The following is a 144,179-nucleotide window of genomic DNA, read 5'->3' as shown; positions in this document are numbered from 1 at the left end:
TTGAATATTTTTCCTAACCTACAAGATTTAGCATGGATACAGACCTACAATTATAGTGTTCAATATTCTAATTAAAATGACATTTTTTTCCCCATGGGAAAACCCCTATGTATCATATATAATATTACCAATGAGATCTTTAAATCCCTTTGAGTACTCAGAAAACTAAATATTACTTGGAACTGAAGATTGTCATTAATAGAGCAATCCTTAAAAAATTCAAAAATCCGTATTCATTCATTTACCAAATTAATTTATATATCAAAATCCAAATTGTGTTACTGATTTTGCATCCAAATAGTACTTTAGTTTTTTCCTAAATCAATCATATTTTCTTTAAATTTTACCTCAATCCACAGGGGAGAAAGACTTTCATCAATCGTTATGTGTCTCCAGTTTCTAATCAGTCCTATTAGAAAAGTCAACTATTAGTAGGCATATAGCGGTATCTCATTGTTAATTTGTATTTTCTTAGAAACTAAGGTTGTTAATCATCTTCATTTTACTTGGGTAACAATATTGTACTGGATCACTAAATCAAACGATAGATATATGTTCACATTGCATGGAAAGTTGTTATATTTTGTGCAAACGATTTGCATCTCATTAGCAGTGTATGAGAGTTGCAGTTGCTCTACATCCTATACAACACTTGCTATGATCAGCCTATTTAATTTTAGCCATTCTAGTAGATGCGAACATTTGTATCTCACTGTTGACTTAATTTGAATGCTTTTTACTACTAATATTGCTAATAGCATTTTATGTGTGTATTTGACATTCATATACCTTAATTAGTAACTCTTTGTATTATTTGTCCTGTGTTTAAATTAATGGTTTTCTTATTATTGAATCTTATGAGTTATTTATATATTCATGATACAAACCTTAATCAGACATGTACTTTGCTGTTTCTTAAATTGATGATTGAATTCTTGATGCTTTTAATAGTATATTTCAAATGTAATTTTTATTTTGATGAAATCCATTTTTCAACTTTTTAATCAGGATATTTTGAGGGTTTTTTGATTTTTATTTTTGGTTTGTTGTTTGTATTATATCTAAGAAATGTTTGCCTAATACAAGGTCACAATTATTTTCTTACATATTTTTCTCTAGAAGTTAAACAGCTCTAAATTTTTTCACTTAAGTCTATGATAAATGAGTTAATTATATGAGATATAAGTTATGAATTAAAGTTTAATTTTGATCAAATAAATATCTAATTGTGCTAGAACCATGTTTTGAAATGATTGTCCTTTCTTTAAGTAGATTGAATTTGCAATTTGGTGAGAATCAGTTGATCTTATATCTGCTAGTCTATCTGTGGACGTTTTATTTTTTCCATTTATATATTTGTCTACCATGATGTTAATACCATACTGTCTTGATGAATATAACTTAATAATTAACATGAAGTCAAACAATATACATGCCCCAACTTTGTTATTCTTTGAGCTGTTTCATTTATTCTATGTTCTTAGCACTTCCATATGATTTCAGAAATAGTTTCTCAATTTATAATAAATAAAAAATAGCCTGCTTGCTAGGATCATGATGAGGACAGCATTGAATTCACAGATTGCTTTGGAGAGAATTGACATTTCAAGTACGATGAGTCTTTTGATGTAGGAACACAATACAGCAATCTTCTATTTTAGATCTGCCTTAATTTTACTCAGCAATATTTTCTCTTTTTTGTTTGCCTTTTGAGTATACACTAATTATGCTTATTCTTAGTCAGACTTATCCTTAAGTGTGTGTGTGTATATGTATATATATACACTTAAATATATATACTCTCTATATATTTAAATATATATATGTACTCTTTCTATATATACTTACACACACACACACATATATATACACACACATATATATACACACATACATACAGAGAGAGAGAGAGAGAGAGAGAGTGAAAGAGAAACTCTTGTTCTATTGCCCAGGCTGACCTCAAATTTCTGGGCTCAAGCAATCCTCCTACGTCAGCCTCCAAACTAGCTGAGACTACAAACGTGCAGAGCACCACTCCAAGCTAAACAGAACATAATTTTACTAGTATTTATAATTATATATTTTATTTCCGTTTTTAAATGTTCTTTGCAATAAATTTTAGTTTTATCTTGATCTCATTCCCTATTAACATGATAACATTATATTTATTGGCATTTTTGTAGATTTGACAAAAGTTTCTATTTAGTTTATATAAATACTCTGTGAATAAAGTTGGTATTACTTCTTCATTTCCAATCTGTATGCATTTTTTTCCTTTTTTCTTGCTTTACCTTGAGAAGGGGTATAAATGGGGAAAAGGCAAGTTACTTCAATACCTAACTTTCTTTTTCTTTCTACTTAATGTCTCCAGTGGTTACTAGCGTGATATGCTTTCCATCTGTAGGAGTCAATCTATTTCATTTTTATTTAATGTTTAAATTTAGTCTCCTAAAAACTTTAATAAATACACCAATGTAAAAAAAGGTAATACTTTTTTTTCTTACTGTAGAGATTCAATATCCACATTATATGCTGAAAAATTGACCTGGGAACCCTCAGGAAAATGTTACTTTTCACCACTTTTGTGGGATACTTTATCTCTTCTTGCAGCACACCAAAGTTATGTTCCATCCTGGATCTTAGTGGCTTTTCCCATAATTTGAGAAAAAGACTAAGCTTTTGGTAAAGTAAGGGAGAAGAAAAACGCAAACGCTTTGAACATAGGAATAATAAGGCAGCCAAAGGGTCTGTGTCATAATACATCCTGGGATGAATCTGAGATCATACAGGCTGAGCAGACTTAGAACATGTCAGGTTTAGCAATCATTATAAAGAGTTGAAGTTACATTTTTATCGGGGAGATGGCTTTGAGGATTTTAAATGAAGACAAATATAGGTTCTAATTTATGTTAAAATTTCAATTCTAAGATTTGATGAAGAATGGCTATCAGGGCAGCAATAATGAGAGCAGGGAGATCAGAACTAAGCTATTGGAAGAGATGGTGAACTGGCTATTGCTATGGTAATAGAATTGAAGAGAAAAAGATTAATAATTCTTTTAACGATGAAATCAAATGCATTTACTGATGAATTAGATGTAGAATGTAGGCAAAAGTGGGAAATTATGGGTACATTTTGAACTTTGGATGAAGCATTGAATGGCTGATGATACTACTTACTGACGTGGAAGAGAGCTATGCATGAGTTAGCTCTAGAAGAAAGGACAAGATTATGATTTTAATGTGTTAGGTTTCAAATACTAAATTAGAAATGCAAGTGGAGGGATTATGAATGAAACTTGTTAAAAATTAAAGTGCACGATAGAGGATATAGTTATAAATCTGGGAATTGAAAAAATGGGATTTGATAATATTGCAAAAAAAACCTAAATAGAGAAGGGAGTTAGACCAGGCTTTCATCATCAATAACAGGCCTGTGTAACAAAATAAGAAGGAGAGGTCAGTATGTCAGAAAATTCAAGCAAAGAAAGTATCTTCTACATTAAATGTCGCTGATAGATAATATACAATGAAGTCAAAGGAGTATTTATTTTTTGGCAATACTGAGCTACTGGACGACTTTTCTAAGAATGAATTTAGTAGTATGTTGAGAAATAAGTCATTCTTGGGTAGGTGAAATATTGTCTGATGAAAAAATACTTTCTCGCTGGTTTCTAAATGCTTTTATTTATAGTTATTTATGTTAAATATGTCTTCATCAATTTGTCAATACTTTGAAAATTCCTTTATTTCTAAATATTGTTTGATCAATTCTTGGTATTTATTTTAGTAAATTGTCAGAATCTGAAGAATTGCAATTATTGGAGCCTACGGAATCAAATTTGATACATCAAAACAAGGGCTAACAAACCCTTGGTATACATCTTGCCAGGCTGGCCTCGAACTCCTGACCAGAGGTGATCCACCCACCTAGGCCTCCCAAAGTGCTAGGATCACAGGCGTGAGCCACCATGCCTGGCCCACCAATGACTATTTTTGAAAGGGGATATAATGCCCATATTGACTTGGGTATACCTGATTTTTTAAGTTATTCATTGCTGAGGTATAATTTAGAATATTAGATGAACACATCTAATAGGTTGAATGAAGATGTAACCAATCAATGGTTATGAGCAATTAACATTGTGTAAATGAACAGCAACAACAACAAAACAAACTAATTTAACGTTAGAAAAATTAGAATAGAATTACTAGGAAGCAGGGCAACATTAATTACATTATATTCTGTTGTGTTCTGCAATAAATCATGAGAACTGATGCTCCTAGCCAATGCACACTTAAAAATATTAAATATTTCAATTTTAATTATGAAAGTAATAACCTTTTGATATTATTATCAACATTTTTGACATGCTTTTTTGTATACTTAGGAATTGAGAATACTATTCACAACGGAGAGAATGCATTATCACAATGCTGTTTTTCATCCTGTACTCAGATGCCTCCAACTTCCTCCCACAAAAATACTTTGCTCTGCTATTTACAGCAGCTAATAAGGCAGTCAATAAGATCAGGATTAATTCTGGGAATTAAAGTTTGGGAGTAATATAAGGGATTTTGCAGCTGCCACTGTGTAGTCCTTTATATAATTATAACTTTAATTTTGCTCTGCATTTCAGAACAAGGACTTTTTGTTTTGTTTTGTTTTGTTTTTTGTTTTACTAAATTATAAGAACTAAAAACAGTCCAGTTTTGACAAGTCATGTTATTATATTCTTATAGACTCTTTCTGCAATCTATTCTTTAGCATCAGGGAGAATTGAGTGTATTGGTCCTTTGGGAGGCCTTTTTATGATTCTTTTGTGTCTAAAAGAAATTATGAATAGTGTTTTCCTCATTTCTTTCATTTTCAACTACATTTCATAAGGCTGGATAAGCATAATTTTTTTCCAGCTGTTGCTATGACTGCTTATTTTTTTAAGCACAGTGTATGCAGCACTGATTTCTAATTCATAGAAAATTCAGTGTGCATTGTTCTAACTCAGTATGCATATTACTAAAAGAGACTAAATTGGTTTTAGAAAGTTTAGGTACTTAAAACTCCGATGATGTGTGTGAGCCTGTGTTAATCATTAAGATAAAGGAAAATGAAATTTTGCAAATGTTTTCTTTTAATTTTCTGCATTAGTCCTTCTTTAAAAAACTTTTATGGATAAGGATACTTTGTTTTCTTAAAACAACAAAAATTAAGTAGTCTTTAGTTGTACAGAATACATTTGCACTGTGGTCACGATAAGAAGAGAGTTTTAAAAATACAATTTATTATGTGAAAGTTTGGCATTTTTGAAAAATTATTATTAAAGTCACAGAAATAATAATTAAGTATATTAATACTTGTAATGCTATTGGCACAAACTTCCAGTTCCATTAAGTCAGTTCAAAATCAGTTTGTTTGCCTTTAGAAAGTGAAAATCTTAGATTATTTCTTATTTTATTTTCCTTGAGAAAGTAGTATACACAATATACAAGAGGACTTTAATGACTAATAATAATCACTAATAATTTAGTTGAAGTTTCATCAGTTTTTACCCAGTATACTACTCCTACTACCCCCACACTGGTTTGACTTCTCATTATTTTTGGATGTTCTCATGTCCTCATGTGTTCTCCATGTTTCCTCCTCCATTTTTTAATTTAAATAACTTGAATTTTAGAATGTGGTAAGAATGATTTCTCATTAAGATGAAATGAGATAATCAATTCAAGACAATTGGTTTAATATTAGCATATCATAGGCATTATATAAAATGTTGCTAATATTATGTTGAATTTTCCTTCTTGCCTTCTATTTGAATAATAGTTCTCCGTGCTGGACTTCAATCTATATTTTAATAACATTATAAGATTCTCTAGCTAACTTCAATCAGAAAATTTTGTGGAATGAATTAGGTTCAACAATGTATTTCTAGATTATCAAATACATGGAGACATAGACTAAGAAGAGGCCCGTAATTAACCTTGGAAGGTCTATGTTCTTGAAATCTAAAGTACACCACAAAATCTCAATTAGTTTCTTTGTGGTTCCTTGCTTTTAATATTAAAAAATGTGCGAAAGAACCAGTAGAGTGGGAGAGTTTGAATATATTATATTTTAAGAGAAATTAAAACATAATTGTTAGTAATGAAATCTAAAACACTGGGGTAGGTATTTGAACAAAAATAGGGCTATCATTTTTACAAAGTGAATTAGAAATAACTGTATAATTTGTAAAAAATGAGTAAATTTCAATCAGATTATTACTATTTTGTAGGTGTGTAACAGTGAAAAAGGGAATTGGAAATATTCATGGGTATTCAGAGAAAATTAATAGATTATTTGGAGTGGCAATAATCTAGTTATAATGAATCCACTCATACGTCCACATTGGTAGTTGTTTGACTTTCTCTAGCAGCACCAGGTTACTCTGCTTTAAGAATGGACAAAACAGAAAGTTGAATTCATTCAGGAATTGGAACTTGTTCAAGTTGTGAAACAAAACGAAAGAGTGGTTAGAGTTTGGATTAATGGAAAGATATTTCTGAAATGATAGACCAAGAAATCTGAGATTAATGATGAGAGACATGAAGCAAATGAATGTATGTAGTGAAAGTGGAGTAGTCTGAACAAAGTTGTAGAACAGTTGAAGTGGAAAAATTGAGTGGAAGCAGATTGAAAGCTAAATGTTTATATGTAGAGTGGAATGTTTGCAAGAGCAAACATGTCTTGAAGATGGAAGCAAGACAACTGGTAAAATCCAAGTTATGACTTTTGGTATGTTTTCTTATTTGAATCTTGGAGAAAAATCTTTATGCATGAAAAATTTGAATATTGAAAAGACCTGAGTTTTACAGGTTATCCCGTGTATACTGAAATCACCAGGATAAAACATGCAAAAGAAAGCAATGCTTTAAATCAAGTGGCAAAGCTTTCTCTTTCTCTCTCCCTCTTTCTTTCTTTCATTTCTGTTCTTTAATTATCTATTACTGCTATTTAATAAATGAGAAGAAGTTCCCCCATATGTTGGTAGAGAATGATAGCATACTTGCCTTCATTGATAAACTGTAGAAATCTCAAGACAACAATTATTAGGAAAAAATAGATTCCAAAAGTCTATTTGAGTAAATGAGGATCACACAGTTTATCAAACCTCCCTCCTGCACTTAGAATCATAGGGATATAGGAAACAAACAGCCATCACAAGAAAGCCCTCAGTGAAAAGTGCCATCAAGTTTGCAGATTGGTTTATAGGTGAAAGAAGAGGAGCTAGAGAGTGTACCTAGATCAATTGAGATCACAAGGAAGATTGCTTACCTGATGTTCACATAGTAAAGTCAGAGAGTGGAAGAGATGTGAGGAGATCAATAGTGGGACTGTGCTAGCACATTAAGGTTTTGGCTGATGAAAGGAAGGTGATTATCAGAGAAACTTAGCCCTAAAGCTCACTTTGAGGAAAGATAGCTCTGACCCAATGCAAAGTTCCATTGGCGAGAGTCATGGCAGATCCATGTATAAGATACACAAGCAAAACAGAACAGAATCATGTGATCTGTAGCTACTTTTTTCCCATACTCCAGAAGAGAGCTTAAAGTAGTAGAAAGAATAAGGGATTTGACATCCTACTCACCGTGATTACAATCTCAGTTATTGCATATGTTATGAGTATGGGCTTACAGGTTACTGTGAGGATTAGAAATATTGTATAAATAGTATTTGTTTCTTGAAGATCTTCTTCTTCTTCTCTTTTTCCTGGATTCTGAGGAAATCTGTGTGTTCTGGAAACAAGACAGCCTGATGCTATACCAGCTCTGCAAACTGAACTCTCAGACATTGATGAGCCAGTGGAAACAATAGCCTGTAACTTCTCTAATTTTCAAAACTCTGTACCTATCTCCTGCTAATCACAGGAAATCTGTATTTTTCTTAAATTATTTCTCGTGTTTGCCCTGAACACATAGTACAAATTCTTTACATCTGCAGAATTGCAAAAGCTACTATGGTAACTATTAAAATAATTGCATTAAAATGATTTTTCTCTGACTTAATAAGCACATATAATAATTATTTCTGAATGAATCTTCTGAATCCAGAATCATTCGTTTATACGTTCCGTATATATGTGGTCCCTAAATTTTAATACTGACCAAACATCTGAGGTGCTTCCTTAAAATACAAATAGCTAGATCAAACTCCAGAGACTCAGATGCAGAAAATCTGGGTTTGGTGCCTGGAATCTGCAACTTTTACAACATCACAGATAATTCTAGTGTAATTTGTCTATGGAATATATTTTGAGAAACTGAGTCCTCAACTTACTGTAATTCTAAAGGCAAATTGAAAAGGCCATCTTTTCTCTAGCTTTGAGAGAAACAAATTTATTGATTCAACTAATTATCCTAAACTTTAAGACGGTATTAATTCTTTCCATCTATGTGCATGAAATGGCTTTCTATTTGTTTTTGTCCTCTTCAGCTTCTTTTATCTGTGTTTTATAGTTTCCCTTTACAGAGATCTTTCACCTCCTTAGTTAAATTTATTCCCAAGTATTTTATTTACATTTTATGTGGCTATTTTAAATAAGATTGCTTTCTTATTGAGCATGATTTCTTATTCAGCTACTTTGCAATTAATGTAAAGAAGTACTACTGATTATTTTATCAATTAATTTTGTGTCCTGCAACTTTACTGAATTTGTTTATCAGTTTTGAGAGATTTCTGGCACAGTCTAAGTTTTTTTATACATAAGAGCATGTCATCTGTAAAGAGGAAAGATTTGCCTACACCTTTTCCAATTTGGATGCCCTTTATTTCTTTCTCTTGCCTAATTTACCTGGCTAGGATTTCTAGTATTATATTGAATAAGAGTGGTGAAAGGCATGAATGCAAACCAGATCCAAATGGGATGTCATCTTACCCTGTTTAGAATGGCTATTGTCAAAAAGACAAAAGCTAATGAATGCTGGCAAGGATGAAGAACAATGGAAATTCTTATTCACTGTTGATAGAAATGTAAATTAGAATAACAATTATGGAAAACAATATGGAGATTTCTTTAAACAAACTAAAAATAGAACTATTATACAATCTAGCAATCCCACTGCTAGGTATTTATCCAAAGGAAAGGAAATCAGTGTATCAAACGATATGTGCACCCCCATGTTTATCACAGCACTATTAACAATAGGTAAGATATGGATTTAACCTAAATGTCTATCAATGAATAGATGAATTAAGAAAATGTGGTATTTGGTTTGCTGTCCTTGGGATAGTTTGCTCAGAATGATGCTTTCCAGCTTCTTAGGTGGGAATTGAACAATGAGAACACCTGGACACAGGGTGGGGAACATCACACACTGGGGTTTGTCGTGGAGTGGGGGGAGGGGGAAGGGATAAGCTTTAGAAGATATATCTAATGTAAATGACGAGTTAATGGGTGCAGCACACCAACATGGCACACGTATATATGTAACAAACCTGCACATTGTGCACATGTACCCTAGAACTTAAAGTATAATTTTAAAAAAAATGTGTTATATATGCTCAATGGAATACTATTCAGCCATAAAAATTAATGAAATACCATCATTCATGACAACATAGGTAAACCTGGAGGGTATTTTAGATAAAATAGGTTAGGCACAGAAATATAAATGCTGCATGTTCTCACTCATATGTATGAGCTACAAAAGCCTGAGGAAAGTTAGGGGAGGGGAATAATCAGGACAAGGGAGGATATGGAGAGGCTGATTAACAGATAAAAAATTATAGCTAGATAGGAGAAATGAGGTCTAGTGATCTGCAACACTTCGGGGTACACGTGGTTATGTATAATTTATTTTATATCTTCAAAAAGCTAGAAGAGAGTATATTGAATGTTTGTCACACAAAGAAATAATATATATTTGAGGTAATAGAAATGCTAATTATTATAATTTATTATTTCACATTGTATACATAAATCAAAATATTACTCTATATTTTATAAACATGTACCATAATTACATGTCAACTAAGAATTAAAAAGGAAAAATTAATTGTATTATTAAACCTAAATTCTAAAACAATTATTTACTTCCTAAGTTCTGAAAACTGCTCCTGGTTATTGGTACCTCATAAATGTATATAGCTAAGCAATCATGGAAAACAAAGTTCATAAATCCTCCTAAGAGTTTTGTGTTTTCTTATTATAAACTACATGTTCTCAAGAAAAATCACCAGGAGCTATAATATGATAAGCAATATTTTTTTTCCAAAGAAGTCCAAAAAAGACAGCTAAGAGAAAACCAATAGTATCTTAAATGTGTCAAGATAAGGGAAGATTTATAGCACAAATTCAATTATATAGAGACTGCCTATTTTAATCTAAAGTCTCTGAAATTAGTTTAAACATGTCCATCAGTAAATTAAAATTTACAAAACAATAGCCATTTTGTGTTCAAAGATAACAGAAAACTACTTTTTATATTAAATGATGCATAATTAGGACTATAGATAATAATGAGTTCTGGTATATATATAGAGAAATGAAAATATAAAAACATATGCTTGCCAGTGAGATTAAAAGATGACATATTATCACCATGTTGGTAGGACTTAAGGTTCACTTAAAGGAAATGCACCTATTTCTCTGTGAGAGTCACATATGGGAACTAAACTGCATGGGGTCAAAATCCAGCTCTACTTTTTTCTCGCTCTTTAACTTTGGTCAAGGTCCTTTAGTCAGCATCTTTTGCCCCATTCCACCTTCTGTGTTTGCCCATCTCCTGGAATTATTAATAAGACATAAAAATAGTGATCAAAGTGGCTTCATTCATTCAGGCTACTGTAATAGAATACTGTTGGTAGCTAAAGATAAATTTATTTCTCACAGTTCTGGAGACTGAGAAGTCCAAAACCAAAGCACTGGTAGATCTGGCATTTGGTGAGGGGCAGCTTCTACATTCATAGAGGAACATTTTTTTTTTTTTTTTTTTTTTTTTTTTGCACTGGGTTCCCACATATTAGAAGGGTTGAGAGAGGTTTCTGGGCCTCCTTTACAAGTTTACTTCCCAAAGGCCCCACTTCCTAATACCATCACGTTATGGGTTAGTATTTAACCACTTGAAGTTTTATGGAACACAAACATTCAGTCTGTTGCATAAAGTAAGTCTAATTATTCGGTTAGGGACTTGAGTAAAAGAAGTGACATTGTATTTTGGATCTTGAAAGAGTTATTTTCCTCTGAGATGGTGGTACTTATTTCAGGGAGTCAAGGATTAACATTCAAATAAGTTTGTGTCATGACCTCCTGTTAAAAGGTAAGAATTTAACTGGGCATGGTGGTGCTCATCTATAGTCCCAGCTACTCAGGAGACTGAGGTAGGAGAATCACTTGAGCCCAGGGTTTGAGGCTGCAGTAAGCTTGCATCATGCCACTGCACTTCAGCCTTGGTGACAGAGCAAGATCCTGTCTCAAAAAAAAAAAAAAAAAAAAAAAAAAGTCAAAACGTTTTTGTTCGTTTTGATTATTTTACATTTTTGGTTTTTTTATGCTTGTCATATGGGGACAAACAATTAAAGGCTGCATGCAAATAGTGCAATTCCCATTAGCTATCAAGTGATGCAGTAATGTCTTATATATTAAGGTTGTGCTATGTGGGGGAAAAAAAAGGAACTCAAAGGGAAGTACTCTTCATTCATTAACTTTTATCTTGAAAACTATGCAGCAGGAATAAGATTTCATTATAAAGTTTTATCTTGTGGCCAGTGACAAAGAGATCAGTAACCCAGGACATACCTAGCAATGGTTGAGGGGTATGGGAAATAGAGTAGTAACTACTAAATTACTGAACAATGACTGGGAACAAAAGCCTACCTTTATTAAGTGTATTAGGGCAGTTGCTTTCAAACAATACTAAAATATTAGACTCTTTTTTATGCTTTCTAAAATTGCAATTCTTGGACCGTGGATCAAGCAAAGGATCATCTTTGAGAGAAAGTCTCAGGAATCATATTTCAAAAACATTGGTCCCTCCCAGTCTCTGCTCCCAATGCGACTCATACAAAATCTTTCTTCTTTGTCTCCTGTCTGTTCCTTCAGTCTCCACCCCAAGCTCTGAGTCCTTTCAATCCTCCTTTTCTACGGACTTATATGACCTCTCCCCTTCTCCCCAGGCTGCTCCTCACCAGGCCAAGCCAGGTTCCAATTCTTCCTCAGCCTCTGCTCCCCTACCCTATAATCTTTCTATCACCTCCCTTCCTCACACCTGGTCTGGCTTACAATTTAGTTCCACAACCAGCCCTCCCCCTCTTGCCCAACAATTTCCTCTTAAAGTGGTGGCTGGAGCTAAAGGCATAGTCAAGGTTAACGCTCCTTTTTTCTTTATCCAACTTCCCCCAAATCAGTTAGCATTTAGGCTCTTTTTCATCAAATATAAAAACCCCATCCAGTTCATGGCCCATTTGGCAACAACGCTTAGACGCTTTACTGCCCCAGACCTGGAGAGGCCAGAAGGCTGTCTTATCCTCAATATGCACTTTGTTACCCAATCCACTCCCGACATTAGAAAAAACTCCAGAAATTAGATTCCGGCCCTCAAACACCACAACAGGACTTAATTAACCTCGCCTTCAAGGTGTATAATAACAGAGTAGAGGCAGCCAAGTAGCAGTGTACTTATGAGTTGCAATTCCTTGCCTCCATTGTGAGACAAACCACGGACACATCTCTAGCACATAAGAACTCCAAATGTCTGAACCACAGCAGCCAGGCATTCCTCCAGGACCACCTGCCCCAGGATCTTGTTCCAAGTGCCAGAAATCTGGCCACAAGGAATGCCTGCAGTCCAGGATTCCTCCCTAAGCCATGTCCCATCTGTGCAGGACCCCACTGGAAATCGGACTGTTCAACTCACCTGGCAGCCACTCCCAGAGCCCCTGGAACTCTGGCCCAAGGCTCTCTGGCTGACTCCTTCCCAGATCTTCTCGGCTCAGTGACTGAAGATGGACGCTGCCACATCGCCTCAGAAGCCCCCTAGACCATCACGGACGCCGAGCTTTGGGTAGCTCTCACAGTGGAGGGTAAGTCCATCCCCTTCTTAATCAATATGGAGGCTACCCACTCCACATTACCTTGTTTTCAAGGGCCGGTTCCCTTGCCTCCATAACTGTTGTGGGTATTGATGACCAGGGTTCTAAACCTCTTAAAACTCCCCAACTCTGGTGCCAACTTGGACAATATTCTTTTATACACTCCTTTTTAGTTATCCCCACTTGACCAGTTCCCTTATTAGGTCGAGACATTTTAACTAAATTATCTGCTTCCCTGACTGTTCCTGGGCTACAGCCACACCTCATTGCTGTCCTTTTCAAACCCAGGTCAAAGCCTCCTTTGCATCCTCCCCTTGTATCTCCCCACCTTAATCCACAGGTGTGGGACACCTCTACTCCCTCCCTGGCAACCAATCACATGCCCATTATTATCCCATTACAACCTAATCACCCTTACCCCACTCAATGCCAATATCCTACCCACAGCACGCTTTAAAAGGATTAAAGCCTGTTATCACTCGCCTGTTACAGTGTAGCCTTTTAAAGCCTATAAACTCTCCTTACAATTCCCCCATTTTACCTGTTCAAAAACCAGACAAGTCTTACAGGTTAGTTCAGGATCTGCGCCTTACCAACCAAATTGTCTTGCCTATCCACCCCCTGGGCCAAACCCATATACTCTCCTATCTTCAATACCTCCCTCCACAACCCATTATTCTGTTCTGGATCTCAAACAGGCTTTCTTTACTATTCCTTTGCACCCTTCATCCCGGCCTCTCTTTGCTTTCACTTGGACTGACCCTGACACCCATCAGGCTCAGCAAATTACCTGGGCTGTACTGCTTCAAGGCTTCACAGACAGCCCCCATTACTTCAGTCAAGCCCAAATTTCTTCCTCATCTGTTACCTATCTCGGTGTAATTCTCATGAAAACACACGTGCTCTCCCTGCTGATTGTGTCAGGCTAATCTCCCAAACCCCAATCCCTTCTACCAAACAACAACTCCTTTCCTTCCTAGGCATGGTTGGGTACTTCCATCTTTGGATACCTAGTTTTACCATCCTGACTAAACCATTATATAAAGTCACAAAAGCAAACCTAGCTAACCCCACAGATCCTAAATCCTTTTGCCACTCCTTTCTGTTCCTTAAAAACAGCCCTAGAAGCTGCCCCCACACTAGCTCTCCCTAACTCATCCCAACCCTTTTTCGTTACACACAGCCAAAGTGTAGGGCTGTGCGGTCAGAATTCTTACACAAGAGCCGGAACTGCACCCTGTAGCCTTTTTATCCAAACAATTTGACCTTACTGTTTTAGCCTAGCCTTCATTTCTGTGTGTGGCAGCTGTCCCTGCTTTAATATTTTTAGAGGCCCTCAAAATCACAAGCTATGTTCCACTTACTCTCTAGAGTTCTCATAACTTCCAAAATCTATTTCCCTCCTCACACTTGATGCGTATATTTTCTGCCCCCCAGCTCCTTCAGCTGTACTCACTCTTTGTTGAGTCTCCCACAGTTACCATTGTTCCTGGCCTGGACTTCCATCCAGCCTCCCACATAATTCCTGATACCACACCTGACCCCCTTGACGGTATCTTTCTGATACACTTGGCATTCACTCCATTTCTCCATATTTCCTTCTTTCCTGTTTCTTACCCTGATCACACCTGGTTTGTTGATGGCAGTTCTACCAGGCCTAACTGCCACACAACAGCAAAGGCAGGCTATGCTATAGTATCTTCCACATCTACCATTGAGGCTACTGCTCTGCCCTCCTCCACTACCTCTCAGCAAGCCGAACTCATTGTATTAACTCCAGCCCTCACTCTTGCAAAGGAATTATGCGTCAATATTTATACTGACTTTAAATAAGCCTTCCATATCCTGCACCACCATGTTGTTATAAGGGCTGAAAGAGGTTTCTTCACTATGCAAGGGTCCTCCATCATTAACACCTCTTTAATAAAAACTCTTCTCAAGACCACTTTACTTCCAAAGGAAGCTGGAATCATTCACTGCAAGGGCCATTAAAAGGCATCAGATCCCATTGCTCAGGGAAACACTTATGCTGATAAGGTAGCCAAAGAAGCAGCTTAGAGTTCCAACTTCTGTCCCTCTCGGCCAGTTTTTCTACTTCTCATCTGGCCACTCCCACCTACTCCCCCACTGAAACTTCCATCTATCAATCTCTTCTCACACAAGGCAAAAGGTTCTTGCACCAAGGAAAATATCTCCTTCCAGCCTCACAAGCCCATTCTATTATGTCATCATTTCATAACCTCTTCCATGTAGGTTATAAGCCGCTAGCCTGCCTCTTAGAACCTCTCATTTCCTTTCCATCATGGACATCTATCCTCAAGGAAATCACTTCTCAGTGTTCCATCTGCTATTCTACTGCCCCTCAGGGACTGTACAGGCCCCCTCCCTTACCTACACATCAAGTTTGGTGATTTGCCCCTGCCCAGGACTGGCAAATTGACTTTACTCACATGCCTCAAGTCAGGAAACTAAAATACCTCTTGGTCTGGATAGACACTTTCACTGGATGGGTAGAGGCCTTTCCCACAGGGTCTGAGAAGGCGACCTTGGTCATGTCTTCCCTTCTGTCAGACATAATTCTTCCATTTGGCCTTCCCACCTCTATACAGTCTGATAACAGACTGGCCTTTACTAGTCAAATCATCCAAGCCCCTTCTCAGTCTCTTGGTATTTAGTGAAACCTTCATACCCCTTACCGTCCTCCCATCTCTATACAGTCTGATAATGGATTGGCCTTCATTAGTCAAATCACCCCAGCCATTTCTCAGGCTCTTGGTATTTAGTGGCTCCTGGTTTTACCTCAAATTGCCAACCTTAAGTCTCTCTTGAAGTGGATAGATCTTCAGTGACAAGGTATCCTACAATACTTTCACCCTGGTGAAGTCCTATTCTTTACTTTTATACTCACTCTAATTCTGGTTCCCATTCTTATGCCACCTTCTACCTCTCCCCAGCTATCTCCACCACATTATCAAACTCACTGTCTCCTAGCCATTTCTAATCCTTCTTTAACAACAATTGATGGTTTTGAGTTTCTCTTTCCTCCAAAATCGCTGAGACCCTGACTTACTGCTAAAACAAAGGGGGGGACTCTGTATATTTTTAAATGAAGAGTATTGTTTCTACCTAAGCAAATCTGGCCCGGTATATGACAACAACAACAAAAAATACTCAAGGATAGAGCCCAAAAACTCTCCAACCAAGCAAATAAGTACGCTGAACCCCCTTGGACACTCTGTAATTGGATGTCCTGGGTACTCCCAATTCTTAGTCCTTTAATTCCTGTTTTTCTCCTTATGTGGACCTTGTGTCTTTCATTTAGTTTCCCAATTCATACAAAACTGCATCCAGGCCATCACCAATCATTCTATACAACAAATGCTCCTTCTAACAACCCCAAAATATCTCCCCTTACTCCAAAATCTTTCTTCAGTTGAATCTCTCCATAGATTTCCACACCACCCCAATCCCGCTCAAAGCAGCCCTGAGAAACATCTCCCATTATCTCTCCATACCACCTCCAAAATTTTTCACCGTTCCAACACTTCATCATTTTGTTTTGCTTTTCTTATTAATATAAGAAGACAGGAATGTCAGTCCTTTGAGCCCAAGCTAAGACATCATATCCCCTGTGACCTGCACGTATACATCCAGATGGCCTGAAGCAACTGAAGATCCATAAAATAAGTGAAAATAGCCTTAACTGATGATATTCCACCATTGTGATTTGTTTCAGCCCCACTCTAATTGATCAATGTACTTTATAAGATTCTTTGTAATCCTCCCCCACCCTTAAGAACGTTCTTTGTAATTCTCCCCAGCCTTGAGAATGTACTTCATGAGATCCACCCACTGCCCACAAAACATTGCTCCTAACTCCACCGTCTATCCCAAAACCTTTAACAACTAATGATAATCCCACCATGCCTGCTGACCGTCTTTTTGGACTCAGCCCACCTGCACCCGGGTGAAATAAACAGCCTTGTTGCTAACACAAAGCCTGTTTGGTGGTCTCTTAACATGGACGCATGAGACAACTTTTAGTATTTCAGTTTAACTTTCTAAACTAAAACCTACAAAACAAATAGTACCAGATAAATGCCTGCTATTTTCAAATACTATTTTTAAAATTTGGTTACAAAAAGGGTTGACATCATTTTAAGTTATGAAAATACAGAATGTGTCACTGATTGCCAGTTGTTGTTCAGATCCAGCCTTAGTCAGATTTATTTGAAGAAAAAGATTATGATTTTATCAAAGTTGGATGTTTTTCCAAGCACTTTTTTTTACTAATTATTTTTGGAATTTCAGGGAGTCAGGAGCATTTGAATTCACTTATAAAGGGATTAAGAATGAGATGGAAACATCTGCTCCTGTCAGCATTGTTATTTTTCCTGAGTCCCAATTTTAAATAGAGCAGTTTTTATTGTTATTTCAAAAGAATTAGTGCCCAAGCAAATTAAAGATATATTTATTAATAACTTACATATGTATTGTACATGTGGCAATAGATAATCACAGGACAATATAGAAATCTAGAATCGTGTTAAGAAAGTAACTCTGTTCCTAAAAGAATTGGCAAAAAAGTAGATATAATCATGCTAGATAATTGTGTTTCCCTTTTAAAATGAAAGCTGCATGCAACTACAAAATTCCCTTACTTTCCTTGAGACAAAGTTTACAGTGTTTCTGAAGCACTCGATTGATAATTAGCTTCCATTTTTATGTGTACTATTTTAGAAATAATCATTTGCCAAGTTCTGGTGATTAAAACGTACACTTTCAAATCCCCAATAGAATACTGTAGAAAATGTGATTTTTAGGAGGAAAGATCCTAAGCCAGGAGGCTAAGGTTCAAATCCCAACCTATTTCAAAAATATAACTTTGGGCAAGTTACTTAACCTCTCTATTCCTGATTTCACTCAATATGTTATAAAAATGAGATAATAATCCATATTGCATAGAGCTTTTTTGAGCATATAATTAATTAATACATGTAAAGCATAGAGAATGCAATATTTTTACTTATGAAGCATTCACATTGACATTTCCCTAAAGTCTTCAATTAAAATTTAGTCCTTTGAGATTTTATTCTCTCCCTTGCTCTCCTGTTCTCTCTGTGCATATATCTCTGTGTGTACACATACATATGCACACATATATATTATCTTTTCATATATTATATATGCATACATTATATACGTATCTTTTTATGTGTACACACACATTTTTTTCTTTTGTAGAGTTTCTTTTCATCCCTCTCATATACATAAATATTTTTAACTTCCTTTTTTTTCCCCCTAAATTAGAGTTCATAGTTATCAAAAAAAAATTAGAAAGTCTGGATTAGGGAGAAACTTTATTCAAAAAGACTATTTGTATTAGTTCTGTTTCATGCTGTGGATAAAGACATACCCAAGACTGGGAAATTTACAAAGAAAGAGGTTTAATTGTCTCACAGTTCCACGTGACTGAGGAAGCCTCACAATCATGGCAGAAGGCAAGGAGGAGCAAGTCATGTTTTACATAGTTGGTAGCAGGCAAAGAGCACGCTTGTGTAGGGAAATTCCATCTTATAAAGCGTATCAGATCTCGTGAAACTTATTCACTATCATGAGAACAGCATAGGAAAGACTTGCACCCATGGTTCAGTTACCTACCACTGGGTCCCTCCCATAACATGGGGAAATTCAAGATGAGATTTGGATGGGGAAAGAGTAGAACAATATTCCACCCCGGTCCCTCCCAAATCTCATGTACTCACATTTCAAAACCAACCATGCCTTCCCAACAGTCCCCCAAATTCTTAACTCATTTCAGCATTAACTCAAAAGTTCACAGTCCATACATACCCTCATTTGAGACAAGATAAGTCCCTTCTGCTAGAGGAGCCTGTAAAATCAAAAGTAAGTTAGTTATTTCTTAGATATAATGGAAGTACAGGCATTGGGTAAATACAACCCTTCCAAATGGGAGAAATTGGCCAGAACAAAGGAACTACAGGCCCCATGCCAGTCCAAAATCAGTGGAGCAGTCAAATCTTAAAACTCTAAAATGATCTGCTTTCACTCCAGGTCTCACATTCAGGTCATGCTAAGGCAAGAAGTGGGCTCCCACAGCCTTGGGAAGCTCCAACCTTGTAGCTTTGCAGGATATAGACCACTCCTGGCTGCTTTCAGGGGCTGTCATTGAGCATCTGTAGATTTTCAAGGTGCACAGTGCAAGCTATCAGTGCATCTACCAATCTGGGGTTTGGACGACAGTGGCCCTCTTCTCACAGCTCCACTAGGAACTGTGTGGGGGCTCTGACTCCACATTTCTCTCCTGCACTACCATAGCAGACGTTCTCCATGAGGGCTCTGCGTCTGCAACAAACTTCTTCCTGGACATCCAGGCATTTCTATATATCTTCTGAACTCTAGGCGGAGGTTCCCAAATCCCAATTATTAACTTCTGTGCACTGGCAGGCTCAAGACCATGTGGAAGCTGCCAAGGCTTGAGGCTTTCATCCTTAAAGCCACAGCCCAAGCTCTATGTTGGCCCCTTTTAGCCAAGACTTGAGTGGCTGGAATGCAGGGCACCATGTCCATAGTCTACATACAGCAGGGGGATCCTGGGCCTGGCCCACAAAACCACTTTTTCCTCCTAGGTATCTGGGCCTGCAATGGGAGGGGCTGCCATGAAGACCTCTGATATGCCTTTGAGATATTTTCTGCATAGTCTTGGGGATTAACATTCAGCCCCTCGTTACTTATGCTAATTTCTGCAGCCAGCTTGGATTTCTTCTCAGAAAATGAGATTTTCTTTTCTATTGCATTATCAGGCTGCAAATTTTTTGAACTTTTATGCTGTGTTTCCCTTATAAAATGGAATGCCTTTAACAGCATCTAAATCACCTCTTAAATGCTTTGCTGGGTAGAAATTTCTTCCACCAGATACCCTAAATCATCTCTCTCAAGCTCAAAGTTCCACATATCTCTAGGGCAGAGGCAAAATGCTGCCAATCTCTTTACTAAAACATTGTAAGAGTCACCATTGCTCCAGTTCTCAACAAACTTCTTATTTCCATGTGAGATCATCTCAGCCTGGACTTTATCATCCATATCGCTATCAGCATTTTGGGCAAAGCCATTCAACAAGTCTCTAGGAAGTACCAAACTTTCTGACATTTTCCTGTCTTCTTCTGAGCCCTCCAAACTTTTCCAACTCTTGCCTGTTACCCAGTTCTAAAGTCACTTCCAAATTTTCAGGTATCTACAGCAGCACCTCACTGTACTGGTACCAGTTTACTTTATTAGTCCATTTTCATGCTGCTGATCTTAATCATACCCAAGACTTGGCAATTTAATAAAGAAATAAGTTTAACGGACTTACAGTTTCACATGGTTGAGGAAGCCTCAAAATCATGGTGGAAGGCAAGTAGGAGCAAGTCGCATCTTCTATGGATGGTGGCACGCAAAAGAGAGCTTGTGTGGGGAAATTGCACCTTATAAAGCCATCAAATCTCGTGAAACTTATTCACTACCATGAGAACAGCAGGGGAAAGACCTGCCCCCACGATTCCATTACTTCCCACTGGGTCCCTCCCCCAACATGTAGGAATTCAAGACGAGATTTGGGTGGGGATACAGCCAAACCATTTCACTATGGCAATTCAGAGAATCCTCTGACCACAAGATCTACAAAGTTTCAAAATCATATCAAATAAATACTTTTCTTGTATAAGCAGGGCTTTCAGGAACTTTGTAGGACATTTTGTAGTTGGTACAGGTGAACAGATGGCATTATCAGGGATGCATAACAGAATCTTCCACCATTGTATTAAAATTGTTTCTCAGGATGAGCTGGAAAGGGTGGATGTTCTGCAACATAGTTTTTACTCAAGCTGAGGGGCAAACCAACATCTAGGTATATGTGGGAAGAAGAAATGCCTGACTAAATTTTACTCAAGGCAAGCCAATAGATAAGTAATGGGCAATTGTGAGTAGTTGGCTATGACCTACGATCTATCTCTCCTTTGCTGGTCAATAATCAGTAGATCCCTACTTCAAAATGAAAAGTATTGAGATACTCAACAATTATTATTCATTGCAGATTCAACAGAAATATGAATAGTTTATCACTAAAGAGACAAAGAATCTGAGATACAATTTTGAATAATAGTGTAAGAATGAAGGCTTTTTATTTGATTTTTAAATCCCTTAAGGGTAAAATTTCTTCAGAATTTGAAAAGAGGTATAGGAAGTAAAGGAATACCAGCATAATACCATTAATTTTATATAATTTTAAGTTGTACTTGGCACTGCAATTTACTAAAGAAATATTTTTTTTTCTGCAAATACTTCTATCTTAGAATAAGAAAGTGAACAATAATGCTTTCAGTTACATGACAGTTAAAATATTTTTTCCCAAAGGAATAATTTCAATTTATGAAGACTTCTCTTTTTGATCATTGCTAATAGAGCCAATATATTTAATGTTTGCTAGTACACTTAACTTTTACGATATCCAACATTTCTTTCAGATAAATCAAGGATTTGATCTATTATGTTTTAGCAGATATGGCTTATATATTGGTGATTTGAATTCAATTATAATTAATGTGTAAATATATATTCATTTACATATATGCATGCATAAATAGGCTTAGAATATTTAAGTACTTAATGTATATTATATAGAAGTGATACAGCTAATGGGAAGGCAAGAAACATTTGCTCAGTGACACTGTGAAAATTACTTAATGCTATGGCAATAAGAAAAATTTAGTGTGTATAAGCACACACCTACTCATGCAAATAAACTAGTATGATTCCAAAATGTCAAAATGTTAGCATTTTTATATCTGAGTTCTGAAATTAAGGCTAATTAGTATTTTTTGAAGTTTTCTTAAGTGTTTATTTTTATCAAGAGAATAAACAAGTATAATTCATTAATCTTGTGATGGAGCTATGAATCATAACTAATTATGTGGAATTCTGACTTTTTAACTTTATTCAGTGATATTAACATTGGTACATTTATGGTTAGAAAATTGTAATATACATAGATAGGTACATGGATGGATAATATATATAAAAATACATATATACACAGGTTTTTATGTTACACAAAACTAGTATTGGAAATATTTTGTATTGCATCTTCAATATTAACTTTTTTTCTCATTCAATTAGTATAATAATTCTATGAAGTAGGTATAATATTTTGTGTGTTACATATAAACAGATGTAGTGCCATGTTCATATTCAAATATCTATAAAGTAGAATGTTGCCCAGAATTTTCTGACTACTAAAATTCATAGATTTTATTTTGATTATGAACTGCTTTAAACAGTGATTATAAAAATTTCCTGTGGTAATTAAAATACACATTCCTGGACTAAATATTACAGTCTTTGAATCAAAGCTTCAAGAAAGTACCTAGAATATCATTTTAGCATGCACCTTGGGTAGTGTACAAGTCAGAGAAACAAAGTCAGCAAAAGGAGATATATATATATATGTATATATAGATGTGTATATATGTATATATTTGTGTGTGTGTATATGTGTGTGTGTGTGTGTATATATATATATATAGAGAGAGAGATTATGAAGAATTGACTCATGCAATTATAGAGGTAGAGAAGTCCCATGACCTGCTATCTGCAAACTGCCAGTGATGTAATTTAGACCGAGTCTGAAGGCCTGAGAACCAGAGGAGTTGATGGTGTAAATCCCAGTATGAGGGCAGAATACCAATGTCCTGGCTCAAGCAGTGAGACAGAAGGGGCAAATTCTCTCTTCCAATGCCTTTTGTTCTATTCAGGCCTTCAGCAGGATGATGCCAGTCCACCCTAGCGAAAGAAGTTGGCTTTTCTGAGTTCACCAATTAAATGAAAATGAAAATGTCATCCACAAACGCCATCACAAACACAGCCAGAAATAATGTTTAGCCAAATATCTGCCCCCAATCTCTCTGACTCACACAAGTTGACACTTAAAATTAACCAGCAGAGCTAATTTCTGAGTGAATGTGCAAAATGATATGTAAACCATTTTATATTTTTTCTTTAATAATTTTATAGAAAACTAACTAAAATGGAAATGTAACTCAACATTCTTTCACAATTATTTTTTAAAATTGTATATGTTTAGAATGGATTTTGCACAAGACATTGTGCTAAACCAAACACTACTTAATACCTATTTTCACACTCACAGTCATACATCAAGTGGTTATATCTCCTATTATGCTCTTTAATGGAGTAAATTACTTAAAGAAAGACATGTAGCCAGTAAGCAGAAAAGGCAGTATTTAATTGTAAAATCAAACAATCTGCAACATCCAGATTTGACTGTAATCTCTATTTTATAGTATACCACTTCTCTTGTTAGTTATGTAACTCTGTCATCATTATAAAGAGTTTTTTCTATTTTTTTCTAAATTCAATATTGATTATTTCTATACACCTTAGAATATAATTCAGTGTGATATACTTACATAGCACTACACCTTCACAACTTAAAAAAGTCAAGTTATCTTTCTTTGTATAAAACTGAACAGAGCTCGAGAGTCTCACCTTTGGTTATTTTCATTCTCATCTAGCACTACTATTCTAGGCTTCTCCAGAAAATTTTATTTATCTAAGATTATCTATATTAGCAAATCTGCTATTCAAGATCTGTGCCTGTTGAGAGCTTGAGTGTGTGCTATTTATTAAATAATTTTAAAATGACAAAAACTATCATAAAAACCATCATCTATAGATTCCATCTAACACAATCTCAGATAAGTCTGTCACGCCGATTAATTTTGATACTCTAATTCCTGGAATATTTGTACAGAGAGAAGGAAAACATTAAGTACCTATTTGTGTATCCATATATACATATATCCATTTAAATATAAGCAAATATGAAGCACATAAATAAATATACATGTGCACATGTATACATACATGGATGAATGAATGAATAGACAGATAAATATCTTATTATATTTTTTGTATTGTTTTCTCATGGACTTTTCTAGCCAATGAGAACTAATAGGAAAATTACATTTTTTTTCAATCAGTGATTGTAACACATTATGTTCAAAATGCTCTCAGCACTTCCATGAGTTTAGAATGACTAATAATACATTTTATTTATAATTTCTGACTTTTTGTTATTTGTTTTCATTTTATCTAACAGTTTTTACTCAGTGGCTGATACAAGGTGGCAATTAATAATAAGATTATCAAAATGAAATTATTACCACAGTGAAACACAGAAAATATGTTTTATTCAATGTTTCAAGCAAAGAAGTGTTCAGGAGAACAGAAGGTAAAAATCATCATACAGTGGGTAGAAGTCTTTTAATATTACAAACAGTTTGAGAAGCAACACCGAAACCTGGGAAAATTAACTAATAAACATAGGAGTACACAATAGAAGCAAAATGTTCTGAATGCATGAATTGACTTTGGGATGATTAAATAGATGGAAGATCTATACCACTTACAAAATGTTGATACTGCATCTCAATGAAAATTATATAATGTAACTTCTAGAATTCCTGTTCCACTTCCAAACTCAAAAGGGTTATGCATGTGTGTAGTTTTTAATACATAAGATTTTAAAGGTATCATTAGTCTTAAGATAAGCAAGATCAAAGTACACAAATGCACACAGACACATAAATTTGTATTCATATATTTGCATATATTTATTTTCACATTCCTTTGTGGTGGGCATTATTATGCCTGTTTCATACTTGAATAGGCTAGATTTTAAAAAGTGTGATTGATTTTGTCCATCTAAATAGCTTTTCTGGAGCATTTCCACCTGATGATCAGTGTTTAGAGGCCATGAGTTTCTAACGGTCAGCATTTCTCAAATCATGTTTCATGTAAAGTAATATTTGCACAGGGTTAATAATTATCAGAATAAAATCATCCCATAGTTAAATCAGTTTGAGAAATATTAAACAATGTTAGATGGATTTTGTTAATTAAATACTCCCCAGAGCTATTCATACAATAATGTCTATTGTCAGAGTCCTATTTGTACACAGAAAACTAAAATGAAAAATAATAAACATAAACTCAGTCTTAAAATACTCCCCGACAAAATAATAATAATGAATTTAACTTAAAATGAACACTGCAAAAATACTAACATAGTTTTAAAAATTCTTCAGAGGATATCTGTGTACATATGGATTAACAGCTTACTTCATGATGAACGTGATCCAAATTTATATTATTTTTTAAATCCTTGTGATTAAGCACATTTTTGTAACGAAGTTTACAACTTTAGAATAGTTTAGATATATGGGAAAATGGGAAAAGTAATACAATTCCTTCCTGAATAACTCTTACTCAGTTACTCAGTTTCCCCTATTATTAAAATCTCACATCACTATGTTTCATTTATCTCAATTAGTGAAGTAGTATTGATACATTGTTCTCAACTGAAATCCATCCCCTTTAACATACCTCCCTTAAGCTTATCTGTATGTTTCCTCTTTGTTTTGAGCATATCTTCATGTTCTGGAACTACCAGATGATACAGGGTCATCAGAGTCATGTTGTATATTTTCTGCCCTCGTTTTACACTGGATTTTGAAATGATATTCACTTGTTCTAAAAAAGTTTGCATGAAAAAAAAAAAAAAAAAACACAGAGAGAGAGAATTTATTTGTATTCAGTTTGAATTTGATCCTGAGAGTATTCCTTGTCTTCTCCCTCTTTGCTAAAGCAGAATGTGAACCTAAGAGTCATCTAAAAACATTTATATTAATGGGAAGAGGTGTTGTGGTTTTTACCTATTTCAGTCTACCGGTAAATGGAAAACGTCTGTCAGGAACTCAGGAGGGAGATTTGGATTTATTCTGAGAACACTAAGCAGGCTGGCAGCTTTACTTCTACAGTCTCTACAGAGGTTTGCAGCATATCTGAATTTGAAGGAAAAAAAAATCCCAGAATGTTAAGCTATATTTTCAAAATGATTCCTACAGATGTCAAAGTACTGTCTCTCTAATTTTACCTTCATTATGCAATGCCTTCAGGCTCAGGCTGTGTAACTTTTCTATGAAGCACTTAATCTCTACTCAGGCCCCTTAGGAAGATGTAATAGCAATCAGTAAATAACAGGGCAGAGGCTGTTGATTACTATTGAATAAACCAAAATGCTTTCCATACATTGCAAACTAAAAATGGATCACTCTCATCACTTATCTTTTCTTAATGACATTTTAAAGTCTAAGGGCCTTATTAATCAATGCTTTTATATAATGTTTTCCAAAGGTGTGCATGTACCTTGCTTAGAAAACAGAAGAGAGGCAGATAAAATGAGAGTCTTCTGAGGAAATTAAATTAGATCAGTATTCATAAACATTAGGCACTTGATAAAGAATTTTTTGGAAAAACAAGGATGCTAAAAAGAGAAGCAATAAAAAGACAAAAAGAAAACTAATTTAAAAAATTAAACAGTATTTGATAGCTATTTTGACTTCTATGAGTTTTTGAAATTAAAATTCTGAAAAAGTCATTCATTCAGGACATTGTCAAGGATGCTTAAGGCCAAGTGTTTAAACTGCACTTATATGACTCCAGAATGTATGTTTTCCTCACTGTACAAAAAAACCCTAACAATTGACAATTTGGTAACATTTTAGGCAAAAACAATAGCATTTAGCTGTTATTTGCAAAGTGGAATGGTTAGATTTTCACTTTTAGTGCAGAGTGCATATGACCTCATTAAAATAATCATTGTATTTACAGAAAAATTTGAAAGATAATTTAAATATATTGAGTGAAAATTGAGAAATGAGTATTTGCTCAAAAGGTTTCATTTACAATGTTGGTATTTTTCCACAGCTTTATGGAGGAATAATTGGAAACAATTAAATGACACATAATTAAATCGTACAATTTGAGATGTTTCAAAAGTTATACACACCCATGAAGCCATCAACACAATCAAGATGCTGAGAGTACCTCTCAGGCTTTTATTAGTTTGCTAGGGCTGTTGTAATAAACTTCCTAAGACTGGGTGGTTTAAATATCAGAAATGTATTTTCTCATGGTTCTGGAGGATAAAAGTTCAAGATCAAAGTCTCAGCAGGGTTGGTTTCTTCTGAGGCCTCTCTCCTTGGCTTGTAGATGGCAGCCTTCTCTCAGATTCTTCAATGTTTCTTTCTTTGTGTGTAAATCTGTGTCCTAATGTATTAGTCAGAGTTCTCTAGAGAAACAGAACTAATAGGATAGATATATTCCAAAGAGGAGTTGATTAAGGAGTATTAACCGACACGATCACAATATCCCACAATAGGCTGTCTACAAGCTGAAGAGCAAGACAGCCAGTCCGAGTCCCAAAGCTGAAGAACATGGAGTCTGATGTTCAAGGGCAGGAAGCATCCAGCATGGGAGAAGAATGTAGACTGTCAGGGTCAGTCAGTCTAGCCTTGCCATGTTTTTCTTCCTGCTTATATCCTGGTCATGCTGGCAACTGATTAGATGGTGCCCACCCACATTGAGGGTGGGTCTGCCTTTCCCAGCCCACTGACTCAAATGTTAATCTCCTTTGGCAACACCCTCACAGACACACCCAGGATCAATATTTTGCCTCCTTTATTTAATCAAGTTGACACTCAGCATTAGCCATCACACTTAATCTCACCTTTTTAAAAGAATACTGCCATATTTCATTAGGATCTGACCTTATAACCTAATTTTAACTACATCACCTTTTTTTTTTTTTTTTTTTTTTTTTTTTTTTTGAATTGGGGCCTTGCTCTGTTGCCCAGCTGAAGTGGCATGATCTCGGCTCACTGCAACCTCCGCCTCCTGGGTTCAAACGATTCTCCTGCCTCAGTCTCCCAAGTAGTTGGGATTACAGGTGTGCACCACCTATCCTAGCTAATTTTGTATTTTTAGTAGATATGGGATTTTGTCATGTTGGCCAGGCTGGTCTTGAGTTCCTCTGTAATCGCAGCACTTTGGGAGGCCGAGGCAGGCGGATCACCTCTTTAAAGATTATCTACACACAGACACATTTTTAGTCACTGGGGGTTAGAACTTCAACATATGGGGGCTGGGTGATGTGGCTCACACCTGTAATCCCAGCACTTTGGGATGTGAGACAGGTGGATCAGGAGTTCGAGATCAGCCTGGCCAACTTGCTGAAACTCCGTCTCTACTAAATAAAACTTAGCCAGGCGTGGTGGTGCGCTCCTGTAATCCCTACTACTCAGGAGGCTGAGGCAGGAGAATGGCTTGGACCAGGGAGGCGCAGGTTACAGTGAGCCAAGATTGTGCCATGGCACTCCAGCCTGGGCAACAAGAATGAGACTCCATCACAAAAAAAAAAAAGAAAAAACAAAGAGAGAGAGAGAGAGAACTTCAATTTAGGAATTTGGGGGGGTATAATTAAGCCCAAAGCAATGCTCAAGATCCCCCTTGAAATCTCTCTGGCTCTATCCCCTTCCCAACCCATTCACTGCTCTCCACAGATAATCACTTACCTATTTCCTGAAACTATAGATGAACTTTCATGTTTAAAAATTTGTGTTTATGAAATAATGCAATATATACTTTTTGTTGACTTCTTTTATGAAACCTGATTATTTTGTGATTCATCCAAGTTGTTATTAATTTGTATTGTTTTAAGTACTATTTAGTTTGTTTATGTATTCAACTGTTAGTGGACATTTTGGGTTATTTACAAATTTGGGTCATTAAAAAATAAAGCTTCTATAATCTTTCACATACAGTTTTTATAGGGACATATATTTTTCTTTTTCTTGAGTAAACACCTAAGAGTAAAATCGTTAAATCAAAAGGAAGGTATATGTTTAACTTTTTAAAGAAACATTAAAATAGTTTTTTAAAATGGTTTACTATTTTACGTTCCAGACAATAGTATGTGAGAGTTTCAATTTCTCCACATCTTCACCAACACTTGATATAGTTCTTTAAATTTTAGATATTCTGATAGATTTATACAGGTATCTTATTTCTCTAATGACCAATGATTTTGAGCATATGCTCATTTGCATTATCTTCTTTGGTAAACTATATTTTCAACTACTTTGCCCATTTCTTTATCAGGTTGTTTACCTACTCTTGAGTTTAATTAGATTTTAATATATGCTAATTACATGTCTCTTGTTATATATTCTACTTGGAAATATTTTCCTTATTTTGTGGCTTGTCTTTTTATTTACTTAAATATATTTTTTCCAGATAACAGAAGTTATAATTTTAGTAAAGTCCTTTTTTTTAATGTTCTTTATTGGACTGTGCTTCTCACACCATATCTAAAAAATATTTTCCAAGCCCAAGATTACAAACATTTAGTATATGTTTATTTTAGTAGTTTTATCGCTTTAGGTTTATATGTAGGTCTATTACCCATTTTGTTTGGCAATTAAAATTTCTGACATCTAAATATAGTAATATTTCAAATGAATGAGCTAGATTTGAACCATACAGACAATTCTCATTAGGTTTTTTCAAAGGAAAGCTGAGGACTTCTGTAATCGGTTTCTCACTTTGATGTCTCCCATGACACTAGATCTTATAGTCAACTGCCTGATGTAATTATAAAGTGTTTATCCTTCAGGCTCCTCAAAGCCATTATATTTGAAATATAATTTACCACGTTGTTCTTTCACTTCCTCTACAAACCTGTTTCTGTTGTAGTTTCAATATCTATTGATGTTGCAATCATCGGTATTGCTATTCAAATTAGATATGGGATTTGTCCAATTTTCTCTCTCATTTTCTTTTTTCATCACTAACCCTTATCAAATAGCCAATTTGATAAATGAAAAGTAGATTAACAATCATTTTATCTGATTGAAAAGTGTTATTTTTGTGCATTTTATTTAAAACAGATAATTTCAAGTAGTAAATACTTTTTGTTTCAAGAGATCTTTCTTTTTTGCTCATGTATGCTTTCCTAGTTTTAAAACTTATGCTTTCTTTACACTTTGCTGATTATCTTCAATTTCAAAATAATCTTACAAAGATATTTGACAGCATCCCAACAGTCTTCCAGTTGTCTCTGCTACTAATGAAAAATATGTGTGGGAGAAAGGCAATATGGCCAACTAGACACAGCCAGGTGAAATAGCTCCCGTGAAGGGACCAAGACAACTGGTATGCAGCTAACAGATCTTCAGAGGGAAGGCACCATGAATGGATGGAGGGAAGACACAGAAGTTGAGCTAAAGCGGGGAGAAAGCTGGGAGCTGTACATGGAGTTACCATAGACAAGGACTTTTTTCCTCCCCAGTGGCTCCAGGGAAATGGGTGAGTTGAATTGGCAAGGAGCAATTTTCTCCTGCCACAGGCCTCTGGAACCTCAGGAGGAGGGGACCCCTTGGCCACCAGAGAAACTCAAGTTGACCGGGAGAGCTGCTTAGAGAAGTGCTAGGGGCAACAAGCCACCCTACCCCACCAACCACCATTGTAGACAGAGCTTTGGTGGACACAGAGCCAGCCAGTCCTGTTTCTGCCCGTGCCCTGCCCTTCACTAACACTGCACAAAGAACTGTGAATCCTCCCCCTGCCCTGAATGACCACTCCTGCTTGCGAGGAACAGAAAAGGGACCCAGACCCATATCCACCAGTGCCCTGCTGTTAAGTCAACACCACCTCTAGCACAACTGTGCACACAGTCACCAGCAGAGGTTCCCTGCTCCCGCCAGCTGCATTGCCTCCACCACTGTGGTGACAGTCTACAGGGAGGCAGGCACCCTGGCACACACTAACACTCTACTACAGCTGCTGCTACAAGGTCAAATCCTGCTGTCATGGCATTATGAAATGCTTTGTCTGAGACCACCCATTGAAATAAAGTGATCTGTGGTTTGGGAGCACCCTGCCCCAACCCAGTGCAGTGAATTCCTAACTTTGAGGAGCCATAAAACAAATTCAGGTCCTAATATAAGTTCCCCAGAGTTAGAACATGAAGTCCAGGAGTTGAGATCTGAGTGTCAACCCCCTAAAATCTTCTAGAAATGAAGGCATTCAGCAGAATCCACCTTATACCATAATCAGGACTTCAAGGTAATCAAATGGGATAAAAGAAAAAAAGAAAGCATCCAAAGGTCAGCAGCTTCAAAGACTGAAGGTAGATAAGCCCATAAACATGAAAAGGAATCAGTGCAAAAACTCTGACAACTCAAAAAGCCGGAGTACCATCTTTCCTTCAGGTAACACCTCTCCAGCAAGGGCTCTGAAACAGGCTGAAATGGCTGAAATGACAGAAATATAATTAAGAATATGGCTAAGAATAAAGACTGAACTACAGGAGTACATTAAAACCCAATCCAAAAAAGCTAAATATCCTAATAAAACAATACAGGAGCTGACAGACAAATAACCCATATGGAAAATAATGTAACCAATCTGATGGAGCTGAAAGACAAACTACAAGAATTTCACAATGTAATCATAAGTTTTAATAGCAGAATAGACCAAATGAAGAAAGAAAGCAGAGAGCTTGAATACTGACTTTCTGAAATAATATAGTCAGACAAGAATAGAGAAAACATAATGAATTAACAAAAGCTCCGAGACACATAGGATTATATAAAGTGATCGAATCTATGACTCCCTGGTGTCCCTGAAAAATATGAGGAGAATGGAAACAAGTTGGAAAATATATTTCAGGATATCATCCATGAGAACTTCCCCAACCTAGCTAGAAAGGACAACATTTAAATTCAGGAAATGCAGAGAACCCCAGTAAGATACTTCATGAGAAGATTGTTCCCAAGACATATAATCATCAGATTCTCCAAGGTGGAAATGAATGAAAAAATGTTAAAGGCAGCTAGAGAGAAGGGTCTGGTCACCTACAAAGGGAAACGTTTGAGACTAACAGGAGATCTCAGTAGAAATTCTGTAAGGCAGAAGACATTGGGGACCAATATTCAACATTCCGAAAGAAAAGAAATTTTCAACCCAAAATTTCATATCCAGCCAAACTAAGCTTCATAAGCAAAAGACAAATAAGATCCTTTTCAAAGGAACAAATATTGAGGGAATTCACTGCCACTACACCTGGCTTACAAGATCGCTAAAAGAAGAACTAAATATGGAAAGGAAAGACTATTACCAGTCACCACAAAGCACACTGAAGCGCACAGATCATTGACACTGTGAAGCAACTGCATAAACAAGTCTGCCAAATAATTAACTAACATTGTGATGACAGGATAAAATCCACACATACCAATATTTATCTTGAATGTAAATTGGCTAAAGCCCCAATTAAAAGACACAGAGTGGCAAGCTAAAGCACCAAGATCCATTGGTATGCTGTCTTCAAGAGACCTATCTCACATGCATAGATGTGGCATAGATAGACTCAAAATAAAGGAATTAAGAAAAATCTACCCAGCAAATGGAAAATAGAAAAAAGCAGAAGTTGCAATTATAATTTTAGACAAAACAGACTTTAAACCGACAAAGATCAAAAAAGAAAAATAAGAGTATTCCACAATGATAAAGGATTCAAATTAATAAGAAGACCTGTGTACTATGTTTTTAATACTCTCAAATATATTGAAAAATACTAACTAGCTTCTTAGCCTAGATATTATTTCCTCTGGGTCGTCTGTTTTCTTTGTTCATTTCTGTCCTTGTTCACAACAATGTGTTACACAGTATTTGGAAAGTGTCACTTCACCAAAGCGATATTTGATTTGTTTGATTTTTGTTAGTAGTACACATTTGAAAATAAAATCTTGAACCAATATTTTAAAAAATATGGCTAACTCATTGTCACATCTTTTTAAGATTACTGAATGAATTTCCAGTGGCAACAGATACATACGTATATAACATTTGAAATAGTTAATAAATTATAATGATTCATAGTACATATATGATATTTTAATAAAGATATTTTAATTGAGGTGCATTAAAAATCAAATTACAATTTGCAATTCCAGTTTGTGTGTTAACTTTACAATTTTATATCATTTTGATATTTCATCACAAGTTGAAGAATTACCTATAACTGGTGTCCTCAGAGAGGAAGGAGATGCAAAGTTTGATTTCCTGAGGCAAGTATGTTTAATCTCACTCATGATTGAGTTTCTTAGTAATTTTTGTGACACATACTTAAAATTGGAAGGAGAGTTTATTCTTTTCTTATTAAAATTTCAATAATCAATGTTTCTCTAAGGCTTTTGTTTCTGGCATGTACTAAGCCAATCATTAAAACAACCACTGGAAAATAATCAATAAAAATCCTTGGAGAGAATTTTTCTGTATTGCAGATACCTTTGCTTCTTCTAACTTAATGATATTTTATAATATAACTGATATATCATTCAATTATATAATGCTAATATCTATATATGAGTAAATATGTGTGTGTACATGTTTGTGGACTTACTTTTATTTAATTGCAAAAATACATATATGACACTATTTGGATAATGTTGGGTTTAGGGCAAGACTTTCTAAACACTATATTAATGGAAGAAGAGAATATTTTAAAAATCCCATTTTGACCACCCAATTATTTTTAAAATTAAAAATAAAAGTAAGATACAAACTACAACTACATTTCTATAAAAAGATAGATTAATAAGAAGAAAACAAATCTATATTAGCTGACAATTAGCTATTTTTTTAAAAGTCTAATTGAATTAGACTTTTTACAATTATGCTGCATGCTTTATAATGAGTAAATAATTTTAGGAATTTTTATATAAGGAAAAAATACATCTAAGCCACTCCTTTAAAATGGAAATGTGTAGTAATATGCCAACAATTCTTAGTATCCAACAGAAATGCAAACTATCATTTTCAATGTCTACTCAAAAAGTTAATGCAAAACATATAAATAGGATATCTAAGATAAGTATTATATAATCTGCTGAGTTTGATGGCCAAAGGAAATATATTATTTATCTATTGCTGCATTATTCTAAAACTTATTGGCTTAAACAATGCACATTGATTTCATAGTTTCTGAATGTTGACAGCAGTGAGTTCCTCTTGGGTTGTGTGGCCTGGGGCCTCAGTTCACATTCTGTTGACTGGAGCCTGCACTTCATTCCTCACTACATGAACATTTTGCACATGGCAGCTCCCAAGAAGGCAATACAGACAGTTTAATAGGAAGGCAGAAGTCACAATGTTTTGTATCCTAATCACAGAAATTATGTTTCATCACCTTTGCTAGATTCTACTGGTTGGCAGCAATGGAAAGAATGGGTTAGAATTTATAAATTGAGGGACTTAGTCATTTCCATATTTTGTCACAAGATAACTTTTATTGGCTTTTATTTTATTTTCAGTACGTTTGCATAGGAAAATTAGATCCACTTAAGTGAAAATGATGTATTAAAAAACAAACTTAAGTAACTGAATCAGATATTTGAAGGGTGTAATTTTCTAGTCATATACTTTAGTAAACTGTTAACTTCTACTACTGAAAACATTAAAACGTGCGAAATTATTGCCCTCACAGGGCATAATCATTTCTATTTAGCTTCCAGTTCCAAAGTGACTTCTATCCTTATCCACCATTCCCCACAGTCATAAAATAGGAAAGTGATCTGAGCCTTGAAGTGAAATAAGCTCAATTCAAAGCGTGACATCTATATTATGCCATATAATAAAATGGCAACAAGGTCATATCTTTGCTATCAATTCTGTTAGTTTTAGCTTTCAAAGTGTATTGAAAAGCTTTACAATTTTCAGACTGATCTATTTAAAACATATTTTAAAAATCTGAGTATTTGTTAAAAAATGGAGAAGAGATTTCAGTAATAAGATGGATGTATTCTGTGAAGGGTAGAGAAATGAAAAACACAGCATTTGCTTAAGTTTATAAAAAATTAGTGATCTTTTAAAAGAAATAAACCAGATAAATATAGTAAGGTGTTAATGATTACAAAGAATTTTATTATAGAAAATTAAGAAATATATTGCTGTAACTTGATTAAATAAAAAAAGTTAGCAACAGTTGAGCATTCTAGGTTTTGTTTGGAACTTTTCTACAGAGATATCATTTTAATTCAATGTATCTTTTAAAAAGAATGATAGAAAAACCAATTTTATAAAGCATAAAAATTAATGATTAAGTACATTAAAATATTTGGTTTATTATCTAAGTTTAAAGACATTTCTTTATATTGTAACTTTATAAGACTATCTAGCTTAGCATATTATTAGAATTTACAGATTAGAATATATTTTTCCTTTTCAAAATATACCTCATTCATAACTCATTCTTTGAGGCCAATATCACCCTGATACCAAAGTAGACCTGACAGAAAAGAGAAACTACAAACCAGTATCTCTCAGGAACATAGATGCAAAAATCTTCAACAAGATATTAGCTAATTGAATACAAAAATGTTTACAAACAGTTATACACCATGACCAAATGTGATTTGTTTGAAAGTATATGAGTCCTTTGACTCTCCATATAAACTTTAGAATAAGATTTTCAATATGCACAACATAACCCCATGGCATCTTTATTAAGATTGCATTGAATCTATATTTCAAATTGAGAAAAACTGACATGACAATATTGAGTCTTTGTATTCATACACATGGAATATCTCTCTCTGTGTATGCATATATATGTGTATATATATATATCTTTTATATATGTTAGAGTTTTATAGTTTTCCTAATATAGATATTGCACATATTTTATTAGATTTATACAAAAGTGTTTCATTTTTGTGTCAATATAAGAGGTAGTGTGTTCTCAATTTCAATTCCAATTTTTATTGTTAGTGTATATGAAAATTAATTTTGTGTATTAACCTTATATCCTGTAGTCTTGCTAAAATCACGTATTAGTTGCAGATATTTTTAGTCTCTACATAAGCAATCATAATTTATAAACATAAACAATTTAATTTTTCTTCCCAATTTGCACTCAGTATGGAACCAACAGGATAGAGAGAGATGTATCGGAGGGAATTGATTAGGAAAATTGAATCACGAAATTATGGATTCTGAGAAGTGCCATGATAAGTTGCATGCAAGTGGGAGAGCCAAGGAAGGTGGTTATGTAGTTCAGTCCAAGTCTGAAAGCCTCAGAACAGGGGAAGCTGATGGCATAACTCTCAGTCTAAAGCCAAAGGCCTAAGAAACTTGGAGGCTGCTGGTGCACCACTGGAGTACAAAGGTTGCAGAACCCAAAGTTCTGATGTCCAAGGGCAAGAAAAGTAGGATGTCCTAGCTTGAGAAAAGAAAGAGGTAATTCACCTTTCCTTGACTTTTTATTCTATCTGGGCCCTCAGCTGATTGAATAGTGCCTGCCCACATTGGATGATGATGGCTCGTCCTTATTCAGTCCATTGATTCAAATGTTGATCTTTTCTGGTAATACCCTCACTGACACACCCAGAAATAATGCTTCACCAGCTATCTGGTCAAGTTAACATCTAAAATTAACCATCATGCACATTTTTACTTCTTTTCTTTGTCTTATTGCATCAGCTAGGATGTCTAGTATGATGTTAAATAGGCGTGGTGAGAGTCAACATCCTTGCCTTATTCTTGATTTTACTAAGAAAGTGTCAAATTTCTTATTGTGTATGCTATAGGTTTTGTACATGCTCTTTATCAAGTTGAGGTAGTTCCTCTCTATTCTTAGTTTGCTAAGAACTTTTGTCATAAATGGGCATTGGATTTTAACAAATGATTATTCTGAATCTACCTATATGATCATATGATTTTTCTCCATTAGCCTATTGATGTGAGGATTTTTGAATGCTGAACCAGTCTCATATACTTTCAAACAAATCACATTTGGGCATGGTCTATAACTGTTATTAGAATTTACAGATTAGAATATAGCCAACGCAATAGTGAAAAAAAAAAAAAAAAAAAAGAAAGAAAGAAAGCTAGAGGATGAACACTACCTGGTGTCAAGACTCACTCTACAGTTACAATAATCAAGACCATGTGGTATTGGCCAAAGGACAGGCAAACATATCAATGAAACAGAATAGAGAGTCCAGTAACAGATGCGTAAAAATTTAGTTAACTGATCTTGGCCAAAGGAGCAAATCCAATTTAATAGAGAAAAGGCAGTCTTTTCAACAATCAGTACTGAAACAATTGGACATTCACATGCAAAATATAAATATAAATAAAGTTCTTACACCTTTCCCCAAAATAATCTCAAAATAGATCATAGACCTAAATGTAAAATACAAAAATATAGAACATCTGAAAGAAACACAGAAGAAATCTAGGCAACCTTTGGTTTGGCAATCCAAGGTGACTCAAAATATCAAATGCTATATGTCCACACTTTGATAAAATTATATGGATGACACTGGGGCTTGAACTATGTTCAGAAATTATTTGTATATAATAATCAGTGTGATTACATAATTCTGAAATGAGGCATAGGAAAACAATATGAACTAAAGAGATAAAATCAAAGATTCATAGGCATTATCTTAGTCATTTGTGAAAAAGATGCAGACAAAACCAAATATAATGCTGTTACCAAAAATTTCATTAAGAAAATTTATTAATTTCTGAATTCCATTAAGGAAATTCATAATATTCATTTATTGATACTATGTCGCATTTATAAACAATTATAGGGTTTTAAGTTTTGAACTAAAATTCTTTGATTAAAACAATCCTTCATATAAAGTACCAATTTATCTGAAAATGTTATAGAAATTATTATATCATTATTATCATCAGACTCATTATCACCTTCCTTCTCATGATAGCTAATATTTGGAGAGAGAGAGAGAAGACTTAAAGTAATTATAATAAATATTCATTTGTTGATAAAAAATGCAGAACAAGTCACAAATCTCAACCTTTTCTTAAACTGCAGATATAAACCTTCCATACTTAGTTGTTATTATGACTATATTTTGTTTTCTTTTGCAGTAATTTAATTATAATGATGACATGCTGTCTCAAAACTAGTAAGTAATAAGGGGTACTAAGTTCCAATTTTCAATGTAAGAATCTGAGGGGAGCTAACAGTGACAAAGCTTTTACTTAGGAACAGGTTGGGAGTAGTCCATTCATATGGCTTATACAGGTAGCTGGATTAGATGGCTAATGGGATTTACATGATCCTTACCTGCTAAGTTTCCTTAAAACTTCTCATTCCACCATCTCTTTCGCAGTTCCAGGTTCACTCTGTGGGCTCATATCTGATTCCAATGAACTTAAAACAAAACTTTGATATATTTGAGAAATAAAGAGAATACAAAGTGATCAGCGTTTAGACTTGCCTTCTTGTACAGCCGTGGGGCCACAGTTTCCTGAGGCAAAGCTACAGGCAGAGTTTAATAGAAGAAAATAAATTTGAAAATGTGTAGCAGAGGGCTGGGTGCAGACTCACACCTGTAATCCAAGCACATTGGGAGGCCAAGGCAGGTGGATCACCTGAGGTCAGGAGTCCAAGACCAGCATGGCCAACATGGGGAAGCCCCGCCTCTACTAAAAATGCAAAAATTAGCCAGGTGTGGTGGCATAGGCCTGTAATCCCAGCTACTTGGGAGGCTGAGGCATGAGACTCACTTGAACCCAGGAGGCAAAGCGAGACTCTGTGTCAAAAAAAAAAAAAAAGTGTGTATCAGAGGCTTGACATACTGCCTGAAAAATATTCGGAATGGAAGAAGTACAAAGCCCTGGTGCTTGGGATAAAGACCGGAAGAAAAGATTGCTACAAAAGGGATCATGTGTATAAATTTTGATGGCTTAAATAATTACATTCATGACTTACTGAGTAAAAATGTAAGGTACTTTTATCATCCTCTAAATGTATCACCAATGAAAATAGCCAGTTTTTAAGAAACAGTAACCTACACTTTCAAAGTCTCCTCTTAGGTCAAATATTGCCAAGTATCATTTCCTGCATCATGTGGCCTCTTCAATAACATCTTTCTGAATGTTTTTGCCTGTTTTGCTGTGTGTAATGCTGCTGCACATATAATTGCACTAGTATTATAGTATAGGACAATTCAATTAAAGTGTTTGTTCAACCTAGACTTTTGATTTATGAGCCTCAATAGGTTGCCTTCTTTATTCACTGAGCAATATATGACATGAACCAAATCTCTCTTAATCCTTATAGAGAGACTGAAATAAATCATAAATGTCCCACAGAAGCTCTGTCAGTGAACCTAATGAAAAACTGAAGTAGAACATTTGAATTGATTCCATCTCTTCCCTAGACTTTTTCCTTTTTATTATTTTCTAAGAATTTTCTTTTATTGGGAAGGAACTTCTAGAGATGTGGACAAGATCAACTGCTGTACCTGACTTTTCACAGAAATGTCCTAAGGGTGACTTTGTAGCTTTGAGTAAGAAAGAGATAATTGATCGCTCTGAAACAAATTATTTATTACTTGTGATTTAAGTAATCAATTTAAATTGATAACTGTCCCTGGAAAATAAATCACTTGTTAATCATTATTTTAAAAGTAGTAAGTCAGGCCAGGTGCAGTGGCTTACACCTGTAATCCCAGCACTTTGGGAGGCCGACGCGGGTGGATCATGAGGTCAGGAGATCGAGACCACCGTGGCAAACATGGTGAAACCCGTCTCTGCTAAAATACAAAAAAAGTAGCCGGGCATGGCGGCGTGTGCCTGCAGTCCTAGCTACTTGGGAGGCTGAGGAGGGGGAATCACTTGAATCCCGAAGGTGGAGGTTGTAGTGAGCTGAGATGGCACCACTGCACTCCAGTCTTGCAACGGAGCAAGACTCAGTCTAAAAAAAAATAAAAATAAAAGTAAATAATAATTTAAAAAATGTAGTAAGTCTTCAGGCACTGTGGCTCGACGCCTGTAATCCCATTACTCTGGGAGGCCGAGGTGGGTAGATCACCTGAGGTCAGGAGTTCATGACCAGCTTGGCCAACATGGTGACACCCTGTCTCCACTAAAAAATACAAAAAATTAGTTGAGTGTGGTGGCGCACACCTGTAATCCCAGCTACTTGGGAGGCTGAGGCATGAGATTTGCTTGACCTTGAGAGTCAGAGGTTGCTATGAGCCCACACGATACCACTGCATTTCCTCCTGGGCAATAGAGTGAGACACTGTCTCAGAACAAACAATTTGTTGTTATTTTTTCTTATTTCAGGTAGTAAGCATTTGAAATAATATAAACAAGAAAATAAACTGACACATAACCTGATCCCCAGAGATACATGCTAATATTTCAGTGTATATCCTCCTAGTGTTTCTTTTTTGCATGTGTAAATAGATATTTCTTCCAAATGGAAAATATATACAATATATACTTTTCTACTCTGATTTTTAAATCTTTTTTTTTAACTTTTAGGTTCAGGTGTACATATGCGTGTTTGTTGTATAGGTAAATTATGTGTCACAGGGATTTAGTAAACAAATTATTTCTCACCCAGATAATAAGCATAGTACCGCACAGGTAAGTTTTTCAGTCTTCACACCCTCTACCCTCAAGTAGGCCCCAGTGTCTGTTGTTCCCTTCTTTGTGTTCTTATGTACTCAGTGTTTAGCCCCCATTTATAAGTGAGAACATGTGGTATTTGGTTTTCTGTTCCTATGTTAGTTTGCTTAGGATAATAGCCTCCAGCTTCATCCATGTTGCTGCCAAGGATATGATATCATTTTTTTTTATGGCTGTTACATATTTCAAGGTATATATGTACCATATTTTCTTTATCCAGTTTACCATTGATAGGTGTATAGGTTGATCCTATGTCTTTGTAAAGGAATTTCTTGTGACAAAAAATACAATACACCCTGATAGTGAACGTTGAAGTTCTCATTCCAAAGGAAGAGGAGTTAACTGGCAAATGTCATCGGATACCTCCCTACCCTTAATTTTTTCTTCAGGAAAAGAAGAAAATACTGCTGGAAGGAAGAGACAAATACAGCTCTAAAAAAATTTGCTAGTAACATGGTTTCTGGTTCTGAAGCAGGCCTCTTTTCTCTGCTTCATCTATCCATTGGAATTTTGACAAAAGTATTTTTGTGATGTTAGAAGTTTGGCACAGAAGCAGAACTCAAAAATCTAGTGGGCTATTTTGTGAAAATTACCAAAATGGATTATATTTGAGACTATAGGCTATGGGTTAACATCTGTGAGGCATGATCTTAGAACACAGGACCATCTTTAAACAGGTGTTTCAACTCAATGTGCCTACTCTCGTAGGTGGATATGATCTATGTCCCTTAATTTGTGAGAAGATACGTATGTTCTACAAAGACTTCTAAAAGATAAAAAATCTGAAAAGTAGAAACTTCAAAATTCTCATAGGCACATGTGGGCCATTGTGCTTTTGCTGTGTGTCCTCAAGTCTCTCTAGAAATGCAAACCAAAAGTGTCAATAATGCAGAAAGCCTACCAGTGCTGGCATATTAGCAATTTACCTTTAAAAATTTCTATTGCTATTTTATCCCTAAAGTCAGGTTTATACAGTAGCTTCTAACAACTTTAATATATGAAACATGATTATTTTTCAATAATTTTTGGGATGGTTTACTATTATTATTTTTTATAAATATTACAATGATTGTTATTGTTACAGAGAAGTGTTCAACATTAGGAAATTTAGACATTATCAAGTGAAATGCTTGTTTTGAAACTAGACTTGTGTGTGTATGTGTGTTTAATAAACATCTATTCTATTTCTTTCAACAATACTCAACAATACTATGCATCTACTTGATATAAAATATGTTAAAACATTGAAGATGCTCTAACTCTAATGAAAAATAAATATATTTATGTACAGATAGATACATAAATGTTGCTAAAACAAAAATATGCCCTAGAGTTCTCAATTACCTTCCCTAAATTCAGGGAATATGCTCAATCTTGGCATAGTTAAGGAGTAGCATAAAGAATTGCCAACACATAGAAATAGTAGGGCCAAACAGTTAATATGCATAGAATAAAAATAACATTTCTGAAAAATAATTTGTCCAAATATATGATTTAGTTTTGTAAATCTTGAATAAAGTGTGATTAATGAGCTACCTAAGTTTTGTTATCAGTAATGCTTTAGCTAAACTAGAACTTTAACTTTATCGCAAATTGCAAATGTTTACATATCAACAATCCATTATTCTTACATCTTTCCTGGTTTTGGTTTAACGTTCCATCAAGAGTAAGATGGTTAATTATCTACTTTTCTTTTTGTTCAAAGTTAGAGAGATATCAATTCACCAAATTAATAAATCACTTTCTGGCATTACTAATAATTATGTGGCTGATAATATTAAATGGAAACGTGTACTCCTGCATGTAACAATTAAAATTGTTAGTATCAGCTGAATTTATCAGAGAATTAGACATACCTGTCTTCAGGCAGAACTCTCTGTGAGTATTTGAGGAAATAAAAGTTTTTACTCCTTGGAATATTAACCATGCTTTTAATTTACATGTAAATATTTTCTCATTTCTTTCTTTCTTTTTTTTTTTTTTTTTTTTTTTTTTTTTTGGACGGAGTCTCGCTCTGTCGCCCAGGCTGGAGTGCAGTGGTCGGATCTCAGCTCACTGCAAGCTCCGCCTCCCGGGTTTACGCCGTTCTCCTGCCTCAGCCTCCTGAGTAGCTGGGACTACAGGCGCCCGCCACCTCGCCTGGCTAGTTTTTTGTATTTTTAGTAGAGACGGGGTTTCACCGTGTTAGCCAGGATGGTCTGGATCTCCTGACCTCGTGATCAGCCCGTCTCGGCCTCCCAAAGTGCTGGGATTACAGGCTTGAGCCACCGCGCCCAGCCATATTTTCTCATTTCTATACGTCTTTTAAAATTAGTTAACAAAAATTAGTTTGGCATACTTTGTACAATGACTGTATCATGTATTGCTTTCATTTTCATTGTCTACTTAAGTTCTTAGTAAAAAAGTCTGACAAAAAGTAGATTTTTAACACAGAGAGTAAGAAAAATGTGAGAAGAATTAAAGCCAAGAAACACTATCTTCAAATAATGCTTGTAATAATATATCAAAATTCATGATTTACATATTTCTTTTTTTTTTTTTTTTTTTTTTTTTTTTTGAGACAAAGTCTCACTCTGTCGCCCAGGCTGGAGTGCAGTGGCGCGATCACTTGCAAGCTCCGCCTCCCGGGTTCACGCCATTCTCCTGCCTCAGCCTCCGGAGTAGCTGGAACCACAGGAGCCCGCCACACCGGGCTGATTTTTGTGTGTTTTAGTAGAGATGGAGTTTCACCATGTTAGCCAGGATGGTCTCAATCTCCTGACCTCGTGATCTGTCCGCCTCGGCCACCCAAAGTGCTGGGATTATAGGCGTGAGCCACCGCACCCGATCATAGTTATTCTTTTAAAGTTTGACTTTTTAGAGTTTTGAGATATTATTCACCTATATAACAAGTGATCAAATTAAAGTGCTTTAATTTCAATAGTTCAGTGTATTAAGGCATGTACGACCATTACCACAGCCACTGTTAGAAAACATTCATCATCCCCAAAAGAATCCTCATGTCGTTTAGCTATCACTTATTTTTGCCCCCAGTCCTGCACACTGAAGTAACCCCTAATCTAGTTTAAGTTGCAATAGATTTGCCTTTTCAGCATGTTTCATATTAAATTAATCTTATGATATGTGGTCTCATGACTGTTTTACTTAGCATAATATTTCAAAGGTTCTTATGTATTCTACTATGCATCAGTACTTCATTCCTTTCAATGAACAAATTGTATTCTATTGAACTAATATACCATATTTATTTTTTCATTCATCATTAATGGACATTTGAGTTTTTTCTTTTAGTTTAAATAATGCTACTATGAGTATGTGTGTATTGCTGGATCATGCTATTCTTATATTTAATCCGTTTGAGGAATTCTCAGACTGTTTTACAAATTAACTATACCATTTTATATTTCTACCAGGATGTTTGAGGGATCTGATTTTGCCACATCCCTTCCTTTTTTTTTTTTTTTTTTTTTTTTTTTTTTGAGACGGAGTCTCACTCTGTCGCCCAGGCTGGAGTGCAGTGGCCGGATCTCAGTTCACTGCAAGCTCCGCCTTCCGGGTTCACGCCATTCTCCTGCCTCAGCGTCTGGCGTAGCTGGGACTACAGGTGCCCACCACCTTGCCCTGCTAGTTTTTTGTATTTTTTAGTCGAGACGGGGTTTCACCGTGTGAGCCAGGATGGTCTTGTGATCCGTCCGTCTTGGCCAAATCTGAGGTCACAAAAATTAAAGCGTAAGTTTTCTTTTAAACATTTTATAGTTTTTATTATATTTTGGTGTTTGATCCATTTTGAGTCATTTTTTTGTATATAGTGCTAGTTAAGAGTCCAACTTCACTCTTTAGCATGTGGGTATCCAGTCACCCAATAACTATTTGCTAAAATTTGTTAAAAAAAAATTCTTCCTGCACAGAATGGTTCTACACCCTTGTCTAAATCAACCAGACACAGACACATGTTGGTTTATTTCTGGACTCTCAATTCTATTGCATTGATCTTTATGTCTACGTTTACATGAGTACAATACCATCTTGATTACTGTTACCTTGTAGTAAGTTTGGAAATCAAAAAGAAAGAGTTTTTCCCATTTGTTTCTCTTTTTCAAAATTGTGTTGACTATTTAGGGTACCTTGCTATTTCATATGAATTTTAAAATTACTTGTGAATTTCTATGGCTGGCTGTGATTCTGATCAGGATTTTATTGAATCTACAAATTCATTTGCTATTTTAAGAATATTAAGTCTTTTGAATCATAAACTCAGGATTTTTTTTTAACCTATTTTGGGCTTTTAAAATTTATTTTGACAATGTTTTGTCATATTTGGAATATAATTTTTCACTTTTTATGAAATGTGTTTCTAATTATTATGCTTTTTTGATGCTATTTTAAATAAAATAATTTTCCTGATTTCATTTGAATTATTCATTCCAGGTGTGTAGAAATACAGTTGACTTTTGTATAGTGATGTTATATTTTGCAACATTGTTACAGATATTTGTTTGTTCTAATTATTTTTAACAGATTCCTTAGAATTTTCTATGTACAATGTAATGTCATCTTCATATAGATATAATTTTACTTCTTTTACAAAGCAGAAGTCTTGTATTTCTTTATTCCTTCCTAATTCCTATGTCTAAACCCACATGCACAGTATTGAATAGATGTGGTGGGAGTGAATATCCTTGTTTTTGCTGTCATCTTTGAGAGAATATATCCCATCTTTGACCATTAGTATGATTTTAGCTGTGAATTTTTGATAATTGACAGTGATCAGATTGAGGATGTTCTCTTTTACTCTTAGTTATTGAATGTTTTTATCATGAAAGAGAGTTGGATTTTCTGAAATACATTTTCTGAATTGACTGAGATGGTATGTGCCATGTGTGTATTTTATTGACATAGTATTGATGGCAATGGTGGCCCATCTGGAGTGGTCACTGAGAAGTCACCAGCTGCAGCAGGGGAGGCATGGCTGGGGCTACATGTTCAGCCAGGGCTGACAGGGGCTGGGAACGGGTGATCCCAGTGGGATCCTCACCCACCACTGAGTTGGTGGGGCAGGAGCCCACACTCCCAGGTGCAGCTGCAGCTGCCCGGCTGTGGCTCTGGACCTAGGCACCCCTGCACTCTAGAGGCCCAGGAAGCCTCATGCCACTGCAGGTTTTAAAGTGCCTGCTTCGGCTTCTTGACCTCTCCCCACTCCCAGTGCCCACTCTGTGATGGAGCAAAGTTGTGGACATGTCCAATAGCTGAGCCCAGGTCCTGTCACCACATCCCCAGTGTGTGCATTCTTGTCCTATGCCACCGCAGCCCCCTCCAGAAATTGCCACTGAGGCTAAAACTTTGGGGACCGATGAGCATGGTAGGGAGGTCATGGGGCTGAGGGCAGCTGAGCTCAGACCTGTGGGTGTCCCTCAGTATGGACTTGAAGCCTGGAGGCTGGGCTGCCAGTTCCAGGTGGAGTCCAGGGCCTGGAGTAAGAACTTCATTGATGTCTTTCAGCTAGTCATATGGTGCTTTTTCCCGCCCACCCATGGCCACCTGTGGACCAATGTGCATTCACTGCTTCCCTTCTGAGCCCATAAAAATGCCAAGACTCAAACAAACTCAGAGACTTTTGAAGAAAATCTGTCTGTGGCTAACAGCTACCCACTTTGGGTCTGCTGTCTTCTGAAAGCTATTCGGTTGCTCAATAGCACTTCTCTCCACCTTGCTCATCCGCCAGTTGTCCACCTAACCTCATTCTTCCTGGATACAGGACAAGAACTTGAGAACCACCGAACAGCCAGAGTGAAAGGAGCGGTAACGCTTTCCTGGCTGGCTCGCCAAGCTGTGGGTGGTGACATGTTCCTGGATTGTGAGAGTGAAGAGTGGCAACCCTTCTGGGGGCTCAGACTTTGGGATGCCCTGAATCAGAGCTGCTGTAACATTATAGCCCTCCTACCTTCCACTGGAACCAGGTAGCCACCCCACAGAACAGCGGCAGCGCTGGGAGAGCCCAGGTGCCATGGGCCAGAGTGAAGCAGGGCAGCAGTACTGAAAGAGCTGTAACATAAATGGGCTGAAACACACCTCCCTCCCCTACTCACCAAGCTGCAAGTGGCAAGGAGAGAGGAGCTAAAGCCTTTCTGGGGGCCGAGACCTTGGGGTTCTATGCAGGGCTGTGACACATTGTAACACCCTCATTGGGGCTCTGTGGTTTCTGTCATTTCCAAGTTTTTGGGAGCTACCACGTTCCCCACTGCTGCCTGATTCAATGGCAGCCTGGCATGGAGCTGGCTCCTGTGCCGGGGCGTGGAGCTTCCTACCCTGCTGCAACTAGCATGCCTGGTGGTGTATAGTGGATGTACACCCATGCTTGCTTGCTCGCTCACACACCCCTCACTGCTCTGCACCTGGCTCACCCTTGACCGGCATGGGATCCAGGCTGGTGGTGTGAGCCGAGCACAACCTGCCCTACCAACTGGGTGGAAGAAGCCCAGCGAGCACAAGCGAAACTCAAACAGCAGCACCGCCGGCCACAGAGGTTTCCACCTGGTGAAGAGACACCCTAAGGATCCTGTAACGTTTTGTGTTTTTTTCATGTTACACGAACTTACATTCCTGGGAAATATCTCACTTGATCATAGAGTGTAGTTATTTTTGTGTGTTGCTGAATTCAGTTTGCTAGTATTCTGCTGAAGATTTTAGATTGATGTTCATGAAAGATATCGGTCAGAAGTTTTTTTGGTATACTTGTTTTTCGTATGAGGTTATATTGGCCTCATCGAATGAGTAAGACAGTGTTCCTTACTCATAATTTTCGTAAGATTTTGTAAAGGATTGGTATTAATTCTTCCTTAATTGTCTGATAAAAATTTACCTGTGAAGTGATATAGACCTGGGCTTTTCTTTGTGAGTATTTATTATTACTAATTCAGTTTCTTAATTGGCTATAAGTATATTTAGATCTTTTTTTCTTGAGCCAGTTATTGTAGTTTGTGTTTTTCTAGGGCTTTGCTAATTTCATCTAAATTGTCTAATTTATTTGTATGCAATTGTGCCTAATATTCTAATTATTTGTTATGCTTATGGATTTTGAAAATTATTTTACAATCATGAATGTAAACTGATTTATATTGTGTATAAATAAGTATAGCCGGGCGCGGTGGCTCACGCCTGTAATCCCAGCACTTTGGGAGGCCGAGGTGGGCGGATCACAAGGTCAGGAGATCGAGACCACAGTGAAACCCCGTCTCTACTAAAAATACAAAAAAAAAAAATTAGCCGGGCGCGGTTGTGGGCGCCTGTAGTCCCAGCTACTCGGGAGGCTGAGGCAGGAGAATGGCGTGAACCCGGGAGGCGGAGCTTGCAGTGAGCCGAGATCGTGCCACTGCACTTAAAAAAAAAAAAAAAAAAAAAGTGTAAATATAAATAACCATCTTTTGGATCAGATAATCAAACAACATAAAAATAAACATTTTCTCCTTTTATCAGATAATGAGGTATAATACATTTATAGATTCAAGAATAATAAACCATCCTTTTAATTTTGAGATAAATAAAAATGTATGATGTTTTATGTTTACATATGTTGGGGATTTTTTATACTGATAATTTTATTTTTTAATTTTAGGGTTTTTTTCCTATATATTTGTGAATTAAATGGTCCTGTGATTTTTCTTTCTTCTAGTATCTTTATCTGGTTTTAGTTTCAATGTTACACATGTCCCAGAATGAATTGCAGATAATTGCCTTTATTTCTATTCTGCAAGAATTTGTATATAAATGAGATTATAAGGTCTGGACAGGTAGTAGAAAGCACTGTAAACATTCCTGTGCCAGTGCCTTAATTTGTGATAAAACTGTGCCTGGTAGTCCCAATAAAGTCCCTTCCCCTTTGATTAGTCTTAAAATGCAATTTTCATAAAACTGCTGAATACGTGCGCAATGTTTTAGGCTGTGAGATATATTGTTAGAAGTGATGTCAAATATCAGAGTTATTCCTTTGAGATTTTCTTTCTCTCCAATATTTTGCCCTTCAAGTTCTCTCTATTCACGCAACTTTCCAATGCGTTCATGGAGATATTTTATAATACATTTCCCAAAATTTCTTTTTATTATCGGCAGGAGGGTTCATCTAAATCAAGTGAATTTGACATTGATAGAGATAGAATCTCTGATAAGTGTTTGTATGTATTTTCACATATGAAAGCATTTTATCCATACTTTGTTATTCATTTCTACCTTATTTTAATTATGGTTGAACATTATAATGAATTAACTTTTGAGATTTGCATAATTTTTACTTTTTGAAATTATTTTATATGTACTTATAGAAGAATTATGTATATTAGGTGAAGCTTCTTAATCATTTATCAGTTAATAAATGGATATTCTGTAGCCCTTCCTTTTTGGTGGGGATGTCAAATTATTTTACTAGGAATTGGTTTCTGTTGTCTGTCTTGTGGTTTTGTTTTTTTATTGATTCTACTTTATTTTCATGTGAGTTCTGTGTAGTCTTTTTTTCTTTTACAACAATGCATATTGCCAGACAGAGGTGATGAACTGATTCAGAAGAAGAGAGAGAAAGGAGAGAGAGGATTGGTCTTTGCAAATAGCTCCCCAGTATTTCTGGAGATCACTATGTTCTACCTTATTCGTTCCAATGCCTCTTTTTGACTCTATCACTGTATGATGGGAAGTTGGATAATCTAATGGCCTCGGTTTGTTTTACTTTGCAAGAGAAGAACTGAGGAGGGAGTAGGGCTGAGAATGAGACACAGCAGGGTGTGGGGTGAGGAGTGTTTTTTCGAGATATGTTAGACACTGTATGTTTACACCTTTGCTCTTTGAAAAAATAAAACACCCAAATAGTGTGTGAATAAGTTATTTTCTCTAACATGTATGTTTAAATGAGAATAAACCCAGAACACCAGAAATATAAGAAACAAACAATCTCAAATGTGAAATATTTTTTACTCTTCCAATTAAAATGGTGCCGTGAACACTGTGCCTATTGCGTTGCTTCTTCATGAGGGAGTCGTTTTTATTCCATTCTTAAGTGCTATTTAAAGAGTTATTTCTTTTTGTTAACTGTGCAGGTGGGCAGTAACAAGAAAGCATTTTTTCCTTCAATCTGATTAAAAGAAAAGCTACACTCAATATGGCTTATCTTTGTTTCCAATTTGCTTATAAAATTTTATTTGATAACATTGATAGCTTTCATTTTTGTACCCTCAGAACCCTGATCAAACCGTTTCAATCTTTTCTTCCATGATTCATATCCATCTTTGTTATAGTGGCATTTTTGTGTTTTTCATCTCAACACTACTGCTTTTGCCCATTTTAAAACTTTTCAGGAGTTCTTTATTAAGTATATTAAAACTACATGTGGAAATTTAAACAGAAATAAAACCTTATTTCATGGCCTATTAATATAAAAGTAAATAGAATTTTTTTTTACTTAAAAACTTTATTATTAAACACTACTAAGTTAATTACATTTATTTACAGAGCACACTTGGGGATTTACAAGTGTAGATTCTCACATTTTGTCTGTGAGTAAACATTCCATTTTCTGATCGGTCTCCAGCATTGAAAGTTACATTCCTAACTCCATTTCCTCTTTGAATTACGACTCTATTTTTCTGTTAACATTTTCGGCAATTTTGCTATAAGCATTAGCCCATATAAACTATTTCCAAAGTCTTTCATTCTATTACCTGATCCCCACAAATGTCTCTAATGCCTCTGTATTACTACCTTCACTAGCTAGACCTAATATTCTTAGTTCATTTCTTGGTAGCATTTACCATTGTTCATTATTCCTTCATGGAGGCAGTTTTCTTTGGCTTCTCTATGTGATCACACGCTCCTTTATTTTTACCCTATTTTGTACTATTCCTGACTTCTTTGCTGGGATTTTACTTCTTTCCCTGACTTTGTAATTTAAAATGCCTCAGGATCAAACTTTGATCTTCTTTGTTCTCTTTTCTGGCTCCTTTAATGATCTCATCCGATGTAATGACTTTAAATACTATCTTTATGCCAAGGACTTTGAAATTCACATCTCTAGCCGAAAACTCTCTCACAAATTCCACACATGATTTCAACTGCATACTCATTACAGCTACTTGGATGTCTAGTAGACACCTCAAATTAAACATGAACAAAACTAGACTGCTGATTCTCTCCCCAAAACTTGCTTTACCCACACTTTTCCTTGTATCTATGCATGAAAACATGATCCTTTCAGTGTTCTGGTCTAAGAGCTTTTATTCATCTTGACTCCTCTTTTTCCCTCATGTTACATTTAACCACCAGGAAACACTGGTGGCTTCAAAATATATTCAGAGACATACATGGACCACTTCCCATACTTTCATATTAATAGCTTCCATCTTTGTTCAAGTCACAACTATATCTCTCCTGAATTACTAGAGTAGCTTCCTAATACATTCTTTACATCTATCCTTAGCCCCTATAGATTATTCTCAACCAAAGAAAACTATAGTGGTCCTTCCAGTTCAGGGTTGCAGGTAGTCAGAAGCTATCCCAGCAGCTCAGAGCACAAGACAGGAACCCATGCTGGACAGGACTCTGTCTCAGCACAGGACACACTCACTCTCACACCCACACTCACTCAGATTGGGACCATTTAGAAACACTAATTCACCTAATGTGCACGTCTCTGGAATGTGAGAGGAAACCAGAGTACCTGGAGAAAAGCCACTCAGACACAGGGAGGCTTTGCAAACACCACATTTTGCAGTGCCCTAGGCCAGGAATCGATATATATATATATTTTTTTCTCATCAACATTGTAACCAAACGTCGTTGAATGAAATCATGTTTATTAGAGGACCTGCTGTAATTGGAATCATATCATACTTAGTTCGTTTAGATTGGCTTCTTTCATATAGCAATGTACATTTAAGATTCTTCCATGTCTTTACATAGCTTGTTAGCTCATTATATTGTCTGGATGTACCTTGTTTATCCATTCACCTGTTGAAGGATATTTCAGTTGCTTCCAAGTTTTGACAATTAAAAATAAAGTTACTATGAAAAAGGCATAATTTTATCACTCAAAACTTATCAGTGGCTTCAATTTCATTCAGCATAAAAGCTAAATACCTTATATTGGTCAATAAGACTCTACCTAATTATGTCACTTCATTGCCATTCTGACTCTATTTCTTACTGTTTCTCCTTTCATTTTCTCTTCTCTAACGACATTGGTGTTCTTATTATTCCTTGAGCATGCTGGTTATGCTAGCTTCTTACTTCTTTTGCTCAGTCCTGCTGATGACTAGGATACTCTTCTCTGGTATTTCTATAGTTAATATAATCATTTTCTTCAAATATTTATTTAAACATTACTTTTTTATTTTAGTCACACAGAGCCCTCAACTTCCCTTTATTTTACTGCACTGCTTTTTTCCCATATATGACTTACTCTAGAATAAAATATCATCACTCTTTTATTATTTCAATTTTAAAATGATCTTTCCCATTTTTTTCATGCCCTTAAAGTAAACTCAATATGGACAGGTCTTATTCCTGTTTTCACTTTGCCTAATGCATTGTATATATTCAGTATACACTCCTCTCAAATGGTACGAAAGGGTATGCGATTGAATGATCACTAATTTTGCTATCCTTTTGTTATCGATATTGTCAAACAAAAATAAAAATAAATTTAATGTGTACTATGCATTATTCAATGTTACAATAAAGAATAATGCATATGATAGATTAAACAGTGATTTCACATCAGAGGATTTGGATCCCATTTCTGTTCTACCAATATATGTGAAATTTGGACAGATACATTAAAGTCACAGTTGTTGTATAAAGTATATTTACTGAAATGTATGAGTTTTAAAATTTCGAGATTCTAAAGATTGCATCCAAGATTGTTGATAAGATTTCAAAAGACACAGCTGTGGAACCAAAATAAATTCTACACACAAGTGAAAAAGTGCATGTTTGTGCATTGATTGTGAGTTTGTTTTGGGATACATAAATGATTACAACACAGTGGTTCAGTGACGGTTCTGGAATCAGAATACACGAGTTTTAAATTTATCCTCCAGAAATGAAGTGGCCTGTGGCTAGTTACATAAACTCTGAAATTCTCAATTCCTTTATCTATAAAATGGAGTTCTTGTGGTGCTCATCTATAGGTTTACAATGAGGATTAAATAAGATAAACAGTGCTATAGAATCCTGTTCCACACATGATAAGCATTCAATAAATGTTTTATATTATAGAACATTGTGTTATTCAGTGTTATCCAGAGAAATAGAACAAATAGGAGAAACAGAACCAATAAAACCTGATATATAGATATCTATGTGTGTGTACATATGTATATATAGATATCTATATTTTAGGTTTTGTTGTGTGTATGTGTGTGTGTGGGTGGGTGGGTGTGTGTATACATAGATAGATAGATAGATAGATACATACATACATACATACATACATACATAGAGAGATAGGTAGATTTCTTATAGGAATTGGCTCATGATATTATGGAGTCAGGAAATTCCACCGTCTACCATACGCAAGATAGATAACTAAGAAACCTGGTGGTATAATTCAGTGTGTGTCCAAAGGCTCTAGAACCAGGAGTGCTGATGTCAGAGAGAGAGAGGGGAAGAATTCAACCTTCCTTGCGTTTGTGTCCTATTGTGGCCCTCAACGGATTGGATGATGTCCACTCACACTGATTAGACAATTTCTTTCTCAGTCTACTGATTAAAATGCTATTCTCTTCAAGAATAACATCTCAAGTACACCCACAAATAGTTTACTAGCTACCTGGGCCTCCCTTAGAGAATCAAGTTGACACATACAATTAACCATCATAGACATACAGATAAATTTTAGAAAAGATTACTACACCCAGTATGTTGAAGTTCCACATGTGAGAATTCTTTCAGGGTGTACAAGGCATCAAGATTTATTACCCTGCAAGAGTTGGCATTCAATCAAAATATTTTAATGAATAGAAAAGATTAGTGAAGTACAGTGTGGTCGAATCAGATATATGTTTACTGTAAGCAAAATCAACTGTACCAATCCAACATTAACTGAGCAGTTATTAAGATATATGTATATTTTTACATTATTGCTCCTAAATGTGAGACAACTACTTGAACTGATTCCCATCCTAGTAAAAGGCTATATTTCAACTGATATGAGTAAAAACTCACGATGTCAAATTTAGTAACTGTATTTCATTTTGTTCTTTTGAGTTTTTTAAGGGGTTTTCCAAGATAATGTTGACTATAAATGGATTTACTCCATGTGCTCTCTTCCAAATATAACTCAATATTTTATACTTAGAAATGTATTTTGTGGTGAGCCAGATGGATCTGTAAACAGATGTTAAAATAAAATATTATAATTAAAATAGAAATAAAGGATAGAAAAGCTCTGTTTTCTAATTGTATTGAATGGAGGAGGTTTTCTATTAAAGTAGCCCAAAGGTGAGGTGATTAGGATTACATTAAGAAGACGGAAGTCAAAATATTCGATAAGGCACAATCAAGAAAAAAATCAATATAATACATTATGTAAATTGAGCATACTAGAGAAAAGCAAGGTGAAATAAAGTCTCAGATCAGATTATCAGTGACTATCTTACAAGGATTAAAATTAGAACCTCAAGAATATTTATTTTTAAAATGTTCAATATGTTGATCATCACATCATTTTTCCATGTTAAACCTAATTTTCCCTTTTATCCTAATGTGTCTTTTAATGGTAATGTGCAAACTTCATTCTATATAAAATCTGTCCCTGGGCTGCTTGAACAAAGAAGAGGTTCACAAGTTTTTAAAAAATACTAGAAGTCAAAACTTTTTTACTCAAAGATCATTTCTTATATAACTTCCTTTCAGAATAAGCTTTACATTTGAAGAGATGACAAAGTCTATTAATGACTATGAAACTAAACGTTCTACATACCAGTAAAATGCAGTATCTTTTATATTTTTCTTCTATATGAGGAATATAAAACATGAATGTTGTTTTAAAGGTGAGTTGCAAGTGGATGTTTTTTGATCTCTTGAATTTTAAAATTTATTTGCATTTATAACATAGTTATTTTTAAGAAGTTCTTGTCATTGTACTCCATACACATTTTTATTTTAAACAATGTCATAATAGACAGGCAGTCTATTAAATAGTTGTAATACTTCTTAGATAACCTGTATCACACAATTTTAACTTTTACATCTTAAAACCAATTCTGCCTATATGGTATTATACTTATATAATATTATAACCACTTTGAGCATGCTAACAAGGCTAATGAGAAAATATAAAAGTATTTGTAGCTAACCATAAACTAAGCAAAATAAATGGCAATGTACTTTGATTGTAATCTTTATCCTTCTTAGAAATAAAATAAACTTATAAAGCTAAAATATGTATATGCACTTTCTTGAATAAAGAAGGAACTCTACAGATGATACATTTGCTAATATTGCTGGGAAATTCCTTGAATGGCAAATTCATTATATGGAATGCTGTAATAGTGAATGCTATTAAATGGGAAACTGATTGTAAAATGTACCACTGTGAAATCACTCTGATTTGTAAATATTAAAATAAATGAAGAATATTTTGTATAACCTCAATAAGTACTCATGTATTTTTATACATATAATATGTCTAAATAGTGCCCCAAATGTATTTTTCGATAGAGAAATGTTAGAGTTAGAAGTTCTGATTTGCCTTTTGAACAATGATGCACTATAAGAGATGATTCTAACAAGAATCACAGTGAATATTCTTAATGCAATAATATGCTTAATATGTTCTCCCCTCTGCAAAAAACGCAATAAGATAAACTTGAAAGGAAATGTGGTCATTAATCATGCAGTAATACACAATTGGTCACTCAGCATAAAGCTATCTTTCAACATGAAATTGTTTTATATGTTTACCATAGTTTAAATAGCAGAGATCAAATTTTAACTAGCAGAGATATTTAAACAAATAGTTAGAAGATATATTTTATTTCTAGAAATATAATTATTATATGTATCTTTGTCTCTATACTATCTATCCATGTTTATATGTGTATGTGCATTTGTGTGCATACGTAAGCCTGTGTGTGTCCCCATATGGTATTTCAGGCTGGTGTGGGGCTCACAGAAGCAGGAAAATTCTGGTTTCAAATTAAAAACTCCAATGATATGAAAAGTAAAGTTCGGCATCGGAATTTTGAGTCAACGGCTGGATATTTTAGGTAATGGTAGTAGCTAATCCTTGGGACAAAATGATTTTCAGATATCAATTTATCCTGGATGCATCTAAGTAAGAGCAAAGTAACTAAGTTTCTTATCAGGCTGGAAATAGATAACATCACCAGAGTTGTTGGAATTTCAGTCTTTTAATTTCAGAAATTATACTCCCTCTATTAAACTCCGTTGTTCTTCTCTAACATTCTGTTTTTGTTTTTTGTTTTGTTTGTTTGTTTGTTTGTTTTGAGACAGTCTCACTCTGTCACTCAGGCTGGAGTGCAGTGGTGCAATCTCAGCTCATGGCAATCTCTGCCTCCCGAGTTCAAGCAATTCTCCTGCTTTAGCCTCCTGAGTATCTAGGATTACAGGCATGTGCCACAATGCCCAGCTAATTTTGTATTTTTAGGAGACGGGGGTTTCTCCACGTTGGTCAGACTGGTCTCGAACTCCTGACCTCAGGTGATCCACCCACCTTGGCCTCCCAAAGTGCTGGGGTTACAGGCGTGAGCCACCGTGCCCGGCCTGTTCTTCTCTAACATTCTTAGAACTCCTGAATTTAAGAAACTTAAAATCAAATATAAATACTGTCCATCTCATTTAGTACTATCCGATCTAACCCTTAGTTAATAGATAGGGCCAATAAACTTAATAATTGCAATTAGTAATCTATTCATGTCAATATATTCCATAAAGCAATTACCAATATATCAATATTTTATAGTGTTTTAATGTTATCCATTCATTCATCTCACAAAATCTACTAAGAAGCTGTTATAGGTCAAAGCACTTTACTAGACCCCAGGACTAAAAAGAAGAAAATGTCATTGGTACCTGACTGTCATCAGTTATGGTTCAGTTTTTTAAGTGACCATCATTCTACTGAACTCCACATTATTCAGGTGTTTTACTATTTTATCCTATGTACTGTTTTTAGTAGTGGCTCACACGTTCTTTGTTCACAGCCAAAATTCAGATCACATGAGGTTGAAACAATACATTGTTACAGTCAGATAGTCATTAATTTATGATTGTTTTGTCCTTAGATTACTATTTGAAACAATTTAGCAAATCAGTTGGACTCTATGGTAACACATACATACCAGTATATGGTAACACACACATACCAGTATTACAGCTAAGATGAAGGAAAGTAAGTTTGTCCTTTCGTTAAATGATTTGTTAAATAAGTGTTTAAGCGATTTGTACCTGTATACTTAAACAGATTTCTTGCTACTCAACTCAATTGTATGATTTTATCTCTGAACATGAGCTTCTTAATTTTAAATGAAGAAATGTTAACAATGTTCCTTCCCAGGATTATTATGATAAACAGTTAAGAGATTATATAAAAACGTTTTGGTTTATAAAGTTATGCAAATTACTACTTATGCAAAAGCAGTTGTTAATTCCAATTTGATATCTTAATTTACACACCCCAAAATATACCTTAAGGGATAAGGACAAATTGAAATTGACTTGGACAATTTACTAATTGCTTTAGAGAAGAAATTAAATTAAAAAAATGAATTATTCTTGTAAGCAAAGTATTCTCTGTTCCCTAGTCTTCAGAATACTGTCTGAATATGTGTCATATTAATACACTCTTAACAAAGCTGACATAGTATGAAGACACAACTATTAAATTTTGACAAAATATATATTCAAATACTTAATGTATTTCATTTCCATTTACTCTGCATTACTGTTTTTACACACATCTAATTAAAAAATTTCTATAGGACAACACGTAATTTCTTGAGTGCCCTCAGTTGCTCAAGTACATATTATTATAAAAATAAGTAATTCTGAATAAAAGTAATTTATTTTTATTTTATATAGATTAAGACATAAATTAGTATAATTGTGTTTTACCAACACATTAATGGAAAATGAGTAAATCAGAAAATATTTATTTTAACATTTCTGGCAAAGCCACAAATTTATTCACACTGCATTAAGCTGTTGAGAGAAAACTGTATTTTCTGACTCCATTTAAAGCTTTCTGGTTCTTCATTAGCTCTCACCAGATATAGACGAGGGGAGAAATAGACATTTAAAATTATCTTCTGTTATTACTTAAGAGTGCATATTGAATTTATGAAATAATGTTTGGCAATGATCAGGGTGAGCATGTTTGTGATGTTTGTTGAATTTATATTTTAACTTATGTATCTGATATTTTGGTATTATATTTTGAACATTCATTCGTGTTTTTACTCCTTAGGCAATGCCCATTGTCTACGAACTATCAACTTTAAACATATAATAATGATGATTGTCACTATTTATAACTTTGTAATCATAGTAATTACAATAGAGTTTGTTTTTCTCTTTTTCTTTAATCTTTACAATTAAGTTTCAGTATCAGAGATATTTTAGATATATTGACAAGTTTGAAAATTTAGGTGTTCTATGTTTTGAATCTTATTAACTAGTTTAGAAAATATATATATTTATGATGAAACGTAACCACCCGAAAAATTTAGACCATCATATGACTTGGGTGTCCGCCCCCAAACTCATCTTGAATTGTAGCTCCCATAATTCTTCCATGTTGTGTGTAGAGGAAGGAACTGATGGGAGATAATTAAATTAAATCATGGGGACAATTTCTGCCACACTGTTCTCATGGTAGTGAATAAATCTCAAGGGATCTGACAGTATGTATGTATGTATGTATGTATGTATTTATTTATTTTGAGACAGGGTCTCGCTCTGTTGCCCAGGCAGGAGTGCAGTGGCAGGATCTCGGCTCACTGCAAGCTCCGCCTCTCGGGTTCACGCCATTTTCCTGCCTCAGCCTCCTGAGTAGCTGGGACTACAGGTGCCCGCCGCCAACCCTGGCTATTTTTTTTTTTTTTAATTTTTTTATTTTTAGTAGAGACAGGGTTTCACCGTGTTAGCCAGGATGGTCTGGATCTCCTGACCTCATGATCTGCCCGCCTTGGCCTCCCAAAGCGCTGGGATTACAAGAGTGAGTCACCGTGCCTGCACGATCTGATAGTTTTATAAGGGGTTTCCCTTTTCACTTGGCTGTCATTCTCTTCTGCCTGCCCCCATGGAAGATGTGACTTTGTTTCTTCTTTGCCTTCCACCATGATTGTTAAGTCCTCCCCAGCCACGTGGAATTGTGAATTCATTAAACCTCTTTTTCTTTATAAATTACCCAGTCTCTGTTATGTCTTTATCAGCTTGAAAACAGACTAATACAGACCAGAACACAATTTTTCAGTTTTTTAAAATTTGTTCTCAAATATCATATTTTTATTGATTTATTTTTATTTGATAGTGTATACCTTTTAAAAAATTCTAGGGAAACTGTATTTTCTTCATCAGAAATTTTCAAGCATACTTAAAAGTCAGTGGTTATTTCTGGTGAAAAAGTGACCTTATAACTATCATAAAATCATATCTGTATTGTTTAAATATTTTCTTGAACAGTTTATTTCTTGGTGTTTGATAGATTTATTTAAAGCTACACTTTTCCCTCTAAATAGTACTTCACCTGCATCTTACCAATTTTATCATATGTGAACAAATTTTAATGTCTTTCAAATTATATAACATCTTATAATTTGAAAAAATTTCTTACTGTTTACTTCTTTCGATGTTGTTTAGTGATATTTCTGGCATACTTTCCTAAATTAATTAAATATTTTAAATAATATTCATTTGTGTAAATGTATTGAAGTTTTGTTAGCTACTAGGTGTCAATTTTATTAAAAACCCACATCTGCTTAAAATGAATTTATTCTCTGTACATTAACAGTTTTTTAAGTTATGTTATTCCAATCTTTTATAGTTTCTTATCTTTTTATGCATTAATATACCATGAGGTTATTATAAGATACTAAATTATAATTATTTCTGTATCTATAGCTCCCTGTAATTTTATCAATTGCATATATCTATTATGTTTTATTGAGATGTTAATTCCTTTACATGTATAAACATTCTCTTGATTCCCATCTGAAATTCTACTATATCTAATATGATTTACCACCTCATTCTGGTTTTTAGGTATATGTATTTTATTGCCCATTTATTTCCAACAATACTTTATTCTGTTGTTTGCAATGTGCCTTTTACAGACAATGTATTACTTGACTTTCTTTGTTATTTTCATCATCTTATCTGAAATAATTTATCTTCCAGTTATTAAGTATAACCGTTACACTTTTTCCTAAAATACTCTTTTATCTCTTTATTTAAAATAAATTGGTTTTGTTTCCTCACTTTTGTCAATTTATATGCATATCATTTTATTTTGCTTCTTTAAAATGTGTTCATATTATGTTTGCTTATTTGTTTTTCAGAGAAAGGATCTTGAAGCATCATCCAGGCTGGAGTGCAGTTGTGCAACCACAGCTCACTATACCCTTGAACTCCTGGGTTCAAAGGATCCTCACACCTCAGACTCCTGAGTATCTGGGAATACAAGTGTGCATCACAATGCCCAGCTAATTTAAAAAATATTTTGTATAGGCCGGGCATGGTGGCTCACACCTGTAATCCCAGCACTTTGGGCGGCCGAGGCCGGTGCATCAGAGGTCAGAAGATAGAGACCATCCTGGCTAACACACGGTGAAACCCCATCTACACACACACAAACACACACACACACACACACACACACACAAAATTAGCCAGGCATTGTGGCGGGCTCCTGTAATCCCAGCTACTCGGGAGGCTGAGGCAGGAGAATGGCGTGAACCTGTGAACTCAGCTTGCAGTGAGCTGAGATCGCGCCACTACACTCCAGCCTGGGTGACAGAGCGAAGACTCTGTCTCAAAACAAAAACAAAAACAAAACAAAACAAACGAACAAACAAAAAACCTTTTGTATAGACAGGGTCTCACTAGATTGCGCAGGCCAGTCTTGAACTCTCAGCCTCAAGCAATGATCTTGTCTCAGTCTCCTAAAATGGTGGGATTACAGGCGTGAGCCACCATCCCCAGCCACCATTTCGTTTTCGTTTCTCTGACATACACCATTAGCTGATAACTCAATTTTCTTATCAGTGTCAAACGTTTACCAATGTCTGTATTTTCTGCAGAAAAAGAACGTTTTCTACCCTTCTAATCTATTGTTCTTTCTGTCCTCCTTCCATTGGTCCAATATTGGTTTCATCTGAAATACTGTATGCTGATTTCTATGTTTGTACATTTATTGTTTGGTTATTCAACAAATCCAGCCATCAATAGATATTTTATTACTATTGTATTTTTATTAGAATTGCACTTCCATGGTGGGACTGGTGGTTTATTTTCAATGTGTTGTTGCTTCTAACTTGGATTAATTAATCTTCTTGCTGGGAAATCCCCAAAATAATTTCAAAGTCGATCTTTTTGTAGCAAGTTTTCTGAGTTTCTCAATGCCTGAAGACATCTGTAATTCATTCTCTTATTTAACTGAGAGCTTAGATGAGAGGTGAATTTTTTTTTTTTAATTTTCCATAAAGGGTAAGAGAGTAAATATTTTAGGCCTTTCAGACCATTTGGTTTCTCTCTCAATTACTTAACACTGCTGTTATAACAGAAAAGCATCCACAGACAAAATATTAATATCTTAGCATGAATGAGTATGTTCCAATAAAATTTTATGTACAAAATAGGAAGCAGGATGGATTTGCTCTGCAGGCCATAGTTTGCTGACACTTAGATTGGATTTAAATCAAATTCTGTCTTCACCTTATGTTGATGTTTACAGATTTCATTACTTTGTCTTTATTCACCAGTTGTATATTTGATAGATTTCAATTTACAGATTGTTCTTCTATGAATGATATTCTCTTCTCTCCAAGAAATTTTAGAATTTTCTCTTTTTTTAATCCTCAAAACTTCACAATGTGTGTCCAGCAGTCTACATATGGCTTCTCTACTTTTTGTTTATTGGTACTGTCATTGTCTTGTCTATTCTGTTGGACATTGAATATTTTCAATCTGTTTAGTTTATTATTTCTACAAATATTGCCCCTTTTCTATTTATACTAGGCCTCTTTCTAGTTATTGATGCTTCTAATCTGGTTTTCCCATTTTTCTATCATCTGATCCATTTTTATGTGTATCTCTTGGATGAGTTTTTCACTGATTTCCAGTGCACCACTTGTTTGCTACTGTATTATTCTGCCATTCACTTTTAACACTGGTTTCTTTAGTTTAACACTCATGTTTTTCATATTTCTAATGTCTTCTTGTCAGTCTGAATATATTGTTTATGTTCTTTAAAAGTTTACTTTTTTGCCCATTAATTCTCTTGCTCTATGCTACATTTTTCTATTTGTTGATTCTCCCCCATTGGTCTTTTTCCTCCAAGGTGTCTCACTGTATTTGCTTGTGATTTTGTCTCTTTTTTTCTTTATCTTTGGGTGTCTCTACTGCTGTGGCTAGGTAAACTTATGGTGCCATACTGCTAGGCTTTGGTTGTGTCTCTCAAATTTCATGTGTTGGAAACTTAATCTTCAAACTACTGTTTTGATTGGCGGTAGGGTCTTTGGGAGGTAATTAGGATAAGGTAAGGTCACCAGGGTGGATCCTCATGATGAGATGAGTGATTTACAAGAAGAGAAAGACAGACCAGAGCTGACATGCCCTTGCCCTCTCACCATGCATGCCCTCCACCAAGTTGTGACACAGCAAGAAGTCGATGCCCAGATGTCAGCATCATGCTCGTAGGCTTCCTAGTCTCCTTAACCATGAGGTTAAACAACTTTTATTCTTTGCAAATTACTCAGTCTGTGGTATTCTGTTATTGCAACAGAAAACAGACTAATATGCATACTTTGTGTTTTCTCAAGTAAGATACAAGATGGTAAATATGGCGGACTTCAGAAGAATTTCTTCTTGCAACCTGGGGCACATGCTTCTCGTCTTCCCTCCACTCCACTTCTGGACATGTTTGAGTACTCCATTCATTTCTGAACCTATTCCCTTATCATTTTTTATATCTGTGGGCCTCTAGTCTTTTGTGTCATTACCACAGGAGACAAAGAGAGGAAGTTCAGAGATATTAGCCTGCCATATTGTTTTGGGGAAACAATTCTGGCTACACATGTGAGGAATTTCCAAATAAAATTAATACTGCCATCTCTTAATCTTTGGTATAAATTAGAATTGTGCTACAGTTTATATGTTACTATGGTTTGAATGATGATGGCTCCTCTATGGTTCATGTTGAACCTTGATTCCTAATGCACCACTATTAAGAGGTATGTCCTCTAGAAGGTAATTGAGTCATGAGGGCCCTGCCTTCATGAATGGCATTAGATGCCCTTATAAAATGGCTTGACAGAGGGAGTTTGCTTCTTTTTTGCCTCTTCTGTCCCTTCTATGATGGTGATCTTCCCCTTGTAAGGAAGCAGCAACAAGGCTCCATCTTGGGAGGAGACAGCAGTTCTCACTAGACACCCAGTGTATTGGTGCCTTGATCTACCTAGCTTGAGAGCTTTGAAAAATAAATTTCTATTATTTATAAATTATCCAGTCATAGGTATTTTGTTTCAGCAGCATAAAAGGAGCATGACAAGTGATTTAAACTTATGAGATTAACTGAAAAACAGGAAGCCTGCAATAACATCCATATATGGCTTTAGGAGAGCTTTATCTAAAGCATAGAAATGCTGTTGTGAGAGAGCTGTGCTTATTTTCCAGAGCACCCTAGTTGCCTACTTGGGGAATCGGTTTCATCATATGCAAGATCAAAAAGTAGATTTGATTACAAATTATCTGGCACTTGTTAGTTACTAAGAAATGTTTACTATTGTATGACACAAAGATTTTACAGATAATTTTGAAAAGAAGCATTCTTTTCTCAGAGCAGAAGCTTCCATGTTTTTAAAATCTGTGTTTCTATAAAATGTGTAAATGAAGATTATCAAGGGACAGGAGTCATAATCCTTTGAGGCCATTTTTGTCTCCAGGCTCTTTGGAATGTAATATTGAAAATATTATGGATTTGAATTAACTTAGGGATAATAGGTGCCTAGCCCCTCATAGAGATATTATTTGAGTGTTCTTGAAAGTTAGCATTCTTTCTTTCAACAGCTTCACTTTATTATAAGTACTTTATAATATTTTGAGTAGATAAAAATAACTGAATTAAAGTGACATATAAGCTGGTAAAACAATAAAATGATTTTCCTTGATACAACCTCTTCCTATTTCATCTGCAAATAATATTTAAACTATTCTTCACCTTTTTAAAAAGTAGTTATTTCAAACATTCCAAACCTCCTTTGAGGTTAATTACCTTTCCTCCCCCCTCAATTCAACTGCCCGAAGAACACCAATTAAACATATTATAAAACTATTTAGTTTTGTATCAGCCCACTAACATCACACTTGTGAAAGTATAAGTTATAATAATTTTTATTAACTTAAATTTGGGAGAACAAAGTGTTTGCACTGATATTATTGGTTTTTCTTTCTTTCTATAATGAAATTAGTCTAGTAGCTCTTGAGTTTCTATGATTTTGGAAGGCCTAACACAAGGATAGACTTGTATTGAGTTTGACCTAAGAGACATATAATATTGTAAATTACTCAATCACAAGTAAATTTTCAGAACAACATCAAAAATTGTATTCACATTAATTTTTAAATAATGTTCCAAGTACTTATAATAGCATACATAGTAGTAACATTAAACTTCTACTGGTATTCAATATTTGATTATCTTCTACTAGTCACCAAGAGTGAATACCATTGCAATTGATCTATATAATTGCCTGATCAAATTATCATATAGTGATATTTTTGGCTTAGAATTTTAGTACAAATCTAGTCATCTTGCCTTGCTTATATACTTAATTGTAAACCAAAATGCATTACTGCATGCTTTTTTATACTGATGGCTAAGTAATTTATGCAGGTAATTAAAGAAGTGCTTCAATTTTCATTACATCCTTAAGAGTACTCTCGTTTCCATCTAGATTAAGCTTAATAGAGTCATTTGGATGCCCTTTTCACTGATATGGAGTTTTGTTTGCAAACGAATTGGTCTTGTAAAACTTATTGACTTACTTTCAGCCTATTTCCTCATTTTATTATCTATTAAAATATTGTCAGTGCCATAACAAGCTTACTTAAATAACTCCTCATTAGAATCAAAGGTTTCCTACCCTTCTTATATAATAGTGAAAAATAGGTATAAAGACTTACTGAATATAGACATTGCTATCCTAGGCATTAAAATACAAATTTTAAAAGTTAAAAATACAATCACAGACATTTTCATTATTGCCTTCCTGTTATTTGGTAGACTAAACCATTTATATAAAACATATGTTCTCCTAGTCAGACTATGAATGATACTGATGTTATAATAAAGAAACTATAATATAATTTATTTATACTGAAGTAAGCCATTTTGGTTTATTTTGTTTATTTAGTTGTTTTGTGTACCTCTCATATAGATTTAATAGTTATCCTTGGACAATATTATTTTCCTTCTAGGGTACTTTCTACATGTTATTTTTTTCTTCTAGGGCACATATAGAGAAATAAAAAAATAAGCATTTTTTTCTGAAATAGAAAAAATATGGTATCCTGAATTAAAATTACCAAATGTAATTTAACTCTATTTAAGCCCTGGCATAGAATATAGCTCTACACTGTTTACCTGAGTCAAAATATGCAATAAAATTGGAAAGATAGGCGGAAATTCTGGTTAGAGATAATATTCAACACCATTGTACTTTATTTGAAAATAAGTTTTATGTTTCAAGTTAGATATTCTTCAGCTTCACTCCATAACCTTTACTATGTCATGTATTTTGGCTTTCCCTGCTTATTTGGTAATTTGATATGAAAATGTAACAATTCCTGGGTATTCTTTGCTTCGCTTCTTGACTTCGCCCTCATTGAGAAGTCGGCTGTATACAGAAAAAGGTCATCAACAAGATTTACTATTCAATATCTTAGACGATTTTTCTTTAATAGACTTTTTATAAATAAATAAATGGAAGCAAAGGTTTCACTCAATTTAACTAATTATTTCAAATATATGAGCAAGTATATGTGTCAGGTGCTGCATGTATTAATAATTCAAACACAGATCCTGCCCTCAAGGATATTTTCATCAGTTACTGGGGATTATCACAGTCTTCTGAGTGTCAATCACCAGAAGTTTGCCTTGTTTAAAGCATTTTTTAAAACTTGTCCATTGGTTAAAATATCATATAATTAGAGATCCTCACAAATTATTTTTTATTGGTTTTCACATTTATCTCAATGTGATTACACATGTGATATAGACAATGCTAAATGTTATCTGAAATTATATTCTTCAAATACATTAGTAGTTCTGCAAATATATAGGCATTTTTTAAAAAGAAAATCTACTCTTAGATATTCAATAAAATTCTAGATCTAGTAAAAATACTGAAATCTGTTGTGCAAATATAATATAAATATTAAGATAAATATATTACTACAAAGAAATTTAGTAAATAAGTAAATGACAAAAAAACTTCTACATGCTATTTTTGCTAGATCTTAAAGTCTTCTCTAAACATCTTATGGTTATCTAAATTTAGAATTAATGTAAATTATGACTACTAACATTTATGAATTGTCATATTTATATATTGAGTCAACATTTTTGGCAATATAAATAAAACAATTTTATTTAGAAAAGATTTCAAATTGTGTTGGCTAAAAAAAGTCATGACACATTTACTCATTACATCATTTAAATTACTGAAATCATCATTTTACTTTTATAGAAGTACACAATATTCATTTTTGAAAGACAGTAATTTAGAATGAGATCATAAAGTGAATGAAATGAGATAATCAGAAAGTTAATATCAAATAGGTTTTGAGGTTAAGCTCAATGACTGATTTTTTTCAAATGTTTACTTTGTAATGGTACGTGTTGTACTATCTCATACAATGTTTGTTTGATTTATTCCAAAGGTGTTTGGTCCTGAAACAATAATAAGGTGATGAATGTAACCTTGAGACCACATCTTATTGAATAAGAAAATAAAATTATATTTCAAATTTTTGATTCGATTCTTTTTTGTTCAAACTTTCCAGGAGAGAGCTCAGAGTCCACACTCAGTTTTCAGGAATCTACTCCAGATGTGAAAGTTCAGGGTTACCCTACTCTTTGAACATTGTAATACAGAGAAACTACTTCTAGCACTGCACAGGAGATGCCACTTTTCTTGATTGATTTGTCTAGGCTTCATTTGCCAACTATAAAGAATGTACAACCATCTGGATTTATGCTAATCTTTTTGACATGCGAACATCTATTCATGAAGTTTCCTCAATTTGCTAGTGATAGAGATCATTCTAGCATTCATTATTTCTAAATTTCAGTCAATGAATAACTCCTTTGTATTAATTTATTCTATCTTATTTTGAAGACATAAGTCAGTCAATAAATATCCTTTTAAAAAGTTTGGAAGAATTAATGAATCCTCTATTTAACAAAAATACCTTACTCAAAAGTTTGTTTTTATAAAACTGCATGTGATTAAAATCTCAGGATTGTCATAATTTCTTATCCCCTCCTTTATCAATCTGCAAAATTTTCATGTTAATTTGACACATTCTTACATTATCCCCAAATGAAAAGCTCTTAGGCCAGGATATTTAACGCTAGGCAAAAATTGCATTTATTTTATTCCCTCAGTCAGACTTTTAAAAAAGTTTTTGACTTTGACATAATTGAAATTTTACTAGAATTTCAGTTGGTACAATATCTCCTTACTTGCCTCTTATACTATTATAGATGTTATGAAAAGGAACAATAGGGAGAGTGACAGTGGCTCACTTTAGGTGATGAATTATATTTTTATTCACCTAAAACTATCATTTATTTCTGAAGGTTAGACATTATTCTCTATGTCTACATGTCTGACTGACAGAAGTATATTCATGAGCATGTAAAAAAGTACACTCATCTCCTACCTGTTTTATTTTTCTCCTTCCTGACCAGTAAAGAACCATGCCAAGCCACTATAAATTAACTAATAAAGGGAAGCTATGACAACATTTTATAGGTAGAGGTAACTCATGCCTCTCTTTTTATTATCTGTGTAATACACTAAGTAACAGCTTCACATAAGAACAAAGGGATGGGAAAGTTGCTGCTAAAAGCACATAGTATTTGATATTTGTCATAGAGAAAAGAAATATATTTAAATATTAGTTTACATATAACATGCTTGTAAAAAATGGAAGATATTTTTATCAGTGACATATTTATTATAGTACTACTTTTTTTCTGTCAAAATAAATAAAATCCCATTTTATTTAGAATTTTTAAATGTTACTTTCTAAGAATTTTTTTAATAGGAAGATTTTTGTTGGGTTCTAGTTATGGTTGACTAATTTGCTCAATTCTGTTTTATTTTTTTGCATCAGTATATAGACAGACTTTCCAAATATTTACATGAATTCAATTTTTTAAAATAATTTATTGAACTTTCTATTTAGCTCTTTCTGGTTCAGAGGGTCCCAGCTGAAATAACTGTAGATGTATCAAAATTTTTATAATAAGTTCATTTAACAGAATTCTTAAATAGACTTCAGCTATGTGTTATAAAAATATACATTTTATTTGTAACTGGACAGGTTGGACATCTTGATCTAGCCAAAACAATTAATACGTTAAATGCCTCTCACGTATGTTTAATTTTTCTCTTTTTTTTTTTTTTTTTGTTCACTGCATATGTTTTAAAGAGCTAGATTAAAATGACCAAAATTCTCCAGGTATCCATTTCACAATTTCTTGTTTGCCTATTGAAAGAAAAAAATGAGGTGAAGCTTATGTGCCATTGTGATTTAAATTATACACAGATATTTTAGATAAAGGTAAGAGTTGAAGAGCTCAAAAATAGCATTTTATGAAATATTAGAAAGACCTGGCCAGGTGCGGGGCTCATGCCTGTAATCCCAGCCCTGTGGGAGGCCGAGGCGGGCAGATCACAAGGTCATCAGATCGAGACCATCCTGCCTAACACGGTGAAACCATGTTTCTACTAAAAAGACAAAAAAATTAGCCGGGCGTGGTGGCGGGCGCCTGCAGGCCCATCTACTTTGGAGGCTGAGGCAGGAGAAAGGCGTGAACCCGGGAGGCGGAGCTTGCAGTGAGTCGAGATCACGCCACTGCACTCAGGCCTGGGCCACAGAGCGAGACTCCGTGAAAAAAACAAGGAAGGGAAGGGGAAGGGAAGGGGAAGGGGAAGGGAAGGGGAAGGGAAGGGAAGGGAAGGGAAGGGACGGGAGAGGAAGGAGAGGAAGAAAGGAAAGAAAGGAAAAAGAAAGGAAAGAGAAAAGAAAGACCTGTATTTGTAAAGGCAAGGCAGTGGCAAGGGTAAATTAAAGCGAACATAATAATACTCTTACATGAATCAATCATTAACCAGCCATTTTGGGAGAAAGTGAGTAAGGGTCACTTCAGAATATTTTAAAGAGCGAACTCCGTGCAAGACTACCATAAAACTATGAGGTAATCCACTTACACCATGAAACTATAGTGTGAACCATCCTTTAAAAATAAGATGGAAGGAAGGATAGAGGGAAGAAGTATTTCATCTGTTAATTCACTAAATATTGTCGTAGGAAAGATTCAACAGTTAAACCAAAGAAGCGAGAATATGTGCAGAGCAAAGAAAGCGGCTGTCAAATAATAATAATAATAATAATAATAATAATAATAATAGCCCAATCACACCAGCATCTATAAGCGGCCATTTGGGATGAGAACCACTAGAGACATGAAATAACTTCTGGACTCCTTGTTCTGAAATTGGTCAGAGGAATCCTGGCATAATTTAATTCTGGGAGAACAATTATCTAACACATCATATTAATATTGAAATAATATAAATGCATAATATTTACCAACACATACTGTAAAGACAGTCCATAGAATTTTATATTCTTTCTTCAAAAGGGTATTGTTCAAGAAGTATGAATGGATAGGTACTTAACATGTTAAAAAACATATAATGTAAATGCTCACTAGAGACAATACCTTTAGAATTACAAATAGTCATGCTTTCCAGTTATTAATAATATTTTAATATTATACTAGATTATACAATACATCTATAAAACTAAAATAAGAAAAACAATTATTGCATCAAAATTATTTTTGAAGATCAAATATTACAAACATTTACATAAAATTAATTAAGAAAACACATTAAAACTCAAGTAGCTAATAACAACATAGAATTAGGCACAAAAATATTTTTCAAAATCAACTTTTGAATATACCAGACATTAAATTGAAGATACATATCAAAATTAATAAAAGTTACAAAATATATAAAGTAATGATCTTGGTGGATAAAACACAACTTCTAAAGATATAAAAGAACTGAAAACATAGATGTGACATTTCCTACAAAACAACACAATTTAAACATAGTTCTTAATTATTTCTTGTGTATTAAATGTTATGCCAAAAATATGAAAGCAGGAAGGTAGGCAAGAGGGTTATTAAATGCAAACCAAAAAACACAAGTTATTTTGGAAAATAAACTGATGAGAGTAGATAAGAAATCTTTCAAGAGGAAGAATACAAAATAGGAATCTATGAAAAAAATAATTTTCTAAATAAAAATTACAGCAAAATATTCAATTAGATAAAGATACTAACATCCCTATTTACAACAGAAAAATAAAAGTCAATAAAAATATCAAGTAAATAATTTTGTTAAGTGATCAAGAATTATAAATTAGATAATTAAAGAAATTTAAAACGTTTTTAGGATGTAAACTTCAACAGATTTTCCAGCTAATTGAGTAATATAAGATCTTCCAGAACATATTCAAAATAATCTATGATAATGTAATCAAAAGTGTGTATTTCATAACATTTTGCATTTGTAGGAACCAGCACATTTATAATTTTGTATACAACCATTTTTTTTTGAGTCATACATTTCTACTTATTTGACATCTTAAATTTGTAAAATATTGACCTAGAGGAAATAAAATAAAATGGCTGATTTTTCTTTGATTTATTTTGCCTTTTGAAACCAGTTAAATGATTTGCAACAAAGTAAAACATAAACATTGCACATTTTCCTTCATCACCCATTTCCCTAACAGGCAAATCATATACAAGTAGACTAATTTGTAACCCCTAATGTCTTGTGATCTATGGCATTAAGTATAAAATGTCCTTCTAATTACATTGTTGGGCTCTGCTGGAGCCTATTATACTTGTATTTTCCTACAGTGAGTCTTTTAAGATTTAAGAGGTCTATAAGCTTGCTGTGCTTGGTAGGTTAGACTTAATGCTTCAGTGCCCCCACTGAGCCTATTTTGGATAAAATTTTAAAAAGAGAAAAAGTAATTCAAATGTAAGTAAAAGGCAGCACATTGGTGTTCATTTTCAATTAACTCTTCCAATTTTGAGAAATAGAAAGTAACTTAATATGAAGAGTATGATCAAAACATATTTAAAAAAATCATTTTAACAATGAACGAATTAATCGGGCACCGAATAATTTTGAGATACGTTTTATTGTCTTTTTATTTTTCCCTTACAGAAAGATGTGATTACACATAGGGAAAACAGAAAAATACCTGAAATGTCAGGGTTTTCAATTAGAATGTTACAATGATTCTCCATTCCTTTTTTCTGTAAGTAATATTTGAATATTTCATATGCCATTGAAAAGAAGGTTAAATGTTAAGAAAATACAATTCTTGCTTTACTTTTTTACCTAAATTGGAGAGACATGATCATCAATTAACCTTCAAGCTGAAATTAACTGAGCAAGCACATACTTCTTTAAATGCGTGCCACCTTTAGTAATATTATTTAAATTTTCATGATGTATTGAAAGAAACTATATTTCATAAAAAGAGATTTTTATCTTACTTTCAAGGATATGATATTCTAATAAGAATCTCCTTAAGCCTCTAGATTTTAAAAGTTTTCAGCAACTACTGACATGATAGTTATTCATAAAGACTGAAAAGTATTTCGCACCTAAAAGTTTCAGACTATAATTTGCCAGTCAGTCTAAACTCAATAGGAATGTCAATTACTATAGAATAAATAAACTGATAGTCTTTAATTAATTTTATAAAGGCAGAACATATTATCTTCAGATTTTCATAAATTTATTCTATACAAAATTGAAACATGTCTATTACTCAAAATGCATGCCTATGAAATCATTAAGGTAAAAATTATCACTTTTTTCAATAAGATGCATTTTTATATAGTCATCTTCTATATTTTAAGTTAAAATGCAGCTACCCTTTCAAAGTGCACATTCTTTGTCTTTTTTGATCTTTGTTGGTTTAAAGTCTATTTTATCTGAGAGTAGGATTGCAACCCCTGCTTTTTCTTTTTTTTCTTTTTTTTTGCTTTCCACTTGCTTGGTAAATATTCCTCCATCCCTTTATTTTGAGTCTATGTGTGTCTTTGCATGTTAGTTGGGTCTCTTGATTACAGGAGACTGATGGTTCTTGATTCTTTATCCAATTTGCCAGTCTGTGTCTTTTAATTGGAGCATTTAGCCCATTTACATTTAAGCTTAATATTGTTATGTGTGAATTTGGTCCTAACATCGTGATACTAGCTGTTTTTAACTCATTTTGCACATTAGTTGATTCGGTTTATTGATAATGTCATTGGTCTTTATGTTTTGGTGTGTATTTGCAGTGGCTGGTACCAGTTTTTCCTTTCCATGTTTAGTGCTTCCTGTCCAAGTCCCCCAGCTCCTTGCACTTCCTGGGTGTCGTGATGCCCCACCCTGCTTCTCGCTCTCTATGGGTTGCACCCATGGCCTGAATCAGTCCCAATGAGATGAACTGGTACCTCAGTTGGAAATGCAGAAATAAACCACCTTCTCCGTTGGTCTCGCTGGGAGCTGCAGACTGGAGCTGTTTCTATTTGGCTATGTTGGCTCCTCGCCCTACTGTGTTTAAATTTAAGCACTGTATTTATGCTAACCATGTACTCACAATTATTTATTACTTGACTTGATCAAGCTTTAGTCAGACTTCTCTTTTTCCAAAGGCCCCTGAACTTTGGCTCATAGATAAGCTTAATCAGGAAAATATCTTCCCTTAATGGATCATTCTGACTGAAGAAATAAATATTTTTCTTTTCAACTATCTTTCTCATATGTGCTCAACTCCACTGCTCACCCTCCACCTCCCTAGATCCTCCCAAAAAATCCTGCTAGCTATGCTTACCTGTCTCTATTTTTAACACTTTTTCCCAATTGTAGTCACCTTTTCTAACAATATCTCTCTTGACCTAAATTCAGATTTGTTTTTACTTGTCACTGATATTTTGCCTTCATGCAAAATCTCAATATACTTGATAGAATTTGCCACATCTGGTTAAGGATTAATGAATTAAGTGTCAAAATATATAATGAGCTGGATATGTAGTATTTGTCAAAAATAAATAAATGCAATGGGCCGTTCAGAAGAATCAGTAAGACTATTCTTAGTTTACACTCAAAAAAGAGTAAAGCCTGGCTACAGGACTATATAATTCCACACTGTGCAATTGGAGAGAAATGGGCTTAAGATAGAAATAAGTGTAATTAAAAGACCGAAAATCCCAATGGAAGAAGCAAGTTGAAATGAAATGAAATGAAATGAAATGAAGTAACACCCTTTGTGGTCATAAAATGCATTAGGGAACATGAGGTAAAGGTACTAAACAAGTGCTTTTCATTTCTTCTTAAAAAAAAGATAAAAATAAATAATAGTGATCTGTGGTCATAAAAACTGAGATTAGGGAGATATAAATAGTATTTACATATCCAAGTTGAATATTGAATATAGTGAAAATATGATAAATATCATGGTTAGGAGGACAGTAAGAACAGCTTTTTTTTTTTTTTTCCTTTCTGATATCTCAGTTGTGGTACTGCTTTTAGGTGAAGAATAATACAGTTCAATAGCTCTTTCACAGTAATGATACTAAAACTTTTGAAGTGTGTTGGTGGTTTTCAAGTGGAATTATTTTGATACCAGCTTGCATCTTGAAGATTGTAATGAAGAAATGCATATTAATAAGGAAACCTAATTATTACTAAGGAGAAATAAGATTCCATTTTACTTTTAAGAGAGCATTTATAGCTGAATAAAATCCACTGCCACTATTTGTCTTCTTCAGACAGAACTACTATTCATTTACTTTGATTTATTGCATTTCTATTGCTTATTCACCTTAAGTTACATGTTATTGTTTCCATCTTGAACAGTAATAGTGTCATCATCATGAATGAGTTTCTCACATCAAAAAGTGTGTACCTGCTGCTTTCCATCTTCTTTTCTTCCTCTTTAACCTTGCTGGGACATCTAAAGAGATACATAATAAATCATGTAAAAGTTCCTACTATAAAATGTCTTTCATTGTTAAATGCAGGACTCAAAAAAATCTAGTTAATTTGCAAATAAGGAAAAAACTTATATTTTTTATATTAATGGAAAATCTGCCTCTTATTTTTCCTTTTATTATTGACATTGCAGTATAATACCCAAAGAAATCCCAAAATCATAAGAGCACACCATGATGAACTTTTACAAATATTGCAAATTTAATAATCTGTTCAAAAAAACTAGGGAAAAAAAAAAGCTTATACAGTCAACATATGGTTGCAAGCCCATAAGACACAGTAAAATGTTTGTCTTCTAAAATTTCAGACACTGAATTTACTTATACTTTTCCACTGAAAATTCTTTGAGATATATTATACTTCATTTCAAATTTCCTTAAAGCTTAATCAAAGGTATGCCTGTCTTCACAAGTGCTCTATTTTTAAAGATATAATGCAAAAAAAAAAAAAAAAAAAAAAAAAAAAAGCTTTGTAAATGATATGTCATTTGATTTGAATGGAGCATTTATCCTTGTAGATTTTGTTGCTCTGGGAATGAAAGTGAAGAACTATAAAGAATATATGCATACTTTCAAACTTTTATTAATGCATCTAGGGAGTACTTGATCATTTTTTTGCTTTTAAAGACAGATGGAAGTGAGTAGTGATAATGTAACAATTTGCATAGGCAGTTCAATCAAGTAATTCCTCCCACCTATGATTCATTCAGTCGAGCACTTTGAATCTTATGAAAATATATTGTGAATATAAAAACAAATGCATGTATATATGTGCATGCATATTATTTGTATGTACACACAATATTTTCTATATTACTGTTCTTGAAAATGCATTTCTCTTCTAATACATATGCAATGTGGGGCAGGTAGAAGTTTCACTCACAAAAGAAATGTTTATTTTCTCAATGTACTCAGCCTTGCCCACATTTGTTCAAGTAACCTTGTCCTATCAAAGTCCTAATTGGACTTCTAGCTTTGAATTGTTTTTCCCATTAAAGCACTCAAATGCCAAATCTTGGCTCTCTGACAATACTACCAAAACAATTTGTTGATTAAAACAAAGTGGAATTTATTGCTTATCACAATAATTAAGATGAACTGTTGACAGAATCTTAGTAGGATCTCAGAAGGGTATGAGTATAAGTGCAATATTTTTTTAAGTTGGGTGGGGAGTCTTATTTGTCTTTAAATATAAATCTTGAGAGAGTCAAGAGTTTCAAGGTATATTCATTCATTTTCAGACTGCTATAAATAACTGCCCAAGACTGGGTAATTTATAAATGAAAGAGATTTAATTGACTCACAGTTCTACATGACTGGCGAGGCTTTGGAAAACTTACAGTCATGGTGGAAGGTGAAGGGGAAGAAGAGTACCTTCTTCACAAGGTGGCAGGAAGGAGATATGTGAATAAGCAAAGGAGGAGAACCTCTTATGAAACCATCAGATCTACTGAGAACTCACTATCATCAGAACCGCATGGAAACCGCCCCCATGATCCAATCGCCTCCACCTGGTCTCTCCCTTGACACGTGTGGATCATATGGATTATGGGAATTCCAATTCAAGATGAGATTTTGGGTGGGGACATAGACAAACCATATCACAAGGTTAGGCCTTAGGGAAAAGTCTTGTGGAGTCACTGAGCCTAGGTGAACTATCTATTTTTAGTAGTTGAATACTTTCAGGAAGTTTCTGAAACAAGTAGTAAAAGTTAGGTAGAAATATGCGTTCCTGAACATATGTTTTCCAGTGTTACATGATCATATTAATGTGAGAAATAGAACAGTAAGATTGGGCTAATGAAGTCATTAAGCTATGAAGGTGTAGATGATTTCATTGTTAGTATCCAGCTTAGTATCAATCACCCTTTGTTGTCATTCTTCAGTTTAAACTGAAGGATAGAACATCAACATCTGGAGAAGTGGTCAGTCCATTTTTCATTTCTTATGAGGTATTATAAACATATTGTATTAGTCCATGTTCATGATGCTGATCAAGACATACCCAAGACTGGGAAGAAAAAGAGGTTTAATTGGATTCACAGTTCCACATGGCTGGGGAGGCCTCAGAATCATGGTGGGAAGTGAAAGACCCCCACACTTCCATGGTAGTGATAAGAGAAAATGAGGAAGAAGCAAAAGCTGAAAACCCTGATAAACTTATCAGATCTTGTGAGATGTATTCACTATCATGAGAATAGCACTGGAAATACCAGCCCCCATAATTCAGTTACCTCCCTCTGGGTCCCTCCCACAACATGTGGAAATTCTGGGAGATACAATTCGAGTTGAGATTTGGGTGGGGACACAGCCAAACTATATTATTACACCTCTGCCTCCTTCAAATCTCATATCCTCACATTTGAAAACCAGTCATGCCTTCCCACAGTCTCACAAAGTCTTAACTCATTTCAGCATTAACTTGAAAGTCCACTGTCCAAAGTCTTGTTTGAGACAAGGAAATTCCCTTCCACCTATGACCTTGTATAGTCAAAAGCAAGCTAGTTACTTCCTAGATACAATGGGGATGCAGGCATTGGGTAAATACAGCCATTTCAAATGGGAAAAATTGGCCAAGACAAAGGAGTTACAGGGCCCATGCAAGTCTGAAATCCAGCGGGTCAGTCAAATTGCAAAGCTCCAAAATGATCTCATTTGACCGCTGGTCTCACCTCCAGTTCACTCCTATGCAAAAGGCGGGTTCCCATGGTCTTGAGCAGATCCACCCCTGTGGCTTTGTAGGGTAAAGGCTCCCTCCTGGCTGCTTGCAAGGACTGGCGTTGAGTGTCTGCAGCTTTACCAGACACACTGTGCAAGTTGTCGGTGGATCTATCATTATGGGGTCTGGAGGATGATGGCACTCTTCTCACAGCTCCACTAGACAGTGCCCCAGTGGGAACTCTGTATGGGGGCTCTGGCCCCACATTTTCCTCCCACACTGCCCTAGCAGGGATTCTCCATGAGGGCCCTGCCCTGCAGCAAACTTTCTCCTGGGCATCCAGGTTTTTCGATACATCTTCTGAAATCTAGGCAGGGGTTCTCAAATCTCAGTTCTTGACTTCTGTGCACCAGCAGGCTCAAGACCACGTGGAAGCTGCCAAAACTTGGGACTTCCACCCCTGAAGCCAGGGCCCGAGTTCTTCATTGGCCCCTTTCAGTCATGACTGGAGCAGCTGGGACACAGGGCACCAATTCTCTGGGCTGCAAACAGCACTGGGACCTTGGGACCAACCCACAAAACCACTTTTTCCTTCTGGGCCTCCGAGCTTGTGATGGGAGGGGCTGCCATGAAAGTCTCTGACATAGCCTGGAGACATTCCACTCCTCCCCCTCTCCCACCCCACCCTGCCTCCCGTGGTCTTGGGGATTAACATTAGGCTCCTTGCAAGTTTCTGCAGCCAGCTTGAATTTCTCCTCAAGAAATGAGTTTTTCTTTTCTACTGCATTGTCAGGCTGCAAATTTTCTGAACTTTTATGCTCTGGTTCCCTTTTGAAATGGAATGCTTTTGACAGCACCCAAATCACCTTTTGAATGCTTTGCTGCTTAGAAATTTCTTCCGCCGGATACCCTAAATCATCTCTCTCAAGTTCAAAGTTCCACAAATCTTTAGGGCAGGGGCAAAATGCCGCCAGTCTCTTTGCCAAAACATAACAAGAATTGCCTTTGTTCCAGTTCCCAGCAAGTTCCTCATCTCCATCTGAGGACACCTCCGTCTGGAACTTATTGTTCATATTACTATCAGCATTTTTGTCAAAGCCATTCAACAAATCTCTAGGAGGTTCCAAACGTTACCATACTTTTCTGTCTTCTTCTGAACCCTCCAAACTGTTTCAACCTCTTCCTGTTACAAAGATCCAAAGTCACTTCCAAATTTTCAGGTATCTACAGCAATGTCCCACCCTACTGGTACCAATTTACTGTATTAGTCCATTTTTACACTGCTGAAAAAGACATACCCAAGTTTAATTGGACTTACAGTTCCACACGGTTGGGGAGGTCTCAGAATCATGGCAGAGGGTGAAAGGCACTTCTTACGTGGTAGCAACAGGAGAAAATGAGAAAGAAGCAAATGTGGAAATCTCTGATAAGCCCATCAGATCTCATGAAACTAATTCACTATCATGAGAATAGCACAGGGAAGAACAGCCCCCATGATTCAATTACCTCCCCCTGGCTCCCTCCCACAACAGGGGGGAATTCTGGGAGATACAATTCAAGTTGAGATTTGGGTGGGACACAGCCAAACTGTATGACACATATTAAGTATTTGAGGGTATTTGTTTCAACTCCATGAGTGTCAGATTTTCCAGTTCTTTTACTTGAAGGGCCACTTTTTAGATCATTTGACAGGACAGCAGCAATACATGAGAATTTAAAGTTTGAAGATAATACACTTAAACACAGCAAAGTGGAAAATAATAATAATAATAATAATAATAATAATAAAAGTTATATGAACAGATTCTGTGATTCAGTTTTTAAGCCAAAACTTAATTCCTAAAGTAAGCTGAGGCCCAGTTCCTAAATTGCTCTGAAAACAGATATTAATTCCAATTTAAAGAGCCCACAGAAACATGTGGCACTATTACCCAAAGTATCTACATTTATGACTTCTTATTTTTTTCAGATCCTTTTAGAAGATTAAAATCCAAAAGATTTGCGGGGATTGAGTACAATATTCTTCTCCTTAAACAACACATACTCCTTCTTGAGAAGGTAATACTATGTTTTGGAGACCTACTTCAAGCAAACTAATGTCCAATTTAATGAATCCTTTGGTCTAAGAGTTCTGTAACCTTGGCAGCTTGACCTAGTTCTCTTGCTATCCTCAGACTATGGCATGTAGTATCCTCCCGACTTTTAAGGCCTGTTTTAAAGTGTAGATTGAAGAGGCTTAAGGACAATAGAAAGCAACTAGAATTACTCTTGAATAGCTAGAGTTGCAGGTTCCTGGATGTCTAGATTATTACTGTGTTTGCTTTGTAAAAAGGGCACATAGAGGTGGAGCCAAATAACACAGGAAATCAACTGACTGTTAATAGAAACTGGTATCAAGGGAAGCTTCGTGGCTCCCATAAGAAAATGTGCACAGACTCATCAGATGAGTTTGATTATTCACTAGCTAAATCTTGAGTAAATTGCAACTTGTTATTGACTCATGCCAGTAAGTGAATAAAGGTGCAAAAAAGAAATTTTAAGAATGTGGGACTTACAGGTAGCAGATGTGTATTAATTGTTTAAAACTTTAAGTCAGCCAAAAGAAAGCAAAGTAGCTAGGAAAAAAATCTGCATATATGTTAGAGTGTGACAACATGCCCCTCTAGCCACCTGGATCTTGTTCTCTGGATCTTGAGTGGAAACTATCTACCTCATTCTGTCTATTTGCTTCTCAAAGATTTCTAAGCATCTTCAACCTGAAGGTTTTTATCTTGATAGTCTTCAAGTGATTTGAGAATGGCTTATGTCTCTACATGACAAACAATGACTCAAGGACAAAGCCCTTGGCATTTTCACTGATGTGGTAATTGTGAACCATATTTGATAAGAGTCTTTCTAGTAGGGTTCAGATTATGTCTTTTTCTGATACATTCCCAAGGAACCAGTTGTCCAGTATTTGTTTATGCAGAGCTAGTTTAGTATGATGTTGTGAAATGGATACCAAGATTCAGTGACAGTACTAAGTGTATTGCCTGAGAGTGAAAATTTGAGTTGACAATGACATTCTCAGAAATGCTGGGTGGCGTCTAAAGGCTTTATGTAATTTTTAAAGGTTGTAATAAACCCCAAAAGTTCTGATCTCACTGGAATTAAAAGTAATAGCAATATCATGGGCGATGGAAGTTTAAGGCTCTCTGAAAGCATTGCCAATTTTACTTTCAGAATTTCATTTGTGCTTACTCACTGTCTTTTCCAAAGATCAAGAGGGATCGGCACAGTTAAATTTCTTATTACTTGTCCAGGTTTTAAGTTCCGGTAAAATGGGTGCTTTTGTCATTAGTTATTTTGTAATCTCCTAGGTTTAATTACAAAATCAAGTAATTATTTGTTATTGTTAGGACAATACCTCTCTGGCAAAGAAAAGCTTCAACTAACTTCAAGAGTAAACAAAAATGATAAAAACTTATTTAATACATGTTGCAGGTAAGTAGTATAAATTCTATTAGGAGATGTTAAAAAAAAGAAAAAACTCAATCCAATGTATAGAAACTTGTCAATATCTCACCTTCGCAATTTAACTGGATTTACAATTGCAACATATAAAAAATGCACCAGAGACACTGTCAAAAATTTTAGTCAAGTTTCCAAAAAATATTATTGCTTGAGAACAGTGGATCATTTGTATTTATTGTAGTAAAATACTAAAAGTTCTAATATTATTACATATATGAACGCTGGCAAAAAAAAAGAGCAGAAAATTATCTCTTGAGGTTTAACATACAATATGCAAGCATGTACTTACGTATCTGTCTTGGATCAATAACATATTATAAGCAGTGAGGGTACTGCTTTTTAACATAGCACATACTTTCACAAAATTGTCACCATATTTTCTCTGATTTAGGAGCGTGTTTAACTAAAATAGAAAGGTGGGGGAGGATGGAGACAGAGAGACACACAGACAAATTATTGTACCAGTATTTGTGGTTGATCTTGAGTGGGTTTATATTGAATATTGAAAATTATGGAACATATGTTTTAATTTAATTTCACAGAATTAACATAGGAAGAATGCCTTTATCTCTTTGTGGTAAATTGGATAAACAACAGAGCTCTCAAATTAATTTTAAGTTAAATATTCTTTGGAGAATGTTGAGACAACTTAAATTATTTCCATTACTTTTACCTTTATAAAATGAAGGAGCAAATCTTTATTACCTGTCAGCTAATACAGGAAAGCCAAAGATATTTTAAGCATAAGATACATCTTAAAATTGATATATTCTGAATTTGAAGCTTGAAAGGAAAAAGCAAGACTTTTCAGAAGAGACACATTAAATTTTGTAAAGGTAAAAGGTAGGTATCAAGAATATTTACAACCACAGTCACAAATAGTAGTAATCATTAGGAATAATTTTGCTAAAATAAGTCAATAGATAATGAACTTAAAGCTTCTAACTGGCATACAAAGAAGAGCCCACACCATTGCTACTGAATCTCTTCTAAAAAATTGAGGAGGAGGGGCTCCTTACTAACTCATTCAATGAAGCTGGCATCAGCCCGATACCAAAATCTGGCAGAGGCACAACAAAAAGAGAAAACCTCAGGCCAAAACCCCTAATGAACATCGATGCAGAAATCCTCAACAAAATATTAGCAAGTCAAATTCAGCAGCACATCAAAAAGTTAATCCAACACAATTAAGTGGGCTTTGTTCTTGGGATGCAAGGCTGGTTAAACATACACAAATCAATAATGTGATTCACAACATAAATATAATTAAAAACAAAAACTGTATGGTCATCTCAACAGATACAGAGAAAGCTTTTGATAGAATCCAACAACACTTCATCATAAAAACACACAAGAGAATAGGCGTTGAAGGAATATACCTAAAAATAATGGAAGTCATCTGTGACAAACCCACAGCTGATATCATACTGAATGGGCAAAATCTGGAGCACTCCCACTGAGAACTGGCACAAGACAAGGAGGCCCACTCTCTCCACTCCTGTTCAACATCTAATAGAAGTCCTAATTAGAGCAATCAGGCAAGATTAACAAATAAAAGACTTCTAAATTAAAAAAAAAAAAAAAAAGTGAAGCTATCTCTCTTTGCTGATAATAAGATTCTATACCTAGGAAAATCCTAAAGACTTTATCAGAAAGCTCCTAGAACTGATTAACGACGTTAGTAAAGTTTCAAGATACAAAATCAATGTACAAATTCAGTAGCATTTCTGTACAACAACAACATCCAGGCTAAGAGCCAAATTAAGAACACAAACCCATTTACAACAGCCACAAAGACAATAAAATACTTAGGTCTACAGCTAGCTGAGAAGGTGAAACATTTCTGCAAGGAATACTACAAAACACTGCTGAAAAATATAAGAGATTACACAAATAAATGGAAAAACATTCCATGCTTATGGATTCGAAGAAGCATTATTGTAATAATGGCCATACTGCCTAATACAATTTACAGGTTCCATGCTATTCTTGTCAAAATAACAACTCCATTCTTCAAGGAATTAGAAAATAATACTATTCTAAAATTCATATGGAACCAACAAAGAGCCTATACAACCAAAGGAATTCTAAGCAAAAAGAAAAAAGCCAGAGGCTTCACACTACCTAACTTCAAACTATATTATAAAGCTACATTAATCAAAACATGTTGGTACTGGTACAAAAACAAATATGTAGAACAATGGAACAGAATAGAAAACTGAAATAAAGCCACTCACCTACAACCATCTGAACTTCAACAAGGGTAACAAAAACAAACAACGAAGTATATATTCAATGAACTTTGTATTCAATAAATGGAGCTGGGATAACTGGCTATTTATATATAGAAAATTAAAGCTGGACCTGTACGTTTCATTATATACAGAAATTAACTGAAAATGGATCAAAGGTGTAAACGTAAGACCTTAAACTGTAAAAATCTTAGAAGAAAATCTAGGAAATACTTTTCTCAACATTGGCCTTGGCAAACAATTTTTGTCTAAGTCCCCAAAAGTAATTGCAACAAAAACAAAAAGTGACAACTGGTACCTAATTAAACTAAAGAACGTCTGCACAGGAAAAGAAACTGTCAACAAAGCAAATAGATAACCTATAGAATGAAAGAAGATATTCACAAACTATGTATCTGACAAATGTCTAATATCCAGAATCTACCGGGAACTTAAATCAATAAGCAAAAATAAATTATCCCATTAAAAAATGGGCAAAGGACATGACCAGAAACTTCTCAAAGGAAGACATGAAAAACAGCCAACAAACATATGACAAAATGCTCAGGATCACTAATCATCAGATAAATGCAAATCAAAACCGCAATGAGAAACTCACCATTCAAAATGGCTATTACTAAAAAGTCAAAAAAAAAAAAAAAAAAAGATGCTGGGAAGATGTGGAAAAAAGGGAATGTTTATACACTATTGGAGGTAATGCAAATTAGCCTAGCCACTGTGGAAAGCAGTCTGGAGATTTCTCAAAGAACTTAAAGCAGAGCTCCCATTCAAGCCAGCAATCCCATAATGGTGTATGTACCCAAGGAAAAATAAATCATCCTACCAAAAAGACACATGCACTTGTATATTAATTGCTGTGCTATTCACTATAGCAAAGACATGGAATCAACCCAGGTGCCTATCAATGGTAGATTGGATAAAGAAAATTTAGGATATATGCACCATGGAATACTATTCATCCATCATTTATTTAATTCCATAAAAATAGAATGAAATTATGTCCTTTTCAGCAACATGAATGCAGTTGGAGGCCATAATTCTAAGGAAATTAATGCAGGAACAGAAAACCAAATACTGCTTGTTCTCACTTATAAGTGGGAGCTAAACATTGAGTACAAGTTAATATAAACATTGTACAATAGACATTGTGGTCTACTAGAAAAGAAAGGGAAGAAAAGAAGAATGGGTTGAAAAACTGCCTATTGGGTACTATGATCACTACATGGGTGATGGGATCCATACACAAAGCCTCGGCATCATACAATATTCCCATGTAACAAACCTGCACATTTACCCCTCATAAAAAAAATTTACTTTTTTAAAAAGCTTCTAACTTTAGCCTAAAATATATTTAGTAAATTATGATCTTAACAGACCATACATTCTTTTTTTTAATTATTATTATTATACTTTAAGTTCTAGGGTACATGTGCATAACGTGCAAGTTTGTCACATATGTATACTTGTGCCATGTTGCTGTGCTGCACCCATCAACTCGTCAGCACCCATCAACTCATCATTTACATCAGGTATAACTCCCAATGCAATCCCTCCCCCCACCCGCCATGATAGGCCCCGGTGTGTGATGTTCCCCTTCCCGAGTCCAAGTGATCTCATTGTTCAGTTCCCACCTATGAGTGAGAACATGCGGTGTTTGGTTTTCTGTTCTTGTGATAGTTTGCTAAGAATGATGGTTTCCAGCTGCATCCATGTCCCTACAAAGGACACAAACTCATCCTTTTTTATGGCTGCATAGTATTCCATGGTGTATATGTGCCACATTTTCTTAATCCAGTCTGTCACTGATGGACATTTGGGTTGATTCCAAGTCTTTGCTATTGTGAATAGTGCCGCAATAAACATACGTGTGCATGTGTCTTTATAGCAGCATGATTTATAATCCTTTGGGTATATACCCAGTAATGGGATGGCTGGGTCATATGGAACACTGATTGTATATTTAGAAAACCCCATTGTCTCAGCCCAAAATCTCCTTAAGCTGATAAGCAACTTCAGCAAAGTCTCAGGATACAAAATTAATGTGCAAAAATCACAAGCATTCTTATATACCAGTAACAGACAAACAGAGAGCCAAATCATGAATGAACTTCCATTCACAATTGCTTCAAAGAGAATAAAATACCTAGGAATCCAACTTAAAAGGGATGTAAAGGACCTCTTCAAGGAGAACTACAAACCACTGCTCAGTGAAATAAAAGAGGACACAAACAAATGGAAAAATCTTTTTAAGAAAAAAAAAATATATATATATATATTTATCATATAGAGTACACATTCCTAGCTTCATATGACACTTTTAAGGAAAATCCAAATATAAATGCATTTTAACAAAGTGAAATGGCTTTTATTTGATTTTGCATAAAAGTAAAAATCCTGAACAAGATATAGACATTTCTGTTTAATTTGATCTGTGGCTGCTTATTCGATCTCCCCTAATACCTTATATATTTGTCAGGATTCCCTAGAGGGACAGAACTAATGGGGTATATATACTATATATCCTACTATATACACATATATAAAATAGGATATATAATAAACAGGATATATATGATATATAATAAATATATCATATATTATATAATATGGTATATATAATATATAAATGTTATATATAATATATAATAAATATAATATATAATTAATATTATATATAATATAATAAAACAGGATATATATTATATATCCTATTTTATATATGTATGTATACATACATTCATAAATCTATACATATGTAATATATAAAATAGTGTATATTATACATAATATAAAATTATTATATGAAATTAATATATATTTTATATAATTATTGTATATTATATATGGAGTTTTTTTAAGTATTACTGTACATGATCACAAGTTCCCACTATAGGCTGTGTGCAAGTTTGAGAAGCAAGAAGAGTCAGTCTGGGTCTCAAAACTAAAGAACCTGGAGTCCGACGCTTGAGGGCAGAAGTATCCAGCATGGAAGAAAGATGTAGGCTGGGAGGCTAGGCCAGTGTCACTTCTTCATATTTTTCTGCCTGCCTTATATTCACTAACAGTTGATTAGGTTGTGCCCACCAGATTAAAGGTGGGTCTGTCTTCCCCAGCCCACTGACCCTAATGTTAATCTTCTTTGGCGACACCCTCACAGACAGACCCAGGATCAATACTTTATATCCTTCAATCCAATTAAGTTGACACTCGGTATTAACCAATGTAAGTCTGCCTTTTGTCAACTTGAACCCATACACATCTCCTGAGATGATACATAATCTTCAAATAAGGACAATAACAAGGTCATAATTACACATAACATAATACAACTATGCTACATACAACCAGAAAAGCACCAATCCCCAACCCAAATACTATAATCTAAAGTCAACAATAATTAAATGCTAATATGAAGTCAATATTTCTTATGTCGTATGATCAAAGAAAAGGAAATAAAATGAAGATATTATCTTAGTACAGGTGTATACATGCACAAACACGTTTTTAACAAAAGAAGGAGGAAATACTCATGACAGTTACAGTCCTGGTTTCAGCAGCTGGTCATGTGGTCGTAGCTGGTATTAATGGCCGCCTTCTTTTACTACCTTACTACCCATTTTGTATTCACTTTGCCTTCAGCAAGCACCTCAGGAAGTCATAGTTTTTGTTTGTTTGTTTGTTTGTTTTGTTTTTGTTTTTCCTGGTGAAGTAATCCAAACCTTCATTCCTGAGGGATCTGGACTATTTGTCCTGCCTGGATTGGGCTGTTGTAGTTTCCCATTGACCATAATCACAGGGCAGGGTAATACCGAGCAACACTCTAATGGATCGCGTGTATTCCATGCATACGCTTTATTACCTCCATTATGGAGTAGTAGACTGATTTCAACTTGATAGTCCAGGTCAGTCACCCCACTCAATACTGTAACTCCCTTCTTAGCCTGTTGACTTACAGGTAGGAGGAGTCAAAGTGTTCAGGTGGCAATCTTAACTTCCAACTTAATGGAATCATTATTGTGTCTCCTGGTGGCAGCATTCCTCCCTCTGGAACTAAGACCTCTAGGCCAGTAGAATGTAATTTCACAGGAATAGAAAGCAAAAATTTTGCTAGTGGATCACTAGGGATAGTAATGAATGGTGCCACTTCTACTTCCATCCCTTGATTCCTGGACTCGTGAATCCTGGCTATGGAAGAAATAGTACCATCTATTGGACACTGATTCAGAGCATATACAGCCTTCTGGAAAACTTTGCCCCAGCTCTGCAAAGTGTTGTCATCTAAATGGTATTGTAATTGTGATTTCAAAAGGTCATTTCACCATTCTAAGAATCCAGCTGCTTCAGGATGATAGGGAACATGGTAAGACCATTGAATTCCATGAACATGAGCCCACTGCCGCACTTCTTCAGCCATAAAGTGAGTTCCTTGGTAGAGACAATGCTGTATGGAATACCATGATCACGTGTAAGGCATTTCGTGTGTCCATGGATGATCGTCTTGGCAGAAGCATTGCGTGCAGGATAGGCAAACCTATATCCAGAGTAGGTGTGTATTCCAGTGAGGACAGATCTCTGCCCTTTCCATGATGGACGAGGTCCAACATAATCAATCTGCCACCAGGTAGCTCGCTGATCACTCCGAGGAATGGTGCCATACTAAGGGCTCAGTGTTGGTCTCTGCTGCTGGCAAATTGGGCACTGAGCAGTGTCCATAGCCAGTTCAGCCTTGGTGAGTGGAAGTTCATGTTGTTGAGCCCATGAGTAACCTCCATTCCTGGCATCATGGCCACTTTGTTCATGGGTCCACTGGGTAATGACAAGGATCACTGGGGAAAGAGGCTGAGTGGGGTCCACAGAAGTGGTCATGCCATCCACTTGATTATTAAAATACTTCTCTGCTGGTCAACCACTGGCGAGTACTCACATAGGATACAAATATCTTCACAGTTTTTGAACACTCATTTTCACTTAGCTACAGACAAATAATCTGAAACTCTCTGCAAGATATCAAGCTCTTTTCTTTCTAAAAAAAAAAAAAAAAAAAAAAAAACCAAAACAAACATTTTCTCAGATATACTATTCTTGTTTTCACCAGTGAAAACTAGAAAAAAGAAAACCTGAAACTTTTTTATTATATTTTCTCCTGAGCACACATTTCATTTTCATTCTATCCTTACAAAATTTCATGTGGCAAAATATAAAAGCATACAATAACATTTTCAAAGACATTTGAAAATTCTTTATTCACTGTAGTTATTTTATAATGCTAAAAATTACAGGTACATTAAAATAACGTATGATTACTAAAGTTTGTTTTTCTCTTTCAAATTTGCCCAGATAGTCACAGAGTATCACTCAGTTTTACATTTATATATATTAGTGTTAACTCCCTAATTCTATTTTTTAGATATACTACTAATGATATACATATCAGTCTGTATTCTAGAGTTGGCAAAATATTTACAGTATGATGTTCATAAAATAGGTAGACAGTTCAAACAAAACAAAATCCTTTGAATTCATATTTCAACCCAGTTGGTGTATACAAGCCAAAGACCCCAGAAATAAATATATAACCAAACAAAGCTGGGTTTCTTACTTGTTGAAGCATTTGAGAAACCATAAGAATGTTTAGTCATTTTTGTAGTGTCCAATACCTTTGTTTCTAGTATCTAATTAAAAATGATTATGAGTTATTCTGGTTTCTTTGTTCTGTTCTATGTCACAGAGAGTTCTAGTCAGATGTTTATTTTCTGTGAATTGTTAATATCGGTAGGAGAACCACATGACCTACGTTGGAGCAATTAGGCCAGTTACAAGCTGTCATCTATCAGGTACAATTATTTCTTTGTCACTTTTTACCCTTAAAGTAATACTATTACGTTAAAGATTAAATACAAAAGTGATTCAATTAAAACATTAGAACAATAGATTTATAAATTTAATTTTAGTATGACAGAAAACCAAATAGTTATAAAAATTTAAGACAAATAATTTTGACTACAAAAAAATATCAAAGATGTCTGCAGAGGAAAAAAATCATTAAATATTATGTGGCAAAATTGACAGAAACATTTGCAGTAGATGTAATAAGAAAATGACTGATTCTTCTAAATAAAAGTTGCTATAAATAAATTAAAATATTATTGGCAATCCAATGACCAATGGATGTGAACTGTCAACCTATAGAAAAGAAATTATAATTGGCTTACACATATTTTAAAAGATGCTTCTATTCTCATAAAGGAAATAACAAGTTAAAATGACAATAAAACATTGTTTCCAGGTTTTGGTTGGTTGTTAAAGGGTTAGAGAAATAGTCATTCTCGAGATGGTATGCATTTAAATGTATGAAAGCATTAAAATATATTCCAATTGATACAGGAGGGAGGCAGAGAAATGCTGGGTAGAGAAGAACGGTTCTCTGACTAGGGCTTCACCTCCAGGCCTGTGTCCACGGACCTAGGTGTGGACAGATATTTTTGTTTTCGTGCCCAAATGTTGCATTTTCCATACCACCCTGGCCCATCATGCCCCCATTCTGTACCTATAAAAACCCGGAGACCCTAACAGATTGAGACACAAATAGCAGGATGTCAAAAGAAACACATGAGTGGAAGAATACACAAGTGGCTGCACCTTGAGAGGAGCATGCTGGCAGAAGAACGTACCGGCAGACATCAGCAGACACCGGAAGACCATCTACGGTGGAACAACGTGGATGGGAATCTGGCTGGGGCAGTCAGAGGAGAGTCTGGACATTGAGTGGCCCTACTTCGGGGGAATACCACCTTCCCACTCCATCCCCCTTCTGGCTCTCCATCTATCTGCTGAGAGCTTCCACCATTCAATGAAACTTTGCACTCATTCTCCCAGCCCACGTGTGATCCAATTTTTCTGGTACACTAAGACAAGAACTCGGGAATACAGAAAGTCCTCTGTCGTTGCAATTAGGCAGAGGGTGTAACTGAGTTGATGAACACAAGCAACCTGCGGACATCAAAACAGCCCCCTGGGGCTTCGGGAGCTGTAAGCATTCACCCCTAGACACTGCCATGGAGTCAGAGCCCAACAACCTGCCCGTCTTCAGTCTTCATGCTCTCCCTAGAGGTTTGAGCAGGGAGACACTGAAGAAATGACAGGGGAACATTGTCTGCTTCACAATGATTTATGAGAAGGGAAGTACAGGCCAGGCGAAGTGGCTCACACCTGTAATCCCAGCACTTTGGGAGGCTGAGGTGGGAGGATCACTTAATGTCAGTAATTCAAAACCAGCCTGGCCAACACAGTGAAAGGCCATCTTCAATAAAAATACAAAAATTAGCCAGCCATGGTGGCACATGCTTGTAATCCCAGCTACTTGGGAGGCTGAGGCACAAGAATCACTTGAACTTGGGAGGCGGAAGTTTCAGTGAGCCAAGATCATGCCACTGCACTCCAGTCTGGGTGACAGAGTAACACTCTCTCTCAAAAACAAAACAAAACAAAAAAACAAAAAATAAAAAAAAAAGAAAGAAAAGGGAAGTATATCACCATCACCATAAGAAAATCAAGTGTTATTTCTAATAAATTTCATTTTTTAGGGAGATATTATAAAATTCAATGTTATTAATTGTGTATGATGGGCACCTGATTGTTTTATATTTATTTTTCATTATGTAGTATGTTTTCTACATCATTATTTTATGAGAAAATTTAATAATTTGGTATAGAAATAAAACACAAGTAATGGAGGTTTTCATGAGACAAAAGGAAAGTTACATTAGTTGAGTGAAATTCACATATTTGTTCCTTTGTTTAAAAAAATGATTTGCTTATAGCTACTGTAATTAATGCATAGTCACTTAAAGGGGTGTGCTGCTGTTACAATAACCTAAAATATGCAGGATTTTCATTGTTCTTAGGTAGCAGCAATGAGGAAACCTATGCGAATCTGGGAAATGGTGACATGCTATTAAAGCGGAAATTAATGCTTCATAATTCTGTCACTTACAATGACATGGAAGTCAAATCAAATTGGACTATATATTAAGTCTGCTGTTCTAAGAGGAGATAATGCTTAAGTATGTGTTAGTTGTTCTAGGCTGAGCTTAGCAAGGCATAAGTAGGGGGACTGCAGGCAATAAGAAAAGGGAATCAAGAGAACCCAAATTGTAGAGCTTTGGAAAAGCCAACTTATCCAGACTTCAAACAGTAGCAAATAAAATATTTTAAATAATTTCAAAAATGACTAATTATATCTTATGCAGAAGTCACTCCTTAAAAATAACCATTTGTCATTGTAAAATTGCAAATTATGTTAAGGTTAAATCCAAAATTTAATATATTTTTCTTGTAATATGCTTTATTTAAAAACTATCAAATATAAATGCCAGCTGTACATTTGCACAAAAGAGATGAAACAGTTCTTTTTCAAGGGATTTCCAATAAACCCTGAAGACCAGAGCAGCATCTCTGGTTAAGAATTTCAAACAGTCCATGTGTTAGTACTGCATGTGGTGTGATAACTTAGCATATGTAGTGTTTGATGTTTTAATTATAAGACCCAGGTATTAATTAAAGTAAACTTTTTACTTTAGGCTAATGGAGACATATTGTTATAATATATTTATAGTAACAAACGATTATCTTAGTAACATTTTATCTGCAGATAAACAATTAAATCTTTAAAGGAAGTGGTGTTAATCTATTGAGTATTAAAATATAATATTCCAGTCTTCCTTATTCACAATGATAGCCTCAAACTGCATGGCAAATTTTAATATTTGCCAGCACCTTTTTGTACCTACAAATAATCACCTGCAGACAAGGTGAAAATATTGCTTTCAACAGAATCTTAATTTTTTGAATGTTCATTATAGTTATGATCCTACTTTGGAGCGAATTTTAAATATTTTTTTGTGGTACAAGTCTGTAGTTATGCTCATGTGGACCAAGGCAGTGATTGCCCTGCTAACATTTTATCAAGCATAAGTAACTTTTGCATTTATTTTCAATCACCCATATTTTAATATAATATTATATCTTCAGTATACTAAGTTTCACATCTGCTTCGTATCTCATTAATTGAATAATTATTCAATACTTTATTGACTTAAAAACATAAATGGATTAGGTAAAGTCAGGTTAATTTTCTCTCTCTTTAACTTATGTGTAAGAGAAGAGAAGCAGTGAGATATATGTATTTTAAGTGAATTTATACGTGAAGAGGGATAACTATAGACTCATCTTAAATTGCTTGACAATTTATTTTGTATGTTTAAACTGTCAACTAAGAAGAAGGTAAAGACAAGACTGTTAAGCAGTACAACAGGGTGTTGGGTAGGAGATCATTTTCAATGTTTTCAAAAGTGAGGCTACAACACAGACAGCTAGATGTTTCCCTGAGTTATTTTGTAGGTAGGATCCATCAGTAGACCAGGTAAGTTCAGCATTTAAAACATGGATTTCCTACAGGTCCTGTCTGGGGGTTTGTAAGTTATCAGTTAGGGGTACACTAACTAGGGGTTTGTAAGTTATACAGTAATGTGGCATCTTGTCAGAAGGACGAAGTTAAAGTGGAAAGATTCAAAGAGTTGTAGTGGGTAACATTTATAGTACAGGATGATAATAATAGGATTTCATAAGAAATGTGTTTCCTAGCAAGAGACGAGTTGGACAAGTTGGGTATGATGAGAGTTGAGGAAGGCCTCAATAGAGTGAGACATAAATAATTAATATCCTTCACTGTTCAATTGACTTGAATAAATATGCAGTGATTGCAATGACTTGAATACAGCATGGAAGTGTTTTCTCCACAGATTCCAACTGTTGGTTGTAATATTTGAAGGGTTGCTCTTGGTGTCCGTGCTTTGGGGAAGAATCACTAAGGTGTTTTCAATTGGTTCATAAACAAAAAGGAAACAGAAAAAGTTAAAAGTAGGATGTTCTAATGCAGGCTTTTTAATAAGACTCTCCTTAAAATGCTCAAAAGAGGAGGAGATTTCTTTAGGACATTGTAGAAGTTTGGGGTGGTCAGCTTTTAGAGGGAATATAGAGGCTGAGCCATGACAGATAAATTTTGGGTCCATTGCTCACATTTATTGCAGGGGTCAAAGGAAAACTTCCTCTTCCACCTCTGAAGTTGCTGCAAATAGACTGACAAAAAGGCAGATTATTTGGTGAAAAAGGCATATAAGCTTGTTAATGTGCACAGAGGAAAAATCACAGAGTGATTACTTCACCACACAATGGGATACAGATGGTTATATATCTTTGTTATTAGTAGAAAGGGGGATGGAGAATCATTAATGCTTCTAGTGCGGTAGTAAATCATCTCTGGGAGAATTCAATGGGCATGCAGAACACACAGTGACCTAGGACAAAATTTGTTGGGCCCAAAGAGCAGACAATGGTTTATAACATGTCTTTCCAGGTGCACAGATGGACTTCAATCTTTGTTCCTGTGATAATAGTTCAGCTAATGAAAACTCAGGGAAGGGATCAGAGGCAATGGTTTTCTTTTGGCATGTCCAAGCTTTAGGCAGATAAGGGAACTTTAGAGAACAACTTCATCTTGTGCTTTGGGAGACACAGAGGATTGAGAGGCAGAAGTGGAAAGGGAAGATCAGAGAGACATTGAAAGTTTTCTTCTTCAGTTCAGCATGCCAAAGGGCCATATTTTGGAGTATTGTTTGTTGACCCCCAATACTATCTTGCTAATCCCAAATATCACTGGAGTTGTCTTTTGTTAATGCAGGTAGGAATAACCAAGATTTCTTTTATTCTTTGAAGATGAATCAAAAGACTCTGTCCTGAAATGTAATGTTCTAAATATTTTACTTATGGAAAAGAGAGAGTTGTAGCTTCTTTTTTAAAGACTTTATGGAATTTGGTGGATAATTTCTTTAATAGTTAGAGGCTTTTCTCTATGACGGCCTCTAGGGTGGAGAACAAAGTAATGTCCTTCATATATGTGATAAGAAGAGAATGCAAAGGAAATTCCAAATCTGCTATGTCTTCTTTTAAGACTTGGGGAAAGTACATGGGTCTTTCAACATACCCCTGAGGCATTCCAGTTCAGATATATTGCTTTCTTTCCCAGGTGAAAGAAAAAGAACAAAACAAAACTGGCTATCTGGATCAACTGGGATGCTAGAAAAAGCACTGCAGACGTCAGTCAATGAAAACCTGACTATCAGGTGGTATGGCTGGTAGAAATGTGTGTGGGGTGGGTTACTTACAACAGGATGGTGGGGTATTATAACTTCATTGATGTCTATACGGTCTTGAACAAATTTCCAAATCAGGTATTTGAATTTTGTACTGATAGATTGGTGTATTAAATTGCCTAGTGTATAAAATGATTACCCTTGCTTGAGGTAATCTGCAATAATTGCCTTGATTCCCTGAACGGCTTTCTGGCATGAAGGTATTATTTAGTATTTGGAAGTATTTTTGTTTCATCTATCTGTATTTTAATTTTGATACTGATGAATGTGATCAATGGCAGTGATGCACTGGGTTTTCAGGGATAGAGTTGAGTAAGTCCTAAAATGTTTTATTAGGAGAAAGTTCCTCTTTGTGTTCCAGAAATAGAAATATAGGGATAGAGTGTTCAGGGGGTTCCTAGAGGATTGCCTCTTAAGCAGTTTTTTTTTTCTTTCCAATGTTAATGTCATTTTCTGTTTTTGAGAGAAAAAGAAAGTGAGCTCTGTGAGTTTCAAAAAATCTCAGGCAATTAATGGAAGCTGAGGGACTAAGAGCAATTGGTGAGAAACCTGTAGTTCTGTGACTTGAAAGTCTATAAAAAGAGAATAGTAAATTGTCATCAGTTGATTTGAAATCCCAACTATTTGCATTTTGTTTTCCAAAGAACAGAAAATGTAGTTGAGTTTATAATTGACAACGCGGCCCCTGTATCTATGAGAGTTATAAAGCCTTCATATTTAATGATTTCAATTTCACCTAAAGTCATAGCTAAAAGAAAGGGATAAGTCTCCTTGGAAGCATCCCTAGCATTTTGTCTTATAAGAGAAAGGAATAGGAACTTTCTCATGTTGTTATCTGAATCACATTTCCCCCAAAAAGTGATCAAAATTTAAAGTAAAGGAAAAAATACGTATAGGAGTTATTTAAAGATCCTCATCTGGGTAACTTCATATGCATCTACCCAAATGAAGAAAACATTTTAAAAAATGTGTTAGGCTATTTTCCAATTAATATTTTGTAATTTTAATGCTTCTATAATTAATATGAAATGTAATCTGAAATTAATAGCAATAACTGATTAGGCTATAATATTTGTAGTGATTTCTCATTTAAATTAAGAAAGATATTTAAATGTGACACAAATGGTTCTGCTATTTTCCTGGCCTGATATCACAATTAATCTCACTGTGACACATAAAGGTAAGTTTAAGATATTATATTTTCTATTATAAAAGGTTATTACTTACTAAGTTGAGAAATATTGTACATGCTTCAAGAATACTGTCTAAATGACCTCTCTAGAGTACACATTTTTTTTTTTCATTTTCCTTCCATGCATTTAAAAAAGGTCCTTAAGTTTACATTCATAAAGAGATGTTTAGCCATTTGTATTTATCAACCATAACTTTGTATGACATCAGAGAACATAATGACAGAGAAATGATTTGAATAATTAATTTTAAACCTCCCACATTATGTGACTCAACATCTGGCAAATTTACAAGAGAAAAACATTAGAGTTTTTATGACAAGTAGTCTTTATTCATTCACTGTAACTAATGTTTATGAGCTGCAATATGGAAACCTGTTCTGGTTCTCTATGCTCCTGCCTTCCCCATGGATAATATTACGGGAATGAAAAGTTTTATGGCTCAATTAGGAAGTAAATGCATGTAGACAAATACATACATAAATAAAATAACAACTTTTTTAGTTTATACAGCTGTCAAATAAGTTTTTTGTATATTGTTTAAGCAACCAGTGTGTTGAATTGATTTGAATAATAAAGAATAAGCTTAAGATAAATTTGGGGTATTAAACATGGATAAAAGAACAGTAAATATATAAAGGGAGAGGGTTGTTCAATTTTTCATAAATAAATTTTAAATACTCATTACATATTTGAAAGACTATATATAGGTGTGTATATATATACATGTGCATATATATCTCATAAAGTAGAAACTACAAAAACACAGCACCATAAAAATAATATCTGGTAAATTTTCTTGAATGAATTTGCAGTGGACACATATGTAGCATTCTCAAAAGAAGAATATTTAAAAAATAATCTGATTTACTATATAGTCATTTGTCTTTAAAGTGACATATTTTATTTCTGGAAATATTACCAGGAAGAAGAGCATAGAACATAATTTTACTTTGATTTAGTATGACAAACATATCTGAATCTTTTTTTTTAAACCAATAGATGACTTCATTAATAATTGTAAATGACATATTACTATTGGGAATATGTACTTTTAGAAATATGTTTCTGCAACTGAATATTAAACAGATTAAACAGTGCAGAGGAGGAAATATGTTTCTTTCTTTTGGTCTCATAAATTCTTTATTGGACTGGACTCCTGTAACAAAAGACAGATTAACAAGAGATAAACAAGCCTAAATTTATTAGCATGTATATTTTCTATGTACAAATGTTCCTCAATTTACAATGGTCTTATGTTCCAATAAACCTATTGTAAGTTTTCAATATCATAAGTCAAAAGTTTTCAACTTATAATGGATTTATCCAGACATTATTTGTTTCATCAAGAAGCCCCCTGAATACCTATTGTTTTCATACTATCATAAAGTTAGAAAAAAAATGTAAGTTGAACTATCATACATCAAGGAAATTCTGAAAATGGGACACCCCCAGAAAATGAGTAGTTCTCAAAAAGGTAGGTTTGCAATCCAGCTTGTATGTCATCTTCAACAACAATAAATTTGTAAAGAAGTAACAAGACAAAGGAAAACAAGTCTTTAGGGGTAGCAAATAAAGGGAAGCCAAATAAATGGCACATAATGGCTAGTTAGTAAAGCTTGTTAATGTAGATTCCTCTGGTATCATCTATAGATCTATAAGAGTCTAAAATTTTCTTCAGTGGCTAACCTTTGTTCTGCCTGGTGGAAGCATTTGGTCACAGGGAAGAATATCTTCTGTCTTTGTATATCCATGTCTTCCTTTTAGGCATATAGGAGGATGACAGAGTTTTTCTCTACCTGCTTCTGTGTAACTGCCTTCACCTCTATAGTCCTTCATATTTAGGGGTGGCGTATTTTATTCTCACACACTAGTGAATAACCAGAGCATCGTATTGGATAGTGACATATACACACTCTCTGAAATATGCAGGAATGAACAACAGAGCTACTCAGATGAACAGCTAGTCATGCAACACTGAAAGCTGAAGAGATCAATTAAGTAAAATAATTATGCTTGCTTGTTAAAAATAAGCTAAACCAAAATACTAAAGATTTTACTTTATGATGATGCTTATTGCTTACAATTATCAAAATCTTTTCTTATTTCCATTAACAATATTAATTTCTCTTAGCAACATTTGATGGAAGTATTGTGGCCTATGTAAGTAAATTTTCTGCTAATCAATTTCATGATCTGTCAAGGTTTTAGAATTATTTTAAGTTGAATTTTCCCCTTAAAAATCTGTTATGGAGATCTGTTTCAATATGCCTCATAAACATTCAATCCAGGAAAAGAAAAAAGATACACTACCAAATCATTATCTTACATTCACTTTCCACACAAATTCATATGATTGCTTTTTTGCTTATGAAATGCACTCAAAATCTATTGTGTTTTTGGAGATTTTTTAAAAATGAAATTCACACTACATCAAAATAATAAAAAACCTTTGAATAAATAAAATCTATTCCTGAAGTATTTATCTGTCCAACAGATGGAAGTTTACGAAAAGGATCTTATTTAAACATTTTAAAGACAGTACTATGAATATGGTATTGGAGCTCAGAAACACATATCCCAAACCATGGCACTTTGACATGCTGAACTGAAGAAGAATCTTCCCTAGGTCTCTCTGACCTTCATTCCTTCCTCTGGTCTCTCAATGCTGTCTCTCCTAAGGACAGGATAAAATTGTTCTCCAAAGTTTCCTTGTCTGGCTAAAGTTCAGATCTGCCAAAGAAGAAAACAATTACCTCTGTTCCCCTCCCTAAATTTTCATTAAATGACTCAGATCACAAAAAGAAAAAGAGTGTAATCTGTCAACAAACCTGGACAGACTTTTGTCAGAAACCATTGTCTGCTCAGTGTGCCCAATAGACTTTGTCACATGCCATTGTAAGTTCTTCAAACCCATTTAATTCCCCTAAACATCATTTACTATCACACTAAAATTATCCATACTTCCTGAATCCTCTACCCCCTTAGAAAGAGGATATATATGTTTATGTACCCCATTGGGATACTGGGCAATCATTTCATGATTCTCCTCCATGCATGCTAATAAATTTATCCCTATGCCATTTCTCCTGTGAATCTGCCTTTTGTGAATTGATATTTCAGCAAAACTTCAGAGCATGAAGTTTTCCCTTGGCCACTACAATGACTTGATTAGACTAAAAATATCACATTAAAATGTTTGTTGTAGTACCTGTAATTTTATTTGACATTTTCTCTGAGAAAAGTTATAATTGCTTCTCGGATGTCATGAATCATCTGATTCAGTGGTTTGAGATCTATTTTGTTTGAAGAAACAGCTAGAAATAATAGCAATAATTACTTACAAACAGGTTGATGGATACATAAGCAGATAAGGAAAAAGAGATGCATACTGAAACTGTATTTATCGTATACTTTAAGGTAAAGTACATTTTATTATTATTTTTATCATAAAATCATGAACTATAATTTCTTTACAAAAACATGCAATGACCATGATTTATTCATGTCTTCTTCTAAAGAACCATATTATTATTGTACAAGTTGACCAAATTCAAAAACTACAAACATAAGATTAAATAAGATATCATGTCATTATATAAACTGTGAATAATTCAAAACAACGTGCATTTCTTTTGTATTCATATAGCAGGAAGTTATTTCCATCTTGAACAAAAGCAACTCAGAATTAAATAAGCACTATTTTTACTACTTCCAGAGAATTATGAAACAGTTGCTGTTATATTAGTGTTTTTCTCACTGCATCATTGCTGCATTTAAAGAACAATGAGACACTTCTTACTATCCCAAACTATTAATGCAACAGTTATAGTCAATTATATGTTTGATCAGTTATTAAAGCTACAAAATAGAGCAAAGTGAAACTTCTGTTGGATTAAAATTAAAATGTGTGTAATACGAAAAGTATCGTAACTTCAATATTTTTTTCTAATATTTCAGAACTCTTTACATGTTTTTATAAGTAGTTTTGTTTTATGTTTCTCTTATAAGAACTACATATATTGAAAAATGTCCACCTTATGAAAAAGCATATCTATAAAATACAAAGAGCCATATGCTGCTTTTCTTATGCAATTCCTTGTGCTTCTTTTAAATAGTCTTTTTGAAATGCAATGAACCTCATTTTAATATTAATTGTAACATGTGGCACTTAGATAGTGCTTTTCCTCTGAAGAAAGCCAAAGCACTTAGCTATGAATAATCTCAGCCATCAACCAGGACAAATATGTAAGGAAAGACTCCATAAATGAAAAGCCAATTTAAACTAGGAAGCGATTTGAATTTATACCCCTTTCAATTGGGCAACAGGAAAAGAACCAATTCTTCACCCACTCTAAAGATTTGCAGCAGAAGATAAAGGTAAATTCCACTACTTGGGTCCTTGTTGTTCAAAAGACATATGAGAAAGAAGGAAGAAGAAGAATTACACACTAAACCTATGTACATGAAGCTGATAAAATGGATTATAGCATACCAGGCATGGCCAGATTCATTCCAAGGAGCAAAACTTCTTAAGTAATATGAATTCTAATCAGAAAACCCAAGGATCACAGAAGAAAAAAATACAAACACAGACACAGACGCACAGACACACACACACACACACACAGAGTACATTTGTTCTACACTTTTTTGTATAATTGGTGGTTAAGTGTACGGTCCTTAATGTCAGAAAGAACTTTGTTTAATTTCTTATTCAGTACATTGCTAGCTTAAAGGCTCTCAGCCTTTATTCCTTCATCTGAAAATTGAGGACAATGACACATTTCTTGCCAGACTTGTAAAATTATAATTAAAATAAGGAATATATATGATTTTGTTATAAATAAAGTTTTGGTGCCTCAAAAGAAATAGCACTCGAATATAATTTTTTTTTTTAATTTATTTTTATTTAGTAGGGTGTGCCCTTACAGATGGAGCAATGGTGAGCAAACACTTGGACAAGGGAGGGGAAGGGGTTCTTTTCCTTGACGCACGTAGCACCTGCTGCTGTGTCATTCCCTTATTGGCTACGGTTAGACCGCACAGGCTAAACTAATTCCTATTGTCTGATTTAAAGAGAGTGAAGGGCTGAGTGGTTTGGTGGAAAAAATGGTTGTGGCAGAGCAGAAAATCAGAATGAGTCAGGATGGAAAGTGAGCAGGTAATCCGAATGAGTCAGGGTGGAGCAGGTAATCGAAAATTGTTGCTTTATCATGAAGTTAAATTAAAAAGTAGAAGGCAAAGAATTGAACACACTGACGTATTGATTCTTTGAAGAAAAATTTAGAACTCATATCTAACAGTTTTTTAAAAGTGAGTGCTTTGTTCATTGAAAGTATTCAATAATGGTAAGTATTATTACTATATTTACACAGATGTAAATTTATAAAAATGTATATATTTCATGTTTACCTCAATATTACTAATCAAAATGTATATTTTGTAGATATTTTAAATAAATATGTGTCTCTTTTTTATTAGAAAATAAAATTATTTTAAATCGTTTTATGATCTCCTGCTTGTTATCAATTTGTTTTTATATGTCATTACTTGGAATTTTAAAGTATTCTTTCTAAAACTCAAAATACAGAACTCATCTTTCTCTATAAAGTTATCTTTTGCTCCCAAAATTATAAACATAAATTTTGTTGTATATTAAAATATAAACCTGTCTTTATGCAGGTACTTATATTTGATTATAGTTTAAATTCAACATTCATCTGTAATATCCTCAATAAAATAAGTACTCTCAACTTTTCTAAAGTAATTTTACTTTCAAAATACATTATCAATAGTAAGAAAAAATATTTATGTATAATTATCTCTGTGAACTAAGAATGTCTTAACATCAACAGAAGTGTTACAGGAAAGGGGCCCCAATCCAGACCCCCAAAGAGGGTTCTTGGATCTCACTCAAGAAATAATTCAGGGCGAGTCTGCAGTGCAAAGCAAAAGCAAGTTTATTAAGAAAATAAAGTGGTGAAAGGACAGCTACTCCATCGGCGAGCAGGGAGTTCCTGAAAGTAAGAGGAGGAACACATCCACCCTAGGTACAATGCCTGCATATATGGTTAGGTGTGCTCTGCTACAGGGGTTTGTGATAAAGAATTAATTTTCTAAATTACTATATTTTGCAAGAATCAATATTATTATCTTTAAAACAAAATTAGGAATGCCTCTGTTCTCCAGATATTGGGATATCTGAACACTTCCAAGTCTGGGTTTGTTTAGTAAACATTATTAATTTGTCTCCTTAATGATGAACACCTAGAGTCTAGGAATGCCTAACTTTCTGGGAATGTAGCCCAGTCTCAGCCTCATTTTCCTAGTCCTCATTCAAAATGGAGTAGCTCTGGTTCAAACCCCTCTGACGATTAGTATTTCATTTTCTACTTTAAGTAAAATTATATATATATACACACACACACACACACACACACATACACACACACACACACATCTATATCTTATATAAAATGTTATATGTGTTCATATATATGTGTGTGTGTGTGTGTGTGTGTGTATGTATAACACTGTAAATCTCTGACACACATTATTAAGAACAAAAGCTCCCATTCATTTGTAGAATTTCTTTGAATCTGTAACAGGACCTCAGGATAATTTTACCTTTCCAGTCTTCATGCTAGGTTCTATTCTTTCTCAGTAAGACCATTGACTACATTGCCTTGATTTACCTGACAATTTCATGAAACAATTGTGTATTAACTCCACGTGTATTATCCAGTATTTGACTATCTTCCCAGTTAGCCTGTTCATTCTGATGAAAAGGCCTGTTATTTATCTATTTCATTACAGTATTTTTGTATTATTTGCATTCTACCTTACCTCCTTATGTATCCCTGAATTTACATAGCATCTAGTAACTTTTAAATAACATTTTAATAAAATCTTTTGCATTCAGAAAAGCACCTATGAAATTTGTGGGAACTATCATTATGAATCAAAAAGTACAAATTGTCATTATTACAGCAATCAATGCCAACTCTAACTTTACTTGGAAGCAACATCTATATTTTTTTCACCTTATTTCAAAAAATTAACTTTCAAACCAACAATAATACAGTAGACTTTTTTAGTAACTACAATAATTATATTGACTTTAATCCAAGAGAACAACCCTCAGTTTATGCAATTATTTTGACATATTAGATCCCTTTTCACTATTTGTTATGGTTCGAATGTGTCCCCTAAAAAGCATGTGTTGGAAACTTAATTGATGACACAACAAGGTAGGGAAGTGGTGCTCAATGAGAGGTGATTAGGCCTGGAACACAGAGTGAATGAATTAATACAGTCATTGCTGGAGTGGTTTTGTTACAAAAGGGTAAGTTCAGTCCCTTTTCTCTGTCTCTCTCACCCTTTCTTGCTTTTCCACCCTCTGTCATGAGATGATACAGCAAGAAGGCCTTTGCCAAGGCCAGCACATTTACCTTGGGCTTTCCAGCCTCTAGAATCATGAGTCAATATTTCTGTTCACTGTAAATTCTCCAGTCTGTGGTATTCTGTAACAGCAGCACAAAATGAACTAAGACAGTATTGAATCAACTGAATTTATTCACCTGTTTACCAACTAAAGTAATGGAGGAGGAAGAGTATTAATAGGCTGACTTTAGCACTCATATCTAAGCTAAATAATAGGGTGTGGGCTAGAGAAATCTGAAGGCCTGAATGTATAAGCATGAAATAGAATGAATCTCTGAATCTTTTAGGTAAATAAAGCTAACTGATGGAAACATCCAGCATAATGACTGCTGTTTTAAGACCAGCATACATTATAATAAAAGTTTGCCATTTTTTCCTTGAAGCTATATCTAGATATCTATTACTGTCAAGTCCTTCATCTTCTACATAAAGAGAAGGAGACTTTAGCCATAAATTTATAATGATTCATCGGATACTGGTACTTAACATCATATGGAAGATTATTCCATTATTTCAGAGATGTTCATGATTAGATAAACATTATTAGATTAAAAATATGTAGTAGAAGAAACTAATCTGTTTATCATGAAAAATTCTGACTCTGCTTAGGAATCAAAAAATCCTATTTTGGGGGATAGCTTGCAATGATAATCAATGGGTTAAAAAACAAATCATATTACCTTAGTCTTAAAAATTTTTAAGAATAGGTACGTAATATTTCAATAAATACTTATAGGGCACTAATGATGTACCAAACTTCTCAGTCATCAAGTATTACATGATCACTGTTTTTATAACATATATATTTCAATGACTATGTAAATGAGGAGAACATTGTAGCTGGGGAGTGAAATAGAAATATTACTTCTTGAGATAAATATTAAAACATTATTTTGCACCTTTGTTTTCACTTTAGCAGGTATGTAAGCACGTTTAAATTGAAAATTTCAAGAGACTTCTAATTATTAGTTTAGCAAGTTGAACAGAGTAGATAATATCCATCATCTTTTATGTTTTTCTTATTGTGAAGGTATTTGAGGTTAAATATGCACTTAACTATATAACAGCAAAGTAGAGTTGTTCCCAATATTAATATCTGATATTAAGCTTTTCAGAAGTCTAATAACTCAAGTGATCTGTAGTTGAATACACTCTAATGCCAGATGGAGTATCAGAAAATGTGTATGAGGCTTTAATTATCTGAAAACCCAAAATGAACTGCTACTCATGATACCTGGGGATTTTAATGAAGAGCATACATATGTTCTTCTTGCTAATTGAACATGAGTTTCATTTCAATGAATTTAATCCCCTGGGAATTTAAATATTAACAAAGAGAAAGATTGAAAAGAATGTTAAAAACCTAAAACAAACTTTGCTAAAACTCTGCCTTTTGACTTGAAAATTATTGGATGTTTCATATGGCAAATAATTGGGTTGAATATGTAAAATATCTATGATATAGAAGTTTACAAATGTATAAGTGTTATTTTCTTACAGTTAACAATAAAAGTAAAATTCAAATAAAAGGTTGATAATATATGTGAATAAAGTATTAGATCTACAAATTGAAATCAGATTATTAGATGAATTTAAAAATTGAGCTGTCAATAGAACACTAATAATCATTAGTATTTAGAGGCAGAAAATTCTTGGATTTGGCCGGGTGTGGTGGCTCAAGCCTGTAATCCCAGCACTTTGGGAAGCCGAGATGGGCGGATCAGGAGGTCAGGAGATCGAGACCATCTTGGCTAACACGGTGAAACTCCGACTCTACTAAAAAAATACAAAAAACTAGCCGGGCGAGGTGGCGGGCGCCTGTAGTCCCAGCTACTCGGGAGGCTGAGGCAGGAGAATGGCGTAAACCCGGGAGGCGGAGCTTGTAGTGAGCTGAGATTCGGCCACTGCACTCCAGCCTGGGCGACAGAGCGAGACTCCGTCCCAAAAAAAAAAAAAATTTCTTGGATTTTAGAATAATTGAAGTTTTACTTTGTAAGTAGCCCACATACAAATCATAACAACTTTAAAAGAAGAAAAAAAAACATAAGTGCCTTTTGAAAATAAAAACAACATATTGAAATTGAGAGGGCAAGATCAATGTAAATGCCCTTTAAATACAATAAATACGAGCCATTGCTTTGAAAAGTTGCCATGTTTTGGAACATGGGAAATGCTAAAAGTGAGCTTGAAGTCACGTGATTAATTCAGTCATGGTTCTATGCACAAGTTGTCACAGGAGCAGATCAGTGACTAATTCAAACATTGCTCTAATAAAACCAATGTAGATAATTCCTTGGGAGTAACCAGAAGTGTGAGTATGAAACACCAAAACAGAAGTTGAAGCAGGACAGAAAAAAGGCTTTGTCAGGGAAAAAATAAGTGTAATAACTATAAAGATGTTTATGGGAGATGGTGGTGAGTAGCCAGAAGAGAGGGTTGATACCAGACTATGAATATGAAGAAAGGTCTCGGGGTGAGGGCAAACAGCTACTGGCAAGACCTACTCTAGAACCACCCACAGTAAATAGCACAGTGCTGTTCTACCTGGAAGGTGTGTTATTTATTTTATGCTAGACAATGTATGCCATAACCAATTGATGCCATCACACATATGTTTGAAGGAACATTCAACATTCTGATTTCACATTCACCAAAGCTGTCATTATGATAAGATGACAAACCTTAGAGGTATAATACAGCATCCAATAACTGCGACATGTAATATCGGCCCCCAATTATTGCTCAAGAGAAATCTATAATTCTTTAACAATTTATTCTGAATTCTAGAGTAATATTAAAGTAAGTTAACAATTGCTTTCAGTCTAGAAAGCCATTAATGTATTTCTAAGATGCATGTAGTTCTCAAGCCATAACATGTCTCAAGCACTGTATTTATTTTTATGTATTTATTTATTGAAACATTTTTAAGACCTAAGAGGTAAAAGTGAGATTGGGAGTAGCGGAATGGACTTAGAACCTGACATCTGTTACTCATCAGAGAGGAGAAGAAAGTTTCACCTGGCAAGCGAGCCATAGTACTTACTTGGCAAGATATGCAGTACAAGGTAAGCCCCAAAACAGGAGAGGACTGCCTTAGCAGATATGTAGAACAGGGAAGCAGATAGTAAAAGATTGTCTTGTGTGATGGTCCAGTAAGTGGAAAAGCAACTTGTAGAACTACCCAAAGTTTTGTTGGTCTCTAGCCTCCAAATGAAGATTAAAAGGAACCATCTCATTCTTTGGAATGGAGTATCAAGCACAATATACACAAAGCAATGATGGAACTCCATTCTTACATTAAGAACTACAAGTCAGGGTTTAATTATTAAGATTATGTATTCCACAAGTATTTGGTTTGAAATATAGGACAAGACAGTTTTGACAGGGCCCTACGCAGAATTTTATTTTATTTTTTATTTTATTTATTTATTTTTTTGAGATGGAGTGTTGCTCTGTTGCCTAGGCTGGAATGCAGTGGTGCGATCTGGGCTCACCACAAGCTCTGCCTCTCAGGTTCACACCATTCTCCTGCCTCAACCTCCCGAATAGCTGGGACTACAGGCACCCGCCACCGCGCCCGGCTCCTTTTTTTTTTTTTTTTTTTTTAGTAGAGACGGGGTTTCAGCATGTTAGCCAGGAGAGTCTTGATATCCTGACCTTGCGATCTACACACCTTGGCCTCCCAAAGTGCTGGGATTACAGGCTTGAGCCACTGCGCCTGGCCAGAACTTTAAAAAATACTGCTTAACTTGGGTTTGGATTTGTTTGTAAAGTTTCAGGGGGTCCAAGTAAATGATGTTGACAAATTGGAAGACAAGAGAATGAAGTCAGGTTGTTAAAATATTGAAAATAAATTTTATCATAATTTTCAGCTCTTTTAGGAGGACTAATTCGAGTTTAGTAGCTATTCTTCTGAGGGATCAAATGGGTTTATTATTCTAACATTATTATATAGTTAGAGAAAATAACAGAAAATTAAATACTTTTATCTTTAAAACTTCTCTGTTTAGATATTTTGAATCGATGTCCAATTGTTTTATAATTTTGGTTAATGCATATCTGTTCTCTCGTAATTGCCTATTTTTCCATCTTTTTGGGAAAATTTTATATTTTTATATATATATATATATGTGTGTGTGTGTGTGTAACTTGTCTGTCATAAGCTCCTGAATCAATATGCTTTCTTTAAACCAAATGTATGACTTCATGTTTATATAATAAATAAATCATTTTAACTTCCAGTAAGGAATATATCATAGATCAGCTAAACTTTACCTAATTTCTAATAAAGCTAAACTACCTAATAATCTAATAAAGAAACTTTACCTAATTTCTTTAAGCATATGTATGGAATAAGAATTTTTGTTTCATTTGAAATTTTTCTACAACCCTGTGTTTGCCATAAAATTAAAATCACCACTGAATCAACATGAAGACTTTTCAAGGACAAGTAATATGACAATGAAGGAGAAAGAATGAAAATTGTTACAAGGATAAATATCCTCCTTTGGCATGGCAATAAATGTGCTTGCATTGACTTAAGTTCCTACTGAATCAACACAGTTTTAATGTTGGTAGCCTCATATCTGCTATAAACATCACTGAAAAATTCATTCAAAGGTGAAAAAGGTTCTAGAATGACAGTTAAGCTTCCTCTGGGGAGTTCAAGAATTATATCTGGTATTGTGTGTTTTTACTCCTTCCATTGTCTTAAATGAAGCAATTAAGTACAAATTATGAAAATCTTTGACATAGGACATAGTTATACTCAGGAGCTAGCTCCTGTTGAAACACAAGAGAAATACCAGAAAGTGTCAATTAAAACCTTTACATATATATATATATATATTAGCTCTGTGATACCGGTGCTGTGAATTTGCTAACTTCATTTCCCAAATGCCTTTGCTAACTTCCTGTCAGTTAGGTTCTACCAATCAGTAGCTCTGATGGAAATGGAAAGTAGGAGAAGGTGGGGGCAGGAGTGAGGGGTCAAGTCCTTGCCAGTTAGTCACACTGAGACTGAACCCCAGGCAGGCTCCACTTACACAATGAGCACCCCATTACTCCAAGCATCAAGCTTTAGAGAACTCCATTCCAGTCAATTCTTAAAACATCATTTTTCTTTTGTCTCCTACCAGCCTTAGGGCAACTGGTTTACATAGTTATTGCACTCTGGATTACATTAAAGTTTCTTTCTTTCTTTTTTTTTTTTTTTGCCATTTAGCCATTTAACATCAATGTCACTTTTGTTTGAAATACCTCTCACAGTTTCTATTTTCTTAAAGTCTCTCTTTCTAATAAAATACCCAACTCCTTTGCATCTCTCTTCCCTTTTTTTCTACTTCCTTGGGAAAACTTAAGAGCCTCCTTCAACATACATAGCCATTTATTTCAAGTAGCTAAATCCTACTGAAGAAGCACGAAACTGAGCAGTCTGGGTTAACTTTAAATTTATAATGAAAAATCTCAAATGGGATACTGACAACTGTCCTAAAAATGCTTTCTCATTTTCCTGATACTTTTTATACACTTATAATATGTGTTATATAATATGATACTAGCATATAATATGATACTTTTTATACACTTCAATTTATCACAGCATTTGCTCTCCCCTTACTCTTCTCTCATAGGTCTTAAATTATTTGGAAATAAAAAATTAAAAAATGAATAAATAAATATAAATACAAGGACTCAGACAGGGATTGTTTCCATGAACAAATACATCCATTTACCTGTATATCAATCCATCTTCATTTTCAGTTTGGTTTCGTTGTAACTCAGGCCAATTTCTCTACTCGTGGTCAGAATCTCATAGTTCAGTGCTGCTCAAAGACTGCTGAAAATCTCTCTTATTCCTGGATCATCAAGTTCTGTGTGTCTAATCAATAATCATTAGCATAGTTATGTGGTGTTTCCTTCTTATAAAATATCCTCCTTTAAACTACAGTTCTTCGCAGCCAATGCATTTTTCTTTGCCCCTTTCACAGTAAAACTCCATGATGGTTGTTTAGATTTGCTCTCGTGTCCTCATTTATTTTTCAAAACACTCGTAGTCTGACTGATGCTACCTCTCTATTCAAATTGACGCTAACAAAATCCCCCAAACTTTCACAATGTCAATTCCAAAAACAAATGACGGGTCATGGTCTTTCTCCACTTCTCAGAAACAGGGACTCAGTGACCACTCTGTTGAGAACTCTCACTAATAGTTTTTCTCCACCTCACAGACCATGCCCTCTCATGTCTCCTTTTCTGGTCCTTGCTCTTCTGCACTCACAAAGTTGATATGATCGCTTCTTTGCTCTGTCTCCTCTCTTTCTATGATCTTATCTAGTCCAGTGGTTTTAGCTATCATTTACACATTGATGATACTCTTGTTAGTATCTTGGAGCTACGTATTTTCCCTGTCCCCCAAACTCCTACATACTACTTATCCTACATCTGGAGAAATTTTTCAGAGACAACTCATAAATCACTTCTTCTCTAGCTGCTCTCTTCTTCCTCTATTTTACAGTATATATAACTGTGAAAATATCTCATTTATCCATTTCCATCTTATTTACTTAATTCTCAGCACTAGAACATAAGTTCCATAAAAGCAAAGGCATTTCTGCTTTGTTTACTGCTGTGTTACAGTTTCTGAAAAAGTGACGGTGTCATGTCAGTAACACTGTAAATTTGTGTTGAAACAGTAAAGGTATGAATAACCCCTGATAAATCTTTTGGTGCCTGGAAAAGTAACTACTTGTAGAACGTATGCACTTTAGCTAATGAAGTTGGAATACCTACATGAGTATTTGAGTGAAGATCTAGTATAGATCAGAATTGTTGCTTAATTGGTATAATGTCCCAGTTATGCAAGATGCGTAAGTTCTGGAGATGTAGTGTACCACACAATGTCTATAGGCAATAGTATGGTATTGTGCGCTTAAAAATGTGCTGAGGATAGATCTCATGTTAAAAGTCCTCATCACATAAACAAAACAAAAACACAGAGGGACACAAAGAAATTCTGAGAGGTGATAAATATATTTACTACCTTGATTGTGATAGTGATGTTATAGATGTATGCATATATCAAAACTCATTAAATTGTATACATGAACATTCGGTTTTTATGTGTATACAATTATAACTTGCTAAGGCTATTTTTAAAGATATAGATAGGAAACACCATTTGCCATTTTTTCCTCTTGAAGATGTCTTATTTCTGTAAGCTTGGATAAAATATCAAAGAATATCAGTCATTCAATTGCTAAAATATCACAAATTATATTTAAATTATACATTTGAAAACATTGTCAGTTAGCCTGATCCTTTCTTACCTAAAAGCATGTGCCCATAAAATTGATAATAATAGCAAATATTTATCAAGGATTTATTGTTGATAAGATAATATAAACTAAATTTAATAAATTATTTCGTTGAATACAAACAAATATATTATGGGATAGCATATAATATATAAGATATATATAATAGTTAATTATCAGTTTTACACACACACATAGGCTTAAAGAGATAAATTCATTGGACTACATCATCCAGCTAGTAAGTGCAAGGAATTACAGCCTAGGAGAAAGTATATACAGAACCTTCCTAAAGGTTAGTAATTGTTGGAGAATTCCTTTGTTACATTGAATTATTTATTTAATCTTCTATGAAATATTTCCTATATAAGAAATTTTCCAAGAGCCCATGGATCCTTCTTACTGTTCATAAAATTTAAATTGTTTTGCTTTCTTTATATCAAATGCCAAATGCAGTTTGCAAAACTGCTTAACATTTCCATTTATTTTACTTTTCCTGTAGAAAGTTTGTGTTGTTTAGCATAAGTAATTCTGTCTCTAAACTGGCTATTTAAATACTTCATATATTTAGGTTTTCTTCATGAATCTTCAGCATATATTTTAGGCAAAAATTACAACTCAGCTACACAGTGCATTTTATGTTTGGATATAGATGGAATTTTTATTAAAATTTGGAGTTTGTGCTAAACGTTATTTTATTGTAGCAATAAAACTTCACTAACTTTGATCAGATGACTACAAAAATAACCTATTTTAAACTCCCATAGTATGCAAAAGAAACAAGCTCATAAAACCAAGACGATAAAACACTTTAAACAAGAACAAATTCAAGGATAATAGAAAGGAAAGTCATGTGTAAAACAGTTTAAATAATATCATTTTTTCCTTTTAGGACAACATCACAGAGTTGACAAATTTAAAGGAAAGAAATAAATATAAGCTTAATATATATATGTAAAGGCTGGGTCAGAAAAGGACTATAGAAGCCTTGTGATATGACCCTCTCATTTAACAGCATTGGAGCTTCTGCTCCAGATCCTTAAAGACATGACTCCCAACTTCAAACCCCATGGTGTTTTTTCAAACTAAAAAATACCTTCTTCTAAGGAATAGAAAATGTATATTTACATGACTACTATGCTGGAAAAAAAATCTAATGCGCACACAATTTACTTTCCTGGTTGGTTTTTATACTTTTACAAACTTAACAGAAAATACAAATTCCATGCTTGTGACCTGTGGCCACCATTCAACTCTGCCTGCTGTAACATGAGAGCAGTTGTCTCAGTCAGTTAGGGCTGCAGTAACAAAATACCCTAAACTGGTGGCTCATACACAGAGATTTATTTCTCACAGTTTTGGAGGCTGGGAAGTCCAAAATAAAGGTGCCAGCAGATTTGGTATCTCATGAGGGTCCATTTCCAGGTTCATAGATAGCCTCTTCTGGCAGTTTCTTCACATACTGGAAGGAGCAAACAATCTCCCCTGGGCCTCTTCTGTAAGGACACTAATGCCATTCATAAAGACTTCACCCTCATCACCTTATCACCTCCAGATGCCCTACCTCTTAAAACCATCACATTGTGGATTTGGTTTCAACATAGTAGTTTTGGGAGGAAACAAACATTCAGGCCATAGCAGACTCCATAGACTGTATATAAATCAATGGGCATTGCTGTGTGACAACAACAGTTTTATAAACTCTGAATTTTAAATTTTGTATCATTTTAATATTTTAAGAAATACTCTTTTGTAAATTGTTTCTCAACTGTTAGAAAATGTAAAAAGAAATTTATGGTTGTGGTCTGTACGAAGCAGGTAGTAGTATGGATCTGACCCACAGGCCATACATTGCAGACTTATCTTCTATTTGAGTGGAAACCACTACCACTCTGCATTGCCTACAATAGAGAGGTGTTTTTGGTTTTGTTTTTTAATTTTTGTTCTGTTTTTGTTAAATGTTTAAATAGGCATTTTATTTAAAAGGATGCAGACAAATTACTGATGCAGATATCTTAAAATTTGAAAAAGCATAGCATATTCTTGAGCTATAAAAAAATTAATTAATTCCAGTAGACTTTGTACTATATTCTTCATCAAGCTTGCTTTGTATGTAACATGTTGGTAACCATTTCATTTTACAGAAATTAGCATGACTAATTATTTCTAATTTCCTTCTAGCTTATGAACTTTCTGAAATTAGAAAACAAGTTTTATCAAATCCAGTGGCATTTCAGTATTTACTATGATGTTCTATATCTTGCCACTTAAAATGTGGTCCTCAGGGTAGCCTCAGTATCACCCGGTATCTTATCAGAAATGCAGACAAACTTAATTAGAATCTTCATTTTAATGAGGGATTCTTATGCACATTATAGATTGAGAATGTCTGTTTTAACATGCAATGAACACTTTCATGTTAATAATAAATCATTAAAAATATGTCCTACTATGGTAATGTCCTTAAGTTCTGGGCAGATATGTTTACTTAAAAAAATATGGTAGCCTAATGCCCTATAAAGATACTCAAGTATCACACATACCAGGTTTTCACACATACCTGGAGTTCATAGTCATTCTTTGCAACCATTTTGTGAAAGAAGGAAAATGTTTAGTCTATATAAATATTGTCATGGGAATTCAGGGAACAAATGTTACCATGTATTCTAAATAATTTAGATAATTAAAAATTTTGAGAGAAACTTTTCTGCATTACTATGTGGTTGATTTCTTGTAATGTCATCTGGATACATTCTGCAAAAAGTCATCTTGAGGATCATGAGAGCTACAGTTACTATAGATATTGAAATTTTAATTATTTTTAGAAAATATCTTACTAATAATTAAAATTAGCAAATTTTCAATAAAATTATACAGGTTTTAAGGTCTGCACGTAGACTATCTTTGAATAAATATATTTTACTATTATATTCATAAGTACTTAACGAAAATTGAATATTTTACTACACATATTTAGTGAAACATAGAGGGAATAATGGCCTTTTCATGAAATTCTCTAGTCCCCTCTGCACCCCCTCCAATTAAATTATTTATCTTTCCTAGGTACTCTCTCCCCAGTACCTCTGCAGAAGCTTCCATAGCTATAAATATCTTCTAGTTATTTATAGATATTGTAAAATGATGATATTATGTAATAGATTGCATTCAGCAAATTATTCTATTGAGGATGTTAGGCAGATGATCAAAGAATTTGGTTTGCATTAGGCAATTGAATGTTTCCATAGTTCTCCTAGTAGAAGATGCTGCCTGTAGACCTCATGTGGATATTGAGCTCGTGGACTAAAATAAAGCATGCTAAATGGCAGAGGCAAATACATTCAAATACATTCTTTCTTATACTAGCTTGCATTGTTCTTTTTTTCCAAGAGTCTCTGTTTGTGAAATCACACGTACATTAATTTTTTTAGGTCTTATAAACAAATTTATAAAATAAAACAAACATTTCAGAAAAAAATATTATTTAGCTAAAATGAAATTTTATTTTATGTATTTTATTTGCATAAACATAATTACTGAGCACATATTTAGTACCCATTGTAGTAGCACCCCATTATCCATTAGGGATCTGTTCCAAGACCTCAAGTGGATGCCTAAAACTGCAGATAGTATTGAACTCTATATGTACAGTACTGTACTATGCTTTTCGATGGAATAATCTGGATGCTACTAAGTCACTAATGGGTAGATGGTGTATACAGAGTGTATACCTGGGACAAAGGGGTGGTTTGCATCCACCTGTGATAAAGCAGGAGGGCTTGTCTGGAGATTTCATCACACTACTCAGAATCGTGTACAATTTAAAACTAATGAATTATTTCCTGAATTTTCCATTTAATATGTTTGGACCACAGTTGACCATAGGTAACTGAAAGTGTAGAAAGCAAAATTGCAAATAGGTGGATATAGCATATTATCATAGCATAAATAGGTGGATACATAGCATACTGTATATGCTAGCCATATTCTAGGCTTTGGGGACATAGTGAAGAAAAAAGACAAAATTCCAGCCATCATTGAACTCATATTTTTGTGTCTAAATTTAGCTAATCCCTACAATATGACAGGCTGTTTTTCTTACAACCTCACTTTCTTACAAGATACACTTTTAATCTCCACATTACAAAGAAGATAAACAAGACAGAGGCCTTTAGTAACTATTCAAGATAGAACAGTTAGGCATGGAAAATTAGCGCTCAACTCATCCATTCAAGGTTGTAGAATTTTTAAAAACGATGCCTTTATTCCCAAATGCACTACCTATGAGGCTTGATTAATGCCTTCTTCCTCAAACTTCAAATTTTGCTGGTATTCCCAAGATATGCATGTCACAGATTTGTTATTTCAAAAAAAATCGAATGATTACTCTCTCAATTGACTCTGATTGATGACGACTGTTTTCAGTAAAGATAAGCCAATATATATAAAAAACTATTTTTAGTAAATATGGTTCTTGTAACCAGAGAAAAGAGGCACTGTTATTGAATATTATATTTAGAAGTCACAACCTAGAAGAGATAGATGAACAGACAGACTAAATGGCCATAAACAACAGATGGTACAATTAGTGTATTATTTTCTAAAAATGTAAGCATTTGAAAAAAGAACAAATTTTAATATCTTTGTATTTACAAATTATGTTCTCCAGGTAAATATTACCCAGTTAATATTCAATGACAAAAAATCAGTAAAGGATCCTCAACAATGGCAAGAGTTCAAATGTTTGAGACTAGTCTAATGCACATGTATGAGACTAGTCTAATGCACATAATGTAATACTTCACATTAGTTACATATCACATGACCATTAACACCAAAGACCAATGAGTGGATTATTTTTGAATATAATTATCCTATCTAAATGTACTTAGATGTTGCTTACAGAAGGCAAATTTCTCATAATGCACATTTCTAATCAGTAAAATTAGCTTACAAATTGCATACATTTTCCAGTTTTAGACATAAATTATCTTAGAAAAAAGTTTATAATGCTTAATAAAATTATTCTTTATTCAGCATATCAGAGAATTCTCTATTCAAAATATTGCAAATATAATTTGAAGATCAACCTAATAAGGGGCACTTTAATGGGTTATTTTGCACTCATTATACATTTTAGATTTATGAATCTGAACTCAGCTATTATTATGTTTATTTGCCAGTCATTATTTAAAAGTTTTAAATTCTTACTTTACCTGTTCTATTTTTTGGAGATTCTGTATAATCTTATTATTGTTAGTTCTATCTACTTAGATCGATACTAGGAATTCGGCACAGGTGTAAAGTATTGCTGCATTCATTAATAAAAAGGGAATATATTCTATCCTTTCAATAAATATACATTGTTCAGATTAGTGAAGATTTATATTTTCGCACGGGGGAAATCATATTTACTCTTTGTAGTTGTGAGTTTGTTCACATCACAACTTAGATACATAAGGAAAATATAGGTAATTTGTTTCTTTATAACTGACTTAATCTCATTTTATTCAAGGCCAAATTCTATTGACAGCAGAGAAAGTAAGTAAACATTCATATGGACAAACAAAAACAATTTTTTCAGCTTTATTGAGGTATAAAAAACAAGTAAAAACTGCATATGCTCAAGGTATACAAAGTGATGTTTATATATACCTATACGATGTGAAGATTTTCACAGTTAAGCTAATTAGTGTGCCCGTCACCTCATGTATTAATGGCTACTCTTTTTTTGGATGTATGAGAATACTTGAGATCTAATCTTTTAGCAGTTTTCAAGGATGCAGTATATTCGTATTAACTGTAGTCATCATGCTGTATGTTAAGTCTGCAGAATTTATTCATCTTATATCTGCAAGTTTGAAGCCTTCGCCCAATATCTCCCCATCTCCCCCACACCCCAATCCCTAGTAACAACCCTCTACCCTCCATTTCTATGAATTTAACTTTTTAAACAACTTCAATGTCTCAGTCATCTCAGGTTTAAAATCTTTCAATTTGTAAGCATCCATGACATAATTATTCGTCATTGCAAAGTCACTGGAAAGTACATGTTATCTGTTTTTGTCTTATTTTGTTCTTTAATGCCACAGGCCAATTTGGCAGAGCCATGACTCCTATTGACGCACTCTCCGAATAGTGCCTTTCGTAAAAATACAACACCAACAGAAAGTATTACAAAGCAAAATTATCATTCTGAAATATAGTTCTCAAAACCTTAAAAAGTAATATAGTAATACATGTGATTCCTCATCAATGAAGTAAATAGCAGAAGCTAGCAGAAGCTCTAATGATTACTCTAACTTTGAAGTAGTGATGATCATAAAAGATAATATATATCTGCAACAGTGTAATACAATATAAAAATTTATATGATTTCCAGTGGTGACTAAATTGCAAATATAACTATACTATTGTGTTTTATTGCTTACATTACAAATTAATAGAAATGTTAAATTTCTTTTAGAGATGATTGAAAACACTTTTTTTTTTCACACTCAGAATTAGAAATCTCCTAACATCCTCAGCTGAAGATCCCCTATGTAAGGGGATCTTGTTTGACATGTTTTAGTTCTCATGCCAATAATAGTTTTTTAGAAGGCAACATTTAACATTTACTATCCTAAGAACATGGCAAGTGAAGGTGTTAGGCTGGTTTCACTGGCCATCTTTGATGGAGAGCAGCAGGTCTGAGGCTGGTTGGAAACTGCTGCTAGTTTCTGCCCTGGGGTGGTTTTGGCTCTCTCTTGTCATCTACTGATGAATACAATGACAGAGGAAGTCATGATCTACACTTTGACAATTTCAGGCTCTTTATATTGCCCTTAGTGACTTGATCCCACTTTAGCTTTCTCTAGAGTTAAGCATCTAAACCACATTTCTTGCTGTGACTCTCCTTTAGTTACCATCCAGGAAAACTGCCCAGAATTTCTTCATCTAACAACAGAGTGAGCTACCCACTACAGTAAATGCATATAGAAAACTCCCAACCATTTAGCTTGTTTTTCTGTTTCTCAGCCTCAGAGGCTGGGTTTCTTTCACACTGTGAGCAGTTCATGGAGAGTCAGGAGAAGTGCTGCTCAGAACCACTGTCTCATTTTGTTACATCTTCTTTACTGCATGAAGCCTCAGGACCAATCTGTGAAGCAGTCTTCTAGGAGTTTAAATGGAACATGGCAAACCCAAAACGTCTGAAAAAATATCAGTATCTCCCTTCCTATAATCCTCTGAACTGGGGGGGAAAAAAAAAAACCCTTCCCCCCTTTTTTGACATAATATGATGATATATTATATCCTACAGTTACATCCTACACTAAGTTCTGTCTAGTCTATGGTGTAATAAAAGATTATGATATGGTCAACTCTCCAAGGACTGTCCTGAATATGCTCACACAACCTACAATTATTCAAAACTCGCTCCTTTTTCTTTTTATACCAAATCAAATTATCAAAAGAGTGGTTTTATTATGGAGTTAACATGACATTGACCATTTCATGTTCACCAGTATATAATTTTTCCATTGTAATAAATGTCATTGATTAAATATCAGGAAGACAACAGGCAACGGGATATTGAGGAAAGGAAAATTACAACACAAAATGTAAATTCCTATATCGTGGCATATTGGATCATTTTAAAAGTTAAAGTGAAACTAAGATTTAAGGAAAGCAATTAAGTTTTCAGAACTTTGATTTTCAGTTGCTTAGTTTATAATAAAGGTTGAACTTTTGGAATCAAAGCAGATGGAAGTCTGTTTGATAGACTCTTCTTATTCTACCATTCCGCAGTCATTTGTGCAGATTCTGATGGGTTTGCAGAGCTGTAAGAAGCAACATATATTATGATGTAAATGCCATCATTATGACATATGCTTAAACTTCTGCTGAGAAATAAATAAAATATCTTGAAATGCCTGCTGTTTATCCCAGCTGTTTATTTCTCACAGCCCATAAATGGAAAAGTCACACAGTTAAGCATTTATATGCTGGAGAGGCATTTGGAAATAATTAAAATTCTTCCAGAGACTACTTTCTTTTTGTTCTGAATTGGAATTAACTTATAATTTCAAGAAGAGAGGGCAAGCACATTAAATGAGAATAAATATTTTTTTTCCCTAGGAAAGTGAAGAAAATATCCAGAATTTATTTTTTTCTCCCAAATTTCTGATAGTCTAACAAAAAAGTGGGAAGACATATCAGAAGCAAGCATGGGTCACGCAAACTATATGCCACGCTGCATTTCCAGTGGAGACACAATTACTACTGGGAAACCTGCTCCTGTGAGTAAATTGGGTTGGCTGCAGTAATTCTGACTTATGTTCACACTAATACATACAAATAAGAGACAGCCAAGGAATTGCATTTTCCTTATTAAAAAAAAAAGTTAAATATCTTATAAAATAGAAGTTAAATGTTCTACAATTATAAACTAATATATATATTTGTGTATAAATATTTTAATAATTACTGTTTAATCGTACATGTGCTACAGATATATGGCCATTAAATACATTTTGCATTTATTTAACATTAAATTTAAATTTCTTATTTTTTTAGTCACAGCATGGTAGTATATTTGAGTTTGTTACTATGACAATGGTTAAATGGAACAATAGACTTTTCTCTACCTTCTCATCTTGACTAACTATCGCTAGATTAGATAAAATTCTAACATGATGATAGTACATGCTATTTTAGAGAAGTTTCACATTTAAAAATGATATCAGATCGTTAATTCCAATTTTTAACACTGCCAAGCTAAAAGGACATGAGAACTTCTAAAACTTTTTGTAATAGATGAACATAATCTAGCAATCAAAACACATCTCATCCTTATTATACAAAATAATTGTAGAGAAAATAATATTTGAATTACTTTTACTGTCAAATTAATCCCACAATTCTATGCCAAGATTTTAAAATTAAAACAATTTTGATCAATCAAATGAAGTTACATATATACACACAAACACACACACATACATATATATACACACACACACACACACAGGATCCTTTAAGACATAATACATTTAATGACTTCTGTGAATCCATGCATAAGCATCTCTTTTCGTATAGATAAGTAGGTCAACTAATGATGATTTTTAATGTAAAAAACAAATTTTTTTACCTACAAGTAGGCTGGATGTATATTTTTATGTATATGTGTTGTGGCGACTTTGTCTATGTAAAAAAGTAAAATAATCAGTTTGTAATACAAGCATATATCAATTGTTGAATATGAATAATGCGGCCAATAAACATTGACTAAACCTTTGCCTCATTCTTCATGTGATAAAAACCTGCATTATTTGTTCATCTTTTTCAGATTTACACACAGTGTGCCTGAGAAATAAGTTGAGGGAAACTCCTGTTTAAAATTTAACAGTTATGTGGCTCAGATATTGAAATTTTAAAAAAGATCTGGAACTACTAGTTTTTGTAAAGCTTCTCAATTTTCATAATTAAAAAGTTCACTCACACAACCATTTTCTTCAGTAATTTATTCTATTCTTTTCCAGGAAGATGGTCTGAAACAACAATTTGGTGGCAGAACTTAACCTGTGGAAACATATATTTTACATGACAATTCCATATAGATAACACTCTACTTAGTAATCTTGATAGATTCCAAAATTTTTTTTAATATGTGGCATTTAAGCTCAATGTCCCAACAGCTAGGGAAAAAGGTCATTTATACACAAAATTTACAAAGGTTAAAATTTGTGAACACTAGTATATAATCAGTGTCTTCGTTTTTAATAATTTTGTCCTTAGAAGACCTCAAAAACTAAATTTATATCCTCTCTAAAGTAAGAGAAAATTGAGACTGAATCACTTATTATCATAAATATGCTTAAAATATCACTAGAATTTATAGTGTAATCATGAATGTATTCATTTTTTTCAACACTTATGTTAGATAGGCAGTGAAATTTTCCAAAATTTTAGTTATTTAAAATTTATTCTGATCACTGGTGAAATGAATTATGTCAGTCAAGTTCAAGAACATTTTTAGTTTAATAATTTATATTTTTCTACTTACTCCCAGTGTTTACTTTTTAATGTATATTTTAATCAATAAATAATTTCTATTTTTATAATATTATATTTTAGTTGGCATTATATATATTCAGGAAATATATATTTAGAAGTTACATACCTTAAAAGAAACATTTAAATCATAGGCTGTGGCAGTATATTTTGGCTTTATCAATGAAAGAGAATTGATTTTATCAGGATACTAACTATAGGGAATATTCTTGTGATCGTAATCTGCTTCAAACTTTGTTGAAATTATCTGACCAAGAGTATTCTCTGTTAACATTTAAATAGTTCCTGCATCTGAACTCCACTTTTTATCCAACACATTTGTCGAAACTGACATCAGCTTTCACCTAATTGACATAACTTTAAACACAATATTCACTGAAATAAAAACACTATTCATAAAACAAACTTCATTCTTCACTTTTAGTTTAAGATCATTTTACAATTTCTCATTGCTTTTAGGGTTTACAAAATGTTTCTTAACATGTCTTTCTAAGGCCTTAAGGTCTAGGGCTAACATATTTCTCCAGTCTCATTCTATATCCCGAACTTTCTTAGTTCTAGCTGTAGAGGTCCTGTTTCAGATTTGTGGATCCATTTGCCTTTCCATATGTTGCTCCCTCTTTAGATAGTTCTTTTCTTTTATCTCTACCAAGATAAATTTGAATCATTAACTGTCAGAGTCACATTCTCAGTAAAAAACATCCTGATCACCATAACCAAATTCAATCTCTGTATTGTACGTTTTTAGAACATGAGGTACTTCCTTTCTTGTATTCCATTGTTATTCCATAGCACACGTGCATGCCAGTGCGAGATTATGTAATTACTTTCTCCATGATTCAATGGCAAATTCATAAGAAAAGCATACTTATCTGATCTTCATTAACTTTGAATATCCAACAGACAAGTTGAATAAGAAGAACAGTAACATAGAAAAGAATCTTAAACATCATAAAATTGGGTAATACAGAATAGAAAACATTTCACAGGAAACCAGTGATTCTAATGACAATGTCATAGTTCAAGAGAAAAAGGTGCCAGGCACGATGGCTCATGCCTGTAATCCCAGAACTTTGGGAAGCTAAGGTGGGCGAATCAAGAGGTCAGGAGATCGAGACCATCCTGGCCAACACGGTGAAACCCCATCTCTACTAAAAATACAAAAATTAGCTGGGTGTGGTGGCACACTCCTGTAATCCCAGCTACTTGGTAGGTTGAGACAGGAGAATCACTTGAAACTGGGAGGCAGAGGCTGCAGTGACCTGAGATCATACCACTGCCCTCCTGCCTGGTAACAGAGCGAGACTCCCTCCCCTACAAAAAAAAAAAAAAAAAAAAGAGAAAAAGAAATAGACTCCAACTCTGGTTTGGAGGAGTGGCAAAAAATTGGGAGCCATCTTTAATTCTTTAATTTGCAACAGAATGCTCTCTGTTTAAAAACTAATTAGGTAATTTCTATATGCAAAATATGCCCTGAAGCTTCAAATTTTTATCCAACCATGGCACAAGCTCAGACCGTCAGCGTAAAATCTCATTATCTAAACCAAGACTTTGTGTGTAAAACTTTGGATACAGAACCTCAGGGGCAGAAATCTGTGACTTAAGAAAAAGTCATGTGATATAACCACACACCCAATACACAATGTGAGATAGTGCATGAGTTTTCTGCAGCTTGCTGTTACTAACTCCACAAGCGTGGTGGCTTAAAACAACATAAATTCCTTCTTTAACAGCTGTGGAAACTAGAAGCCTGAGTTAAGGCAAGGCTATGCTCCCTCTGAAGGTTCTAGGGGAGAATTTGTTTCTTGTATCTTCAAGCTTTTGGTGGCTTTCAACATTACTTGGCTTGGCTTGCATCTCCTGTTTCTTACTTTGCATTTATTTTCCATGTGTGTGTCTGTCTCTCTCATCTTAATCTGCCTCCTGTTTGTAGGACATATGTGATGGCATTTACAACACACCTAGACAATATAATTGAAGTTCCTCCTTTCAAAAGTCTTAACTTAATCATGTCATTTGCTATAAATAACTAATACTACCTTTTTGTCATAAGAAATAATATTCACAGTATTTGGAAATTAAGATGTGGATATATCTTTTTGGAAGCCACCATAAAGGCCAGTAGAGATAGAGAACAGTATCTGTAGCAGACATTCTTCCTTTTTTGTTGTTATTTTAAGAAAATGAATCTGAAAACACATAGCAGCCATTGTTTCACAGCAAGTTTGAGACTGAGTCAGGCACATGTTGCCAATTCCCCTTTCTCCGAGGGAAGGTAATGTTAGGGTCAAGCTCTGATCCTCGGGAATTCCTCTTTTAGGTATTTTGCTCCAATGACTGGGCACTTAGCTATATGTTATTGTCTATTTTTTTTCAACAAAGAAAAGACTTACACTTCGACTGAGAAGTTTTCTCAGCTTATTTCCTATGTTTTGCTGGCCCAATGACGTTTTTATATTTTAAAGTGTCACTGTCCCTTTGAGTCCAAACTAGCAGTTCTTCTGTTTATGCAATTCTGAAAATGCTATACATTTTTAAATCTATGAATCTTATCAGCATTATGTCCTTTAACAAAAGGCATAACAATAAATCTTTCTGCGATAGACCACTGTCTACTTTGGGCTATGTGTCAGGCTACTGAATTACATGCCATTTTGATACTTGGAGTCCTTTTGAATAGTTAAGTGAATTTATAATTCAATTCTTTCGTTGTTGATTTTTTAAAGTAAAATGCTTTTTAAAGGGTCCTCTGTCTATACTGTTGAGTTTACCTTGATGTTTTACGGTCAGTGCTTTTGATTAGACATCTTCTGATGCCTAGGCCTTTCCTTATGCTAGAATTATTTTTCTTCCTCTGCTAAAGAAGCTGATAATGAGAAATAGTTTCATTTTCCAATCCCACAAAAGTACTCATTTAGATATATTATCCACCTTCCATATTAAATAGATAGTGTTGCAAAACATTCTTCCATACATAATATGGCCCACCTTATTTTCAGTCCCTAATAACAATATTCTTATTGTCTTTCCAACATTCAATGCCAGTTTTTTTTTTATAGTCAATGCAAGGTAAAATATCTTAGATTTTTATACAGTAACACCATAACTCTAGCACTATTAACTGTATTTGATAGGATTCGTCCAAGAAAGTAGAGCCAGTATAAATATTATGGAATAAGGAATTCATAATATAAAATCTCAAAAACCGTATCAGAAGCTAGGAAAGTAGAAGAACCCGAAGTAGAAAAATTAGACGAAAATTTGGTAACAAAACTCAAGGAACATTGGCATAGGTAGGTAAGTTAGTAAGTAACGGAGAATCTAGGACACCAGGTACATACTGCCACTGGAGTGGGGATATGTAGAAGTTGTAGAATAGCCTATGGAAATACGTTGCCTCTGTACATTTCTATGGTCATAGTCGAGTATTCAATGGTGAGCTTGGGGCTTCTATGCTCAGCAGGGATGGCAATTAGGAGGAATATCTGACTGTCAACAGAACAGCAAGGCAACCTGAAAACTTCCTGTATGTCACTATGTCAAATAATAATGATCTTCAGGAAATGATGACTGCTGGTTTAACTCTACCTTCTATGCATCACAAAAAAAAAAAAAAAGTTTTTCAGCCATTTATAATCCAAACAAAGCCACAGGATTCCAATACATTTCCTGTTTAATATGTCAGAAATTAACAGAGCTAGACATTAGCTAAAGCGGTGAGAACAGATTTTATTCAGTAACTACCAACAGTAGGGAAAGAGCTGAGCTGCATCCCAAATTTTGCAGAGGGGACTGGACATTCTAAAAGAAAACTGATGGAAGGGAGATAGCAGAGGTTCAGTAGATTCAAAGAAGTGAAAAATTACAAAGGATTGTCAATGTGAATGTGATGAGGCCAGCTGTGTCTACTAGCTGGCAGTTATCAAAGTGAGAAATCCAGCTTCCCACAGAAACTGGAAGATAGAGGTCCTGTCTTCCCCACGATTATATTTCAAAAAAAAAAAAAAAAAAAAAAAAAAAGGCAGTCGGGAGTGGTGACTCACGCCTGTAATCCCAGCACTTTGGGAGGCCGAGGAGGGCGGATCATGAGGTCAGGAGATTGAGACCATCCTGGTTAACACAGTGAAACCCCGTCTCTACTAAAAATACAAAAAATCAGCCGGGTGTGGTGGCGGGCGCCTGTAGTCCCAGCTGCTTGGGAGGCTGAGGCAGGAGAATGGGGTGAACCCGGGAGGCAGAGCTTGCAGTGAGCCAAGATGGCCCACTGCACTCCAGCCTGGGCGACAGAGCGAGACTCCGTCTCAATAAATAAATAAATAAATAAATAAATAAATAAATAAATAAAAGGCTCTTAGACCTTTGAGAGACATATTTCTGAGTTGTAAAAAATACTCATTTACAATGGCAAGAGGTTTTAAGTAAATGCTCCAGGGAGGCCATTTGTCAGGTATCAGCTACAACAAATAAATAGTAAGTTCCCTGGCAGTGTAGATCTTTCTTAGGCAGACATTTTAATGGAATGCTAGGGTCACCGAGGAACATGGCCGTATGCTGCTAGAAGCCATCCTAGGGTTTGATCAAGTCTCTTGGTCTCAGGATTTGGACAGCGTTATTGTGTTCTCAGACAAAGCTGATCCAGTACAAACTGGGCTGTCAATTTAAGAAGGTCATTGCATATTGAGAAATCAATTATATTTCTAAAGGCCAATCACAGTTGGAAAGTTAACCTTTAGGAAATTATAAAATTTAAAATAACATTCAAGCATGTCAGATATTTTGGGGAATATCTAGAGTAAAAGATATCTTTAAATCTTTAAGAGAAAACAAGAAAATGTTATTGGATGAATTTAAGACAAACTAAACCAATGGTAGGATGTACCATGTTCATGTAGTTAACGACTCAGTTTTGTAAGGCATCAGTTCTTCCCAACTTGATCTATGGATTCACCTTATTCCGAGTAAAAAATTCAGTAAGCATTTGTTTTTTGTAATTTTTCAAATGTTTCTGAAGCATTTATGACTATAGGAATATAGACTAATAGAAAACTAAAGAAAATGTCTTTATTTAAATTATTAGAGACAGGTAAACTTTGGGATATGCTAAATACAAATTAAATGTATTGAATTTTCTTCTGAGTACTCAAAACTCTTAACTTGGGACGGGAGTAGTGGCTCACTCCTGGAATCGCAGCACTTTGGGAGGCTGAGAAGGGTGGATCACCTGAGGTCAAGAGTTCAAGACCAGCCTGAACAACATGGTGAAACCCCATCTCTACTAAAAATACCAAAATCAGTCTGGTGTGGTGGCACATGCCTGTAATCCCAGCTACTCAGGAGGCTGAGGTGGGAGAACTGCTTGAACCGGGGAGGCGGAGTTTGCAGTGAGCTGAGATCATGTCATTGTACTCCAGCATGGATGACACAGTGAGACTCTGTTTCAAAAAAAACAAACACCACCACCACAAAAAAACTCTTATCTTTATGTCACTGAATTAAAGTGCTTATATGTATGTATATTTCCTCAGATGTTCAGATGTCAAAAAATACATTTTGCTGTGAAAATGTGTGATTTCACTAGAGTCTTACATTCCTATTTTACATGAGTGAGAAATAATTCATTCAACAATTCCATTCAATAGCTGTTTAAAAAGTGATATACATTTGAATGTAAAAGAAGCTCTACCTTTGATTTTTGTTTCAATATTTACACTGAAATTGAGCTATCAAAAGATCATGTGTAATCACAAGACTGTGCAATTACATCTTAGTACAGACTGCATAAATATTAAATAACCTGTAATATAAATTTAGAGTATATATTTATCCCCTGTTTTCTCACTGTTAAATTAAAATTGATGAGAAATATATTTTATATAAATTTTTTCTTTTTTTTTACTTATTGTGGGATAAGAATTTGAATGTAAGTCATGGCATCAAGAAGTTACTTTCTCCATATAGTCATAAAAGCCTAATATCAGAAATCCACCTAACACAGCTCCTGAAGGAGGGGTGGGAGTAGGAGAAAGACACAGAAGAGACACAGAAGATTAACAAAACTTATATATTGAAAAAATAAAAAATAGGTCAAAAAGGAAACTATTGTTAATAATTGATTTTAATACTCCATTAATAAAGAGTAACTAGAATATTAAGTGTCCTATATATTGATATTGCCATAGGTGTATGTACTCTTATATTCTCTAGTTCACATATTTATTTTTACATTATTGATCTCCACTGAGAATGATATGCAGCCCATCCCTCCACAGGAGACATTAGACAACATCTAGAGACCTCCTCTCACTATCTTAATTCCATCCCCAGATGTCCTCAACATATTTCAAATTACCCACAGTGCTATGCGAATTTGTGATGCTTCATTTAGGAAAGAACATAGCATTCCTGGACCTAGGGAAAGTTAGTTTTTCATTATGAAGATGAATACCTTGCAACTCTGAAAAATTCCTTGTTAGGATTTTTAAAAATAATATTTTTAATTTACAATCTATATACCCAACAAAGGTCTGATATGCAAAATCTATAAGAAACTTAAACAATTCAATAAGTAAAAAAAAATAATAATAATAACCCCATTATAAAGTAAGCAAAAAAACATGAGCAGATACTTCTCAAAGAGGACATGTAAGCAGCCTATGGACACATGAAGAATTGCTCAGCATTGCTAATCATAAGAAAAATGAAAATCAAAACCAATTTCTAAAGGCCAATCACAGTTGGAAAGTTAACCTTTAGGAAATTATAAAATTTAAAATAACATTCAAGCATGTCAGATATTTTGGGGAATATCTAGAGTAAAAGATATCTTTAAATCTTTAAGAGAAAACAAGAAAATGTTATTGGATGAATTTAAGACAAACTAAACCAATGGTAGGATGTACCATGTTCATGTAGTTAACGACTCAGTTATGTAAGGCATCAGTTCTTCCCAACTTGATCTATGGATTCACCTTATTCCGAGTAAAAAATTCAGTAAGCATTTGTTTTTGTAATTTTTCAAATGTTTCTGAAGCATTTATGATGTGAAATGATAAAATACCATTTCACACCAATCAGAATGGCTATCATTAAAAAGTCAAAAAAACAACTGATGTTGGTGAGGTTGTGGCGAAAAGGGAACATTTATACACAGTTGGTGGGAATGTAAATTCGTTCCGCCGCTGTGGAAAGCAGTCTGGCGATTTCTCAGAGAACTAAAAACAGAACTACCATTCAACCCAGCAATCCTACTACTGGGTCTACAGCCAAAAGAAACCAAATTATTCCACCAGAAAGACATATGCACTCACATGTTCATGGCAGCACTATTCACAATAGCAAAGACATGGAATCAACGTAGGTGCCCAAAATGGTGGTTTGGACAAAGAAAATGTAGTACATACACCCCATGAAATACTATCCTGCCGCAAAACAAAAATAATAAAATTATGTCTTTTGTAGCAATATGGATGCAGCTGGAGGCCATTATGCTATGCAAATTAATGCAGAATGGAAAACCAAATACTGCATGTTCTCACTTATAAATGGGGCCTAAATATTGGGTACTTACTGACATAAAGATGGAAACAATGGACACTGGGGACCACCAGAGAGGGGAGCAAGAGAGAGGGGAAAGAGTTGAAAAACTAACTTTTGGGCACTGTGCTTCATACCTGGGTGATAGGATCAATCTCACCCCAGAACTCACTTAGCATTACACAATATAGCTATTTACCAAAATTGCCCATATATCCCCTGAATATAAAGTAAAAATGATGAAATTAAAACAATATTATTTTCTTACTGCTTTCTCAGCTCCCCTCATTATACTTCAACATATAAGGCATTTTACGTTTTAATAATTAGTTCGTCATTTCTTACTTTATTCTCTCAAACTTTTATATCTTTAGAAACAGAAAACTTGATTATTACTCATAATTGTAACTTACCAAGTATTCACTGAGGAGACAAGGTAGATATCAGTAAAACTATAAAACTTCCTTAATGCAGCTGTAGGGAACACAGATAATAAATGTGCTAGAGATAAATAAAAACCTGCATATACTAAGCTATCTGTTATATAATGTACACACATATGTTTTGCTTTTGTCATGCTAAATATGTGATTTTTATTGGACATCAAGGTGGGAAGATCTAGCAAGCAGTTTGAAAAAAATGGCTGGGGCAGGGCGCGGTGGCTCAGGCCTATAATCCCCGCACTTTGGGAGGTCGAGGTGGGCGGATGACGAGGTCAGGAGACGGAGACCTTCTTGGCTAACATGATGAAACCCCATCTCTACTAAAAATACAAAAAATTAGCCTGACTTGGTGGCGGACGCCTGTAGTCCCAGCAACTCTGGAAGCTGAGGCAGGAGAATGGCGTGAACCTGGGAGGCGGAGCTTGCAGTGAGACCAAGATGGCGCCCCTGCACTCCAGCCTGAGCGACAGAGCGAGACTCTGTCTCAAAAAAAAAAAAAAAAAAAAAAAAAAAAGGAAAAAAGGAAGAGAGAGAGAAAGCTGGATAAAATAACATTAGAGGTATTGATTAATGAGTCAATACTTTAAAATACGTAGTTAAAAGCACTAGTTGTTTGCAGGAAGACTAAGGTAAGAAGTACCGGGACAAGGACAACACAAGGAAGCTAAGGAAATAAAATAGGCAAAATAAGTGAATTAAAAGAAGAATTGGGAAAGTAATATTATGGAAATTAACATTATATTTTAAGAAATCAATAAATTTTTCTTTTTCAGAAATAGTAGAACCAAAGAGTCAACTTCAATTACTTTTTTTGTTAAAAGATTACATATGTGTCTCTAGATGTACAATCTGTGAATGAATAAATGCATACCTAAAATACTTCCAAGAGCTAAATACAGTCAGAGGCATGAAGATGTCAGAATAGTTTCAGTGGAACACTGAAAAGGGGAAGTAAGAGTGCAATTATTTGGAGAGTGAATGCAGAGTTAGAGAATGGGGAAAGTCGGGACACGTTGATCAAAGGCTATAGAGTCTCAGTTATGCGAGATGAATATGTTTTGGAGATCTGATGTACAGAACAGTGGCCACTAAAAATACTGTATTGTTTACTTAAAGTCTGCTAAGAATAAACCTCCCATCACATACACAGATAAAGTCAGTATGTGAGGTGATACATATGTTAGCTTGATTGTGATGATTATTACACAATGTTATATTTACCAAAATATCAAGTTCTACACTTAAAATATATATATATATAATGTGTCAATTATACATCAATAAAGCTGAAGAAAAAAGTAGATGAAGTTTATTATCGATATTCTCAGAATGGAAATAGAAAACAATACATAGGAATAAGAGTAAAAGCAAATGTTTCTCAGAGCTTGGCTAATTGACTAGAACTGTGTTTTAAAACTTGATGTTAAAGGCTGCCAGTGAATCTTGCTTAGACTGCACATTCTTTGGGAAGTAGTCATTGACATTTCTGTTGTCCTTGACTTTGTTAGATCACCCTGATGTATTTTCTCTACTTAACCCTTTTCAGAGTTTACGACCAGGCTTTATATTTTTTTCCTTTTCTTTCCCAGATGGCTTATGCTAAGGGCAGTAATGGTGTCCATCATGGTTAGCATTGTATCCCCGGTGCCTAGCACAGCACACAAAACAAAGCATGTGAGCAATTATGCCTTTCCGTTTAGAGAACAATAATAGGCTCGAATTAAGAAAGAAGGAGGTTGCTGGGACTATATATACAATTTGGGGGGATTTTTATGCTGAGGCAAAGGATGAAGGAGAGAACGAAGAATGCTAATAAAAAAGCCAATTAAATTATGCACCATGTACCTAGGGTAATTATGGAAAAAAGCAAAATTTGCTGTGAGCTGCTCAATGACTGTAAATTTCATCCGGCTCAAAAACAAGTGAGAATACAATGCAATTGAAAGACTTCTGACTGTAGTCTAAAGTGAGATATTAATGGCAATTCTGGAGTAAGTTCATGAGTTGGCCATGGAGAGTTCCTTCAGCTGAAGTTTACAACAGTTTAACAAAATAAAGGTAAAGGAAATAAAAAACTGAGCTTCAAGAGCAGCGTATTTATCACATTAAAATTTCCAATAAGATGCCTGTAATCCCAGCACTTTGGGAGGCTGAGGCAGATGGATCACGAAGTCAGGAGTTCAGGACCAGCCTAGCCAAGATGGTGAAACCCCATCTCTACCAAAAATGCAAAAATTAGCCAGGTGTGGTGGCAGAAGCCTGTAATCCCAGCTACTAGTGAGGCTGAGGCAGGAGAATTGCTTGAACCCAGGGGTCAGAGGTTGCAGTGAGCCGAGATCATACCCCTGCACTCCAGCCTGGGAGACAGAGTGAGACTTCATCTCAAAAAACAAAAAAAAAATTCCAATAAGATAACAGGAGTTTTAAAGTTCCAAGCTTCTAGGTTTCTAAAGGTAAATATGCAGTTTAAAATTCTTTAGATGACATGATTAAAATCACTGGAAATACTTATTGCATTTTCTTTAACATACACTTATTTTATGCATATAATTATCTGTCCATTTCTTCATGATTTTTTTCTATCAATTTATTTCAGGTTCTTTATTTGTCAAGAGTCAGATAAAAGAACATTTTTGTGTTTATTTTTTTCTCCAATGCACTGTGTAGTATTGTGAGAGATTAGGGCAACTAGAAAGTTAGAAGAAACACAGTCTTCAACAACACCTGACCGCCTTCCCTTCTCACATCAATTGCAAATCCAAGAGACTCACTACAAGGACTCCAAGAACCCACTATAGGTTATCATATTCATGGTTATGATTTATTATAGGAAACAGATACAGAATAAAATCAGTCAAAGAATGAAGCTAATAGGGCAGAGTCTGGGAAGAGCCAAATGCAGAGCTTTCATTGTCTTCTCCCTGTGGAGTCAGGAGGTGTTACTCTATCAAAGTGTAGTAATACCCACAGACTACTGCCAAACAGAGAAGCTCACCTCAACTTCAGTAATCAGTTGTTCCCAAGTCTTTAATTGCTCACCTGGTTGACCTAATTCAAATGATGCTGTATGAGTCAAAGCCCTGTCCTTTATTACGCTGTTGGTCATTTCTATCCTGACCACGCCCCAGCCTAATCCAGTGTGACCAGCAACCACCCCACACAAAGACACAGCTGTCTGGCATTAGATTCCAGGGGGATTCTGTTCCAAAAGGCAAGGGCAAAGACCAGATCTCTTTTTGTGTGAAGGTAAATTCCTTATAACATGAGTACATTTACCAAAGTTTATGTTCAGTTTATAATTTTAAAAATTTATATCAGATTTCTGTGATTGTAGACAGAATTGTTTGTAAAGTCATTTGTTCTATTATTCTGCTGAAAATTAACAAATCCTCACTAGGAACATGGAAAAATATCCAGTCCCAAAGGAGAAGGTGGTATTTGGACACAATCCCACTTATATGCCAGCTCTAAGATTTGCTTTGCCACTTCACTATCTTTGGCAAAGCAGAGAGTTAATTAAATTATACGCTTTTCTTATAGAATCATTTGTACAGCTCCTATGATTAATCTCCCAATGCCATTTTTTGTAGTAATTTAAAATTAGATTTTAATGTAGTTAGCTTGTTTTTATTGTATGTGTTCTGTGGTATTAGAAAAATGCCACTTAAGTTATCGAAATTTAATTCAAATATTGTTATCATCCATAAATCTTACCTTTATTTAGTAAAGGCCTTGCCATCATGGGATGTTTTTCCATTAGAAACTTTGACAAATGCCTTGTAACCATAGAAATGATTTGTGAGACAGCAGGAGTAGCCAAAATAGATTAAATTAATGTGTTAGGTTTAGTGTTCACACAGCATGCTTTACTTTAATTGATTACTCTGTGACCAAATTTAAATTACTAATATAAGTGCTGATAGAAGAAAATGAAATTTTAATAAAACTCCCTTTGTATCATAGTAGCAGATTAATCTAAGTGAAAAAGCTATCATTTGTAATAAGCTTTTAAGGCTGCTTTGATATCTTAAATACAGGCAAGGTAAAAGAGCTTATAAATATAAAGAGCAGAATATGTTGAAGTAATTTAACAAAAAGCCTCTGCAATTAACTTTGAGTTATGATGCATTTAGACTTTAAAACTAAGTAATATAATTAAATTGAGAAGTAGAAATAAACTTTTTTCTAGCCTTGAAATTGCAAAAGATTCGTCAACAGGTTATTTAAAATAAAATGATATGAACAAATACCACAGAATGAGTAAATGCAAACATAATTAATTTATGAACTTTATAACTGAGACTCAGAGTCCATTGATTCTTGCATGTATGTAATTTTAATACAAATAATTCATGGATAATGTACATTTAGTTCTCAAATCATCAATCATCCGCATCATATAATAGTTTTTGAAATACAATTCAAATAAATAACATTGATAAATATTACCACATCATAAACAATGACAAAAACAAAAATACCCATAATAATACAGCTAAGAAAATGCCTTACATGGCAATATTGATAGTAAAAGCAAAGTAACATTACAGGTAATAAAAGATATTTTATGCACTCATAAGTTGTATCTCATCTAAATTCCAGATGCTTTTATTATTACTAATTCCTTCAGTTTTTAACCTGAAGGTATGTTACAGAAAGTAATCCTCTGTATGCTATAAAATAAATAAAAAGTGTAGTAGTTTCATGGGTTATTATGACTATAGTACTTCAACTGTGTCTTCGGCTCCATTGAATTTAAGCTACCACATGTTAAAACTTAAAATCAATGACTGGGAAGAAAATTACTGGGTTTCCTCCTGCTCCCCATTGTTTCTTCTGAAGTGATTCAGGGAGAAGATGGCAATGTTACTACTGAAAATCAGAAGGTACAATCAGAGGCAGCTACAGTAGGCATGCATTCATTGCAGTCACACAGGTCCACACACTTAAAGGGACTGCACGCTTGGTTCAATATTCCACTGTTGCCATCTTGAAATTTTTAAGAATCTTTGCACAAGGGACCCTGCATTTTCATTTTGCACTATGCCCAGCAAATTTGATAAGCAGTCCGTGTACATTGAAAGCCATAGATAATGTTAAACTGTGTAGGTGACATTAATGTAGAAAATTGTCATTTCTGTGTAAGAGAAACAGTGACTGGGCATCACTGCTGGCCATGTAGAATAAATGAACCAATTCACTTCAGGAATACTTGGTTAGAACATGACTGTTCTCTAAAGCTCTGAATAAGTCCATAACCCCCATTTTATTCCTTTCCATGAAGCCTGGCTCTGCTGAGAATATTCCCACTGGCACACTGGTAAAAAGCCCATTCATGACCAAAAAAAAGGAGGCATGTTAATATCAATATTTCAGGAAAATTCAAGGGAAAATTAAATTCAGTACAAAAAGGATTGTTCTATGATGGTAAATGCACAATATATAATAATATGAACACAAACCATTTTTGTATCACAGGAACATGATTAATACAACATCTTACAATATAAGTGTAAATTTTAATTCATCTGTCAAAATAATATAATATCAGAAATGATACAGATTTTGAATAACATAATTAATAAGCCTGAGTTAATAAGTTTATGTGGAAATTTATAAATTAGACCAAATAGACATGTAAAGATTTCTCACATGTTCAGAAAGCATTCAAAATTGATGTTCTCAAGGCTATAAATAAGCTATAATCAATTACTAAAATTATAAAGAGACTATAGTCTCTGGCTTCAGTGCAGTAACTTGAGAAATTAATAAGCTTAATACCACATGCAATAACCTCTAGAAAATTATAATATAAATCTCATCTATATAACTCTATTTGCTCTGAGAGGAAATCAAAATCATAATAACTATTTATAAATTAAGGACTTGTAGAACAAAACATAACAAAGTATGTAAAATATACATAAAGATCTATTCAAAGAAAACATGAAAAAATATAAATGTTTTTATTATTAACAAGATATTAAATATATGTCATGTCACTCTTAAATTTAAATTTATTTATTGGAAAATACTAGACAAAAATTTAATTAAACAAGAACTAGATAGCATTCAATGTTTGCATATTATTAGTATATGTCAACATTTTTGAACTAGTCAAGGTTTTCTAGAGAAATGGAACCAACAAGCCAGTAGGAAGTGTGTGTGTATATATATATATATATATATATATATATATGTAAAGAGGTTTATTATGAGGAATTGACTCATATGATTATGGTGGTTGAGAAGTTCCATAATCTGCCACATACAATCTGCTGAAGACACAGGAAAGTTAGTGATATAATTTCTAGTTCCGGTCCTGATATCTGAGAACAAAAGGTGCTGATAGTATAAGTTTCACTCCAAAGGAAGGAGACCTATTTCTCAACTCATGCAGTGATAGTGCCAGATAGAAGGCACTATAACTGATTCTTCAAAAGTCATTCCACCATTCTACCTCAGGCCAGCTACAGGATGTTGGGAAACATGATAAGAGCAGTTCCATTAACATGGGCCAATTGCCACACTTTTTTTTTCAAGCTGTGAAATGAAGCACTAAAGAATCAGAATTAGTTCTGTGTAAAATTACCATAATGGTGAAGAAGGCATTCTATAAGTACGCTCCTCATGGGTTACACATTGTATCTTACCTTTAGGGATCTGCTGGGAATTAAATGTAGTTATAGGTGTAGAAGCGAAGAGGGGTGGTGGAGACGGATTCTGAGGTGGGTAAGCATTGTCTTGCCTGACAACTTTCCCAGGAAAAGCCACTACAGTTTTCTCAGGCAAGGAAGGATTAATCCCCTTAGATGGGGTGCAGAGGTTGATATCACTGAGAATGGGGAAGTCTCTTCCACTGGCAGAAAATACTTGTTAGAATCCATGAGCTCAATTTCTTCTGCTTTGTCAGGGTCTTCCCATATATCTCCATCACAACTGAGAGGATCCCATTATTTTGCAATTAATGCCTTCACAAGCTCTGTAAGGCTTGGAGTTCAACTTGTGTTGTTACTCAGACAGTCACATAATGAGATTCTGTATTTGATTTTCAACAATTCCAGTGCTCTGGCTACAGGAGATGAGAATCTCTTTCCAAGCACACATAGAAGATTTTGGTTCATTTTTGTGCCACTTGAGCTAGGAATTCAAACCTCTGAGTTCATTATTTTCTTTCACCATTTTGTCCAGTGATGTTAGGAGCAACTGGTCACCCTCATGATATCCATTAGTTTTCCAAACATGTTTGAAAACAGTTTTTAAAACTGTTTATATACACAATGTCTCAGCTCCTTTCTTCTTATAAATGGTTGATTAAGAGTAGTCAAAGGAGATATTTTGGATATTTCTGTTGCCAAATCATGCCACAGATCATTGATGCTATCATTGCTGCAAAAAATAACATTTTGTGATGTTTACTTTTATGTGTCAACTTGACTGGATTAAGGGATACCCAGATAGGTGGTAAAGCATTTTTTCTGGGGATGTCTGTGTATCAGTCCATTTTCACACTGCTATAAAGAATACCTGAGACTGAGACTGCATAATTTATAAAGAAAAGAGGTTTAATTGACTATCAGGAAACTTACAATCATGGCGGAAGGTGAAAGGGAAGCAAGACATGTCTTACATGGCTACAGGAGAGAGAAAGAAAGTGGGAGAAAGTGCCACACTTTTTAAACCATCAGATCTTGAAGAACTCACCCACCACTGTGAGAACAGCATGGAGGAAATCACTGCTGTGATCTGATCACCTTCCATCAGATCCCTCCCTCCACATGTTGGGATTACAATTCAAGATGAGATTTGGATGGAGACACAGAGCCCAACCATATCAGTCAGTTCGGGTGTTTCTGAAAGAGACAGGGATTTGAGTTAGTGGATTGAGTAAGGAAGATTCACCCTCATCCAATGTGGGTGGGTATCATTCAGTTGGCAGAGGACGTGAATAGAAAAAAAAACAGAAGAGGAATACGTTCCGTCCTCTGAAGCAGGGACAACCTTCTTCTCCTGACCTTGAACATACAAGTTCCTTGGCCTTTGGGTATCCGAACTTGCATCAACAGTTCTCCAGGTTCTTAGGCTTTGGCCTCAGATTAAGAGTTACACTACTGGTTGTCCTGGTTCTCAGGCCTTTGGACTTAAGCTGAGTCAAACTACCAGCTTATTTTGTTCTCCAGTTTGCAGATGACCTACTGTGGGACTTCTCAGGGACTTCTCAGCCTCCATAATCGTGTGATCCAATTCTCCCATATGTATAAATTATGTGTGTGTATCTATCTGTATGTATGTATATTTGCATGTGTATGCATTCATATATATGTATATATATGTGTGTGTGTGTTCTCTTGCTTCTGTCTCTCTAGAGTACTCTAATATATGTCATTATCATTTTAAAATCTAATCATATTAGAGTGCCAAATCCAGGAAATCCAGAATAAAATTAGAAAACTCATTCTTAAAATTGTGTTCCTATAGAACCACTCTTGCCCTTTAGGGGCAAAGGATCTACAAAGAAACAGGACCAATAAGGTATACACATATAAAGACAGACAGACAGACAGACAGAGACACACACACACACACACACACAAACACACACAATTGTTCCTCCATATCCGTAAGTTTAAACAACTGTGGATCAAACATATAAAAAGAAATGCATTTGTACTGAACATATACAGACATTTTTTTCTTGTCATTATCCCTTAAAGAATACAGTATAACAACTCTTGCAGCACATTTACATTATACTTGGTATTATGAGAAATTTAGAGATGACTCAAAGTATACAGGAGGATATACATAACTGCATGGAAATACTGTCACATTTTATACTAGGATCTTAAGTATTTAAGGATTTTAATATCCATGGTACCAATCTTCCAGATACTGAGGGACAACTGTACAAACATAGGGGGAGATACATTTTTATGAGACATTAGCTCCTATGATTATGGAGACTGAGAAGTCTCACATTCTGCCATCTGTAAGCTGGAGAGCCAGGAAAGTGGGTGATATGGTTCCAATCAGAGCTCAAAGGCCAAAGAACCAGGATGACCAATATTGTAATTTCTAGTCCCATTCTGAAAGCTTGTGTAGGCTGAGGGTCTGAGAAGCAATACAACACTAATGGTGTGAGTCCCAGTCCTAGGGCAAAAGAAGACCAATGTCCTAGCTCAAGTAGTAAGGTAGAGAGAGTGAATTCTCATTGCATCTGACTTTTGTTCTATTTAAGCCCTCAATGAATTAGATAATGCCTAGTCACATTGGGGAGGGCAATTTGCTTTACTCGGTCTAGTGATTCAAAAGTTAATCTCTTCTGGAAACACTCTTGCAGACACATCCAGAAATAATGTTTAACAATATCTGAGTGTCCATAGCCCAGACAAGTACACACATGAAACAAGTAAACACATGAAATTAACCAACACAGCTCTTCTAAAAATATTACATAAATTATCTACTTCAGTACTGAATGATGCTATTTTTTATTCACTTTTGAGCAAATTCAAGGACAGAGAGGTTAAGTACCTTGCCCAAAGTCACATAGCTGTGTCAATGGAAGAGTTTATGAATGCAGTCAGGGTAGGTCTGTAACCTGGGCTGTTACCCTATAGACTCCACCCCAATAAATAATAAAATAGCCCACACTAACTGCATGTTTGCCACTCAACAGCTCTTATTCTAAGTGGTCTAGATGTTTTAATGCATTAAAAAAAGAATAATTGAAAAGAAAACAAATGAAAAAATAAAACTACAACATGTTAGGACTGTTATGCTCCACATGGACGGTGTTTCTATTGCTTTAATTACAATTTTACTCTGGGGACAGTAATTTTTATTTTCTGGATAGGCAGGTTTTTTTAGGTAATCTTTCTCACCCTTTTTACTTTTTATTGTTGGTGGAGGATTCATTGGATTTAGATATAAATGAAACCCTCATGGAAACAACAGGAAACATAAATCTTGAAATTGAAATAAAGCCCACATCAGCAGATACTGGAAAGCAAAAAATCCAGTCTAAGGAAATACAATAGGTTTAATCTATTCAAGATATCACCAGTAGTACCTCTGCCAAGACAACTGCCAGAAATGCCACAGCTAAAGCTGCCATAGCTATTACTGCTGCATTCACTGTGATGGCCCAACAAACAAACTTCTCCCACATTCTTCAGTCTACAGTGAGAGGCCACAGGAAAGGGTGAATGTCCTGTTGGTTAAGACTGGGTACATGTCTGGTCATAGCACCCAGTGAAGTAGCTGCTACCTCTACTTCTGCAAGATGTATTAAGTGAGAAATATATAATTGGCATAAAAATCCTCCTCTGTTAGTACATACATAAGAAAAGAGGGGTACTGGCCGGGCGTGGTGGCTCACGCTTGTAATCCCAGCACTTTGGGAGGCCGAGACGGGCAGATCACGAGGTCAGGAGGTCGAGACCATCCTGACTAACACGGTGCAACCCCATCTCTACTAAAAATACCAAAAAAAAAAAAAAAATAGCTGGACGTGGTGGCGGGCACCTGTAGTCCCAGCTACTCGCGAGGCTGAAGCAGGAGAATGGTGTGAACTCGACAGGCCGAGCTTGCAGTGAGCCGAGATGGCACCACTGCCCTCCAGCCTGGGCGACAGAGCGAGACTCCGTCTCAAAAGAAGAAAAGAAGGATATTTGGCAAGCAGCCTTGCCAGGCAACACCCATGTGCCCAAACAACAAATGCTCACATTTAATTATACATGGTTGTGAGCTTCTCTTGTGTTTTTATGAGATTTACAAGGGCAGAAAATATTTTACAGCTATCTTTGTTACCTAAATATATATATATAAAATATAATATATGATATTATTATATATTATTATAATATATTATATATAATATAATATATGATATTATATATTATTACAATATATTATATATAATATATATATTTATATATTATAAATATATATAATATATTGATATATATTTTTATATTATACATAACATAATATACACTCACATTAATGGTGTAATATATATTATATATGTTTACATTTTATATTACATATAATATTATATATAAATATATAATATAATATTATATATATATATTTTGAGCTGGAGTCTCGCTGTGTCACTAGGCTGAAGTGCAGTGGCATCATCTCGGCTCACTGCAACCTCCACCTCCCAAGTTCAAGCAGTTCTCCTGCCTCAGCAGGTGAGACTACAGGTGCGAGCCACTACACGTGCGCGGCACTATACCCAGGTAAGTTTTGTATTTTTAGTAGAGACGGGGTTTCAACATGTTGGCCAGGTTGGTCTCAATCTCTTGACCTTGTGATCAGCCTGCCTCGGCCTCCCAAAACTAAATATTTTTTTAATTCCTTAGAGAATGGATTAATACTTAAATGAATGAATGAATGATAAAAAGTATCTTTCTTTGTTGAAATTTATAGAATGCTTCCACCAAACAAACAAGACACATCTATTAGGTATATCAGGGTAATAGTATCAAGTACAGCATAATTCATATCTTATACAATTCGTAGTTGAAAAACATTACAGTTTGGCTTGTCTATCATCAGAATTCAAGAGAAAACTATATTCATACTGAAAGGCAGCAAAAATGTTAATATATTCTTTATGTGTTGTTGACACCATGTACCATTTCCTACAACATGAAGAATGACAAATTGTAAATTACATGACCTGTGAAATACACTGTCATTTACTACAAGCCTTTCTTCATGAGTTTTATATAGTAGGACAAATATGCTGTCAAAAGAAGAAAGAAGTGACTTATAAAACTGCCATCTATTTGAGAGGCAAGTTCTTGTGTGAACAGTTTTTTTAAAAAATAAGAATTTTGGATTTTATACATATATTTTTAAATGTTCATGGGTACTAACTCTAAATACATACAGAGAAAAAGTCATGCAGTAAAGAAAATCTATTTTGAAAATGTGAAGTTAGCTAATATTTTGGTTCATTTTAGATTTGAGCTTTTAATTGCACAAGGAATGGATTTGAAATGGAGAGTTTAAACACGATTATTCTTTTACTTGGATCAAATGAAGAGAGAAAAAATGGCCTTTGAACAATTTGGAGTGACAGATGCATTAATAGATTCTTTGTGAATTACTTTTAAGTAACATTTTGATAAAATTTACATAACATTCAGAATTCCACAGTAAGTTAAGCAAAAAAAAAAAAAAATGAAACTGGTAAGATAAAATAACATGAAGGAAATTTGAAAGTCACAATCAATTTTGAGTTCATTTTATGATGCCATATAGAAAAATGTAAACAAATAATTTGAATTTCAATATACTAATATATAGCATTAAAAATGTTTGACTCAGAAAAACTCCTTCTATATATAATAGAGATCTATGAAATTTTATATGTAAGTTCTGCTTTAATCAAGTTACAAAGGAAACTTTAAAATTGCCGGGAATAAATTTAATTCATTCATTCATTATTTCAACATTGTGAAGAAGAGATTTCACCAGCCAAACAGAACCAGAATTCGGTTTATTTTACTGACTTAGAAGGACACACATGAATTTTGAAAATTTAAAATACAGTTGACCTCTCTGCCATGCTGTGGTTAGAGGCACTGGTCTTATACAATTGACAATCCACATATAACTTTTGGCTCTCCAAAATCTTAATTACTATTAACCTAGCATTGATTGGAAACCTTACCGATAACATAAACAGTTGATTAACATATATTTTGTATGCTATATGTATTATATACTGTATTTTAACAATAAAGTTAGAGAAAAGAAAATATTACTAAGACATCATAAGGAAGAGAAAATATATTGAGTGAAAATGTATCATCATACAGGTGTTCATCCTCATCATCTTCACATTGAATAGGCTGAAGTGGAGCGCAAGCAGGGATCTTGCTGTCTCGGGGTGGCAGAAGTGGAACAGGTGGAGAAGGCAGAAGGGGAGACAGGAGAGGCAGGCACAATCATTGTAACTTTCCTGAAAAAACTTCATGTAATTGTGCCTGTGCAGTTTAAGTTTGTATTGTTCAAGAGTCAACTGTACAAGTAAAATTGTTTCTTTGAGAAGTGACTCCCCGTCCTCTTTATTTTGATTACTTTAGAGAGGTGCTAAACTTGCAGACATATTTTCAACTAAAAACTCCATTTTTGTTAGATTTCTTAAGATGGCATTTAGATTATAATCATTAATTTGGATATTACAAATATCCCACATGGAGAGTCAGGTTTCAGTCCCATCCAGGGCAGTGAAGTTGGTTGATCTGTAAGATTAGGGATTGGCTGCAGTGAAGTTAAGGGCATTGCCTGACCAGAACCAATGGGATGAAATATTAAGTCCAGGAAGATATAGAAAACTATCAGTTGCTGTAAAAATACACACGTGGTTGCGTGACCAAAGCATTAGGCACATGGTGGTCCATGACGCCGGGAACTTGAGAAACACTTAAACCATTTTATTTCAATCACATTTTGATTTATTTTTTGACTTCTGTTAGTTCTATTCTTTTAGATTTCTGATTTCTTTTTTACCTAGGATGAATCTACCAAATATGCCATACAGTTTTCAAAACTGCCTTTATGTTTACTGTTGCAATAATTTGTGTAATTAGTTAAGAGATATTTTTTTCTTCTTTCTGGAGATTACTCATTAAGTCCATAGTTTTTTCCCTCTTTTGTTCCTCTCCAATAAGAAAGTTTTAATCTACAGACAGTATTTTCATGTTTCTGTGTGCCTTCTATTTGATCCGAATATTTAACCATTATATTTTGTCAGCTGGATTTATTGAATCTTTCTCTTAATCACACTGCTTTAATCATAAGATAAACTATGTAGTTATTGGAATGGGGGCAGCTTATTGAAAAATTCTTACTTAATAACAGGTGAATGGAGCAAATGGGAATTCGCTTTTAAGAGAAATAGAGCTCTAAAGAATGCAGGAGTACCAATATAGAAAGCAACCAGTGGTCTTAGAGCTAATGCATAGTACAAAATGAAGGAATACATTTAGGAGAGTTCCTCTTCTCCCATACGCCACCCTCCTCCTCATGCCTCTCCTACTAGCTCAGGCCTCCTGGAGCAGGTGTGGCTGTAGCCCAGCAGATAGTGGAGGAGTTCACTAACATTCCACAAGGGTGAGGCTGGCAAGAAGGAAACTGCCTCTTCAGGTGTAAAGGAAACAGGAAAAGCTGTATCTGGGTTAGGTGGAGTGCAATTAAACTTGCTGGGAAGCTGGCTAGCATACACTTAAGGATGCTATTGAACTTGCTGTCAAATCGACTTCAGGCCCCTAGAACTAGCTCTCAAATTTACTTCAGCTATTTGCACAGTAAAATAATGTATATATGGTAATAAGCCACAAGTATCTTTAGAGTTATATAGTCAGAGTCAAAAGACAATATTGAACAGAATAAAGAGAAATTAACTCATACTGTACAATTCCATTTATATAAGATAAAAACCAGGGTAATATAATCTAGAGTGTTAGAGGACAAGATAGTGGTTAATTTTAGAATAGAGAGTTAGTATGCCTGAATGGAAAAAAGGAGGATGATTCTAAGGTGCAAATAATAGTCTATCTTGTATATGGTATATATTTTGTCTTCATTTTGTGTATGCTTTTGCACACATTTGATTGTATTAGGGTTCTCTAAGAACTGGAACAAGACATAATATGATATATGTATATATGAAATGGAGTTTATTAGGAATAATTGACTCACATGATAACAAGGCAAAGTCCCACTTAGGACATCTGCAAGCCAGGGAAGAAAAGAAGCTGATAGTGGTTCAAAGTTCAAGGCCTCAAAAGCAGGGAAGCTGAGAGTACAGCCTTCAGTCTGTGGCTGAAGGCCTGAGAGCCCCCAGCAAACCACTGTTGTAAGCCCAAGAGTTGAAAGGTCATATAACCTGAATTCTGATTTCCAAGGGCACGAGTAACCAAAGGAAGCATTCAGAACAAGAGAAAGATGAAAGCCAGAAGACTCAGCAAGCCAGCTTATCCCACCTTCTTCTGCCTGCTTTGTTCTGGACATGCTGGCAGCAGATTGAGCCAACTCACATGGAGAGGGGTCTTCCCCTCCCAGTCCACTGTCTGAAATGTCAATCTCCTCTGGCAACACACTCACAGACACACCTAGAAACAGCCCTGAAACAGCCCTTTACCACCTATCTAGGTATCCTTCAATCCAAATAAGTTGACACTTAAAATTAACCATCACAATGATATTCCAACTAAAATGATGTTTTCTTTAAAATTTTCAGAGTTCAAGAAGAAATAAAAGTACAGTGAGTGGCACCTATACTTGAATTTCTTCAACCATATATTAAAAATATTTCAACTCTATTGTCTGTAATTCTTGAAGCACTGCTATATCCAGAACTATTTCTTTAGATGTCAAGATAACTAATATGTCTGATGTTATGAAATGAATGTTCTCATCCCCCGAAAATGGGGGTGGTGAAACATTTCAACATTTGAGTGTTGAAATCCTGATTCCCAATGGATTTGGTATTAAGAGCTGAGGCCTTTGAGAGGTAATCAGGTCATGACAGTGGAGCTCTCATGATGGGGTTAGTGTCCTTATAATAAGAGACTGGAGAGAGCTTACTTTTTTTTCTTTCTACTTCTCTATCTCTGCCATGTGAAGACATAACTAGAAGACAGCCATTGGCAAATCATGAAGAGTGCCCTCACCAGATACTAGATCTACCATCAGCACATTCATCTTGGAAAAATGTTTGTTGTTTAAACTACCCAGTCTGTGGTATTCTGTCACAACAGCCAAAAACTAAGATATCTGGCCATAGGAAGAGCAATTGTAACAAGTTGCAGAGGGGAAGTGAATGTTGAAATAATGTAGGGGGAGGGCAAACACAGAATTCAGCAATTGCAAAAAACATTAGTTCTAAAGTTACTGACTGTCATAGCAGTAGGGACTCTAGAGGGAGCGTGAGCACCACCTTGGTTCCAAGTTGAGCAGCGAGTTTGTTTGTATGGACTACCTAATTATTTCTAAAAATTTTATTTTTGATCACAAATGTTATATGAGCTTATTACTGAAAAAGAAAATGAAAACGAAATAGGATAAAATCAGAAAAACCAAAGCTTTTAAAAACGTTAAAAAACTAACTTTTAAGGTGACTATATAGACTAATACTGTAGTCTAGATTCTATAGATCATAACAAAAATTGTATGTTAAAGTATGATAATATAATGTGTTGATTTTCAGTAATGTAAAATCAACATATATTGTCATAATTTAAATGTAAGTCTTTTCACTTTTCTTTTAAATAAGATTGTCTTGGTTATGTTTTGCTCTTTGACTTTTCATATACATTTTAGATTCAACTTGTTAATCTTCACACAAATATACACACAAGCAAGCAAACATACACATAAACTGTGTTTTGAAACTTCTGGTAGTTTCTGGTCTTTTAACATTAAATGAAATATATTTAATGCCCTTTGTTTTT

This window comes from Macaca thibetana, chromosome 6 (genome assembly GCF_024542745.1).
Source record: "Macaca thibetana thibetana isolate TM-01 chromosome 6, ASM2454274v1, whole genome shotgun sequence".
NCBI classification, from domain to species: domain Eukaryota; kingdom Metazoa; phylum Chordata; class Mammalia; order Primates; family Cercopithecidae; genus Macaca; species Macaca thibetana.
This window is presented reverse-complemented; position numbering follows the sequence as displayed.